This window comes from Topomyia yanbarensis, chromosome 1 (genome assembly GCF_030247195.1).
Source record: "Topomyia yanbarensis strain Yona2022 chromosome 1, ASM3024719v1, whole genome shotgun sequence".
Taxonomy (NCBI): domain Eukaryota; kingdom Metazoa; phylum Arthropoda; class Insecta; order Diptera; family Culicidae; genus Topomyia; species Topomyia yanbarensis.
This window is the reverse complement of record NC_080670.1, coordinates 214,498,580-214,623,579: the sequence shown is the minus strand read 5'-3', so window position 1 is coordinate 214,623,579 and position 125,000 is coordinate 214,498,580. Positions and strand designations below refer to the sequence as shown.

General features: G+C 42.2%; 8 protein-coding genes across 12 annotated transcripts in view; 5 read left to right on the top strand and 3 right to left on the bottom strand.

Moving 5' to 3' along the window:
- LOC131692300 (ELAV-like protein 2) overlaps positions 1-13,184 on the top strand; it is an 80,179-nt gene extending 66,995 nt beyond the window's left edge. Inside the window, exons 2-4 of one of the 2 annotated variants that reach the window (XM_058979287.1) lie at positions 848-1,943; positions 2,007-2,505; positions 9,060-13,184. In XM_058979287.1, coding sequence (XP_058835270.1) covers positions 1,751-1,943; positions 2,007-2,505; positions 9,060-9,390 — 1,023 coding nt within the window. In that variant the 5' untranslated portion in view covers positions 848-1,750 and the 3' untranslated portion in view covers positions 9,391-13,184. Of the gene's footprint in view, positions 1-847; positions 1,944-2,006; positions 2,506-9,041 lie in introns of both variants that reach the window. The other variant, XM_058979277.1, reaches the window with a different exon arrangement.
- A 12,312-nt stretch (positions 13,185-25,496) lies between these two features.
- Positions 25,497-28,742, top strand: LOC131692277 (acetylcholine receptor subunit beta-like 1). The gene is made up of 5 exons (XM_058979240.1): positions 25,497-25,933; positions 26,051-26,187; positions 26,244-26,398; positions 26,457-27,498; positions 27,587-28,742. Exons 1-5 carry the CDS (start codon positions 25,873-25,875, stop codon positions 27,749-27,751), a joined length of 1,560 nt encoding a protein of 519 aa, XP_058835223.1. The 5' UTR covers positions 25,497-25,872; the 3' UTR covers positions 27,752-28,742.
- A 57-nt stretch (positions 28,743-28,799) lies between these two features.
- On the bottom strand, positions 28,800-35,292 carry LOC131692286 (tyrosine--tRNA ligase, mitochondrial). The gene is made up of 3 exons (XM_058979251.1): positions 35,065-35,292; positions 29,065-30,158; positions 28,800-29,005 (listed from the first exon to the last, which is right to left on the bottom strand). Exons 1-3 carry the CDS (start codon positions 35,202-35,204, stop codon positions 28,842-28,844), a joined length of 1,398 nt encoding a protein of 465 aa, XP_058835234.1. The 5' UTR covers positions 35,205-35,292; the 3' UTR covers positions 28,800-28,841.
- A 115-nt stretch (positions 35,293-35,407) lies between these two features.
- Positions 35,408-38,279, top strand: LOC131692262 (chondroitin sulfate synthase 2). Of its 2 annotated transcripts, XM_058979228.1 has the most exons (3): positions 35,408-35,534; positions 35,604-37,187; positions 37,248-38,279. In XM_058979228.1, the coding sequence occupies exons 2-3, from the start codon at positions 35,625-35,627 to the stop codon at positions 38,091-38,093; spliced, it is 2,409 nt and encodes an 802-aa protein (XP_058835211.1). In that variant the 5' UTR covers positions 35,408-35,534; positions 35,604-35,624; the 3' UTR covers positions 38,094-38,279. The 2 variants fall into 2 exon arrangements, with proteins under 2 accessions (XP_058835211.1, XP_058835207.1); XM_058979224.1 differs by having other exon boundaries at positions 35,408-37,187.
- Positions 38,280-38,329: 50 nt separating this feature from the next.
- Positions 38,330-39,267, bottom strand: LOC131692253 (uncharacterized). Its single transcript, XM_058979212.1, has 2 exons — positions 38,888-39,267; positions 38,330-38,826 (listed from the first exon to the last, which is right to left on the bottom strand). The coding sequence occupies exons 1-2, from the start codon at positions 39,053-39,055 to the stop codon at positions 38,413-38,415; spliced, it is 582 nt and encodes a 193-aa protein (XP_058835195.1). The 5' UTR covers positions 39,056-39,267; the 3' UTR covers positions 38,330-38,412.
- Positions 39,268-47,238: 7,971 nt separating this feature from the next.
- Positions 47,239-82,576, bottom strand: LOC131692244 (E3 ubiquitin-protein ligase znrf2-like). Of its 2 annotated transcripts, none has more exons than XM_058979192.1 (6): positions 82,079-82,576; positions 79,975-81,003; positions 79,582-79,725; positions 57,125-57,220; positions 56,712-56,817; positions 47,239-56,640 (listed from the first exon to the last, which is right to left on the bottom strand). In XM_058979192.1, the coding sequence occupies exons 2-6, from the start codon at positions 80,072-80,074 to the stop codon at positions 56,583-56,585; spliced, it is 504 nt and encodes a 167-aa protein (XP_058835175.1). In that variant the 5' UTR covers positions 80,075-81,003; positions 82,079-82,576; the 3' UTR covers positions 47,239-56,582. The 2 variants fall into 2 exon arrangements, with proteins under 2 accessions (XP_058835175.1, XP_058835183.1); XM_058979200.1 differs by having other exon boundaries at positions 79,975-80,379.
- Positions 82,577-85,918: 3,342 nt separating this feature from the next.
- LOC131692235 (protein virilizer) lies at positions 85,919-93,012 on the top strand. Of its 2 annotated transcripts, XM_058979176.1 has the most exons (5): positions 85,919-86,555; positions 86,623-90,791; positions 91,330-92,189; positions 92,245-92,778; positions 92,899-93,012. In XM_058979176.1, the coding sequence occupies exons 1-4, from the start codon at positions 86,496-86,498 to the stop codon at positions 92,775-92,777; spliced, it is 5,622 nt and encodes a 1,873-aa protein (XP_058835159.1). In that variant the 5' UTR covers positions 85,919-86,495; the 3' UTR covers position 92,778; positions 92,899-93,012. The 2 variants fall into 2 exon arrangements, with proteins under 2 accessions (XP_058835159.1, XP_058835151.1); XM_058979168.1 differs by having other exon boundaries at positions 92,245-93,012.
- A 17,844-nt stretch (positions 93,013-110,856) lies between these two features.
- The window catches only part of LOC131692223 (low-density lipoprotein receptor-related protein 2), a 120,005-nt gene continuing 105,861 nt past the window's right edge, over positions 110,857-125,000 (top strand). Inside the window, exon 1 of the mRNA XM_058979140.1 lies at positions 110,857-111,968. The gene's annotated coding sequence lies outside the window, so the exon portion shown is untranslated. The remainder of the gene's footprint in view (positions 111,969-125,000) is intronic.

Sequence of the window (125,000 nt, the reverse complement as noted above, 5' to 3'; positions counted from 1 at the left end):
ATATGGGTTCTGATCGCTGCGCTATGGACTCTGGACTCTGCATTCTCCACACTGAACTCTGGATTCTGGATTCTAGACTAGCCTCAGTATTTTGGGTTAAGGACTCACGACTCTGGATTCTGGTCTCTTTCCTCGGGACTCTGGACTATGGAATCTAGAGTCTGTGTTTTCTCCTCGTGATTCTGGGTTATGGACCTTTTAATAAAAATACGCTGAAAAAAAATCAGTTTAGACAAGGAATTTTTTTTTGAAATAACTTTTTTTTCTTGAAAGTGCCCAACTGGAATTTTTGACGGTAGGTAGGGAACATAATTACCTATCTTGGAACAAAATTTCATCCAAATCAAAGATGGGATTTTTTTGTAAATCGATTCAATATTTTTATTCAACAATTTGACTAATTATGTGAAAATCACTCCTACAACATTTGTTTGTAAGATTTGTCATTTTTCAGCTATAGCCGTTTGAAAAAAAAATGGTAAAAAGAAGTTTGACCCTTTTTAAAAGACAGTCTAGATCATTTTTGGGAAAACAAAGTTAGCAAAGTGGCTTTTTGTGACAAAGTCTTCATGTACAGAAAATTTCAATAAAATCTGAGAGGGAACTGCCAACTCTGAATACGATTTAGCACGAAATTCGTTGTCACTAAGTTAGCGTCGGGTTCTGAAGAGACGAGGTCGAAACACATATTTCATAACTAATTTAGTTATAGGTTTAATGTCTGAATGCAATGATTTTTTTTAATGGGAGCTAGCTTAAAGGGTGCTATTACTTACTAGGCTAGATTTAATGTTTTCAAAATTTAATATTATGAAGTTACTGATTACTGTTTTATTTTTCCTTCCAGATATTCGGATTTGGATCTCTTTCCTTGGCAACAACGCGAGATATATACAAGAGAAATAAGAAATTCATGGAAAAAACAATATACAATATTTATAGCAAAAAAACCGAGATAAAAAGGATCAATTGCTTCCTATTTACAATATAAAAAAAAACCAAACTTAGAAAATAAATTAGCAAAACACAACAACAAAAACAACAGCAAGACGTGGACAGAACCCTAGTCCACATCCGGTCACGAACCCCTAGACGAATATCGTCGCAGACAGAAACCCCATTTTCCGAGCAGGATCCGCAAAAAACTTCGCTGAACTGCTTGTACTACTCGGTACTAGCTACGCTCCCCCTCATCCACCCCTGTTGTCAGCCGAGTCGATCAAGTCGAAAGAGGAACGTCTGTACCTACCTACTGAGCAGAAGTAGCAGCAGCAACAGCACATCCCGTGAGAGTGAATCACAAGAGTCAGAATAACGACAATCAACACTTAGCAAAGCAGCAACCAAACAATAAACAAACAAAAACAGAACAAAACAAAAGGAGTGAAATTTAAAAGCATTTTCGTCACCTCAAAAAATACCCCACGCAAACTTGCTACAGATCCCGCCCCATCTACGAAGAGGTGTCCAGCTGATTGAAGCTTCTCTATTGGTCGCTACAAGCAGCAGCAGAAGGTTCGGAACGAACCCGATCGTGAGCATTTTCCAGTGAAATCAGCCGAGCGCAACAGAATTCTTCTATACCTTAGACAACCTGTTCCAGATCAAATCTTACTCTTAACTAGCTAGATTACGGCGAGTGCATAGCACACGTACACAAACACAGAAACACTTTAAAAAGTTGATAGTGATTTATATCGTTGTTAACCCGATCCATCCAGAAACAAAAAGCAGCAGAGGCTAGTGTAAAATGATGGCGAACGGTTTGGAGACAGTACAGCAAAATGGTCGCTCCGGTTCGATCGGCAGCGGCCAGGAAGACAGCAAGACCAACCTGATCGTCAACTATCTGCCACAGACGATGACCCAGGAGGAGGTCAAGTCACTGTTCTCCAGCATCGGCGACGTCGAGAGCTGCAAGCTCATTAGGGACAAAGTTACCGGTAAGTGTAGACTACAGTTAATCGAGTTGACGTGACATCTACTATTTTGTTTAATTTTAACAGGACAAAGTCTCGGTTACGGCTTCGTCAACTATCACCGTCCGGAGGACGCGGAAAAAGCAATAAACACATTCAACGGGCTGCGGCTGCAGAACAAAACGATCAAGGTGTCGTTCGCCCGGCCCAGCTCCGACGCCATCAAGGGCGCCAATCTGTACGTGTCCGGGCTGTCGAAGAGTATGACCCAGCAGGATCTGGAGGCACTGTTCCAGCCCTACGGACAGATCATCACGTCGCGCATCCTGTGCGATAACATCACCGGCCTATCGAAGGGGGTCGGCTTCATCCGGTTCGATCAGCGCTCGGAGGCGGAACGGGCCATCCAGCAGCTGAACGGGACCACACCGAAGGGGGCCTCCGAACCGATCACGGTCAAGTTCGCCAACAATCCGAGCAATAACATCAACAAGGCGATTCCACCGCTGGCCGCGTATCTGACGCCGACGCCGAACCTGCGACGATTCCCACCGGGGCCGATCCATCCGCTGGGTGGACGCTTTAGGTGAGTGTGGGGTGGGGGTGCGCAAATGATGGGGTGGAACTTGGGACTGTCAGAAATTTGATGTTCAAAATAATAGTAATTGACAATTGGAACTTGCAGATCAGGAAAGAGAAAATAGAAAGTATAGAATAGACTACAGAAAATATGAAATAAATTCTTTATTAGGAATTTAAAGCACTTGAAGAAAGCTCGTATCATCGTAAATTATGAAACCCGGTCGTTCACATCTGGAACAGAAATTACCTAACCGATGCTTCTTTAAAGCCATTTAACTCCCAGCTTTGTCGCAATTTACTCGGGTAGTCCCCGGCGATGAAACTACACTACACCGACTGAGAGTTTCTAGGCGGCTGTATTACTCCCTATACCGAGGCCCTGAAAAAGGGTGATGCCGCGTTTCCGAACCGATGAAGGTACTGTTTGAAACATCCACGGCCAGAGAGGAACTGCGTCAGAAAAAAAGGTTAATGTTTTCCACGTATTGCTACGCTAACCAGAAGATGCCGCTTGCTACTACATGACCCGGCGCTATTCGACATAATTCTGGTTGGAGCGTAGATAGCTTTAGCCGCCTTTTCGTAGTCAACCTGAGTGGTGTAGCCCTGTCGGTCGTCAATTATTACACCCAGCTGTTTCAGCGCTCGTTTCCAGACTATATGTCCCCTGACAGTAATTTCTGCCCGCTGAGTAACTTCGCTGACCAGTACCACATCCGTTTTGTGGTGGGCTATGTACAACTTCACATATTGTATCCAATTTCTGACCATATGGATCGCCTCCATCGCCGACATACCGTTATTACGATTTCCTCCGCGAACCCGACGATCTCCACGCTTCTAGGCAGCTTGAGCGTCAGCACGCCGTTATACTTCCCGTTCCAGAGCATTGGACCCAGGATAGTCTTCTGGGACTCCCGCCGACAAATTAACCGATTTCTGTCTTTTGTTTGTCTCGTAGACCAGAGCCCCTGTTCTGGAGATAGCTCTTCTGAATTCTGTACAGGTAGCTGCTAGGGAACCTAATTTTGTGCAGTGACTCAACAATTATAAGCGCACCACATCAGCTCTCGAAAACGGTCAGAATAGCGTCCACCATAGACAGGCCTGTCCGGAATCCAAACTGCTTCTTCCATAACTCGTGATCGCTCTTCATAAATGTTGTCAGAATGTTGAGGATAATCCTCACTAAGAGTTACCCGAGCGTATCCAGCAAGCTGTATTGGTCTATAAGACAATGGATTGCCGGGAGGTTTGCCAGGTTTTGGTAGCAGCACAAACTTCCGTATCTTCGTATCTTTGTCAGGGAAGTGGCCCTAGTCTAGAAGCTGTTGGAACACTTTTCTAAACAAATTCGGGAATGCCTGGATTGCCGGGGATTCCATCTGGTCCGGGAGCTTTCAGCACCTTTAGACCCTTCGCCACAAATACGGGGTCCTCGGTTTTCCTTGGGTCGTACTCCTGGAAGAGCTCTTCTACCATAACTTTCAGTTTGTCAGAGCACGTATCCAGAGACGTATCGCAGGCCCGTTGATCTTCTCCATCGCCACATGGTATGCGTCACCTCTGTTGGTGACATCGACCTTGTATCTTCCGTGTCAGCTCTTTGAGCATGTTGTCTAGCTCCAAGGGAGCTAGAGGGCAGGATTTCGAACTCCTCATTCCATCAGTAAGCTGAGCGCCGTTTGTTCGTTGGTTCTAGTTTTCTTGCCACGGTGGTCTCACAGGATTTATCGTTTCCGTCAACTCATCCGCGTTTCAGCTGAGTCGCTCGCAGCTCAGAATGCTTCCACAAAGAGATTCTTGTCCAATGACTTAACCTTCCACTTTAACTCATGGGCTCTCGCTCTCTGTATTAAAGCATGGTTGCGTGGAACAAGGTTCTACCGGATTGCCAGATGGTCAGTGTATGTAGTCTTCGCTCACAGTATCTTAACTGGTTAAAGCATGGGGTCCTTAGAAGCTTCAGCAGATCCGGGTATATCAAACTCGAACCGGATAATACGCCATCGATCTCGACATCGTTGGCAGGTACGTAGAGGCAGTACTTCTTCGTAAATGGCCCGTAGTTAGCGATATCGTTTGTCTGTTTTAGACTGGTTACCACCACTCTAGGCTTATCAGGGCGGATCTTTAATATTTCGATCACGGCCGAATATTGATGCGTTAGGACTTTTTTCGACTTTGGCCCGGAATAGCACAAAAGGTTTCAGTGAGAAGCATAAGTATAATTTGAGTTGAAGAGTCAATTTTATTTCAACATTCATTTGACCTTGAGGAATATCTTTGTTAGGGGAAATCATTTTCGCACGCGTTTAGAGCTAACGGTACATATTTTTGTCACGCGGTATCCGTGTGTTTCACAAAAAACAACCTTTTTTACTGCTCCTACAACGACTATTCTCACAAAAAATCCAAAACTTTTATTAGTAGTAAGTCATGAATTTTGCACGAAACGGTACCCAAGTAACAATTTTTGTTCCGGCAACTACTTCATAATCAGTTTCCAACAAAAAAGGTAAATGAATTTTTATTTGCAAACTGGTTATGAAGTGGTTGCCGAAACAAAAATTGTTACTTAGGTATAGCGTTACACTGCTCGATCTGGGAAAAGTATCTGAGCGATCCGAGAGTCACCGTACGGATGACCGTACTTGGGTTTCTGTTTGCCTAGCAAACATTCCACAGGAGAATAAGGCGACAGGAGCTGCAACAGCTTGCGGAAGTCTGTCATGTAGTTCCTTAGGTTGTTTGATAACTCCGCAGCTAGCCAGCGGTATATTAAGCCTTGGCAATGTCTCAGAAGCGTTCAAGGTAAGCTTCGATCCCCTCCTATCTTGCACGAGATGAGTAGGCTTATGCTGTTTTCGGTTTTAAAATCGAGTCGCCCTAGGTTCACTCTAATGTTTACAGCTTCCATACAAAAGTGACAGCTCCGAGCGAACCTTGAGCAACTCTGAACTAGGGTTCTTCCGAGTTTTTTAGGTCAGTGAATAGAAATGCGATGATTTCGTGTGAATTAGCTATCGATAACGGCTCCTTTTTCCGCTGAAAGCGTTCACTCTCTCCTCTACAGGTCGGCTATCAAAGCATCGGGGGATATCCCCTGGAGAAACGCATTCCAGCTCTCCAGCGGTTCCAATGGCATTCCCAATCAGGTACCTAGATGGACCAAACTCTGTGCACTTTATGGATTGGCCAGTAGGTTTGACTGTCCTCCGGTTTTCACTGGAAGGTAGCTCGAGGTGGAGGCTTGCACTTATACGAAGTATTCTGTGCTCAGTTGCTGGGAAGAATCGGGTTTCTAATTGGACTGGAATGTACACCCGGTTTGGTGCGGGAGAGAGCCCGAAACGAGGTCCTCGTAGACAGTCCAATGCGTGCAGTACTGCGTTACCTCTTTTGTCCAAAGCCCACAGCAGATGACGGGCGTTGAAGTCTTGCAAAGACTTGGAGTAGATTATCCCAAAAAAGGAAATTTTTAATTGCTGAACGATGTTCATTTTGATGCTGCGTATTGAGGAATTTTCCCTTCTAGCCTCTCACGAATATCGAATATTCAGTCACGACTCGGAGTTAAACTAATCCCAATTCTTGGGTTGAAGTTGAGTGATCAGCAGCTGTAGATCCTCCGTGCCATTGATTGCAATGCGAGCGTGAGTCAAAAGGTGAGGTAGAGGACATCGGTTAATTGTCTCAGATTGGCGTGATGGCTTTTTCCTGTACCAGGAAATCATCTCGATTCCTTTCGAAACGGTTGAAGGTTTTTTTTTGAGAGACCCTCGTAACGATTTTGTCATTCCACTTCGGGTCTGTTTCTGTGACAGGAGTAAAGCTTGTGAACCACTGATGTTCCATTGGTGAATTTTTAGTGGGGCCGCCACGAAAAAGGCGAACAGATAGACTAGCCGTGTCAAAGAAGAGATAGTTGAATAGCAGACCCAGCGTAGATCACCAGATCTGAGTCTGAGTTGACATAGGTCCACTGCAAACACTCGGCCCTATTCTGGGCGGCGTGTGACGTGAGACGACTAATCTCACCTTACTCTACGTGACTTTTCTCGCCCAATTCTGAAGAGTCACTTCGGGTGACGTGAGACGCCCATTTAACCGCAATGGGGACTCTCACCTCACCCGAGTCGACTCTCAGAATCGGGTGAAAAAAGTCACATAAAGTGAGGTGAGTTTAGTCGTCTTACGTCACACGCCGCGCAGAATAAGGCCGACTAACAGTCCACCATGCTCACTGGTTGATTCAAAGGGTCCGTGCTTCAACAGTTCCGCGCTATTCAAATTAAAATCGAAAAAACACCATCAATCTCGACTTCATTCGCAGGTACGTAAACGGGGTACTTATTCGTAAATGGTCCGTTGTTTGCAATATCATTTGCCTGCTTTAGACTGGTTACCATCACCCCAAGCTTATCTTTGATATGTTGATCACGGTTGATTATCGTTGCGTCAGGGCTCTTGAAATCTTGAACAGATATAATATTTCTTTTTTAATTTTGGCTCGGGAAAGAATCACTGAAGGCCTGATCGAGGAGCATGGGAACAATTTCTGACGAAGATTTTATTTCGACATCCATTTGACCCTTAGGGGCAGTCATTTTCACTCATGCCTAGACGCACATATGAGGAATGTAAAGTAAAGGTGGTACTTATCTTTGTCCCACTGTTTCCAGGCGGCTTACAAAAAGCAGCTCCCTAGCAACAATTGAGGTTTTACTTCAAATGTTACCTGGGCAGTCTTTTATACTGTTCGAACAACGACTTTTCTCGCTAAAAATATTAAAACCTTTAAGATGAGAAACTTTCGATAGGAGAATGGCGCACTTTGCACGATACTGTATAGCGTTACACTGCACGAACTGAAAAAAGCACGGGCACTTTTGTTTCGGCAGACTCATTTCACTACGCAGACGGGGGCAACGATACAATACTGTTTGTGCACCGGATATAGAACAAAGCGCTGGCTTGCTTCACTGGTGTCTACAGCGTAGCGATTTTTTCTTTCTGCTTTGTGTGAGATCAGAAGATAGACTGGTCGCGTTCTCCTGTATACATTTCCGTTGGCTGCTCTGGCAGCGGTTCCTAATGTAACATATTTTTTTCCCAAGGAACAATTTTTAAGGAATTTTATTCCAAGGAATGTATGAACCTAATTTAGAAAAGTTGGATTTGAATGTTTCGTGTTCCAGTCATAAGTAACTGACACCAACTTGCTGTCAGTTAGACTATATGTATATCCAAACTAACACCAAATTGGCGCCAGTTAGACACTAAATTCAAACACAACATATGTGAACGCATGTAACTGGCGCCAATTTGTTGTTATTTTGGTTAAACAGTCTGACAACAAGTTGATGTCAGTTACTGACGAGTTCAACACGAAACATTCAAATCCAGCGGTTTCTAAGCTAGGAAAATGAGCAAAACACTCTCGTCGGAGCGTAAGCGATTATTGTATGTCCTCTAGTCTTTTCGGTTGTATGAACAAGCGAAGGCTCTTGATAATTAGTTTCAGCCGACGGCGATCCTGCATCACATACACTACAATCGTGATTCACTGGTTGGACTACCATCTCTGCCGAAGTGTTGAATCTAAATCGCTTAAAAAGTGGTCCAGTTAAGGTGTCCAACCAGTGAATCACAACTGTATTTTTTCTTGATAGCTGCCGCAGCATGTCAATAAACGTCATCATCGGTACCGCCAATTAAGAGACACTTTTTCGTCAGCTGGAGGACAATTGTTTCCTAACAAATATTCACAAATATGAAATAAAATAAAGACCTACAGTGCGCGAAGTGGAACAGTTGATTAAAGTGAAAGGAACTTGTTCTTACAGAAGTATCACACATACAACTACATCATACGAGACAAGTAGTACTAAGAGCGTTCAACCGAATATAAAAACTTCATATTTATGCAACTATCTAGTATAATAACAACTTTCATGTAGACAAATTCAAAAAAAAATTACTCGAAAAACATGAACGAACATAACGCACAGTGGTGTGTTAGGCCGCTTACAGAGTGGCGGCGAGAAGCTGAACTAGAGCTGCTACTGACATTAAGATGCGAGTAATCTGATTGCAGCAAATCAAGTAGGGCCTGTCAGAGTAAAAGCCGAACGGATCTGCGCGGATTGGTTTGTTTTTACACAGACAAGCTTCATTTGATTTGCAGCCAGTTCCAACTCAGCTTGTCGCCGACACTCTGTTAGCCACCTAATGCTGCAATAACATTACACTCTACGAAGAGTCTAACCAAAAGTTGATGTTTTGTCTCTCTGCTCGTCAGCGTTACAAACTGTCAAACCCTCGCAAGAGAGGAACTGTGTTAGAAGTGATCGTAATCAGTGATCGACATGTTTTGATAAAAGAATTGTTTTCTATAAATTAGAAATGGGACAATAGAAAGTACGAATATTAAAGCTGGAAATTTTTAAAAATCAGAATCTATCGTTTCAGAATCTCCCCTCCCCTGTCAAAAAAAAACCACCGACTCGACTCACGCATCTCTCGTAAACCTTTCAGCCTTCCCTCTACTTTCAGTCGCTACTCGCCGCTAACCGGTGATCTGGGCACCTCTGTTCTCTCGGCCAACGCCATCAACGGTTCCGGCTGGTGCATCTTCGTGTACAACCTGGCCCCGGAAACGGAGGAGAACGTCCTGTGGCAGCTGTTCGGTCCGTTCGGTGCCGTCCAGAGCGTCAAGGTGATCAAGGACCTGCAGACGAACAAGTGCAAGGGTTTCGGCTTCGTCACGATGACCAACTACGACGAGGCCGTCGTTGCCGTACAGTCGCTCAACGGTTACACGCTCGGAAACCGCGTGCTGCAGGTCAGCTTCAAGACGAACAACACCAAGTCGAAAACTAATTAAAAATGGGAAAAATTTTAAGTTTCCAATTGTTCCCTCTAATGGAAGAACAGCCCACGTGAACACACCAACCACACACACACACATTCACGCGAAACAAACAAAACAGAAGGTTGAAAAAAAAACACTCGTTGTCAAGTCGACCACGTCCTACATCCATCTTTCTTCTTTTACCCTTCCCGTTCCTTACCGTCGAACGAGACGACAGACGAGACCTGCAGTGTTCTGTGTTTGTTTTCTGACTTTTAACCTTCACCTTGGTTAGTGCCCGATCCGACCGAACAAAAAGAGGAAATATCATTCCACAACTCAACGAACGAAAGCAAAACAAAAAAAACGTTCAGCAGATAGACAGATATGAGAGAGAGACAGACGTAATATCAAGTGAATCAATGAGATATTATAATAAAAATTTATTAAAGAAATTATACGAAGACGAAGTGAAACAACAGAAAGGTGCAATAATATTTCAAAAATATTGTATATAGAAGAAAAAAAACCATTTGATATTTCCTAAACTAGCAAAAAAACAAAATCAGCATCTCTTTAGCGCGAAAGTCGACATTACTGGTGAAGCAGCATAAGATAGCAGAATCATTTAACGCAAGGAAAAAGGCTCTTAAGACAAATTAATTGTTATTAGTTTCCGCTGGGAGAACGGCGCACGTACGTGCGCACATGAACTGACCGGCTGTTTTGTCGGTAGCGCCAAGCACCGTAGGTTCGGGTCCCTGCTTTAAACAAAACGAAACAGAAGAAGAAAAAAAGTACTAGCGAATTTTACCGAACGCTCAATGTTTAACTAACACACACACACACAGCCACAGAACTTAAAACCCTTAATAAAAGAGAAAAAAACGAATATAAATGTGCAATATTGTATTAGAATGGTACTCTATAATAAATAAATATTAGCCAAATTGAATCGGGAAACAAGTTGGGGACCCTATCCGACCGATTTTGGTGGTTGAGCGGTGCTTTCGGTGGAGTGGCGGCTACACCGACGACCGACCACAGTCATCGCAGCAAGCCGTGTGACGTCGTTTTCGCCCCCCTCCCCAGCGAAGACTGAATGATCTCGTAAACTAAAATTGAAACTAATCTAAATAATAAAACCTATTTATTTATATACTAATTTATTCTTGAATGTTTCAATAAATGGCATCAAACCAGCAGCAGCAGTAGCAGAAGAAGAAAATAACAAAAAATCATAAACAACGCGTAACTTGTAAGGAAAGGAAGAAAGAAAGGGAAGTGTAATAAGTTCGTTTTTGAGTCAATCTTATAATTAGAAAACGTATATTTATTAACGGTAATTTATTTAATCGATATATGAAAACATAACTCAAAACGGTAAAATAACGCTGTAATTATCGATGGATTTTTGAATTTTACACTCACAAACCTAACCGCAAGCATTCTTTATTAGTATATTTATCTTATTAATCATCACGCAAGCCGCAAATAATCTCACTTTTTTAAAACTGTGTAATTTATAATCGATCGCTCCTATCGCTGTCAGTCCGAAACCCCCAAACTTATACTCCTTCTCTCTCTATGTAGTTTTAGAACAAGACAACAACCAAAAAAAAAAAGAATAACGGATCCTAGTCAATTTGATTTCCTTTTGTGTTTGACGTTTGTTTTCCGTTTTTGTTTTTTGGGAATGATTTGACGAATTCTAGTGAAGACAAAACCAAGAAAAAAAACCTAAACAATGATAAGGCAAATGTACCGTACTGCTATTTATTTAGTGTTATGTTTTAGAAGTTAAGCAAATTTTTTACGTACGGCTCGTACTCGTTTCAAGCATGAATTTGAGCTAAATTTGACGTCTACAAAAATATGTAAAAGAACTAAAAAAATGTTGGTAGTGAAATTTTACTTCAGTGGGTTTTTTCTCTCTTCTTCATATATCAGTGTTTATATTCGTGATTATTTTATATGAACAAAAAAGCTAAATTCTAATTAATGGAGCTAAGTTTAAGAAAAACTAAACAACCAATCTCATTGCGCTTAGAATCCTAAAACCCTTAAGCTTAGACCGGGAAGCTCTGACCCAAATCGAAGAGGCAGACAGGAAAGGAACGCACATTCTTTTGCATCCGGTGCAAGTTGTTTACAATTCCTATAACTTTGGGTTCTCGTTTCCAGCTTGAAACGCAAACAACAAAAAAAACCTAAATCAATTCATCAAACAAAGTATTAGCAAACCAAGGCAAACTAAATTAAATGTGGAGCGGGAACGGAAGAACAATGATTTTACTCGTAAACTTAAACAAAAAACAAATATTTTCCTCCATTTTAGTCAAAATTTTATTGATTAGATATATATTCATATAATTAGCCGAGCAGCAAGCGTATATGTGTTAAGAAAAGTAACTCTTATCGGTGAATTTATGTCATTACTCATCATTGCGTAACAAAAAAGTAGTAGAGGAGATTCACAAACACACACTCAACAGACATACCACACCCACACACAAACAATCGTTTGACTGGAAGCTTTGCTGTTTGTTGACATGATCAGACACAGTGCGGAGCGGGACACGGAAAACAATCAATACACTCTCTGACACATACACACTAATGTACAATAAAGGCATTAGCGCGAAGGTCGCGTACGTTTTCTTGCTTGCTTCTATCGGATCAGTTTAGGCCATTCGATTGCCACCCAACAACAACTCAAATAAAAATGTAATAATTCAACACGCAGAGTAAAAACTACGCGCAAATGGGGTAACGTTTAGTGTAAGTGTATTTATTGAATGATTTGACCTTTCTTTTCTATCTTAACTTACGCACACACATACATACATGCGAGTGAAGATGGTTGCCCATCACACGGAATCATGCGGAGACAAAGACACACACACCAACACCCACTCAGAACCACGGAAACAAAAGCAAGCAACACAACACAAGGTGAGCAAACTTGTCATTAGTATTGATATTGAATTTTATGTACTCAAAAAAAGACAAGAAAAGTAAAGGAAATTAAAGAAAATTATAAAATACATGTTATATTTGCATATTATTATAAACGAAACTATTCTATTATCATTCATAATGAAAAAGAACCCAAACACTCACACACGGAAGCAAAAAGACAGGAGAGCGAGAAGAACCAGTAGAGAATCTACTATTCCAATTTTACAACTCATTTCTCAATGGTAGCCAGTATTTTTTCCCTAAACTGGTAGCAGTAAAGCAGAAAAAACACTATCCATTTACAGGAAATATGCAATTTGTACCCCTCTCTTCTCCCGCGCGAGAGCAAAACAAGAAAAGCAAACTGTTATTTTACTAGAACTAGGTCATAACAAGAAAACGGCAAAAGCAAATAATCCCGATCAGCAAGAGAAAGTAGGTCGCAAAAAACCATGAGACTGGATGTAAAAGTTTTTAAAACTCACGTGTAAGAAAACCGAATCCGAATTCAGTGAAATTCGAACAGCCCATACATGCTAATAATAAAAAAAAAACCGAACAACCAATACGTAAAGATTTCCAACAGTCACAGAACGGCGCGTACCGCGAAACCGACCGTGAAGAAACCAACCCGCGCGAACCGAAACGTCAACGAATACAACGAGCAAAACAACATTATAGGCAGCGGAAGGTAACGGAAGCGTCCATTTGCTGAAAATGTGGGGGCACAACACAACACAATCGGGAGAGAGCAAGAGAGCAACACCAACAAAAAAAAAGATGACATTACCGATTTCTAGCGTCTAGCGTCTATGTTGAAGAAAAAAAAGCAGTCCCAAATTCCGATTCGGTTGTCCCGAACAAAACAAACCCCTCTTTGTTTACCGTCGAAGGTTAAAAAAAATGACAATTCGATTCGATTCGAAAAAGAAACTATACAAGCAGTAATAAAATACAAAACTAATCTCCATCCATGTTTAGGGCAGATGACACACACACTCACTCTCGCAAATAGTCAGAGTCAGAGAGAGAGAGAATGACATTTAAATAAAATTAACTTTCGCAGTTGAAAGCATCCAACCTGCAACCCGAGAGTATAGTTAGAGATAGACCCGTTGTGAACCCGAATCGGGAAGGTTTGACGTTTGCCACGACGACGATGGGTAGGAAAATTTTCCACAATAATCATCTCTGTGTCTCTCTTTTTGCTCTGCGACAAACGAACATACGCTTACTTAGATCCGAAAGTTCCCCCTGTATCGTAGTAGTAGCCCTAGTAGTCTAGTCTGCCACGCGAATATCCGAAAATATCTTCTTGCTGGCAAACGTCAAACCCGACCCGCCCGCCGGGGGAACTTGGCCGTTTTGTCTGCATTTAAACCTGTGTCGGTTAGTCGAGTTAAGCCTATTTAGGAAAGCGAAAAATTTCATTATTAGCATTGTATCAGAACAAACAGACGAACAACAGAAGAAAAAAAAACTATAATTGTTTCAGTACTCTTTGATGAAAAAATGAAAAAAAAAATCTATATTAATGGCAATTGTATAGAGAAAATTGAAGTTTTATAAGGCAGAAATAAACCATGTGGAAGCATGCATCAATCGTTTATTTTTACTCTTCAGTGGACAAAGCAAAACAAATAATTCGAACGGAACAGTCAGAGAAAAAAACAAACAGCAAACAAATATGTAAACTTAATAATTAACAAAAAAATAAATATTATCAGTATTCAAAAATCCCCAAATTAATGGAAAGTAAGCTACAAAACCTATTTAATTGATTTTTATGTCATTTTAGAAAAAGAGGAAAAACGGTAATAAAAGCAAATAAAACAGTTTAAGAACAACAGTTCCCCGCTTGCTACGTTTTATTTCTTTCCCTGAGTCCAGCCTTATGAATGAACTAGCCAAATCCCGTGTAAATTACACACAGCTACACACCCCCCGAACCGATGACGACAACGACGGGAAAGGACGGGACGTGCCCGAAAGGACGAAAAAGGTGTGCGAAACGAAAATAAGGTCAATGCACTCCACTTGAATGGGAGAAGGAAAATACACGCGCGCGTGTCACCACATAGCAGACACACACTCACGCAGTCCGAAAATTCAGCGCTGTCTTTGATCTTTCTAAATTGCGGAAATCGCTTCTCCGCTCTGTCTTTTCTCATGCCGCCGCCGACCATACCACATCTGATTCTGGGACGGGGTATCGCAACCCTCATCCATTGCGTAGTAATTTTTTTGGGGTGTTACCAATACCTACGCACGTGAGAAGTGAGAAAAGCGATTGGAAGAAGGTTGACGGCACGTGGTGCGAAAATTTTCGGTAGGAACGTTTTAGAACGATTGATTGAGGGTCTAATCACTATAGTGAGGGTAAGCAAGGGAGTCATTATGCAGATTTTGATCAAATTTGAAGGAAACGTGAAACTGTTTGAAGATGAGTTATCTAAATATCCTTGCTGTTTCGTATTCGCCAACTTTCAAAGCCTACACAGCTTCAAAATGAAGACTTGTGCCGTTTTTATTTGAATACAAAAATTAGTTAAATTCTAACCCTGCTGTTTAATTTCTTCCTGAACTCAGAAAAGAAACTACAGATTTCTTCCGAGGACCGAATTTTGTGTACCAATCAACTCAGCTTGACAAATTAGGACATACTCTGGTTTTTAATTTTCAAAAGACACCACTGCCTCGGGTTCATGGTAATGTTCGACTCTTACCGCGATACTTTACAGTATACAGGGTGTTTGGTTCATGGTTAAGCATCTCTCGGGGGGTGATAGACTGCCATATTTGGAGAAAAAAATTGTTCTACACATACCATCAAATCTCAACCGTTACAGAGTTATTGAACTTTTTGTGTAAAAAACTTATTTGTCTTAAAATACCTCTAACTTTAAAAGTATACTTTGTATTTTAAATATATCAGTTCCATTCGAAAGGTGAGAAAATTTCCTATTGAATGGTGATCTCATATCTTTTAAGTAATTAGTTTTAATTACCTTTTAGCTGTAAAGTAGTTAAAAGTTAGTGTTTTTGAGGAGGTTTTTGCTAATTTTCTCGAAATAATGAAATATGATTATAGCAATATCCATTATCCAAAAGTTGGGTTTTAGGACGATTCATAATTTGTTCTTGGACGTCATATTTCTATCTCCTCTCATTTATTTGTAATTCCATTACTATACTTTTCCTGTAACCGACTTGTAAGTGCTTAAAAGACTCTAATCTAAAAAATATTCTTTATATCATTATTTACAAGATTTCATTGGAAAGCTGAGAAAATGTCCTATCAGTGTATGTACAAATATCCTTTAGTTAAGTGTACTAAATGATTTTTTACTAACGAAATAACTCAAAATTTGTGCTTTTTGGAGTTTTTTAATTACTCTAATTATTAATCAACAAAATTTATCGTTACTATTGTTCATTTGATGCCCCTTAATGTTCTCTATAACTTTTTATTTGACACTTTGTCTATATCTCTTTTCATTTTGCTGCTATTTAATAGTTAACACAGCATGAGCTCGCCACAAATGTAGTGGGTTCAAAATCGTTATTTTTGCATATGAAACGATGTGATAAAAACGATTTTGCGTCGAAACCAAAAGAGATAATTGAATGGAGTCAAAGAAAGAACTGTATAACTTGCTGAGATGCATTATTTCCATGATAATAATGATGATGTTTATTATTTACTATTTTAAGAAAAATAACGAAAATGCTAATAATAGCACTAACTTTAAATTAATTTACTTTTAAGAGAATACTAAATTCACTTAACTGAAAGATATTAATACATTTTTCACTGTAAAATTTTCCTGGCTTTCGAATAAAAAGAAAAAAAAGTACAATAAGTGCCATAATTTTTCAATTAGAGCTGGTACTAGTGAAAATGAGATAAAAATATCCAAGTTGAATAACCCAAAATCGTGAAAATAAGAAAAGGTAAGTGTATCATGTCAAAGAACGAATTAAGCAGCTCATCAAAACCAACAATCTGAATTATGAAAATGATGAGGTTAACTATTAGCATTTTCAAGAAATGAACGAAAAATCGTTTAAAATTATTTATTTTCAATAAATTACTTTAAAAAGGCTACTTAAACTCATTAGCTGAAACATGTGAGGGCATCACTCAATGCGAAATTCAAATTCGAAATTCTCACCTTTCGAATGGAACTAAAATATTTAAAATACAAAGTATACTTTTAAAGTTAGAGGTATTTTAAGACAAATAAGTTTTTTACACAAAAAGTTCAATAACTCTGTAACGGTTGAGATTTGATGGTATGTGTAGAACAATTTTTTTCTCCAAATATGGCAGTCTATCACCCCCCGAGAGATTCTTAACCATGAACCAAACACCCTGTATTTACCGACTAAACCTAAACCTCCTCCATTTCTCCATATCCTCATTCTTTTGAATCTACCGTTTTTGCATTTCTTCTTTAATGTAAATCTACCGTGCTTTATCTATAGAGCCTTTTTTGGTCACTGTCCAACAATCGCCGTATAACGGACCTACCTAGGTCTGCTGCAATTATCGGCACCTAGGGTTGCCATCTCCAATTGAAGCTTTAACCCGAAGATTTTTACTGTTCTGGGATATGCTTTTATAGGAAAACGAGAATACCAGCTGAGTTTAAATGAGACAAGCTCTTACATTCTTTTTATAGCTCGTCGAGGTAACGATTACCAAAATTGACGGATTTTCACCTTCTCTCATTAAGCTGTAGATTTTTTGCATTTGCGAACCTTTTTGTCGTGTTAGATAGATGTGGGAATTTCATTTCTTGACTAACCACAAAAAAATCGGAAAGCACCAGCCACCCTCGCTGTGGAGGATAAGCCGAACAAGGATTGCCCTCTGACACAGCTAACAGGAGAAGTAGAGTGAAGTAGGCAAGCAAGCTGTATCACCTGGGAAGCACACTGCGGTGTCTGCCGCAAAAAAAACCGGTTATTTGTCATCACAGTCGCAAGGGAAGTCACAACAAAGGAGCAAAGCTTTTCTCCCTGGCGGATCCAATATGGCGACTGTGCTTGGTTAAATTTCATGTTTTTTGGGGGGTTTGATGACAGAATCAAAATCAGCGACCCCAAAAAACTTCCGTGAAGCGAGTTTTATGCTCATTGTAACAAAATTCGCAAATTTCGTAAAAAAAAATTGCTGCCATTGTGCAGCCGTCATTTTGAATTTTCAAATTCTGTTATCTGAATCGCAATCAGCTACTTCAAAAACCACATAACCTATTTTTATGCCAGTTGAGAAGTTATACCTGTCTCTCAAAATCTTTTATCGACCAACATAATAATAAACTCCATTTATGCATATCTTGATAATTTTTTTTTAAACTGACCGAAAAATTCTGCAAAAAATCCATTATTTAGTTCTATGTTTGAGATATTTGCAAAAAAATTTAGATCTCCAGGACTAGAATTCGTATTTATTTGTCAACGCTAACTAGAAATACAATAAAAACTTAGAAGAAGTAGGTGGGACGTATACGTCCCACTGCGCCGCAAAGGGTTAAAAGTCTCCGGGTCAAACCCGGGTCCGGGTGGAAACCCTCAGCACCTGTCGAGACGTGAAACGATCCGGACATGCTGAACAACTTGACATAAAGTGTAATCCGTCAGGGTAACAATTTGTCAACGGGTGGAACAATAACCAAATTTGTACTATACACTCCGTAGAGTGTATTGTTTATGTAACATTATGCTGAGCACTGTTCTGTACCCTTCATAATATTAGTTGCATATTTTATTTGTTTTAGCGTATGCACATCGCACACATTGTTCGCTGTGGTTCTGTGCTCATATTAAACCCACACTTCGTGTACGAAATCAAACACGCTATTTCGTATCTAAACACGTGCACATGTTCGCCTGCACAACCGAACTCCATGTACGTACACGTGGGGCGTAGGTTCGAGGCACTAGTTTTCTCTTTCTCACTTTATTGGCCTTGTGCAAATTGTTTTCGTGTACGCACCCGATGTACGTACACGGATGTTTGAACTAGAGTTTGTACACCGCTCGATGTTCGAGGTGAACCTGTACATCGAGACGAAGCATGTTTGAAGTTGAACTCGTGTACGAAATTTTGTACACAGGTACAAAATTGTCGATGTTCATGGGAAGTCTGCGTATGGGAAAGATTTTTATCAATATAGACAGGTGAAGAAATTTTTGTTCAACATTTGGATACTATTAACATAGGCTTTGCTAGGCACGTCACTCCTCTTGCTGACGAACACGAGTGCTGAATATTCACCATTCAGCGGGCGAGAGTTGTTTACATCGTTGAAGGAAGGAAAACGTCAAAAAAGTTCGAACCGGTACAAGTTTTTGTGCCCCGCTCGATATAACTTTTTGTTGGACAATCTCCAGCCAGTGTGTGAGTGCACAAAATTACATTCCCACGAAAGTGTTAGCCCGTAGTTCGGGAACAATTGCGACGCTGGAGAACGGGAAGCTAATCACTAACTTTCCTGGCCAATTAAAGGGTGCACCACATCAAATTGCATCACGGAAAAATCTGTAGAAGATTACGTAGTGGACCGATCCTTCTCAAACTTTCAGACATTAAAATATAACCTATTAGTAAGCATTAGCAGACATATTTAATTCATTCAACTTCAATACCATAACCGTACGCTCGCACTTTTCGCTTAAGCCCCCCCCCCCTTATTTGGTTCTGTGCAACATCTGGCTGCAGCTTCTTCTGTTTGGAAACCCAATTTTTCTTCCTCAGATTTGCCCAGTATTTTTCGATGGGCCTTAGTTCCGATGCGTTAGGGGGTTCATGTCCTTGGGTATAAAAGTGACATCGTTGGCTTCGTACCACTCCAGGACAACATTGGAACAGTGAAACGAAGCTAGATCCGGCCAGAAGATCAGGGGTTCTTCGTGTTGCTTCAACAGAGGAAGCAGACGCTTCTATAGACACTCATTGAAGTTACAGTTCCGGTAGTCACGAACGGAGCACTCCGTTTACCACATGAGCACATCGCTTGCCAAATCAGATATTTGTTGGCAAGCTTTGAAAGTTTCTGCTTCTTTACTTTCTCCGGAACATCAAACTTGTGCTGGACGGTGAAGAACAGTAGCCCTGGAAGCTTCCGCCTTGACGTAAATCTCATCATCCATGATGACACAATCAGGTTTCGTCAGCGTCTGGCTTCAAGATCCGTGACTTTCCCACCGAATTTTGCCGTTCGTCAAGATATAAAGCCTTTTGCACTTTTTACGTATGCAGTTCCTCCCGGTCCTTGGATCTCTGAACGAAAGACTTGGACAAATTCAACCGAACCATTGGGATTCCGCTCAAACGCTTTCACTACACGCTTGTGATCTTGATCTTTAATAGAACATCCATTCTAACCGCATTTCTCCTTCCGTTCGAGGCTCAGAGTTTGGTAGTAACATGCACTCACACAACTCATCGGTTACTGCACGATTCCGAGTTGTTTTCCGATGTCCCGATTTTGAGGATTTTCCAGGTACTTGCGTAAAAAAAGATTCACGATTTTCGAGTGACGCAATTTTTTTCCAATTTTCGAAAAACTGACAGCTATAAAATAAAGTCTAAACAATACTCTTAGAAACTACCTCTACCCAAATTTTCAAGAGAAAATACCCAATGGGTTATTTTCTGCAGCGTTTTTTCGTGATGCAATTTGATGTGACCACCCCGCGACACCAATTCGTCGTAAAGTCTTTCTGCCTAGTAGAGACAACGGAGAAGACAGTGGAATAAAAGTCGGTAAGTTATATATTCTTTTGTGGCTCTGTTCGGTTTAGTGCACTGAAAAACTTAGGCCGCCCTGGAAATAAGGGTCAATTTATGACATTCACCCTCAATTTATAACAATCGCAGGTTTTTTTTGCCTTTTGACTTGGTGATACTAGTTTCTAGTTTACCTTTGGCTGAAGTTGGTAGTTAGTTATCTTAACAGTGTTACTGTTGTTTTCCGTCGATGAATTTTCTCCCGAAAATGTCTTCTATCTTGAGCCAGTTTTCAGCATCGAACAGTTCCCAGTGAAGAATCTATCTAACTCCACGGCAATAGATTTTTTCCAGAAACCAATATTTCATTTTTTGAGTGAGCTTGATCGCGACAAAATCTTGACACCAGATCTCTTGAACAATTCGACCAAAAATGAAATATTTTTCACAGATACGGACGTATGTCTGTTCTATCTTAAAATAAATAATATTTTAATATACAAGAAGCGCTTTCAGGAATAGTGTCCTAAGAAGTGTGTGTTAGAAAGGATATTTTGCGCAGTCAAAAATCAGGGATGTCAAATATTTCTAGAAAAGCTTGGCTGATATGCACCATCAATAGTGTCACAGTGTTGCTAGGAAAATAAAAAAGTTAAAAGTGTTTGTGCTTAATTTGCAGCATCATTAAGGAATGAAGTCATTCAAGGTAATGACGGTTCTGTATTATAGTGATAGACAGAATGTGAGGTCTAAAAACTTGTTTGAAATTTTTTTTGTGAATATTTGACCAAATTTACCTCCGTGGTAATGGATGACAAAACACAGGACTTAAAGCAGTTTTTCTATACTGTTATGTAACGAAATGAGGTAACAAAGTAATTATGCCAATAGGAGGTAGCAACCAAAGAAAAATACAATAAAACTGTGGAACAAAGCAGCTAAATAGGCTATCCCTGATTTTCGATTGGTGAGCACAAAAAAAGTCTTCTAGCACGCACTTCCTTCGACGCTTCCTATTTTTGCACGTGCTTTTTGCATATCAACGAATTATATATTTTTGAGTACGTCCATATCTGTGACTAATATTTCATTTCTTGGTTGAATATTTCAACAGATCCATGTGGTTTTACCCAAGTAACCATAAGCATTAAACTCCAATACAGCATTAACAATGCAATAAAGCTCTATATTAGCATTAATAATGCATAAATGCACAGCCGAAATATAGCATTATCGCTTGCTCTCTATACTTATATAAAGCTGAGCTTGACATGTGCATTTAGTGCCATTATAGAGCAAATAGAAAGCTGATATAATGCTATTGTAATGCTGTTGGTTTGTTCCTTATGCAACTCTTCTTGGAGATTATAGTCCAGTCAGCAGACGCAGCGCACTTAACGTGAAGAACGAGGCAAGATACCTCAGTTCGAGACTTACTAAAGGTAATTTTCGTAAAACATTCATATCATGTTGGGAACGAAAACCCATCAAGGATATTCATTACAATGCATTAGAAGGGCATCAATTACGGTTTTAAACAGAGCATTTTATTTATTTTTTTTTCCTTTTTGCTCATCTTACCGAAAGGAAAAATAAGAAATTGTTTTTAAACCATGGCTGACAACGAAAGCCAACTGAAGATTTCTAATAGCATTAGTAGTTCCAATATTAGGCTTTCAAATTTGACATTTGTACGGTGGTCTATAGACGTCAATTTTGGCACGAACGAACCCTAATGCGCTTTTCACTGTATGATTCACGAGTGTCCAACTGCACTTGGATTCCTTCCTACCAACCAACCTCGCATAACGCAGGCCACCTTTCTCTTGTAAACCATCAACGATGCACTTTAGTCATTGCATTATATGTAACACTGTGAGGATGTTATTCCAAAAATATAGACACGCTCATTTTGCCAGAACACTAGCTTCACCTTTTTTATACGCTCCCAAACACTAATTTGCAATTAGTTTATCCCTCGGGCTCTTGATCAATTTTTAACTAGTGGTCTATCCCTCAAATACTTGCGCACGTCAGTGGCGCCCCCATCGTATATGTAACCACAGTTCCAATCAGAAATTTCTTGAAAATAACCGTTAAAGCGAATGAAGGATTGTTGTCGAGTTCTATATCTGTTAGTTTGTGATTTCGGACAGTTCCCGATGGTGAACCGATATTCCGATTTTTCCACATACCATTTCGCTTTTTTGGCCAATATCTGTTACTCAAGCGTCGAGCAATACTACAGAAGACTACAATTTACCCCTAAAAAACCATCAGGGTACACTTCATCCTTTGAGCAGTGTGATCGCAAAGTATCGACCGTATTTACTCAGATGAAGCGGCATAATTCTAGCTAAAGCTTTGAAAGCTTTGGTCTCGCATTCTCACAGACATAGGTATTGAAGTTCACTGAGAATCCTGATAAAGATTCAACCAACATCATGGGAAGGATTATATTAGAATTCTTACGAAAATTCCATCAGAAGCTTGAGAAGCATGTTTTCAAAATCCTATGAGAATATTAGAAATCAACTTCAAATTGACCGAGCTCTGTCGAATCAGTACCGTCTTTATGCACGGGCACTATAGTGACCAGAAAAAATGCCCTCCATCGGGCCAACTCTGAGCCGATCCCTAGTCCCACCAGGAGTGTCTGCTACAAATTTGAAATTTGTGTGGGATTTTTAGACAATTTACATTACCTCGCATCTTCACCACTAGGTGGCACTGTATACATCAGTTTATTACTAGAAATGAAAATAATATAGATAATTGTATTGCCTACAACTTGCTTGAAGACTGCAAATCAATCGAACTTTCTTGGCGGTAGTTAATGAACTTTTAATGAAGTGATGTCTGAGTCAGTTTTGTATGGAGCCTAACATGTACTTTTTTTTGCAAAATAATGGTTGGGTTTACGACAACAAATCAAATTTCGAACGAATTTCGCATTCATCGTAAGCAAGAATAAGGGTGTCTATCTAAAATAAGCAAATGATGCAACTGTCGTCAAATCTTTCCACGTCTACATGCCCGCACTCTAAGTTGAGATCGACAGTGTGGTCACAGATTCGAGTCCGTTGTGCATGGATCTACTAAAGCACGGGGCTGGCTGTTTCAAAGACCCCTTGCTTCAGTGAGCGAACATTTTGCATAGTAGTCACACTGTACGGGACAAAACAGTGAGTTCTTTTAAACTTGTATCAGGTGACCTCTTTCGCGGGACTGCTCTGCGTTTAGTTACGTCCCGTTCGACACAGATCAGCTGGCGTTCGTCTCGACTTGAGAAGCTCTGAATCTTGTGCATTTTCAGTCCGGATTTTTTCTTGGCCCTCTCGATGAAATTATGCGAAACATCACGTTTTTTGGGGGCCAATCCTGCGTCGAAACGTTCCGAAAACGCTTCAAATGAGCAATCATCACTTTGAGACGATAGAATGATGTATGTTTGTCAGTTTTGTCAGGATTTCGAATGTGGGTGAATAAAATCCTTTCGCGAATGGTTTGCTGATTTTTTTCCTCTCGACCGGAATTTCCGTCGCAGGTTCTGAAGGGTAAACCAAGCTTTTTAAACGAGTTTCGAAGTGCTATAGGTTTTCTATCAAGTTTCTCAGTTGAAATTGCCTTGCATCGTAGATGGACCCGAAGATCAGTCGATGTATGATTAGAGTGCCAGCAAATTTCCCACTGGTCTAATTGTACCCTTTGGACAGAACCCAATCGATCGAGAACAGCGCAGCGATGACAGTCGACCTACTGAACGCTCGTGTTGCGTTATTAATTAGCTCCCACTAAATACAAATTCAGAGGCAATCATTCGATCGTGCGTGGAGTGATCCAACTTTAATCGAAAGGAAAGGAAATTCGATTTTGGAATTATCTACCGTGTTAATGTACTAACCTTTGCTCATATCCTTGATGGAACCCTCTTAGTAATGTCCAGAATGACCATGTTTGGACCATTGATACTGACACTCACATCACGCATAACGCATTCCATGCAATTAACCACGTTGTTACTAAAGGATCGCTCAGAAAATATAACATTTTTATATATCTACAGATTGGGAACAAACCTTCTACTCATTGGCGCAACTCTGCATAAATATAAACAAAACGTTCGCAGCGTCAATTTGAACTTCGATTAGAATCAAAACGAGTAAACCGAGGTTGGAGAAATGTTATGACATGGTGAGCAAAAAGAGTTACTTTGAATTGTTCAAGGTATCTCTATTAGACTGGTTCAATTTTTGACTTTTGGCTCCCCCAGGCTTTACTGATTCCTTTTATGGCCCTTAGTAATTGTGAAAATTTTGGTACCGATCGGTTGTGTCTACGGACCCTCCAAAAATTTAAAAGTTTATATGGAAATTAGCATGGAAAATCGGTTAAAATTAAAAATCAATTCTTAAAAAATCACCTCATCAATCAATTCATGAGAACACTATATATTTCTAAAGGTATTCTTCTTCTGAACACATTCGTGGAACATTGTAAGTTTGTGAAAATTCACTGAGAAAAGTTATTAACTAAAGAAGCAGCATGGCTTCAAAACAAGTGGATTTTATTATTAATCATAGCAACCCTGTTTGAATAACTACATTTGCCATACGGGAGCGGTGGGTGGTAAGCCTAGTTTACATTTGTATAACGATGAAGCTATTCAAACAGGGTTGCTATGATTAATAATAAAATCCACTTGTTTTGAAGCCATGCTGCTTCTTTACTTAATAATTTTTCTCAGCGAATTTTCACAAACTTACAATGTTCCACGAATGTGTTCAGTAGAAGAATACCTTTAGAAATATATAGTTTTCTCATTAATTGATTGATGAGGCGATTTTTTAAGAATTTATTTTTAATTTTAACCGATTTTCCATGGAATTTTTGGAGGGTCCGTAGACACAACCGATTGGTACCAAAATTTGCACAATTACTAAGGGCCATAAAAGGAATCAGTAAAGCCTGGTGGAGCAAAAATTGAACCAGTCTAATCTCTATAGAATATTAATCACTGTCTTGCCACTCAAAGAAACCTAAAAAATCACTCGATTACGTTTCTCGCGAATAGACACAGGCATTATACCGATTCATTCCGAAATTGCATGACACTTGCCATCGTTGGCGCACACCTGTACTAGCTGGTATACAAAAATATGATGTCACTACCAACGACTGATTTGTAAATCACCCGCTCATCACGTCACCTACCAGCTATATCGCCAACTAGCTTCGATGCAAATGCGCATGTCCCAGCCTCCGACAAGCCCACGATGTTTATATCCTTTATCCTGACGGATGCTGATAACACGCACATGCCAGCAGATGATTACTGTCTATGCGCCCTTTTTTCGCTCTCTCTCTCTCCCTCGAGAGAGAATCTTTCTCTCACTTCCACCTGCCACTACTGGATACCAGGATAGCACAGGGAAAAATCGATACCGTGATCATCGCAATTACTTTCGTCAAGTCAAGGAAAGCGCTGCCGCGTATCGTCGAGCTTCCGTCGAATTTTTCGACTATTTCCAACAGTTAGAAAGCAATCAACTCCTTCGTAAAGCATCCACCAGCTCAAGCAGAAAGTGAAACTGTTCGAAAACACGGATCTCCCTGGATATGTGTAGCTAATCGTGAATTTTCAGTCGCAAATAATTTTCCCCCCTATCCGAACACGCAACGAAAGGCGTTTCCCTGGGTCATCTTTGTCCTGTTAGTTCCATTGTTTTTCCTCCCCCGACCAGAAATGTGTTGTTGAGCTCTGCAGCTGGCGAAGTGAATTGTGTGGCCGTGTCGGGTGGCTTCCCAGCACAATGAGGTTCAAACAGTTGCTACTGTCGCTAACGGTAGCAATTCAGTACTACTTTGGAATTGGTACGTTCTTCTGTTGGGGGATGCTGGGTGGAGCATAAAATCGATTAAGTGTCTTCTCTCTCGTAATCGTTGTTTTTTTTTTATTTATATATTTTCATTTCATCTCATTTCATACAGCAAACGGTTCGGAGGATGAAGAACGACTGGTTCGTGATCTGTTCCGGGGTTACAACAAACTCATCCGGCCCGTTCAAAACATGACCCAGAAGGTAGATGTCCGCTTTGGATTGGCTTTCGTACAACTGATTAATGTGGTAGGTATCGGTGAATAGGCTGATTGTTTAGTACTCAAGCACCTCTCCGTTCGCAGAACGAGAAAAATCAAATCATGAAGTCCAACGTGTGGTTGCGACTTGTTTGGAGCGATTACCAGCTGCAGTGGGATGAAGCCGATTACGGTGGCATTGGTGTTCTGCGTCTTCCTCCGGATAAGGTCTGGAAGCCGGATATCGTACTGTTCAATAAGTTGAATAAACTCATTTCAAATTGTTAATCATTAACTAATTCCAAACAAATTTTCCAGTGCCGACGGAAACTACGAAGTGCGATACAAATCCAACGTGCTGATCTACCCCAACGGCGAAGTACTGTGGGTTCCCCCTGCCATCTATCAGAGTTCCTGTACGATCGACGTCACGTACTTCCCATTCGATCAGCAAACCTGCATCATGAAGTTCGGCTCGTGGACATTCAACGGCGACCAGGTTTCGCTGGCGCTGTACAACAACAAAAACTTTGTCGATCTATCCGACTACTGGAAGTCCGGTACGTGGGACATCATCGAAGTGCCGGCCTATCTGAACGTGTACGAGGGCAACCCGACCGAAACGGACATCACCTTCTACATCATCATCCGGCGGAAGACACTGTTCTACACCGTCAACTTGATCCTGCCAACCGTGCTCATTTCGTTTCTGTGCGTGCTCGTGTTCTACCTTCCGGCCGAAGCCGGTGAAAAAGTAACCCTAGGCATTAGCATTCTGCTGTCACTGGTTGTGTTCCTGTTGCTGGTTTCGAAGATTCTACCACCGACCTCACTCGTACTGCCGCTAATTGCTAAATATCTCCTGTTCACCTTCATCATGAACACGGTATCCATTCTGGTCACGGTCATCATCATCAACTGGAACTTTCGGGGACCTCGAACTCACCGGATGCCGATGTGGATCCGGTCCGTTTTTCTACACTATCTACCGGCGATGCTGTTGATGAAGCGCCCTCGCAAGACACGTCTCCGTTGGATGATGGAAATGCCTGGTATGAGTATGCCACCGCAACCGCATACTCATCCCTCGTACGGATCGCCGGCGGAGGTACCGAAACACATCAGTGCCCTGGGAGCGAAACAATCCAAGATGGACGTGATGGAACTGTCCGATCTGCATCATCCGAACTGTAAAATGAACCGCAAGATGAACAGTGGTGACCTGGGGCTTGGTGTGGATCCGTGTCGCCGGGAGAGCGAAAGTTCCGATTCGATTCTGCTGTCGCCGGAGGCAAGCAAAGCTACCGAAGCCGTTGAATTCATTGCTGAGCACTTGAGGAACGAGGATCTGTATATTCAGGTGAGTTTCTTTCAAATTTATTTCAATTTTTTATGTTTGACCTGAAAAATAAAATGAATCAATTAATTACACATCTCTCTCGAAATAGACCCGCGAGGATTGGAAGTACGTCGCAATGGTGATCGATAGATTGCAGCTGTATATTTTCTTCATTGTGACCACTGCCGGTACGGTTGGAATCCTGATGGATGCGCCCCACATTTTCGAGTACGTCGACCAGGATCGCATCATCGAGATTTATCGGGGCAAGTAAGCTGGACACGCTCTATTATTGATCTCAAGAAGCAGCGGGACGGGAGACGTTATTGTTGTTGGAATATTAGGTTAACATTTGCTCAAGTGTGGGTGTTTTTTTACGTACTACCTGTAGAGGGCCGAGAGGAAACCGAAGGATTTTTAACCGTTCAGCACTAGCAAAGACTACGGGTTCAATAGAATTCGAGAGATTAATTAAGCCAATTGGAAGCACAGATCGAGGGTCTTTAATTGAACCGATCTGATGTCCAATAACTAAAGTAGTTAAATGTGTGTAGGTAAAATTATGTTACTGGCTTCCATCGCTAAGTTTGATGTTTTAGATTTAAAACTAACAGAATAAGGAACAGATGGAGAGCCCTTTAACCGAAAACAACCTTAATAGGAGATTATAATAAATCACTTGAGTTACTTTACACAATGAAATGTTTCCAAATAAGCGAGTTTTAGGAAAGTATTCAAACGCCAGCCAGTTTTTGAGTTGCATAACGAAAAATAAATAGCAACGAGAATGTCTGCAATTTAAGACACTTAGAAGAAAAACAATTTTTTTCGAAACACTATACTGAGCAGCATTTGTAATAATCTAAAACAAAAAAAACCAGTGACGACATAAACATATTAAAAATCAACAATAATTAGGCTACTACTGCAAAAAAAACGTGTGGAAAAAATGCTACCATGTCTCAATAATAAGAAAATACGACTACATTCACACTTCATGAACGAGCAGCAAACCACACATAAATAATACAGAAATAATCTTTCGATACCTAACGAGAAAAGCAAACAAGCGAATACATAATTAAAACACATAGCTAACTGAAGTAAACTGAAAACGATTTTTGTGCACAAAACGTTAAAAACTACAGATAAGTAGGTAATGAATAGCAAAAAAAACATTAACACTCAACGTTATATTGGTAAGCATTTTTAAGAAGAAAAACAAAAGGTTATAACAATAAAGAAAGTAAATAGTTCGTATTAAACTGTTTGTTTTGCTAAACTTTTCAAGAAGTTTTCCTCGTATCTCAAGAACCCTTCAATGCTTTCTTTTTGTAATATTTCAACGACAGACAACCCCAAATCTAGACTAACCACTTGACAATGTAATAATTACGCTTACCGACGCGAAGCAGCGAGATGCCATTCTTGAGAATATGAACACCCGGCGATAGAACCTCCGACACATTCTTAGCCTTGTTCAGATTGATCGAAAAGCCTCCCGCCTGAATGATCCGGATGGCGTCCTCTGAAAAAGATAGAAAATATGTTTAATAAATCCAAAAAATCTAACCCCTATCGACTCACTTTCCGTGGGAAAACACCGCGCCCTCATCGCCACATCCAGCACGGTAAACCCCGGCTCGGGCAAAATTTCAATCAGCGGAGCTCCACCAAAAGTCTGCTTGATATCGCACACCTCCAGTTCACCCAAGGCTTCCACGTTCCCACTGTACAGCGCAGCACTGATGCCCTCCGCCTTTCGTAGACCTTCCTCACCGTGAACCAGCAAAGTTAGTTCCTGGGCCAAACGCTTCTGCGCCTCCCACAACTCCGGCATTCGCCGATGTTTCGCCATTAAACTGTGAATCTCGTCCAGCGGCAGAAAGGTCAACAGCTTCAGCAGCTTCTCCACCTCCGAATCCGGCGTCCGGACAAAGAACTGATACAACGCGTAGGGCGATGTTTTTTCACTTGCCAGCCAAACTGCATTCCCGGCGGATTTACCGAATTTGTCTCCTTCCTCATTGGTGATCAGGGGCAGCGTAACCCCGAAAACTTCCTTCCGATTAACCCGTGAAATCAGTTCGTGACCGGACATAATATTTCCCATCTGATCACTGCCTCCCAGCTGGAAGCGGCAGTTATGCGTCGTAAGTAGATGCGACCAATCGTAAGCTTGGAAAATTTGGTACGTAAACTCGGTGAAACTCATCCCGGAATCGCTCTGCAGTCGACTCTGTACGGAAGCTCGCGACAGCATCGATCCCATTCGGAAGTGCCGTCCGACACCGGAAACAAACTCGACAAAGTTTAGCTCCCTGTACCAGTCGGCATTGTTTACCACCAGGATCGGTTTCAGTGCGCCGCTTTGGCCTCGTCCCTCCCACAGTAACCGGGCGTGATGTTCGAAGATACGTTCGATCTGCGCTCGGATTGAGGTTAGGTTACGATTCATCGTTTCCAGCTGCATCGCCTGGCGTTCCGAGCTGCGTCCACTGGGATCTCCGATTTGACCGGTGGCACCACCCAGCAGGGCAATCGGTTGATGGCCTGCCCGTTGACTATGCAGTAGGCCGATGATCACTAGGAGGTTGCCTACGTGTAAACTGTCCGCCGTTGGGTCGAAACCGGCGTAGATGGTTTGCGGAGAGGCGCCTAAGATGCTGCGGGCTTTGTCGCTGGTGGAGGAGAGAAAGGGGATTGTTAGTAAGTTAGTCGTCAGTTGAGAAAAAAACAAACAATACTGATTAATCTCGCACTGAAAAAATTGGACCAGGGCCCTGCTAGGTGACCGTTCTTTCCTAGCAAACATCTACCTTTGTAAAAGTAAAAACAACTCAATGTAAAATCACGGGGTACTTAAAAGCCTGTACATCTCCTTAGCCTTACCAGAAGGCTGGATTGGACTGAATTGTTGATTTTTTGAGTGAGTTTAAATTAGACATGAAATATAGATACTGTGACATGCCAACATCCAAACTGGGGTCAATGAGACGTTGTCAATTAAAGCTGAACATAAAGGGTGTTTGATTCATGGTCAGAAATCACCTGAGGGGCGATAAAGAATCACCGTTACACACATATCATCAAGTTTCAACCGATACACCGATCTTAACCTTTTTTTCTGTAAATAAATTGTTTGTCCTAAAATGTCCATAGCTCAAGATCTGGCACGGGACTTGCGGATACGAAATACCTGAAGGTCTCGTTCCTGTTCAAAATGCGCCTATACATCTGTCAGGATCGTTTAAGGTGAGCAGACCAGTTAGTTTAAAGACAAAGGCTATGTCAGCGGATAGGTTTTGGTTTCGCGAATTTAAGGATACGGGCCGCGTTGGTCAGAATTTCTGCAGACCTGCGCACGCCGCCATTCCACCTCTGACCACTGTGAAGACATCGCTAACATCCAGATAAGCTCCGATTCATATACCGCCTCTGAAGATTTTCTGTCCGTCTACTGTCAAAACGTTCGTGGAATGAGAACAAAAACTCAGACCTTCTTACTTGGCCTTACCTCCAGCGATCACGACATTATTGCTCTCACCAACACATGGCTACGCGTTATTTTAAACTTGGAGCTACCAGACATCTACGTCGCAGAGGTGATGCTCTGTAAGTAAATGTAAGTAGGGGTTTGCCCGGCGGACCCTTCTTTTCAGGGCGGCTTAGGTGCCTCTACCGGAATTTCGGATTTTCATAACAATGAATCACAAAAGTAAACAAATAAATGATTAATTATTCCTCACTTCCTCTTCCTGCACTGTGCGGGGACTACAACGGCCGTGTTCTCCTGCTGGATTCGTTGGCTGCTCCGGCAGCGGTCCTTTACAATTAACTGTGGAAGAGAGCTTGACTCGTTTGACTGATCCTCCACAGTGAGAACGGACGATGCTTCGGATCTTTGACAATTAGCCGGGAACGCGAGTGGCTCCTTCGCGATTAGCGTTCCACTACGGGGCGATCCAGCACCACACTTTCTACTGTGTCCGAACCACAAGCCGGAACATTTCGACAGGTATTTTACCTGTCGCACGCGCGCGCACTTAACCTCACTGGTTAAACGTGGCGAAAAACTGTCCCGAAAAAACTTGTTCACGGACGTCTGTTTATCTTCGTGGTTCGTCACTTTCTGTCTTTTCACGATGGCCGCCTTCCGCACTCGACCATAACAAACCGCCAACCGGTTTGTTGCATAGCTGTCAACGATGAGCAGCATAACCAGTGCACACGTATTTTCGCAAGAGGAGAGCGGTAGCCTACCTAAGCCCTATGTTATTAATACACAAACATAAAACAAAATTTTCTACACCTATCTGTACGCACAAAACGGTTCACAAACGCGAAACTATACAAAAAATTTCAAACTAAATGTGAACGGTATTGAACAGCGGTGAGCATAACATTACGTAAACAATACACTCTAACCGTTAATCTTCCGAAATTTTCGCAATATCGAACACGGTGATCGGTTCGATTACAAATCCGACAGGGTTTTCGGTTCGATTCGCGTGATTCTAACTTTTGTACCGTACTGTGTTGGTCTGAGCTGCGTTGAGTTCGGTGGGGAGATTTTTGGATATGCTCCTCGAAAATCACTAGGGACATTTTCCTCTAGCTTATGTTTTGTTGGATCTTGTTGATTATCCTTCCACGCTACTTCCTTAACAACGTTGCATTGGGTCCATCCGGCACATGTGCTTTCAATTTGCAATGAGTTCTTGACGATATTCCAACCACATCGGACTTCTTTTGTTCTGGAATTACTCCTCAGCGACCCTCTTCATCTCTAACATTTCACGCTTAAGTTCCAACTGCACCACCCGTTTCTCATTTTCTCGTAGTAGCTTTCACTGGAAATTCAGCCGCATGAATTTCGCGCATTTGATCCAATTCCCGCTTGTTTTTTTTTATTTCGATTATAGAGGTTTTAACCTTAAGGTCATTCGCCTCTTCGGATTAGAAAAATCTCTTGTGAAAAATTTCTAACCCTATGTGCGGGGTCGGGACCCGAACCCAGGTGCGCTGCGTACAAGGCAATCGATTTACCAACTACGCCACGCCCACCCCCATTCCCGCTTGTGCTTTAATTCGACTTTTGCTTGATCCCTTTCATGCGCTTTCCAGGCATCGTCCGGACTATCCAGTCTCAGGTCGATGACAGACTCTGACGGTATATCCTCGATCCCTTGCACAAGAATTTTCCGATCCGTGCACTTTTTGCAGTTCCATGTAGTATTGTGAACATCATGGTCTGGTCGATTACAAGCACCGCAGTTGTAACCAGTGGTTTCGAGGTTATGGTCCGAATTTTTCCCAGCACTCATATTGATTTTTGAGAATGTTCGGTTCAGTCAGTGGCAAAAACCTTTTCGTAGCAACGCCTTTTTAATAGCAGTAGCTATCGTCGTTGCGATCATAACTCTGTTATCAGCCATCTAAGTCGTGAAGGTGGTGTTCTTATTGCGCCAAAGAGAAATCGTGCTGGGACTGAACTAAAAATGGATGTGAATGTTTGAAACAGGCAGTCATACGCGCTTCCCTGTCAGGTCGGTCGTTACTTATTTGCTGCATTTATCTGAGGCCGAACACTGATCCTGGTTTGCATAACGTTCACTCCTCTGCGGTTCAGAACAAATTTATAAAAAACAGTAGACGCTCCGGGGGTATTCCAGAAAATTTTTATGTTTGGGACAAATGCTCACAATTTTTTTGCAGATCGCTTCCGAGATGAATTTACCAGCCCTCCTGTCTATCCATCGCAAGACTGCCTTGAAATATTGCCAACACATATAAGGCGCTACCGCCCTAACGTAAACGTTGCCGATGTGAGAGCTTTGTCCAGCGTTGACCCGTTGTTCGGATTGCATGTCTTCTTTGTTGATAAAACATAGTGTCCCCGAACACTTTCTGTATCAGTAAGCATTATTGTGAAGCCTTCAGCCACGGAAAATGTTTTCCCAAGTGTGTGGCTGTAAGCTGCTATAGTTCCTATCCATAAGACAAGAAATACTCATTATGTGTACAACTATGGAGGGATCTCGCTTCTGAATTGTCTGGCCAAAATTCTAGAAAAGTTACAATGTGATGTACGCTACATCTTCAAACATAATTGACAACCTCAGCACGGATTTGTAAAAAAACGCTCAACAACTTCGAACTTGATAGTTCGAAGTTTTCAAGTTCCAGGCTTCAAGAAGCGTCACCAAATTGATGCAATATATTTTGATTTTGCTGAAGCCTTCGACAAGGTGCCGTACAACATTATGGTTATGAAACTGCAGCGATTAGGATTTCCTCCGTGGGTAACCACATGGCTGCAATCATACCTCTCCGAACGATCCGCTCTTATTAGAATAGGTACCATACGCCTCAAGCGTAATTGAAACGCTAACCAGTGTCCCTCAAGGAAGTCACCTAGGACCACTTATCTTTCACTTATTCATCAACGATCTCTGCATACGCATCAGGTCTGGAAAACTGCTCTACGCTGATTATCTGGAAATCTTGACATATACAATATTGAAGAGTGGTGCTCGCTGAAAGGAATGCAGATCAACATCGATAAATGTAAGGTGATCAGTTTTGGGACAATTCTAAGGCGCTGCGCGATCATACCTTTCAAGCCTGTGTTATCGAAAGCATGGATTCTATCCGTGACCTGGGAGCGTTATTTGACAGAAAACTGCTTCGTCGACCACATCACTGCGACAGCGGCTAAAGCTTTTATAACTGGGCTGAAACACCGTTGATTTCGAGGATGTCAACGCGCTGAAATTTATATACTGAGCACTGGTCCGAGTACACTGTACAAGTATGGGCACCAAGTAATCGATTAGAGCGCGTTCAAAGAAGCTTTGTACAGTTTGCTTTAAGGAAACTGCTCGTCCCACACGAGCGTATCAGTCTGCCACCGTATGGAAATAGATGCATGCGGCTAAATTTAGCAACTCAAGGTCTCGTTGTACCCTCTTGCAAAGAATGTTAATTTTCGATATGTTTTAGTTAAGAGCAATATTGACTGTCCCGATATTCTTTTAAGGATTGTTTGTTCCTCCTCGAGTTTTAAGAAACCGATCGTTCTAATGGATTCCTCGGCACAAGGCCAGAACAATCCGGTCGATAGATGTCACATTAAATTAAATGAAACTTCCAAATTCTTTGACTATCATACTACTAAATCTAATTATGAACCAGATTATAAACTTTTAACACTATAAAAATTAAGAATTTGAGTTACATAATGATGCTTTCGAATATAACACTGCGTTAATCTAATATTTGCAACTCCAGTTTAATGTTTTCCTTTCTACAATAGGCCATTGTTAGCGATAAAAAGAAAATAAACCGATGTTACATGATTCATCATCACGCCATCTGTCCGCTGCAAATAGCATCGATTTCCCAATATCCCTTGGGTTTTTGCTTCAAATATTCACACTTCTCACATCTCTAAAAGCAAATGCATTTAAGAAACAATTCTGCCAACCCTATACGAAACTCACGTAACCCACGGTGCACTATTTGGCATCTTGCCCATCACACATATGCATGACCGCACCACAAGCAAAACAAAACGACACTCACATCGATTCAGCTGGAAAAACATCCTGAAAAAATCCACGATCCTGCAGCTTCAGAATGTTTCCTTCTGTGTAGTTTCGTAGCCGCTGCTGATGTACAGTAATTCTCGCTAACAGACGCACATTTAACGACCTGACAATCATTGTTCACTAGTAAAAATCTCCCCGCGAAATGTTCCGAATGATTATTCAACACACACCGCCGATCGATCGTGGTTTGATGAACCGCATGACTATGACAGCGATTTGTTGATATGCGAGAAGGCTAACAACTGGCCCTGCGGGAAAGTGAGACGTACCTGCATATGAATGCGTGTCAATGTTGTCAATCTCGATCATTATTTGTTTTGGTTCTTGCGTGGGGGTGAACTTCAATCATTCAAGTTTTTTATTTGTTTTAATACATCTTTGTGGAATGAAAATTTAATTTTGCAAACTGGTGCCTATAGGCGTTGCCGTCTGATTTGTGCTGTGGTAAAGGAACCGAAAAAGATCACTTCAAACGTAAGGAAATGAAATTTCAATAATCCTATTGCTACGCAGGAAAAAATTACCTTTGGAACCATGTGGAAAATTTGCAACATCAGCCGAAATCAGTACTTCCTCGCTGGTCTACTGATCGGCTTTCTGTACAGCTACTACATGCCCCAGGACCTAACGGAAATCGTTACCGAGTGTCCGGAAGCTACGGAGCGCGAACACCAGCTAGCGGAGGAAGCCAAGTACGGCAGCGAATTTGAACCACAGCTCAATCTAGAACAGAAACCAATGACGGCCAAAAAGCAGGTTAAAAACATTGTCCGACCCAGATACTACTACACGGAACTGGGTATCCGGGAGAAACTGTTCGTGGGCGTGATGAGTACCCAGGAGAACATTGACTCGCTGGCGACGGCCATCAACAAGACCTCCGCCCACCTGGTCAATAAGATTAAATTTTTTATCAATGCCGATAATGTGAAGGCCAATTTTAAGCTGAAGAATATAGTCGGCTTTACCGACACTCGGGAAAATTTGCGTCCCTTTCACGTACTCAAGTACATCGCCGATAACTATTTGGATGATTATGACTACTTTCTGCTGGTGTCGGATACGTCCTACGTCAATGCTCGACTGTTAAAGGAAAGGCTTTCCCATATCAGTATTAGCTTTAACATTTACATGGGAACTCCCCATGTTCCGAATGAAGACGGAGAAACGCAGCAGGATTCCCAGTATTGTGATCTACACGCCGGAATCGTTCTGAGTAGCAGCGTTATTCGTAAAGTCCGTGCCAATTTGGACTGGTGCGTTCGAAATGCCGTCTCCAATCAGCACAATCTGAACATCGGTCGCTGTGTGAAATACTCAACCAAAATCGATAGCTGCCAGACTTCCTGGCAGGGTATCAACGTGACTAGCTACAAACTAAACAGCTACAAGATATATCGCGATCTGCACATGATCAAGCACGAGGATAGCTTCAATAAAGCTTCCGTTATCTACCCGATCACGACCGCGGACGATTTCTATCTGCTGCACGCGTACTTTTCCCGAGTGCATCTAGAGGAAATCAATCAACAGAAAAACTCCATTCAACAGGAAGCCTCCACCATCTCCAACGGATCGCTGTCGAACGACATCCTCGAAGTTCGCTGGCCACTTGGAGTCCCGAAACCAAACCCACCGGAATCACGCCACGACGTTATCCCGTGGACTCATCTGAATCTAACACACTCGTTCATGTGGAACTCGGAGGTTAACGTGCGGCGTCTATCCACCGTCGATGCCGAAGACATGCAAAACATTCTGAACAAAACCGTGCTGGAGGCGTACCGAACCCAACCGGAGCTAGAGTATCGCAGTTTACATTCGGCCTACCGACGATTCGACGCCGTCCGTGGGATGGACTATCGGATGCATCTTGAGTTTTACGATCGAAAACGGCGGCAACCGATTCTGAAGAGTTTCGAGGTAGTTAAACCGATCGGACTGATCGAGATCGTACCGTCGCCGTACGTGACGGAGAGTACGCGCATCGCAATTCTGTTGCCTACGTTCGAGCATCAGGTACCGGAGGCGCTTCAATTTATCACCAGCTACGAGAAGGTCTGCATGGATAATCAGGACAATACGTTCTTGATGTTGGTGAGTTTCTGGGGTGAGATGATTCTTTCAAATTTATTTCAATTTTTTTATCTACCGTAGATCTTCTTCTACCGGATGGACACTCCCAGCAAAGGTGACGATGACGTTTTTCTGCCGCTGAAGAACCTTGCCCTGGGTCTGACGGATAAGCACAAACAGGACGGTTCCCGTATTGCCTGGGTTTCCATTCGCCTACCACCGGAACTGAGTCAACCGGTCAGTTTGAATCACGTTTATTCCAGTTCCTTGTACGGAACGAACCAGCTGCTCAGCTTTGCCGCTACCGATCTGGCTCTGCGAAAAATTGGCCTGGACAGTTTGGTCATGATCTGCTCGAGTGGGGCAACTTTCCGAGCGGACTTTCTAAATCGAGTACGAATGAATACCATCGCTGGTTTCCAGGTTTTTAGTCCGATTGGATTCAGCATGTATCCGTGCGGGTGGACCCGGTTGTGTAAGGAGTGCGACGGATGTGACGTTGGCCAGAGCAGTGGGTATTTCGATCGAGCCAATTACGATGTGATTTCGTTCTACAGTCGAGATTACGTGGAAGCTAGGAAGATGCTGGAACAACAGTTGCCCATCGTTCGAAGTGATCGAGATATTGGTAATCTGGTCAATTACACACAGGAAAGCACGTCGCCAGACGAGGGAATTGCAAACGTGGCCGAGCTGTTTGTTAGGTCCAACAGTAAAATTCATGTACTACGGGGAATCGAGCCAAATTTGCGTTTGGGACGGTCGATTGAGAACTATCTGGAGAATGATCCGAATGGGGACGGACTGATGGGATTGCACTGTGAGGAAACGAATCCGGAACGGTGCATCCGAATTGCTTCTAAGAAGCAGATCGGTGACGTTCTTGTGCAATACGGTCATCGTATGCAGGGCGAGGCGCTCAAGTAGAATTTGGCCGAACATTTTTTCACTCCAATACAGGTACGTAGGTAGCATTTAGCAGAAGCAGCTGTAGCTTCATTCTTGCCAAATAAACTAATTCAGTGTCTTCTGCCGAGCGAAGGTTTTAGTTAGTAGAATCAATATTTTAGACTAATTTAAGGGAAATACAAATTTTATAATCCTAAATCTAAATCGTAGCTCGATTGAAATTCTTTCATTCTATCTCCAGAAACACTCCCCGGTCAAAGTTCTAGGTCTTCGCTAACATAGCTTACAAATCACAAAATATGATTACTTAATTTAATAAATCCACTCACAACTCACCTCATTTAAAATGATTCCGATGCTGTTGTCTCTGCTGTCGCAGTTCCTTCCGCGTCTCCCGGATCAGCTGTTTGGTGGTATTCTCATCGGCATCATCCCACCCATGCCGCCGGTCATCGTCCTCGTTCCAATCCGCCAGACCATCCACCACGGGAATGTCGATGCATGCCGTTAGCCGGTCAAAGCGAGCGGCTTTTTCTTCACCATTCTCTCTTCCACCTCCGGCGGCAGAGATGCAAATCTTCTGCTGAGTTACGATGGTCGGTGCCATGTCCTGGAAAAAATCGATCCGTTCCTCTGGCGGTGGTTCCTTTGGTGGAACTGGCTCTGCCAGCTGTTCCCGGTAGCGTTCGATGTGCTCCTCGACCGTGGCCGGAGTGTCGTCCCACGAGTTCCAGTCTTTCTCGACGATGGTCTTTGAAGTAGAATTGCGATTAGTAGAGTCGTAAAATGTCTTAATATTTAAGCCATCTTACCTTATACTTCCGGTTCCCATCACGTACTACGTTCACGGATGCGAGCACATCAGTTTCGCAGCTGGGTGCCCTTCGACGGCGTGAGAAGCAACAGAGAATCTTTTTTAACAGGGCCGCGATGGCCACCAGCAGGTGTCGGATTCGTGTCATTATCAGATTTGTTATCATTTTTATCTACACGATTCTGAAGACCTATACTGCTTCGGCTGGAGCAGTTTTAGTGGAGTCCGGTCATTGTTGGGATTTACAGAAAAATTGGAATGTGCACGAAGAAATTCGGGGCCTGCCTAATTTGGGTTCACTGACTTAAAAACTTGATTGAGAATTTTTTCAAAGGCACATTTTGACACATCCAAAGTTTACATTCGTGTGTGAACCGATTCAACTTTGACTGCGGCAGAGATGCCAGGTACTTTTTTCAAATGTCTGCAATAATAATTTTAAAAGTCTGGGAAGTACAAAAAATGTCAGGAAAGCTAGTGTAACCAAAAGCCTTTATATTCAAAAATCTGCAAATATCTGCAACAAAACATAAAAATCTGCAAATATCTGCAACCAAACTAGAAAATCTGCAAATATCTGCGTCATCCAAAAAATCTGCAGCTTAAATTAAAAGTCTGCGAATTTGCAGACTTGTCTGCAAATCTGGCATCTCTGGACTGCGGTAAGAAAAGTAAACCGGTTCAGAATGTGTTACAGGGTGCCCAGTTTTCGTTTTGAATTCGAGTTTTTAGAGTATTATTTATCACAAAATGACCCATAGGTAGCGCTGTTGTCCAAATGTCTAAATTTGATAATGGAGCTGTGCAAACGCAGGCTAAAACATTTTTTCAATGAAAAAAATCGTTTATTTCTATTCAGGGCCAAGGTGACGGGCTCTCTCGTCTACTGTTCTATATCGCTTTGGAAGGTGCGATGAGAAGAATGAGAATTGACACGAGTGGTACGATTTTCTTGAAGTCGTTTTTTTGGATTCGCCGATGACGATGATATTCTGATTGCAGTTGAAAACTGAAAAATCCAACCAGCGACAATCGTATTTTCTCTGGTTCTAAACAATGGAATCACGTCGATTTTCCAGTTTTCAACTGCAAACAGAATATTGTAGCACGTGTGAAGGTTGAACCAAAACAAATTGGACTGGTCATAAATACGTCAAAAACCAAATACACGAGAGTACAGGCTTAGAAGGAAGAAACATTACGCCTCCCAGTATAACGATTCATGGCGACGATATCGAGGTGGTTGATGGATTGGTATATTTGGGTTCACTGGTGACCGCCGATAATGATACCAGCAGAAAAATTCGGAGCCGTGTTCTAGCAGATAATCGTGCTTACTTTGGGCTTCAAATAACGCTTCGATCGAATAAAGTACGCTACCGCACGACACTAATTCCACAGTTTCAGTTTCGTTCTTTGCAATGCGGAATTTTACCCAATAGCTGGAACCCACCACTGTATTCTACTCTGCAAAGTTCGTTAAGCTAGGTGTTTAGCCAAATTTGACGGCCTGGCTTGATTCCTTCGTATGCAGCCGCAGAATGGCCGTCAAACTGAGTCCATTCACATTTGACTGGCTCTACAACAGTTCCGAGGTGCCACAGGAAAGCATTCTATGCCCTCTTTTATTCAAAATATTTGTGAACGACTTCCACCGGGAACTTGCTTGCTTTACGCTGACGACGGCAAAATCTATCTACGTCGTGTTGGTTCGGAATGTGGACAACTGTGGAATTCAAACAACACCGGATCGGGGGGCCCTATTCTCACAGTCACGTCACCTATTATACAGTCGTGATTCGCTGGTTGGTTACTTTTTAACTGGACCGCTTTTTAGTTGGACCTCCGCTAGTTGGACCATTGTCCAACTAAAAAGCATCTGTCAAAATCTCGTGTCAAACTCACTTTGACAATCAAACTGACACTAATTAGAAATGCGAGCATATTCACCATTTTTCATATAACAATCCATATAATGGAGAAATGAGGAATAAACGGTAGTTTCTGCAGTTGTGTCTATCTTACCTCTCAGATCAAGAGATAATTATTGTCATTCAAGAGGGGCATGTACTTATCAGGAAACGCGCAGGGAAGTTATTTGGGACTGTTGATAGTTCTGCCACAGATTATCTGTGGTTCTCATTTATTTCAACGACGTGTATTTAGTACTGAAAACTCTTCGCCGATCCTGCACAGACGATCTCAAAATATTTCGTCTCACCTGCCCAATTCAAGATTACCGATCGATCGAATTCTCGTGAGACATTCTGACAGACCCCAGAACTTTCAAACTACCGAAAACCTGGAGAGAAGGCACAATCGATTGGAAAGTCCTCTTTCGACTGTCCTGGGTTTGTACTCGTCTGGTATGGTCACTCTAAATCTAGGCACTAGGTGACGCGACTGTGTTAATAGGGCCGCGGATTGAGAAAATACGGAAACACTTTGTTCGATGAGTTTGTCGTCGTACACCGTATCGGTCAATGTAATTGGGATGTAATGATATGGCAGCGTTAGTATTTTAAAGCATATGCTGTTTACACAAGTAGTATACAATTATTTGTTCTAATATTGAAGCAATAATCGGTGTCCACAGTTTAGAGTTCAGAATCCATGGCTCTTTGATAAGTCTGAGATGAATGGGACTCGAGAGCAGGCCCTGGTAATGCAAATTCAAAACAGCATAACAACATTTCAGTGTTGAGTAGACCAACGTAGAATTTTGGTCACCTCTGCTTTGTAAAAACGCGGACAATACATCCCCTCTTTTTTGCTATCCGAAAGATGAACTTTAGCAGCCTTCTGTGCTATGTACGAAATGTGTGATTTGAACGTATGTACTAAATTGAAGTTGCCTCCGCCAGTTGCTATTTACATATAGACGCGAGTGTGCCTTGAAGTGCGTGAATCGAATAAATTATAGTTTATCAGAAGGCATTACCGCGCGAATAAGATAACTGTGCACTGTGTGGGATTGAAATCATTCTATTTAGATCACATCACGTACTAAAGCGGTCCAGTTCTCTCTGGAGAAATGCGACATCGGATGAAACACCTGAAACACCTAATTTTCACTACGTAGGTTCTGTCTTTGCCTGCCCGGCAGACCCTAAATGGCAGGGCGACTTAGGCGCTTGTACCAAAAATTTCCGCGATTTCCGTAAACACAACGAGGCATAGAAATAAAATAAATATTAAATTTACCGACTTTTATTCTCCTCTCTCCTACCCAGTGAACAAATTTTCTGGCAGAGACCGCTCTGCTTGATTTCTGTATGTCTTGGTTTGGCAGCCCTGTCAGATTTCTGCACGTATCCCGTCGGGTTAGTTGAGCTAGGGCGAACTCGGTTTCGCTCGCGTTTTCTGGCAAATTTTGACAGAAACCGGGCAAAACCCTGGCATAACTCGGACATAAACTGTACAAAGATCCTGGCAATTCCTACCTGGCAGAATTTAGCACGAATCGAGCAAAACATCTGTTGCATTTGAGCGAATTCGTTGCAAGAATTCTCGCACAAATTGCGCAAAATACTCGCAGAAACTCTGCCAGCATCAATTTCGCTTTGCTCAACTTTTGCTAACTTTCTGCTTGCCACGCTGACCGGGTATCTTTGCCTGCCCGGCAGACCCTAAATGGCAGGGCGACTTGCACCAAAAATTTCCGCGATTTCCGTAAACACAACGAAACATAGAAACAAAATAAATATTAAATTTACCGACTTTTATTCTCCTCTCTCCTAGCTGCGTTCTTATACTTTTGCCGGATGCTGGTGGTGGCAGGAATGTGTTGCGGATTCTGGCAGCTTATCGGTGACTACCACGGCAGCTGTCCAGGTGTTTAGCTAGGACGGTGAGCAAGGTTCTGTTGGTGGAACCTCCCTAGTGTCGGTGACGCAATTGCGCCGGATCGACCTGCTCGCCGCGAGATCGGTTCCATGTTGATTAACCGGAGTAGCGGACAAATTCCTGTTCGATTAGCACCCCCTTTCGGCGAACAGACACCGCACTTTTTACTTGTGCCCGAACTACGGGCCAGCAATCTCTATACGGGTATTTGGACCGTCACACTCGGACAATTCAGCCTCACTGGCTATGGTAGTGGGAAACTGTCTCGAAAATAAAAGCTTAAACGGGACGTCTGCCTACCACCGTGGTTCGTTACATACTCAGAAAACAAAACATAACATAAAAAATGTTTTTTTAGTGTTGCGGATTCTCCTTGTCAATAACTAACACCAACTTAATATCAGTAGCCAACACCAACAGTTTCGGTTCATATACCTCGTTGGCAAACAGAACCTCTGTGCTTACTATCGAGACGTCACTCGGCGTAAGTGCCAGTTGTTTAGCGTTCAAGTAAGACGTGTGACTTTTTGGATTTTAGTGTCTAACTAAAATCTGGTTTTGACCTCATCTAACTAGCACTAAGTTGGTGTTAGTTACTGACGGGGAGAATCCGAAACACTAAAAAAAACCATACCTATCTGAAAGAAAAGCTTTTCTGTTGTCAAGGGACTTTAGATTTTGACCAATACATATCACATTTTCCTAAAAAAAAACATGGTATCTTACCAGGCAACTGTAGTCGATATCCCGTGCAGCTAGAAGGAAAAAGAGTCCCCCAAACAAAATCCGAACCAGTTCTTTCAACAAAAAGGCGACCGAGACCAAACGTTTAATTTTTTCCTTTTTATTTTCAATTATGAGTAAAACCTTTATATGCTCACATACATATACATAGATTGGTTAATTGAATATTTTTTTCCATGTGTTTTCTTTCCTTTTTAATGTTAATTTTACTTAGCTTTATTTTTGTTTCGCATTCCAATTGCTAAAATAAACACCGCGCACGCACGCCCTCGCGTCTTCATCACGTACACCAATAATAATCATCGTTAAGTGCGTCCAGTTTCTATTGATTGCCCCCACTTTTTCTTACATATATGTAAGCATGCAATTTCTCGTTCCCTTCCATATGCTCCTGATGCTTTCGGGGAGGGGGCTCCTGATTGCGAAATACAATATGTAATTTAATGCTGTCTATTTTTCTCAAGAAGGAAGATTCTCTCGTGCAAAATAAAACACCAAAAAGAATTATAAGCTGTGGAGGATGCATTTTACGTCGGTTCCCACATCGAAACACCTCAATTCGAGTTAACACTCAAAATTTTAAACCGACATTTAGGCTTCTGATAGATGTTAATGAGTTTTTTGACATTAAAAATGTCTTACTCCACTATCTGGGGCTAGGTGTCATTCTAAAATCTAAACTATCTCCCATGTAACGAAACTATGTAAGGTTTGCACGCTTATAACTCCGATATTACTAGATGGATTTTAATCATTCATACACCAACCGATTCAGAAACACCTAACTTAAATATTGGTAATAATTTAATATCTCCCCAATAAAAGTAGACTTTTGGAAATTGGTAAAATTAAAAAGTTCACGAAAAACGGGAAAATTACCATTCGTGAGGCAGATTTCTCAGACACAGCCGTCAAAAGAGGGCAGCTTAGTGACTCAATGAAAGACGAAAAGTCATAAATAGAAGCGACGCATGTCCGTTTAAATCAGTTGTTGCTCTTGTCTCATACGAACAACATCATCTCCGGGCGATGCAATAAGCGCTATCGATTTTCGGCAACGTTGGCATTTGCACACACTCGCACCTAAGTGACTAAACCATATACGGTTAGTTTATAAATAGAGGTGATGCGTACCCGTTTGAATCAGTTTTTGTTCTTATGTCGAACGGGTAAGATTATGGCTGCAGCGTGTGGGCACTACAATAAGCGGTAGACGCTATGCATTTTCGGCAGCGGTGGCCGTGTGCGGATTTTTCGGGTACCAGCACGGTGCCACAGAATGATTTGCAAAGTGGGTGGGTGGGGTGGTTTGGATTTAATTCAATACGGTGTGTGCTGCTTAAGAGTGTTGCGTTTGAATAAAATATATTTATTTTTATGCATGCGTGTGCGTTGTAACTTGTTAATCCATGTTTACGGCGCATTGTAGCTGCCTAGGGTAAAGAGCCTATTGGTTTTCATATGTTTCATATTTTGGTTATATGTTTTTTATCAGTAAGGCATCTGACAACGTGCTTCTGTAGTTATTGCACTGTTCAGCAGCGTAGTATTTTATATAGGGGAGTACACTCAGGTTTTATTACGCGGTATTTTTTACGCGAATTTTGAAATTTCCGCGGTTTTCATTTACGCGTTTTTTTTTAATTTAGGCGGTTTTCATTTGCACGGCCTGTATCCCCTGCGTAAAAAAAACCTGAGTGTAATTGCATCGGAAACAATCACATTCCCAGCAGAACTTTTTGTTTTCTAATTTCAAACACTTTTGTTTCGTACTGTACACAACGGAAAATTTTAAAACAGAACTTACCGTCCCAGCAGCAGTTTAGGCGGGTGTTCTTTTTCGATTCAAATTCAAGCCATGTCTTAATCGTTACTGGACTTAAAATTGTTTTCCCAGTTTATCCAGTCAGAGTATCTGTCCTGCCCTATGTAGTTAAAACACAGTTCTAATTGCGTTTTAAAGTATACAACAAATAGAACGGTTAGGTATACTAATTTAAATTTTAAAATATATCTGTTTGAAATTATGCAACAAACCGCTGTACTGAAGATATAATTATGTCAGTCCTATTACCACATAAAACACCTATATAACATAAAACGCTGCAGAATTGGTTTAATAATACAATGTTTACACTACAGAGTTATAACACGTTTTAATAATTAGCAACAAGAGAAAATGTCACCAAGATAGCATAAAACCCGTTTTAACTGGTAGTGCGAACGTTGCATAACAATGTAATTTATCAAATAATTTCATTTTTTTCACCACTAATCGATCAAGAAATACTTAACCTTAAGATTGTTTACTTAAGTTCATTAATACATTATTGAAAATTTAAATGGAAAATGAAATTTCATATTTCATGAAGAATCTGTATATTTCCGTTGCTGGGCGTGGGCTTCCTCGTCACGGTTCTAAATATGGAACTTTTCTTTTAAATATATTTTCTGGACAGACAGCCTATTTTTACTAGATGGATTAGCCAAATAATGCCAATCACCTAGTGAGATACTTGATTAATTAATAGATTACCGTTAAAAGACCTTCAATAAATTATGTTTTAATGGGGAGGGTATATAGCAAATTGTAACATAAAAAACAGGCGAGTGAGCAAGAACTTGAGTCGATATGTGTGATAGATAAAATACATTTGCACGCTCTTGAAAAAAGCTACATTTTTAATGTCACCGTGGTCGTGTCCTGTACACAACCCTTTAATTTTTTTGGAAGCATGATCTGTTCTTCCGACTTATTTTCAGTCGCCCATAAATGAGACCATGAGTGCTGCGAACAAGTTTTATCTTCAAAAAAATATTGACAGGTTTCGGTTGTCAATACATTTTATTTTTACGTGCCTTGAACGTGTGAAAACCCACACCCTTGTGTGGATTGGAGGGATCTGAATGTGAAAATCTTGTGTCAAATTCACTTTGACAATCAAACTGACTTTAATTAGAGATGTGAGCAGATGCATTTTCGGTCCAACTAGCGAATCAAATTCGTTAGTTGGACAGATGGTATGGCCCAACCAGAGAATCACGGCTGTATATCAGTGCGTTCGCAGCATCTAAAACTCGATCAAATCATTCGGAATATTGAATCGATTCCAGCCAAAATCGATTGAGTCGGAATCGGTTGTTGCATTTGATCCCCAGTGTAAATACCGCACCCCCATAAGCAATCGTCCATTATTAGACGATTTTGTTCCAAATTTTTAGGCTTCTCAGTTGGTCAAGGTACAAAATCGTGCAACACGCATCCCACTGAGTATCCTGATAAATCGTCCTACATGAGTTCAACGATTAGCGTTTGTTGGACGAACATCCGTCATTGGACGATTTTGAAACATCCTTTTCTTAGGGGGTATGGACGACTCACGACTGATGCATTGAACGGTTCGTTGGACGTCGCCGTCCAACGCGTTGGACGGCTGCGTCCAATAAATCGTTCAATTCAGGCGTCCGTCATAGGACCCCATGTTGGGTGATTTTGACTTTTTGGACTTTTTAAAAATACAAACTCCGTTCTATCCGAAGGAAATCGAAGGAAGGAAACCTCTGAAGGCGATTCAATGAGCAAGCTTCGTTTCGTAGGTTACATTAAAAAATCAAAATAAAGCAGAGAAAAAATTGATATTCGACAGCATTTTTTTTTAGAAAAAAAAGCAAAATAAATCTTGTTTGTTATCGTTTTTTCTCTTTAAATTGTAATAGTAATCACAGATTAAGATTTATACATCTCTGACTAAATGGCTATTTTTACGTTCAACCGGTGTAGCTCGAAAAAAAACCCCACATTCTTCCTGCCTTCTGCTGATTTCGTCTCGGTTTTCGGGACCGTCGTGGGCGGGTGGGCTACTATTCCCGTCATCATTTCGTATCCGTAACCCTTCTAGCGAATAAGATACTTGCTATATTTATGTACTTTTTTCTTTCTTTAGACATATTTACAATCGTTTTTTTTTTAGTTGCATACTGTATTAAATTGTCCTAAATTTCCCCATCTTGCGTCGTTTTGTTCTATTTAGTCGCTTTTCTATTTTGTTAGATAGAGAAATCTCTTATTTATTTGTTGTTTCGCAACAAACAACGCTTAATCCGGGGATGATGTTTGTTCGCTTTTTGTTTACTGGCGCAAAACTGAAATAATGGAACATCGAAAAAAGCATTTACGAATCAGGTTCGTAGTCTAAGGTTTTGGTTTTTTTCTGCCTAAATATGTGATTCTTGTGTTATTCTATTCCGTTTTTTTTTTAAATTTTTTTGCTGCTGCCTTTTTTAAAAACAGAAAAAATATTGTTCAAATAATTTAGCGCGGTTAATTTGACTATCTATTCTTTTTCTATGATGTATATCGAAAGCCCTCTAATTTGTAAAAAAAAAAAAACCTTTTTACTATGAGCCAGATGTTCTTACAAATTTAATAAAAAGTTCAAAAATCAATCTGCAAAATCGGTTAATGTTAATTCAGTCATTTCATCTACCTTCTATCAGACTAAGACAAGGAGAACTGCTAGCTCCTAATTCCAACGTAGTTCAACAGATTGTTGATAGATTCTCAAAAAAACACCATTCCAACGGAACAATTCCGCTGTTGAGGAAATAGGCCTAGTAATTAGAGAGCTTTCGAGAGCAAAAAATGGGTAACTACTATCCGAGTTCAAAATTGCGTGAGACTTAATGCTGTATTTTTGTTTAAAGCAAAACTGAATCAGGTTCTAGCCCCAACTGCAGTCGGGGTCAAGCAAAAACTGTGAAGGGAAGCTTGGCAGACTATTCCCGCATCAGAAGATCATAACAAAACACTATCAAAACTCTGTTGATACTTGTTATAATTGGTTATTTTTGCAACTAAGAAGATTGATTACACAGTTTGTTTCGAAAAATTTATTCAGTTATAATTTTGTTATTTTATTCTGAGACCCGCTTGGTGGACCAAAATTTATTGCAAAGAAATATTACCTAAAACTAATAAAATAACGAGGATTGCAAGTCGTTTAGAACAAAGATCCATCATCGTTAAGCCACCGACAGTTATTCTCATCCGCCGAGTTACAATTCAAGAGACTAGCAGTTCAAATAAAATCCCATCGAACTGTTCAAATTGCTGCTTCAGGGATATGATGAACAGATCGTTCAAATATACTATGATCAATACTGTTCCTTTTCTATGTTTTTCACGTACACATAGTAATTGTAGTGAGACTGGAAGAACCCCTGAGCTTTGAGAAATTTGTTGAATTTTGAAGATTGCTTCAACGCGTATAGTGGTCGCTTCAACAGGCTTTCGACTTGGCTTGAGCTCCGTCAGCTCCCCGTCAGCTTCATTATTCGGACATTTGAGATATCTGACGTTTAAAATACGCACACTGAGATCTCGCACCCGTTCCTTAAACCGAAAAGCCGTCTAAATGATTTGATTTCCTCCAAATTGAAACATTAAAACGGTTCTATACCAATCCAGCTTTGTCCACTTAAGAGCAACGACCCGTTCGAAATTTTAGGTATTCGGTGCATAAACGTCCAATGCATTGAATTAACGTAGGGTTCTCTACTATTCCGCCGTTAAGGAATGCTGTTCGCAATCTATTCATGGATTTTCGTTTCCCTGATACTCGCGATGGTTAATGATGCCCTGATCATGTCAAATTTTGTCACCGGGGTCAACCTTTCGACGTAGTGGATGTTCTTCTGCGTAACGACTAATTTTGCTTTTAAGTATCCGTTTTCATGCCGAAAATCCCCCGATGAGTTTTGAACCATCCAGGTTTTGTTCTTGATTGATTGATTTAGATGGCCAATCTACAGCAGAAAATGCACCATCAGAAGAAATGAAATCATTGAACCAACCTAGTTTTCTGCACTTCCAATCACTGGTGCTTGGAGTAATCTTATTCTGGCCCCGGGACAGTCAAGTTGGAATGGGGATGTCGATTTTTCTGCCACCGATTTTTTTTTCTGACTCTCCCGCAAATTCCTCGGATAGTAGCTCATGACTAACATCTGCATCTTCACATTGTGTATAAGAATCCATTTCTTGCCCAACTTCGAGTTATGAAATACTTCTTCTGCTTTCATAAGTTCGTCTGGCACTCCAGCTGCCGCATGCAATACTTCCTCCTCATTCTCTTGTATTTTCGGAATCATTACAGCTATAGCTTCATCCAACAAACTGACAGCTGGTCTTCTGAATTACGTAACTGCCAATACCCAGTAAAGTTCAGGCTGAACTTTACTGGGAAAGTTCGTCAATCGTTAGCCGGGACATCACCCACACAGACCTGTTCAATCCACTTCTACAATCCGCCAGATGTGTGAAATCTCAAGTGTCATACACAAACTATAGTAGATCTGATTTTTTTTTATCTAATTATTTATTTGAAACGGCTCAATGCGTTAGCACAACTGAGCCGTGGGTGTTTTAATTTTTTACGATAAGTAAAAATAACAAAATTCTAAGAACGTCGGTCTGCCAGATCTTATTGACGCAGTTTGCTGGTGCGTGTTGCGATCCTTTTCCTTGGCGGTGAAGCCGCTTGGGGGTTATTCAGTCTGCCTTCTCTCGCGTTATCGTTTCCGTCCATGTCATCATCGGTACTGCTTTCTTCCTGTTCACGATCAGAGAATCTTATTTGTTTCTTGTTCGTCTTCATCGGTATTTGCTTCTTTATTGGCGATGCTAGTTGGTTGATTTGGGAGTGGTTGTCGTTGTACACCTGGTCAATTGGATCGTTGGTTTTGGTTTATCTGATGGTGTCAGTGGATGTAGTAGATGAATTTTGACTAGATGCTTCGGCGCATGTTTTTCCGTAGTGAACTGTATGGTTACAGAATTGGCATGTTGGGGTCTGCCCGGGATATGTGATTAGCGTTGTTTGCTTATAGGTCACGCCTTCCTTCGGTGATTTGCATTCGATAGTCATGTAAGACGGTATTGGTTTAGTCCCTCTCATCCTCACAATTCGTATTGTATCGCCGTTGGGAATACCGGGGAAAAAATTTCTCTAGGTGTCATTCGTAATAGATTCTACTTCTCCATATTGCGACATGATTCGTTGTAATCATCCCTTGTGCGCGGGGCCAAATCATGGATACGCACGTCCACCATGTCGTTTTCCATATGCACGGGGATCTTGATCTTGTTATTAAATTCGACCTCGTGTTACATGTTGTTTTTGGCAATGAAGTTTTCTGCCTGTGCTAAGCTTCTAAACGTGATCAAAACACAGTTTTTTTACTTGCTGTAGCTGAATGTACGTAACTTCAGCGAAATTAACCTCCATTTTTAACCTTAACTAACTGTTCCACTTCCTGAAATGTGGGTCTAACACGAATTTTATTAAAATCGATCGAAATCGTGTTATCCCGTAGCACGGGCACTTTTGTTTCATTTAGCAAACTCATTTCACTCCGCAGTCGGGTGCAACGATACAATTTGTGTATGCACTGATACAGAACAAAAGCTGGCTTGATTCACTGGTTCCTATAGCCTGCTATAGCGTAGCGATTTTTTTTGCTTCTGCTTTGTGCGAGGTCAGAAGATAGATTGATAGTAGATCTGATGAGGTCGTTCTAGTATTCTCGGTTTGGATGTTATTGTTCTAAAATAAAAAATAACTAAAAAATATTTATTCAATTAAAATAAAAAAGGACAGTAGCAATCAGCACCAGAAAATGCAAGAACCCGCATACCACTAGACTTTTCTACGGATGATGTACGTATACTTCAAATGACACAAATTTCAACCAAGAAACTGAATGAGTGTTCGTGAAACCGGTCTGCAAGAGTTCATTTGTTGCTTGCTCAAATACTCATGTCGAATCGCTCCTTCGTCAACTTGGCTCCGAACAGCTTGAAATTCTCCACACCTAGTCTATAATTTTCAGTAGCTATATCAAAGTGGAGAAAAAAATCAACAAAGCACCGCATGCTGCCTGAATACACTAGAAGTACCACTCCCATACAAAATAAATACTGGTCGAAATGCGTCACAAACGAAGAGGTAGACAGTTTCCCTGTCCCTGTTTGGAAAATAGCAAATTACAGCAAGCTTCATTTGAAAAAAAAAAAAAACAGTTCGTTTTTCCAGTTGAAAGGAGTAGTGGGAGTTGCTGAAAAGATGTACAGGTGGATCTCGGAAGAGTTTGGGATCCTGTATCAGTTAAGTTAGCCGTCGATCTGTCGGAGGTATGCTCGAATTGAAACTAATTTGACTTGTGCTATATATTGCACAATATGATACGCTACCGCTAGACCTAAATTTATCAGCTTTTAGCTTACAGGTGCATGAAAATACACAAAACCACACTTTCAAACATCTAATGATAACAAATCGCCACATATCCTAGTAATAAAGGACGTCTGCTTACCCGAAATGGATCGCTCTACAGGCGTCCTGTATACGATACCCATTGGACGATTTTGAGACATTTATTTGGACTGCTCACTGGAATTCAGCATTTCTAACTGATCTGGCGAATCTTTCCCGGTCACCAAATTTTCTGACAAGGACCACTCTGCGAGATTCAGATCAGCTAAGCTAGGGCGAAATCGATTCCTACTTGCACTTCCTGACAAAATTCACTGGCTGAATTTTATTTATTTTTTTATTTAAAAACGTAAATCAATAGAAGGAGGCACTCGGTCCAATCATGTCCTACTCTAAAAATTATTAAAAAAATAATTACATTACGAGTCAAATTAAAGTCGAATAGGTGTGTCACACGATTGAATGTTCTTTTTAATCCTGTGATGGCTGCATTCCCTGTGTGGTTGAACCGCCGAAGAGGCACTCTCAAAAGAGTAACGCCCTAGTTCTAGCTTGGACGTTTACTCGTTCGAACAAAGCTGGAGAATCGATGTGTCTGCCGCTGACAACAGATCGGCGACAACTAGAGCTCTTGCTGTATCAGGTTAGCTGTCTCAGAGCGAATCGTATAAACTTGCGTTGGATACCTTCAATTCGGTCGCAACCGTTCATATAGTGCGGGCTCCAAATCATCGAACAATACTCGAGAGGGAATCGGACTAGGGAACAGTACAGACTATTTGGACAGTAGATATCCGTGATTTCGTGATGCCCGGCCAATGACATATGAGACGTGTTGCTTGAAAGTGAGTTTGAAATCTAATATCACTCCAAGATCCTTCATACAGCATTCTCGCGGAATAAGCTGTCTTGAGAGATTGCGGTCGAAATTAATAGATTCTCTTTTCCTCGAGAAGGTGATTGCAGAACATTTTGCGGGATTTAGAATTATTCGATTATCGATACACCACTCGCTAAAGACATCGAATTGATTCTGCAGGATGTGAGCGTCTGCCAAAGTCTTGATATGGTTGAATACCATAACGTCATCAGCATACGACAAGCGTGGTCCACTGAGTCTACAATTCACGTCGTTGAACTAAAGTAGAAAGATAATGGATCCAAGATGGCGTCCCTGTGGGATGCCAGACGTAGCTTCAAACATTTCAGAGTGGTCGTTGCCTATATTCACGCTGAGTTGACGGCCTACTAGATATGACTGAAGCCAACGGAGAAGTGATCCATTGAATCCAAGTTTAGTTAATTTAGCAATGGCGATATCGGGATTGATTCTATCAAAAGCGGCGGACAGATCAGTTTGTACACAGCATCGGTTTGCAAGTCATCCTCAGACCCGTCAAAGATGAAAGAAGTGAATGACAATAAATTCGTCGTAATCGACCGGCTAGGCATGAATCCATGTTGATCCTCAGAGATACATTGCTTGCAGTGAAAGGACACCGGCTCCATCGCAACTAATTCGAAAAGCTTCGATACAGCGCATTAGTGCAAAAATTCCTTGATAATTTTCTGCGTTCTTCTTGTCCCCTTTCTTAGGAACTGGAACCACAAAAGCTAATTTCCCCATCGTTGCGGTGGCAAGCGACAACTCGAATAACCGACGTAGTGGTTCAGCACGGACGGAATGCCTTCCGGGCCGGAAGACGACGATGATTTTAGCTTGGATGCTGCTGAGATAATATGCAAACTACTCACTTGAAGCTCACTGATCGAACATTCAAGTTGCTGCTAGTTTGTATACTACTGGTGGCCGTGGCAATCTGGACTGTCGGTAAGGTTTCTGCGGCAAAAATCGGAATAAACTTTTGTTTTCAAAGGAACCGTGCATAGACCATCGCGATATTTTCTAGACAGAGTACAAAAATTTGAATATTCTGGGAGGAACAGAGTAACAATCCACACCGCACATTCCTGGAAGCATCCTAGCTAAAAGCGAGCGTTATCGGTTAGTTTCACCGCTTCTGGTAGAATCGGTTGTTGCCTTTGAGATTTCTGGTTAAACACACACAGGATGCCGACAGAATTTTGCCAGAACCAAGTTCGCTTTGTTCTATTTCTGCTGACCTTCTGCCAGGTCGCGAAGATTGGAAACTATTGAGTCAGAAGCCTGCCTGCATGCTGAGGAATGTTTCAAAAGTATCCAATGAAGATCCATTTTTTCTTGGAGATATAACCAAGGGTTTTGCTTAGTTCCTGCCAGAATTTCACTGTACTCACAAAACCGCTCTTAAGAGCCCGCAGAATACAATACCTGAAACAGATAAATCATTAAAGTAATAACAACATTAAAACTGAATATTTCTTAATGTATTCTGGTTGCAGCTGAAAATCAAAATAGTGAACTTGCCCCTATCGATTTTTTTTCCTATTTTCAGCGTGCGTAACTAAAAAGCATATCGGCAAGTTGATTCTTTAGCATGCACACAGGATGCGCATTAGTTGCCCACACCGCAAATAGGGAAAAAACGAAAGGCGCATGTTCAATATTTCGGTTTTCAACTGCAACTAGAATATTTTACCTGTTGTAACATGAAACTAATTTGCCAGAAGGTGGCGCTCAAATTGAATTCGCCTCAGTCCCATGCGTACAGAAATCTGACTGGGTTGCTAAAGCAAGGTCTGACAGAAATCTCCACCGGCTACCCGCAAATTTGTTATGTGGGAAGGTGAGAGCTTCGACCCACTCAAAAAAGTGTCCGTCTATGGATTGGTTCTTGTTCGAAACAAAATCGAAGTTGAAGTTAGCGATTAGTCGAATAGTCGAAATTTCGAGGTTAACTCTTAATGAATTGTAAATGTATTGAGTGTACAATAAAAATTAGAAGTCTGTTTAAATTTCGGCATACTAGGTTAAATTCAGTTCACCCTGTTTTGGGGCAATATTGCACCACAAAGCCAAAATTAATTCTGCCGTAAACTAATCGAAATTGTCATTCGAAATCTGTCAGCAAGGTTTTTGTTTATTCGGTAATCAGTCCAGTCGGAATGGAAGGACTGCGCAAATAGGATCTGGATAATGGTCGATTATCAGTGATCCTTTTGCAGATCCTAGCCAAATCGCACTGACCTTAGTTTTTATAAGTTATTAGCCGTGATCAAACGAATTCAAATTAAGATCTACTGAAATAAGAACAAAATAAACACGAGAATTTTTTAAACTAGAATATACTGGTTAAAAAGAAGCATTATTCATGAACTCTTCAACGTCAAAATTAATCCAATCTGTTCTACCTTTCTATTCTCTTGGAGGTACTCGCCTTAGAACTGGGCACGATTAAATTATTCTATCTAATCTAGAATGATATTTTCTGATGCGTACTCGAGCTCATTTTAATATTTCACTCTCTTACTCGTTTCAATACCACGAAAAATGACGTCTTTCGAATTGCAATCACTCTGAACAGATTCTGCAGCGCAGCAAATAATACATTCTTAAGGATGATGACATGGCTCAACGCCGACTGTTTTTATCAATGTGTAATAACAACAAACGGTGGTAGCGATTCAAGCTCCTGTTTCACATAATCATCGTAATTCCTAATTCGTTTCCGTCTACTCGGTTTCGGGTTACTGCTCCATAAGCACGCGTCTCCTTTTCAACCACTATTCTTCGTTATCAGCAAAACCGAAACATTTTTTTCTTTTCTTTTGCAATTAATTCATGTTTACTTTCAACTAGTTATGATTAGACTTCTGAAAAGAGAATCCCTACTTTATTTACAACAATTGGTTACGCACTGTTTGATTGTTCTAGGAGCAAACAAACGAAAAACCTACTTGTCTGCCTCCAAAACAGAGCGAGAGAGAGGTATACGAGCAGAAGCTAGGAAAACGTGTGGATTTATGACAAAAATCTTGTCAAACCATAACACCAGCATGGAAACGTTGAGCGCAGGCGGAACTGGGTAAGAAAGCCCATGATCGTCGGTTGAACTGAAACCCTATTTTACTTCCGTTTCTACCGTGTCAAGAGTACCAGTGGACTGTTAACAATTATTTCTTAAATTGTTTTTTTTTGTTTTATTTCAACGATTATATCACTACATAATTCACCTTACGGATATTCTTATGTGTTGGTTGTCGTTTATTTATCTTTGATTCACTATATTTTTATCAGTTGAAAATTTTATTTTACTTTAATCTCTTACTCTTAGCCTTAGTTGTATGCATTTTCTCGTTTGTTGCCTTTCAAACGCTACCATATTCAAATATTTACAAAGCGACTCATCACGTTTAGATTCTACTACTAGATTTTTTTTGTCAGCTAGCAATCGACACTCGAACGAAGGAAACCGGAAACACCCTCTCCAACCGGTCACTACTAATGATAATCGATGGTTTCCTGCGGACCTGCTCGACTAAAACCATTGTCTGCTTCCCGAGTTTTTTTTGTTTGTTTGTTTTATATTACTCCAGTCAAAAGTGTTCATTTATTGCGATACGTCAAAACTAAAAATTGCTTGGTTCCACCGGTTCCCGCGTTAGTGGATTAGATTCCAGCGTGTCAAATGTTTTATTGGCTGCAAAATCGGTCAAAAATATATCACTTACAGAAAAAGAAAAACCACCATCCACGTGCTTGTGTCTGTGTGCCTTGTTCGAATCGATCGCGGGATCCTATTTCTGTTTCCTTCGCACATTCACAGATGATCAGTTGTTTTTTGTTTGTTTTCTTGTTACTGTGTATTAATTCTATTAGTTTAGTTGCTACTGGATGTCCCCTTTGCTTAGTACAAAACGTTTCCTCGGCCCGGACTGGCATTAGTTTTACTAATCACCCGGATGTTCCGGACAGCTACGGTTCACCTCGAACCATTTGTCGATACATCTACGGCGAAAACGAGGGAAGAAGAAAGTCAAAATCGATTACGCGAAGCATCGAATCGGAAGCGTACTTACCCTTTATGATAGATGCATAAGCATGGTAATCTAGCAATGATATCACCGGGACATAAATCATCTAAACATATAACACATTCACCCTTGGCATCCGTTAAGCAGTCCTCTGCGGGTGTATGCACGACGTTTCGTCCGAGAACCGGACCCGGTTCCGGGAGGTGGTTTGACATGCGAGGGAAAATGGAAAAACGACACAGAAAAAAAAAGAAAAGAGAGAGCAAAACCGGTACAAGTTAAAATTGGTGGTGTAGTTTGTTGTTGGCTATATTTGTGATGTTCGTGCAGCGACCGCCGTCGCCTGCCAGGATGCCTCCTCGGAGGAATGGACGGGACGGGGGAGGATTAGGGATGTTTTATGTGATGTGAGCCCACCGCTGGCAGGTTCGAGCGCGCGCTAGCGCCAGCATGCTTACCATTGTAAGACAAACGAGGTTTCGTTAGGCACATTACTAAATGACACTCTATATCGTCGGGCATGACAAACTTGCTGCACACTGGACATTTGATGCCTGGAAAGAGAGAATTATGTGAGTATTTTGTAAGTTATTATGGTTGAATGGGGTAGGTTTTTTTTGGGTATACTCGGTAGCAGCTCGGAATCCTAATTGATTTTGAATAGAACCACGATAGAAAACTTCTTCATGTTTTCGAGGAATTCCTAAGAAATTCATAATTTTTCTGAAGGTTCAGCATCAACCCGAAACATCTCAATTTTAATTCAAAATTCTTTAATGGTTGATAACTAGAAACATAATCTCACTCAGACCAAACGATGCATATTTCCTTCGCATATTTAACTCCCCATGAATCAGTTGCTAGCTGATCAAGCTGAACAACGCAGGAATGCAGTTTGAGCATTAGCTCATAAGTTTAGCGCCGCCAGGAGGAACTTGGCCCTATACCCCCTACTCTGCCATCGATGTATTGTTATTCGTTACAAAATATAAGGTTTGTTCCAGTACTCGGAAGTCACTCCGGAGTAAACAGGAGCAAAAAATCTTTGCTCCTTTTTACTCCGGTTTGCTACCAGAAGAAAAAAGAGAAGAAGAGAGTACAGGAACGATTTTCTCCGGAGTACTTCCAGTTTCTCCTGGTACTGGAACAGACCTATAGATTGATGACGTCTATAGGTCACACTCTCATGCGAAAAAGAGAAATTGATGAGGCGTTACGGCGCGTTCCCTGTTTACTAATTTACTTGAACGTTATCTATCGCAGCTCTCTTTCTAAAGATTATAGGATATCTTATTTTTATAGGAACATTCATAGGATGTGCTCAGTGGTTGCAGGATGTTTCTCGATGTTTGGAGAACATATCGAGAGGTTGCTTATGGTTGCCTTTTCTGGTGAAATTTAGACTTGGAAATTTTGGCTGACCTGGGGGAAAACTTCAAGAGAAACAACGTTGACCAGTGTGAATCCGTCGTAATCGTCATTAACTTCCTCACCGATATCTCCCATAGTCAATTTTGGGAGGACTAGATGCTTCTTTTGCGGTTGTCATTATGGCCTGGACAGCAAATTTAGCAACCGTTTGTGGTTCAGGTATTGGTATTGAGCAATCTGTTTTGGAGTGTCTTTTATGTATAGGAGTTGGTAATTGACTGAAAAGCATTCTCCTCTGCATCTTCCGCGCAAGGTTAGCTATCTGATTACAATACTTGCACGTAGGAGTTTGCCTCTCATGGGTGCAAAATGTAGTTTGTTTAACGGTAGCTCCGTGAGTTTCGAGTTTTTATGTCAAGTAGGAGGGAATAAGTCTTTCGTCCTGCATGCTCACCACAAGAATACCGTTGAGAATACCCGGGAAGAATTTTCTTTTAGCATGAGGTGTAACGGATTATACTTCTTCATATTGCGACACGTATTCTGCAATTAACTCAGAAGGACTACGCGCTGAAAAGTCATGTAGACTTACCTCTATATAGTGATTTTCTCTATACACTGGAATCTTAATTTCGACGTTGTTACTTTCAAACAAGTGTTTTAAGTTCTTGTGCAGGAAGAAACAGGCTTGAACTAACACGTTCAATGATATCAATACTGCATTGCGGAGGTGATGATACTGAAGATAAGTTCCAGTTCGGACAGCCTAAGTTCCATTTTCCCCTTCAGAAGGTATTCCACTTCCCGAAAACTCGGTCGTGTTGAACGAAATTTAAAGTCAACGACCGCAGCGTTAGGTCGGAGCAGAGCTTTTTCATCCACTTTACTCGTTGTGGCAAGAATAAATATAAAGTTTCCTTCGATCTCTATACGTTGCACACTAGATCGAGAGGCTGCTAGTTATCATTCATTTGGCTCAATTTTAGGTCCGACAAAAAAACATAATCGGCCCTATTCTGCGCGACGTGTGACGTGAGACGACTAACCTCACCTCACTCTACGTGACTTTTCTCACCCAATTCTGAAGAGTCACTTTGGGTGACGTGAGACGCCCATTTAACCGCAATGGAGTATCTCACCTCACCCGAGTCGACTCTAAGAATCGAGTGAAAAATGTCACGTAAAGTGAGGTGAGTTTAGTCACCTCACGTCACACGCCGCGCAGAATAAGACCGAATATTAATCGATCCACCTAGTAGTGAGATCTAAGACCAATTTTTTCAAAAAATCCACTTCAGGATCGGTGTCTTCGACAAAGTATATATATTTATATATTAAAAAATATTTTTTCCGGGAGCTGTCCTACTGTAGCTAGGGTCTCGGAAGGGCTCCCCGTTAGAATCACTCACTACAATTACAGACGAGACGGGAAATGTCATCCATTAAAACATGGATTAATGCTAATTGGAGTTGGCCGTGATTCTGAGTGTGGTATTCATTGTACGGTTCAGATATGTGCGGGCGTAGGGATTTCGCGATCACGTCTATCCTCGCTACGGGCTCGAGCGTTTATACGTTAACGTGTTCGATCACGTGGTCGTTTGTATGTCGCGTGTGCTAGCGTGGATGTAACTTCGCGCCTATAAATTCGACTTTATGACCCTGTGTCCATTTGCATAATTGTGTGTTCTTGGATGATCGCGCGCGGACCGTGAAACTGATACTTAATTTTCGGTGTACGGTTCAGATGCTAGAGGAGAGTGAGTTTTTCCATATCACTAGAGTTCCCGGTAACGTCGCCATGGGTTGTCTAGTGGATATATGCGTCATTTTTTATTGGTCCAGTTGAAGGCATGGACCTAGGTCCTAGGCTGCCAGGGCCGAGAGTAGACTTCCAGACGTAACCGAACCATGATCGCGCGAACACGGGCGTTTGTAGGTTTACTCTTGAGACTGCAGTGCCTAAACGTTCACTTAGTCATCGGGGCATTATCCTGTTTGTGAGATCGCGGGCACAGGTGTGCATGGATGATTGCGAAGAATCGAGCGTTTCTATGTTACCGTGTCATGTCCTTGGGTACGAATGTGACCCCGTTGGCTTCGTACTACTCCAGGACAACATTTGAATAGTGGTACGAAGCTAGATTCGGTAAAATCGTAAGGCCGTCGTGTTGCTTCAACAGAGGAAACTCGGTAGTCACAAGCAGCGCACTCCGTTTGCTACATGAGCAGATCACTTGCCAAATTATGTATTTTTGGCAAACTTTGAAAGTTTTTGCTTCCTTACTTCCAGTGAAAAAGAGTAGCCCTGGAAGCTACCTGAAGTCCGCCTTGACGTAAGTCTCATCATCCATGATGAGACAATGAGGCTTCATCAGCATCTGGGTGTACAGTTTGTGGGACCGTGGCTTTCTCACCATATTTTGCCGTTGGTGCCTATTTTGAGCCTTCTGCACTTTGTACGTATGCAGTCCCTTCCAGTCCTTGAATCTCTGAACGAAATACTTGAACAGATTCAACTTTTTGGCCACATCCCTGACCGAAGCATTGGGAGGATTCCACTTAAACGCTTTCACTACACGCATTTTCCGGGTGCCAGCGATAAAAATACAGTGTAAACAATACACTCTAAACTATTTCTACCGACGTTTTCAAGAAAAATGGGATATTTTCCGCATTGTTTTTTTCGTAATGCAATGATGTGGGACACGCTTTATACGTTGGGTGAAGCGGATGAGAGTATGTGGGTGCAGGGCAGGGGATACCAGTGTGGGAAAGTGTGACGGGGAGGTCTTTGAAAGGAGGAATGCACTCCCTTACCTTATTTTGGCACACGTGGTAGGTAAAGGCCTTGAATGTGTTGGAGAAGTTGTGTTTTAAAAGCCTGCGATTGGCGGTGGAGGAGTGGTAAAGGGAGAGGGATATCAAGCATGGGAGGTGTTGCCCCCTAACAACACCCCCTAGCTACGTTCCTGTTCATATGCTAGAAAACCTATATTCGTCAAAAAATGGCCCTGGATTGGGTTATCGATCTTCAGGGTGATTTCATAACGTATCTTTATATGACAAAGGTAACAAGGTGCAAAATCAACTAAGTTCCGAAATGTCGATTTTGGCCAAAAATTACTCGACAAACTGAGTCAAATGGTACATGACGAGCTGGGATTAAGCTGTCGATTTTTAGCGTGATTCTACAACCTTTCTATATGAGAAAGGCAAAAAACTAATAATCGGTCCTTATTAGTAGCTTCCTCACTGATGGTATTGGCTATTGATTTGGAGGTACTTGACGCAGCCTTTACACCGAAAAATTTGGCTACCGTTTGTTGTTCAGGTACTGGTATTGGAGACTGTGTATTAGACTGGATTTCCGATGATAAGCTTCTATCAGCTGTTTCGAAGCAGGGTTTTCCGTAAAGTGCCGTCTGTGCACTGCACATATCTGTCACGTGTTAAGTTTACCCTTGATATGCGTAGTTTTCTGGTACCACCGAATTGTGTTTTGTGCTGCAATAACAGGTAGAATGAGTCGGTTTACTCCCATTCTCACCACAAAAACACAATCCAAAATATCAGGAAAGCAGTTGGTGTATCGGACTTATCCTGTATTACGGCGGATCGTTTTTTCGAACGAATGCGGTTTGCATTCATGGTAAGGCCAGCAAAATTAAACGGGGTTTGAAGTCGATCGAAATATAGTCGTTTGAAAAACCAATCCCTCTTAATACAGATTAAGACTGGATTCCACTTGTCCGATATGCGACATAAATCTTTTAATGGTCACTTTGGTATCAGATCATGCAGCCGAACCTCGATTTTATCATCGTCCATCGACATGGGAATCTTGATTTTAGCGTTGTAATTTGTTTCAAGTTGTTATGCGATATGAATCAATTTTCATTGGCTCATTTGTTGAATATTATCAGCACTGAATGCCTGATATGGTAGAACTGGATAAAGGCAACTTCCGAAAGCCCATATTCCATTTAAATCTTAAATAAAATGCTTGTTAACACGAATGCTCGATCTTACGTGAAAATACCAGAAGTCAAGAGCATACCACCTCTTGCCTAATGAATCATCTCGATAGATCAAGAAATAAAGCATCGGGTTAGTCGTTGTTCTTTCAAGATAAATGTAATCGTTTTTGCGTTCATGTCGGATTTATTGTGTTTCTGATTTTCCTCCCCCATTGCTAACAACTAACTGAGTTGTGTAACGCTTGTTTTATCCCGCTCAAAAGAATTTCATACTCATATTTGAAATACTTTTTTGTTATTGCCTCAGTTTGTTTACTAGTCGCCGCTTAGAATATTTCTGAACCGTTTTTTAGATACTTAATAAGTCTCTTGGCAACCAACATCCAAACAAAAAAAACTCTCCTTCACATTATGAATCGCGCGCGAATTCTAGTGCACTTTTCGATCAAGTTATCATTACTATTAACAATCTTCCTACTTCAGTGACACTTGAGAATTTAACATAAGTATATACAGCCTCTAGCCTGATCTGATAAATTCGTCAGCTTATTAATTACCAGCAATGCAAAGCTCTTCGATTTGAATTCGACATACAATCACTAACATGGACCGTGAGTTATCCGAGTTAAGGGTCTTGATTGCAGCCTGACCATCGGAGCAGAAGTTTATAACCTTGCCGAACAAGCTCTGTAACCGATTGTAAACAAATACGCCGCAGCATAGATTGATCTTCTTTTCGACAGACTTCGCAGCCGATTTTTAGTGTACAGGACGAATTACTTCAATAGTGTAACGATCCTACTGACATTAAGAACCCTTTCTGATTGGGACTCGAGCATAGGACGACTGGCTTATGAAACTAGTGCCGTAACTACTTAACCGCCATTCCAAACCGATAGTACCCGCACATAATCACGAAGATTTTTGCTCGAAATACTGTACAGTATCTACCTAGCGAGCGGGACTGTTCAAATCTTATTTCACGACAGTAGACACCAGCACGTCCCTCTATTCAATTTGTCTTTTTTTGTTCTTCGATAGTACTATTAACAAATTACCTTTCACTTTTTCAAATCAAATTTACGTAAAACCCGTAAAAAATCACGAGCTTAGCTCATTTTTCCTCTCAACTTTGTATATAAACCCTTAATATTTCTTGCATTGTGTTAAAGATTGTTCCTAGGAAAAGATTAGCAATTAGTATTTAGGAACCATCAGCAAACTCGTAGGTTCTATAATAAAGGTGATAGATCGCCGCCCTGAGAACATCCGCAATTACTCGACTTCCTTATTTCTGCCTGTATCAGTGACAAGTAAAGGAGGCGGTTACTAAGCATTGCGGTGATCCACCCACGAACGCGTGGCTCTTTCAACTCTGTATCGTCTTTTCCTCGATTACAGGTCGGCTGCTACATACTGGTGAGATGAAATCGAAACATTAACCCAAACTTATCGAAGCGTGAAATTAACGGCATTGGTGTGTGTGTTCTTTATATAGCCAAAACACGTTCATTTTCTTAAAGTAAATATCCTCGAGGCTGGTGGCTTGGGATTCATCGGTAAACACGTTTTTTCGCTCAACGTCTCCAGTTGTTCGTCGTTGATACCAGAAATTATTCAGTTTAGGTACCCTCTAAAGATTTAAAATTCCCGTGTAAGAAATTTCACAGCAAATGAAATCAAGTAGGGCTTCAATCCTAGACAACATCTCCACCGACCATAAAGCAAAGAAAACGCGCTGGTAGGCACGATACAGTTTATTAGAATAACAACGCAACTAACAACTACTGGCAACATCACAGCTTACTGCGATTGGATCAGCTATCTGCAACGTCGCCATGGCTATGAAGGAATTAGCCCCCATGGTCATGGTGGCTAATTTCTTCAAGAATTCATATATAAAACCGTCTCCGAATCTGAAACCCGCAAAAGTTCAGCATCAAATTCCGACTAATTTAACCGAAAGCCTTAAATCGATTTGATTGCCTTCTTTCCGTTTCTCTGTGTTTCCTTAAACGAAAAATCCTTCCGAGCCGGAAATGTTGTTGAAATTACTCATAAACATAATTCATAATCTCTCCCCACCGAATTTTACGTGAAAAGGTGCGGGTTCACTCGACTACGACAACAATCTTTGTTTATTTCTCCTTTTTTTTTAAAGGTTCGATGAAACTCATGGATTGCTGCGTTCGTTCGCGCGATAAGGCTCGCGCGGTAGTGCGTGTATACGTCGACCAAAAGCAATGTCAATAAATGGCCTTGAATTACATATGGATACAAGTATCGATTGACCTCCTTGGTCGGTGCGGCGGCAATGCGACTTCCAGACAACGCTATTGTTTGTCCATTGCGAGCGAAAGTGATTTTTCTTCTGCGGAAAACTGAACCGGCTGTGGTTGGTTGGTGCGGATAGATGCCGCATCAATATCATTTACAATCTGTTGCTGATTGGAAGGAAGGTAGATACGGCCGGTGAATCGGTGGTTGTAGGAAAAATCGACACAGAAATTGGTCAACTGAAACAATTGCTGGTTTACGTATGGTTGCTTGAACCCAGATAAATGTTTCTACCATCAAAGAGGACATTGGCCTGATTATTGAACCGGTTCGGTTGGGGCACAGAAATGTAGCGTAGGAAATTTGCTTGGTGTGTTGCCGTGGTAACAATCTTCGGATGAACCATCGCATAATGCACCTGTCAATAAATAAGGCTAGCAAGCGCTATCATCAACAATATTAGCAAAAAATATAGGCCTACTTCGTTGGTTTGTGTTATCTACATCCCAGACGAATAATATTACGACGGCCGTATGGATGTTGTTCGAAACTAGATCGAAATAGTTCGATAATGAAGTTAGTAATCGATCAGCCGGAAGTTTCCCATATTTTGCCCACTAGCACCACCCGATGGAACTTCCTCATACTGACTGGATTCCGGTTGGAAATTGTGGCGATTATTGAATTTGCGGCGTAATCACAATTCAATTTTCGATGGAAAATGTTTCGCTCCACCGGAATCCTATTCCTGTTTAGCGGAAATAGAATAACTGACTGAATCAAAACCCACCATCAGTAAATATCTAGAAAAAAAATTGAATCTGTGACAATCGAGTCGAAAGCAATTGGCTCAATATATTTTTCGCACTAGTAGTGTGATTCGATTATTTTTCTCTATAATTACGTAAACAATATTCTTGACATCATCTCGACAGATCGTCGCGAAACAATCAACAGTGGGAAGCTGCCGTTCGGACTAGTACAAAACAGATTCGACTGGTTTTCGTTCGTTTTACGCTGTTGCTGTCAGGATAAGAAAAAATGTTAAAGAACGGTTGGGGCGGTAGTAGTAACGATACAAGCTGGGATGTTCAACCGCTCTGAGTTAATATCATTAAAATAAACCACGAAAAACGGTTGAATGTGCATTGATGGTGAGATGAAAAATGGAGGAAAGGAATTGTCATTTTGTATCGTAACGGAGTCGCAAGGAGCAACACTAGAACCTTTGCTGTTCGTTATATGCGTCAATGACGTATGGCCGACGTGCAATGGTGAATTGCGTTAGCTTTTTGACCATACTGTTAGCTTCGAATGAAACGCTTGATTCCTGTTGGTTAGTTAGCTAATAAACTGTTCGATCATCCACACAGGAGTCTGTTTAGAATTCTTCTTTTCCGTATTAAGCCAATGACCCTCAGCAGATTTTTGCTATGCCTTTCTTTCGCTCTTAGTCTTTCATTACCGAAAACCAATCAATGGCCATTGATTCAACTCATTTGCATGTTCAAGTCCAACAATCGACAACACCGATGATGGTCGTGTGCTTCTGTGTACATCGGATTTGCTTCTTTCCGTCTTTTTCGGGCTACCCGTACACACCCGATGACGTTCGTCCCTCGAATATAATGTTGTTATTATCACTTCTTTTGCCAAACAGTCATAAAATCAGCGATCCGTGTGAGAAGCAGACAGAGACGACGACGATAACAACGACAGGAAGCTTTATTTTTGTTCCTCGCGGTGGTCGCGGTCGCGAGCTTACCGATTTGTTGTAATTTAATTATAAACTTCCATTCGCGACCGGCGATTGTTTAAATAGGTGTGACGCGGATGGGGGTTTATTTTTCGGGGCTGCTTTTTTTGTCGTCACACAACGTGCGGTTTTCGTGCCGACCCAAGGACATGCGGTTGTGTTGTTATTACAGCCACGGCTTGTCCTAAAGTGGATTTTCTTTTTGTAAACTAATAAACACAGGGCAAGGAATGTGTACAGGCGATAGGTTCTGCGGTGTCTTACATTTTGCTTAGTGGCATTATCTGCTTGGGTGATGTGTCTTGCTATCAAATTAACGGCGCTCTTGGTTCGCCAAAAGTGTAATTCGTTTCAAGTATTGAAACTAATTAATTCTTTCTGATAGAGATGTGAGGCATTTCATGAATAATAGAGCAAATTGCGTGCTAAATTGTTGTCCCTTCAATTATCACAGATGACGAAAAGAAACGAAACTGACGAAAAGACCTGTTCCAATTGATGAATTTGGAAGACTTTGTCTCATCAGTACCTGGCAGACCGACTTACCGATTAGATAGACGTTATATCCAAAATAAAACACTGGCTGGAGCCACAAGTGAGTCAATTAGATACTGATGAGACGCTAATCCTTGACTTGATAAAGTTGAAGACTTTGTAACCTTCCTTCAGAAAATGATTATAATGATATTATGCATGGTCAAATATTTTTCAAGCTAAATCCAATAAGGCGAAGGTACTTTTTATCGATGCTATTTGAAAATTTTACGGTACGATAGGTCACTATATTCGAGGTTAAATAAAACAAACTGCACCACTAGAAAATCAGCAGCTCAACCTTTATTAGAAGAATATGAATACTGCAAATCATATAAAATTAAATAACGCAAATAATAAGTCCAATCCATCTTTATCATTCAGGTAAGAAAATGAGAAAGTGGCGAATAAGATGAAAAATCATGAAACCGCGAAAGGAAATGTTAAACAAACATGTTTTTTTAGCAGCTCTGGTTTTGTACTTGCACATGATTTCTTCGGTGTCCTCGTCGTCGCCAGAGTGTGGAACGGAAGTTGTGCATTCCGGCTCACGCGATTGCTTAGCTGTGCGACGATCACGTTTGCACTTCGGAGTATTTTTTGGTTTCCTTTTCCTTCTTTTTTTCAATCATGTTTGTTTCGATTATCTGCTTCAACAACACCCAAAATGATTATATTGTTAACTCATTAACTTCATTGATGACGAGCACTTTCCTTTCAGACGAGCACGTAATGTTTCAAACGGAACCTTGAATTGTTTAGACTAATTAATTAGACTGATCCAATACTGGCACCATCTTATAGAGAGGCAATCGCGTTCTCTATGTCCTCTTCACTTCGTTCTGGAGTTTTTTGCACGAAATTACGCACAATTTCTGTCAGAATAATTCAAATTTACATTATAGTAGTTTCCTATAGTGCCCCTAAAAGATTGACCTTTTACGCCCCAAGCCGTATTCAATACAATTTTTTTAATGAAGGCAACTACAACAGAAATTCATTCAAAGAATTCTTTTGAAAAAAAATCTGACCCGCTACATTTTCCGTCCATTGTTCTCGTAAACGATTCGGCAGGGCGATTTCAGATGGCGGGTTTGAACTGTTTATTTCAACGAAACAATTCTTGCAAAACTTGTAACGCTTCAATTAAAAGCTTGTTTAAGATAAGATCTGCTTAAACTTCTGGTTTTAGGTAATTTTCCGAACAGTGCATTTTCCACTAACGGTTTATGGGGACCATCTCCTGGATTCGGCGGAAAATTAAAGCAATATTTGAAAAATTTTCGTGGCAATATTAAAAAACATACGAGCTTCTGCTTTGGATCTTTTATTCGTTATTTATCGATAATTAAAAAATAATTTTTTTCTTCAGTAATTCAAAATGGCAGCTTCAAAATGGCGTTTTTCTTGAACCATGTTTTATCTTCTAACAGCAAGAACAGGGCTTGTTCTATTGATCTGATTTCTTTTATCCAGAAAATGTTGAAAAGATGCCTGGGATGCCCCCCCACATCCATACACATCTCTTGTAGTGTGGACAGTTTACGATCAGATATCTTTCGATAATATTCACTCATGAGAGATTCCTTCAATCTTACTTCACTCCCATGTATGCACATCCTTCTCTCTTATAAATCCACAGACATCTGCTTCACAAATATCTTGCAGGCCTGTTTGAATTCTCTTAGGTTATTAGTCCGCTTGGCGTATTCTGGTAATGCGTTGAACAAATTGTAGCCTTTACAAAATAAGGAGTTCGCTAAACTTCGTCAGCTCAAGGTTCATTAGCCTGATGCACTCATCGAAACTATTACCGATGATAAACAAAACTATGTCATCGGCAAATAGGTTTATTTCCGCATTTTCCAACATGTTTCTCATGTCGTTAATGTATAGGATAAACAAAAGTGATCCTAGTACACTACCCTGTGATAAACCAAGATTAATTTCGGCTTCCGATGATGTAGCGCGGTTGTACCTTGTAACTTTCATACGTCTTTCTAAGTAACTGCTAAGCCACGTAAGAGCATTTCCTCTTACACCATATTTCTCCATTTAAATTTAAATATATCCGCAGCTGATGATGTCTTACCAAATCTGGTGAATTTATAAGCAAATTCAAGCTTTTATGTGGTACAAACGATCCCTAAAACTGTGGTCAGATTGTACATGACACTAATGTTACCAGAAATAATCCATGCGCACACGCATTTATATTTTTCTTCCCAATAATTACTTCCATAAATAACGACAAATTGATATTCAGTGAATCATTCGAAAGCGACTCGGAACAGTTTATCTTAGCTTAGTTGACCGCCCGTAAGTTTCCCGTGATTGATCAAAGCCCGTTGAAATTGCATATTAAACCAATTGTATGATACTTGCGAGTAGTAGATCATACTCAACGTGCAACCTGAAGAGACTAAGATTATGGTATGATCAATAACGTAGATGGCCAAGCCCATGCAGGTCAATTTTGGGATGGGAAGGAATGTTAGTTCAACACTTGTGACTATTATGACCGAGGAATTCTTTGCATCATCCACAAGTGTCGCAGGATAGGATTGGTGTTAGTAGGTAGGGAAATGAATCAGCATATATCTTGGTAGATATTGTGATTTAGCTAAGTACTCACGCGCTTTGTCTATTCATTTTAGATCAAAGTTTTCAGTAGGAATATGAATGCCGTTCGAATAAGCATTTTATTTATTCTTCCACGGAGCGTTACATAAAAGGACAAAGCCGCGTAGAATATAATAGAGGTAATCTATTTATCTGTAGACAATATAGTCCCAGCAATGTGCACGAATCTCGATCAATTTCCGAGAATTCGAATCGAGCAACTTGGACTCCGAACAGCCGGCCATTAGGAGTATCGCCTCTCATTAACACTTCAATGATCATTTCCAAAGTTTGCAGTGCAAAGCAAGCGTACAAAAAGTATAAAAGATATCCCAAATAAATGTGAAGAAATTCACTGCGAAATGTTAATGACAAGGTGGCATCTCCACTCTCCCTATCAGACACGTTTCCATAATTAGGTTAAATGTCAAATTGCAAACAACATGTTTACTGTATGAGCGGTTCAAACTCGAACGAGTGACGCAGAGTACTGCACTGGATGATATTGAAGAAAGGACCAGGAGTGCGATTTTACGATGTTTCAGCTTCCGATGGCCCTATATGACAGTGTTGGAATGTTTATCACTGTTTTAGGAAAGCAAAAGTAGTACAAAGCTAGTGTCAGACCATCATAAGACCTCAAGAAGTGACTTTTGGAGGTGTCAATGTAGATTTGTCCGTAGACGGTTCCAGATGTAATAAAAAAACTGGCTTATTTTGACACATCTACAGATCGCTTGCCACACAATTATTTTTTGTGCAATTCGACAGCTTCATCTTAGGTCAATTCAATAACTTTCCTACATGAAAGTTTACTTTTTTAAATGCGATTTTTAAACCAGTTTTGAAAATTATACCTTGGCGTGGAAGAGCCGGTATATTAATATATGCTGTTACTTAGTGTAGAATAAGACTTCATCCTTTACGGCTATTGTACAACCGCCAGAAGAAACCTAAAACGTTGGTACACAATCGGGAATAGCGAATCAGAAAAGGTGACTATATGTCAGTGAACTCAATACAGAATAGGTAAAGGCTGTGATGCAAAATCTTAAGGTCCGTCCAGGTTAAGTCTTCGGTACGGAGCAGTACCTTGACCTAGGACCTCCTAGCATAGTCGCCTCTTACGACATGGGAGCCAGAGGTTCTATTCTTGGCTAAAATAGTACAAAAAGATTTTAGCTTGCCGGACACCACACGGCCTAACAATTTTTTATATCTCGTACTTTATATACAGCAGCCTCAGGTGAAAACAGCGGCTTCGGTTGATTGTTTGTGCTCGAAGACATGAATATTTGCATGGTACATAATAATCATTCGACTCTGTTCCCTGCACATCTTCAAAATCCTTGTATTTTCCCCCACCTGGTAGCAGAGTATGTAACCTCATCAGAGATCTAAAAACTTCATCTGAGTCGTACGGATTTATGAAACGTACAGGAATCGCCGGTGCATTTTTGCCTTTTTCATGTAGAAAGGCTATGCAATCACTCTGAAACTAGGCTTTTCAACCGAGATCCGGAAAACCGAGTGTAAAATACCATTCGACTCAGTTCGTCGAGATCTGGGCCCTATTCTCACAGTTACGTCACCTAGTGACTAGAAGAAAATTTCCTCCTAGTCACTAGGTGATGTGACTGAGAATAGGACCCCTGAAAAAGTCTGTGTGTTAGTGTTTTTCCAGTGAGTTTTATAAGGATTCAAATGCCTGACATCAAAGATCGTAATAAGAAGATCTTTCTCCATATTAATATCTTTGCTGACGTGTGGCCATTTAGCTACCATTTCCTCATCCATTTAGCTTTGTCATGATCACCTTGGATAGTTAGTACTCGGCACTGAATTAACCCAATTCCGACTGAAACTTTCATGGCTGCGGAATTTCTCCCCATATAATCTTCATCCGCGATTTTCGCTATTTGCACTGCCTTTCGGTTGCTAATCAATGTCACTTCTGTTCTCCCGTAACCAGTCTTCCACTGAATTTATCACCTCCGTGGCGAAGACCTTCACCTCATTCAGTGAGTCCCCGACTATTTGAAGTACCACATCGTCAGCGAAGCCGACAATCTTCACTCTCCTGGGAAGGTACAGCTTCAGTACTCAATCGTACATCGCGTTCAATTGGGTCGGGTCGAGGAAAGAACCCTGAGGAACGCCCAACCTAATTGCTAGTGTTAACTGTCGTTTTTCTAGTTCGATAATCATATTTAAAATCGCGCAGAAGTTCTCAAAAACCGTCATGCTGTTCAGCGAATGGTTGATTACTTCCCGGCTGTTGAAAGCATTCTTCACAGCTAAGCTGTCCACTAATGTGGACCTGCCGTTCCGGAAGCCGAACTGCATGTTGGACAGACCGTCGACTGCCTCTGTATGCTTAGTAAACCTGTTAAGGGTTATTCTTTCTAATAAATTTCCATTCAAAATCCAACAGAATATTGGCTTATACGGCCTTCTAAAATCCACATCAGCTTCTGTCGTTTTCCAGTCGTCGGAGAAGCTACCGTTATCAATGCATTTCTTCAGCGTAGTCCTGAACGGGTTCTCCTGTATCGCTGTTTTCAGTACCAATACCACTTTCATGGCTCTCGCCACATCGATTAGTTCTTCGTCGGTTATTCGGATTTCTTCTTCATAATCATTTTTTTCGCTGTGCGATGGAAGCGGCCGGATCATCAGTTCATGCTGCGAGAACCGCCATTCGATTATAACCTTCGCCTTCTTCGGGCACCTTTCATCTGGTTCAGCTGGGCCTTTTATCTTCGCCACAGCAGCTCTATAAACGTCTCCCCGAGGTTGGCTTTGGGATAAAGATCCACAAGACAGAATTTCTTACTTAGCTTGGTTTGTTGAGGGCGGACTTGCAGCTCTGTACACAAAGCTTCGTGTTCCTCTCTTTCTCTTTCATTATGGGCCTCTGACTTCTCCAGGCTCGAGGAAAACTAACATGTAGATCGGAAATCATCGTATTCCACCAGTTTTGTGGGCGGCGATCGTTTATCGGTTTTCTATTCCTCAGCATGGTCGTGTCATAGTCTAAGGGCTTCGACGAACACGTCCTTGTTGAACATCGACGTTTTTGCCCCTCCACTGATATGACTCGTCTCGTTTATCACACTCCCCAGTTCAAGTATCTTGTCAGTCCAATGCTGCAGAAAGTGACATCGTTGATGGATTCCCGGCCATCCCTACGGTAAGTGCTGATGGACCTTCGTTAGCAAGATGTACATTTAGTATTGATCACTGATGGCCAAAGTCCCTTTGAATACAGTGTCCACCCCGACAATTCTGTAAGTTCCATATTCTAGGAATGTCCCAGAATGGAAATCTTCTCGGTTCCTCGGAAAAGGCTAATTCATTTTCATAGACTTAATCTCAAATGGTAGGTTTAAAATCCCCAGTCAGCCGGCAAGGTTTGTATGAACCGAACTTATGGCTGCGGAAATTCGGTTCCATATGAAACCTTTATTGTTTATTTGATGTGCGGATGCCAAAAGAATGTTTGGGGAAAAGTGACAATTGAATTTCACAAGCGAGTAGTTTTAGCACATAGAAAAAAAAGCCCCTATGCAAAATCTAAGCTCTATCCGACATTATTAACGGGTGCCGTAATACGCTTCAAGTTCAAAAATTTTCAGCCGTTCAATTTCAGAAATTAGATTCGAAACGGAGAGTAATGCAAACAATACAATAAATTCCTTAAGAAATTTGAAGCTTCGTAGTCGATTCTAAGCGAATACACAATTTCGAACTAGTGCAACGTTTTTGCTAATATCAGGCTACTTCGATCCAAGGGAACTGTCAACATCTCAACCGATTGAACGCCGTCGATGATGCATGAATTGAACAAAGACAGTAGACGCTGCTTGTATGCACACAATTGTTAAAATCAGCTGTCTAAGAAAAACAACAACACAACTAAGTGAAATTGAGCGTTTTTCTTTTGCGTTGTTGATTTTAATACGTTTCAAATGCATGTGATAAAACTTGTATAAACACAAAACTAGCCAATCGGAATGGGCGCACAAGATAACGCATCAATGGCAACAGACGATAAGGAACTAACGACGCACAAAGTCGCTTGTTTCCTCGGGATGCAGCAGATAGAGTATTCATAATGATATAGTGCTGCCAGTACAGAGATAGTACAAACAAAAAAGTGAAAGAAAGCCGTCGTGCTAAATTGATTGTAATGTATAATCTGCCGATTCCCGATCCGTCTCCCCGACGACGACGACGACGTTCGTTAAACATCATCAACCGACAATCAGACGGGAGTAAACATAGGCATTCATTTGCGCACAGCGGTACCACCGATGACTGCCGCCAGGACGGCGTGACTAACCAATGCTGTACACCGCCTACTGGATGTGACAGAAAGCAGCGTCCGTCGCCTGAATGTTGATGTTTATAGGCACTGTTGAACCGCTGTAACCTTCAACTTGAAGAAACCGGTCCGGCACAGGCAGGCGATCGGAAAATGTGCGTGCTTGGTCGGATCTCAGCAAGCTGCTTTAACAACAAAACATGCGTTCGAGGTCAACTGAAGCGTAGACACAATAGTTCGTGCCACGGGAGAAAACATCATAACAGCTCACAGTGTTCTGCAACAATAGCCATATACTCTTCCGAAGGTATTTGCAAAATATCTTAACTGTAACTCTCTCTCTCTCTTCCCCTATGTTTACAACAATCCAAGCGTATCGTAATTTAACTCCGCAGAAAGTTGCAACTCACACGGATCTACCAGCCACCATCGTTGTTGTTGTTGATGGCTTTGCCGATGGTCTTCCATGGAAGTCACATCACACAACGTGTGACCAAGTAGGCTGATAATTAGGATGTTTGTCAACCAGCAGAAAAATATAACAAACATACACGATGGCGATCCAGTACGACAAATGAAACCAGAAAAAAGGGTGCCTAAACGGCGGAAAAGTTTTAATGCTATTATTTGCCTTCTCCGTCAGCTGGCCCTAATCCATCAGCGACTAGCGAACGAACGAACGGACTACAATCAACAAAGGTAGCAGTGAAGTGTACTCGTTTGTCCTCCTTCACACCTCTGATGTTTGCCGTTGGTCGGATGGATCATAAATACGGGTGAACTAAATACTTCCCTTCCCGCTTCTCCTGCCCGATGTCATTCAACGTCGTCCAAAGGGGGGAGGCTAGTTGAGTGCTGTGGAAGATACTCAACGCAAACTTCAACACGATTCTTCCCGTACTCGTGTGACGTTGATGCAATTTTTTAGACTGGAACGGAGGAAGAGGAGAAGGAGGACGGTAGTTTCGCGAACAAAAGTTTCTTTCTCTTTGATTGACACCCCACCAGCCGGCGGCAGCGAAGTCGGAGGAATGCATATAGGTTCAGAGGGAGACAGAAGAAAAAAAAACCTCCCGAAAGATGGAATGCTGCACTTGTGATCACTTATTCTTTACTGCTTGCGAATGTCGGACGGGAGTGGCCACCGCGTGAGCAGACGAAGAGACGCGCCACAAGAACCGCCAAAAGATAAGAAAGACCGAACGATTTTATTCCACCGGCAGGGCAGCGTCAGTTTGAGGTCAACATTTGGGTTGAAGGTCTTCCGGTGCTTGTGAATGGAGGGACGGGAAGGAGAGGGGTAACTTTTCGAGTGGTAATGTTTGACGCTAAACTTTGATACCCATTACGATGTGAGCAGTTGCAGTGGCTTGAGCACTCATCTTTTGTGACATGACATAAAAGATGCTTCAATTTATAGTTTTTTAGTGTCGAGTTGAGTTTTTAGGTTTGCTTCAGATTGAACTTAAATTGAAGTTTTTAATTTAATTGCGGACAGTTTCCAAGCGAATTTTTAGTTACGCAATTTGCGTTTCGATATTGTCTCGTCAGTATTCGTCATTGAACAAGTAAACACCTAATCAAGCGTGAAACCCACAAGAAAAAGAATTCTGATTAATCGAAACTTGAGTAGTTTGCTAAAGAACGCAAAACATTTTTACATTTTTTAACGCTAACGTCAATGTGGCGCGCGTGGTCCTGGCTCTAATTTGGTGTCGAATTCTGATGAGACAAATTCGAAGCACAATTTTCATAACGAATTTAATTAGAGGCTTCCCGCACAAAAGTGCTTTAACCCAATTTTTTCTCCTTAGGGCGCAATGTTGCTAGTGAATTTTTAGTATTGTAACGTCTTAAATAAAGCAATTTAGGAAAAGCGATGAAAAGCATGCTGAACAAAAGGTTCGAAAACATTCTAGAAGAGGAGAATGGACTCGATTGTCGTCACTCGTCAGTTCACCTTTCGTACGGGGGATGGGTACTGGAATCTACCACGAATCTCTCGGAGAAGTGTTAAACCTAGCGAAGACGGACGGAGTGCACGCTATAACCATGCTCGATGTTGACAAACTGTATGGAGGAAATGCGTACTAAAGCAATTACATCGATGGCAGATCAGAAAGAGCTTAAGTCATTTTATTCAACGGTACTTGCCATGTCGGAGCTTCCCAGTCGGGGCACGTGATAGCGGCTTCGATCCAGTCACGCCAGAAAACGGATTAATTTTAGCGGATACGCTGTACTACAGTATGTTGTCAACTACGTGGGAAGTTTGACAACTTCAGTTGCTTTCCATTTATCCGCCACCGAATTTCCGACGACTCACTGCTGTCACCTGTCCAACCACCAGTTCTGGCTAACGACTCCATCATACCTTACCGAAAGGAACAACTATACGATAACTATCCGAAGGCGTCCAGTCACTACACATGACTTCGATCCTCCTAGGAGACGAGCAATATCTCGTTTTGAATTGGCCTTTCTAGTCAGCTTTGTTCGAATTCGTTCTTTTTCCCGTATTTTTTTCTCTATAATTTTCTATCATATTCGTTAGAAAATATGTTCATAATGCAGTTTTTGACGGTTCTCGAAAGAAGACCATAGCCTCAATAGCAGCTCAGCAGCAAAATCCTGGAAAGTAGCAAAATTATTTGATCACAAATCAAATTATCAATTCCATTTATCTTACCATGTAATAATAAATTCTGGTAGTTTACTGCCGCTTCCAGTCTCCTCTGGTAGCACCGAGTACTGCTTTCTCTACAGGCGATGCTTCCCAGAATCGTTGAAGGATACGTCCCGTTGTGTGCATATTTCTTGATAATACCAACTTCTTCGTTTGGATGCTCACATCCCAAGTGAAGTCTTTGACCTTCCTAGGAGACCAGCAATAGCCCGCTACGATTTAGCCTCGTTCGTCAGCTTCTTAATTTTAATCAGTTCCTACACAAAACAAAGGATATTTTTAATAATTTTCTCTATAAGTTTCAATTACAACCGCTTAGAAATAGGTCCTTATTGAAGCTTTCGACGTTTTTCGAAAGAAGGGTATACTTACTACAGTATTTTAAGATTTTTTTTAGAAAAATGGCAAAAATAATGTTATTTCATATCAAATCTGATATGTATGTCGCTTTCATTTCATTTTTCAGCAATTTAATAGTTGCTAGATTAAAGGTTTCCCGCAAAATGTGAAAATAGACTACGGAAAGTGGTCTAAAAAATTCACAACGCACAAATTCAATTCATAGACAGCCATTTTCATGATCGCAAGATCGTCCCTCAATTTGATGGGAAACGAGAACTCGTCGCTGGTGCAGCTCTGACGATACCTAGTACCTGCTCAAGACCCGTTTCCTTGTTCTCGCTGAAACGTACGCACTGGTCTGTTTGCTACTTCCCCATGACATGAAAAGAACTCTTCGTAGGTTAAAGCCTAATTTCGCAGTTCGAAAGCGCATTGACGAACCGCTTTCGCCCGTCCTGTTGCTTAATTGACTGTATCTACGCTGTCGAGGTGGTCGACGACGCAATAGATTTTTACGATACTGTGCGGAGCATGGCGAACTGATGTAGCTGAAGATCACGTAGACCTCTGGGACCGCTTCAGGAGTATTCCAGAACAGAAATCACAGTACGCGCTTACCCACCTCGCAGATTCTCATCTAATGATACATCTCTTTTATATCTGAACTGAATCCGTTAACTCGCTTTTAGAATCTACAGGCCAACGCCGACAGAGAGGTTGACATATCCGGACCCTTCAGCAGCTTCAAGTTCAACTATACTTCTTCGACTCGTTCTCTAGCGTCCTACATTGTAGGGTTCTTCTCCTTCCTTGGATGGTGCACGATGAGCAACGGCTACTGCCAGACCTCACTACTGTCAATTTCATTCAGTTCGCCGACGTAGCCAAATACGCGTATTCCTTCACTAGACACTCGGTAATCATCACACGAACTTTGTCGAACAGTTCGAGGTCCTTACAACGGCGCTTGTCCAAACGCTGTAACCGTTTCATCACCATAGAATAACTTCCGCAGCAGACCCAATACGAAACGATCGCACCTGTCATCACAGTTGTACTCCTCAAGACCTTGTTCGATGTTCAGGAAGCAATCCTGAAGCCTGCCCGACTAACCCCACGCCAGAATGGTGTAAGCCCATCGACCCTGTTAAAAACAAAAAAAAAGTAACTTTCGTCGTCCTGCACGAACGACGTCCCGCGATAGTTCTTCGTCATTCACCAGCACTGCGATTTCACGATCGCTATCTGCTCGTCTTGTACTCGGGGGACCGAGCCTACTTCCGACAGATGATGTCCTCTATCTTGAGGGTTCGTTGAATCAAGGTGCGGTGCGGTTTTCTTCTTCGTCATTACGGCCGCTACCGGTCTTCCACTCCACGCTCAGGGATTCGAGGATGCGGTAAACTGTACTCACGGGCACGTTTTCGTCTCGAAAGTGGTCTAGCGTAAACTTTTTTCCACGATAACCATGCGTTTCGTAAAACCGTACAACACGCTCGCGGAGTGCATGCTGTTTCTACGCCATCTTCGATTGAAGTGACAGCACCTGAGCGAAAAGAAACATACCACCCATTTCTAGGGATCCCAGAGAGCAATTCTCTAGGAGAAAAAAAATGCTCTTAACTTTAATTGCAGAACGGTATTGAAATCATTATCATTTATTATTGAACACCCGTTATGACAGACGAAGCGGTTGAGTCACATCCTGATGATCCTTCATCCAACAACGCAATCGATCAAAAGAACGATTCAGTTTCTTATTCTGTGGTCGATTTTGCTAAAAACCCGACACGGATCTCTTCCTTTCACCGGGGACTTTGACTTCTGTTCTTTGCTACGTTATGAGCGTACAAGAATCTCTCGCGCTCTCGCTTCAATTTTACCTATCACAAACCTTGCTCTATGAACCGGACTGCTTCGTCATGCGATGTCACATATTTAGCAGCATGTTGAGAAGTTTGTCAGTACTTTTAACGACACTCAATTAGCTAGAGATTACTGAGTAGGGAAGGTTATGAAATTTAGAGCCATAGTACATGGAATTAGGAGGGGCCCTATTCTCACAGTCACGTCACTTAGTGACTAGAAGGAAATTTTGTTCTAGTCACCAAGTGACGTGACTGTGAGAATAGGCTTCGATGTGAAAAATACAAATCGAAAACTAGAAGTGGCAGGGTCAGTAGAAACAGACTTAAAATCTTACTGACTAATCTTTTGTCTTCTACTAGTAGGAGTCGAGCTTAGCATCATTACTACGAATCGCTCAATTCTACCAGCATGTCTCAACGACAAAGACAGAGTTGTCCCTCTTTACCGTGAGAACCGACTAGGTAGCGTCCTTAATCAATATAAAAACAGCCAACTAGTGAGAAGAATCAGCTCAATATGTAGAACACGATGATAAAGAATTGAACATAGATATGAAGTTTCGATTTTGATTAACTTCGCTACCTCCAGCATATGATTAGTACCCAAATGACACACCAACAGATGGTGCTAGTGTACCAACTGCTCATAATAATGTTCCGTTGAAATTTCGAGTTCCATTAGCGAATTCTTCAAGAGAAAGATTCTCACAAAGAGCCTGCCGACAACCCGTAAATACCACAAAGAGCCGGGCAGTTTGTCACAAACTACCTGAACCATTGCGGAAAACAACAATCCCATGCCCCATTGAATGCAGCTTTCACAGCTGGACAATTATCACCCAATCCTATCATCCCTGCAGATACCAGAAGCTGGAACGTGAAAAAATCAATCACGAACAACAGCAGCAGTTTCCCCCTACCCCTCAAACCAACCATCTGGTGTAGATTCTAACCCAAGCAGTAAACAGCTGTTGTCCCGCCAGCGACTCCAACAATTGCATCGCACGACAAAGCGAAAATAAGTTGAGAATCATACCGATGACCGATACAGCCAACCTTCGATCGGTTATTGGTCTCCGTTGATTCCGGTCTGTACCGAGTATTAAAACAAACGTAGACAAAAAAAAACCCGTTCCCATTGTGTCTACTTACCATTCAACGACCAGATGTGTGTCGGCAAGGATGTGGCCGCATAGACCCTACCTAACGCTAGTGAGGCAGCGCTCGCAGCGGCATTCTCCTCGGCGGAGCTGCTGTCGGTTTCCGGACTGGCGGAGGATATTTCGTACGGTACTCCTGCAACAACAGAAGGAGAGGGAGACAACAGGCGGATACCGTCTAGATTAGTATAGTAGTACGGGTTTTGGTGGTGATTGGTGGGCATATTTTGGTGGTGCTGATGATGATTGTTATTATTGATGATTATTGCTGTTTGCTGTCTGTTTGCCGAGGAAGAGCAAGGCATAAAAGATAAGCTTCTGGTTCGCTGTCTGTTATTGCTAGTGGTGAAAGAGGAGGTAGTAGTAGTAGTAGTGGTGGTAGTACCTGCACCGGCGGACACCACGTCCGAACTGCTGCTGGTGGAGAACGTTCTAGTTCTAGGACTCGACTGTCCACCATTTGCTGTGCTGGCCTTTATTCCCATCTCTTCTCATGAATCCACCGAGAGTGGTACGTATTGGAGCCCCCTCCTATTCGGCTCTAGCTTCCGGTTCCGCCACCGATGGCGTTTCCTGCACCTTCCGACCAGCAATTACCGCAGAAAATAATTATGCACCACTGTTAAGCTACCCAGTGTCTCCTTCTGTGCTACGACGACGGTCCGTTTTCACGCGCACTAATTACCGAGAGACTGGTTATTGTGATCGTTCTGGCACTGATTAAAACAGGAAATCCCACTTCACGAATCCAAGTTCGAGCTCTTCTTAGCCTAAGTGGCACACACAGACACTAATCAAGGAAACACGATAAGATTTTGCGACTCGACAGTCGAAAAAAAGTCACGACGAAATCAGCATTTTATGATGAAGAAACCAGAAGAGTCTGTGCAACTTTCGAAACCCGATTTTCACACTTTCCGTCCTCGTTCCTGGTGCAGTCTCACAGCGAATTTTGTTCCTTCCCCGGATAGGGGACCACATTCACCACAGGATTTTCACCTCGACGCGATCATCCGTCGTGTCCACAATCTCCGGTTCTATTTTTTTGTTTCTGTTGAATTTTTATCGAAACGGGAGCCCACTTTTTTGACACACAAAAAGTATCGCAACTCTCGCACGGAGCCACACAAACACCACCTTGCACTTTTGTTTCTATTTTTTCCTTCTTCTTGTGTCTGTCAGTAACAGTTGAGGCGTTCTCGCTTCTGCACAGCTGCTGCTACTGCTGATGGCCCTCTCCCACCGATGTGTTTGGGTTTCGTTCGCCTGCTTGTTCGGTACGTGTACCGCAGAGAGAAAGAGAGCTGAACTGCCTTGCCTCTGTCTGACTCGCGATCGGTCGGTCGCTCGATCCGTCAAGAGTGCGATTGTTATTATTATTCTCGCTCGCACCAGTCAGTCAGTCGCACTAATACTATAGCAAAAAATGGGTGATTAGGGGGATCACGCACACATACCCGAACCGCAGATGCGAGAGGGAAATTTATCACAGTGATGCCGGATGTGATGAGATTTTAATTTTTGTTTAATGAGGCTGAAACTGTTAATATTCATATTCGGAAACAAAAAAAGTAGGATTGATTTTTTTTTCAGTTATCGATATTGCAGGTATGCCATTTGATCAGAATCAAGGTGTATGTCAAACGTCGGTGCACTTTTAGAAAAATTGTCGGGACATTTGAGAAGCTATGTTTAGCAAATTTTGCGCTGTTGTAAAATTTTGATACAATGTTACAACACCAAGAGCCGATCAAAATGCACTCCTTTGATTTCGTGTCCAACTCCTATTGCTTTGAGAGCATGTGCGCCTTCCTGCCATGTACATGAGACAATTTAGGCTTAGGAACACTCTACTTCTGTTTAATCTGTGGCCTTTGGCTGTGGAAAAGTTAGCTTTAATTTTACTTGTAAACAATAAATGAAAGAAAATGGTAATAAAATTTTTAAAAAATCCCGCCCCTCCATCTGGCATCACTGTGAGCAAAATGCCTCGTATAGAACACAAAAGTGAAAAAGAGCTCCGTCAGCGCACAGTGGGCGATCGGAAGTAAATCCCACTCAATATGCCATCTTGCAAGACTACTCCGCAATCTACGTTTATCACTATATCTCATGCAAAATTATACTAGCAAAACCCTAATCGCTTTTGCAATTTACATTTGCGTTAACAAACAAGGCAATCAACTTCAAAGCACTGCTGATTATGATACGGCAAAACCAAGTATCGCATTTCTGCGTCGTAACGTTATTCTTTTGTCATAACGCTTGTTCCACTAAGTCTTGATAATCAACAATCGACCTCAATAAAACAGCTGAAACACCACCCTTTCGCCCACTGTGCACTAATCCAAACTATTGGGACAATCATAGCAGGCTTAGTCCGAATAAAATAAAACTCGACGAGGAGGTCTCTCGCTTCTGGATGGTCGATCCGCTTCAACTGATGTCAACTTTCCCCAAACTTTTTTTTTTCAAATAACCCTACAAACCCTTAAATCAATTTCAACGATAGCAATAGCAGGCGTTTCCTTTCGCCGCAGATGCCCAGCATCCTTTGTTTTCTCTTCGCAACATTCGTTCCTGCTGCTTCGGTCGGGGGGCACTCCGTTCCTTTTTTCACGATTGCACCATGGCGTTTCGTAGAGCAAAAAAAAAAGTTCTTCACTCACACCGAACACGCAAGCAAGCCTTCCCGAAATTCGCGATCGCGAAAAATACTCGCCAATACGGCATCCGATTCGACAAAGAAAAAAGCAATGGCACACCACGGTTTCTCGGTGACGGGTTGTCCATTAGCAGAAATTTGTCATCGCGCACTCGTCGCCACACTCCGTCGTCGTCGTTGTCGTCGCCGCCGCGGCACTCTATTTCTGGGGGTCTCCGCCCGCTGCACACTGACTGAGCTAACACTCTGACGAACAGCGAACACAGCACTTTACGCACTGAACACTGACTGTGGTGAAGCGAATCTACTATATGCGAGCGAACTAGACACTAGACGGAGCAGGACATTTTGTTGCCTTTGTGTGTGCGACGAAAATGGTGAAAAAATGGCAGAGGCGAAACGACTGGTGATCTCGCTCCCGCTGATGGTAATAACAAAAAATATGACAAAAGCACTCTTTCGATGTTTACAAAAGCTGCTAATGTCACTATTGTTTGACAGCTTGAAATATTTCGCACATCAGGGGTGCTCCGTGCGAATAGAATTTCGTTTCTTTTAGGGAAGCGATGCCAGGTTTGCAAAAAAGGCTTAGTCGCCTATTATTCAAAAAAAAAAATATTGTCTATCTCGAGATAATCTAGCATTTCGTCAAGTTCTTGTTATATGGGATACAAATGAGTGCGATCGAAACAAAAACAAACGTCAACACGTTTTCTCACTCGCACTGATGCGAATTAGATGGGCGCGTAACTCAACGCACGGGCCGGTGGCGCATGGCTGAAAAGTCGCAATGTGGATTTAGGAAAACATTCGCAATATGCACGGAAGTATCAACATGGAAAAATAAATTTGAACTACGAAAATTTCATTAAGCTTCCTTGAGTTCGGACTATCCCTTGATGAGAGACAGCAAAGTTATGGAGGGTGTGTATTACGACACGCGATCTGCCGATTGCATCTTACAAAGGCCAGCCAGAGCTTCTGATCGGTCTCAACAATATGCATGCCTTCTTGTCTGATTTCTTTAGGACAAATCAGCACATAACACAGACTATCCAGGCTGGGTATCTTCCAATTCCTCTGGTCAAGGGAGCGTATCCCTTATATGCTTCGAATTTTCTTCTTAGTACCATCTGAATATTCGTCGAAAATCGCGGATTGTGCTCGTTCCAGGGCAAGCCTGTCTCGAACCGTTTTTCGATGTTCTTCATGGTCCATTCCATAATTTCTACCCCTTTTTTTTCTTTGTGGATTTTTGAGTCATTGCCGATGCTGATTCCTCTAAGTCGTAGTGCTGGCAGTCGGACTTATAGTGACCTACCGTTGCACACTCAGCTTTACGACGATCGTAAAGATTACCGTGATGAACACCCGTCACTATGACAGACCCTGTCGAATCATCTACTCGGCACCCTTAACTTTTAAAATACGTATTCTTTTTTTACTAGCTCTTGTCGAAAATACTGGAACTGTCAGTGTTTTGCGTTTCCCACGACGAATGCTGGCAATGACCTTGCTCCCTATCTAGAGCGAGTTTGACGGTTGTAGCTCTTCCGGATGGACAACCGGGATCTTTGTAGCTAGATGGTGGGGTCAGAAGCGGTTGAAGATGGGCGGTTGGTGTGACAGGATTTTGCAGCTTTGAACCTGTACAAAAAAACACGCATCTAACGCCAAGCTGAAATTAGAGCACGCACTGCACTGTCCACCATTTACACGTTGCCTTAATTTGGGAGTACCGGCTCTCTATACTACTACTTCGATATGAGGGAAGCCACTTAACTTGTACGAGTTAGAACACGGAAGGGAAAACTAATTTATGGCAAAACTGATATAGGGAATCTTACGATTTCATTATTTTTCCTATGAAATCACACTGAGGCGCGAAAAAAAACCTAAAACCACCTCTTCCACGATCTAGAACAAAGTGAAAGTGTGTAAAATTTTCGTAACCGAAACTACGCAATCGTTCACGAAATCACACAAGTTTCGCGGAGCCCTTTTGTATACGGCTTTCTTTTGAATATCCCCAGACCTCGATCTTCTACCGCCCAAATCCGGGTCCTGCTGAATGGTCTATTCTAGTCTACACATACACAGCCAATACATGTAGGGATCCTGGAAAATTGCAGACGTGTGCCTACAATTTTTCTTGTCAATATTACTGTTTGTGGCACATATGGCACAAAACCATTAAAGCGGCCAGGCCAACTATGCAGCGTACAATGAAGAAGATTATTCAAAATTATACGGTAATCAAATTATTCATTTAATGGAAAATTTTATTAACGAATCATTTTGAACCTTAAATAAGGAAGAAACGTGGACAACCGTACCAACCGTTTCAGTTTAAAGGGAAACCCCGGGTCCTGCCGAATGGCTTTCAAAACCAAGAAACAAATAGTATCCCCTCCACTGTAGCTTATTTTGTGGTTAAATGTCGTAGAAAGGGTTATACCAAAAATGCCTCGCGACCAACTGCCAAAAGTAACTCGGTTTCAATCACGACTGGATCCGATGGATGCTCAAGTGACAGTGTATCAGAAGGAATGCTGAGCTGACAATTAATTCAAAGGGTCACTCCAAGTTTACATTTATATTGTAGTACTACTCGAGCAAATGGTACTTCAAATGACAAAGCTCCGAAAGATCTGTGGAACACAGTTTCTTCAATAACGAAACGCTCACTGAACGGGAATTTATTTTAAAAGAACGAAAACATCGTGAGCATGAACACAATTTTTCATTAGCGGAAGCGGGTTATCATCGAGCAGCAGCACCAGTACCGCTTTCGGTTGGCCGTTTTTCCGTGACGAATTACGATCCACTCCCGCAGGAATATCGTACAGGATAAAGCTGTAAGTTAAATCTGAATGAATACAAATACAAGCTTTCTAAATTTGGTACGACTTCAATTATTCTTAGGTTATGGAATACCCTCATATTTCTGTAGAAATTCACATTGAAATATACTGTACAAACATTAAAACTTTGTTGGCTATTTTCGGCAAATGTTAGACTAAGAGAAACGAGAGCAGACAAATCGAAAGACGGATAGATATTCTAGAGCGAATAAGTTATGAACTTAGAACGGAAAACTAGGACTAGATAGGCTCATATGAACATGATCGAAAGGAAATGCGACTAATCATTTGCCTTCTGCTAAGTAGGAGTTGAGCGTTGCAGCCAAGTCTACCGCATGGTCATTAAAAAACATAACTCACCATAATGCTTTACTGCCGACGCGACGCGTGTTTTTATGGTTTAGCATAACTGTTGACTTGTACACACTCAATTCAGTTCGCACAGCTGAACAGTCAGTAAATTTTTTCAACTGATAGCTCAGCAAAGTGGCGTTAATTTACTGATTTTCAGCTATATATTTACCGAGTTTATTCAAAACAAACGTCACTTCTACTGAGATCTCGGTAAAAGCTTTGTTAGCTGAGTGCTCGGCTGTGCAAAACTCGGTAAAAGTAGCGAAAAAAGCTAGGATTCGGTAGAATAAGATTAAGGTTGGACAGAGAATGGGCAAAAGTCGAATACGAAAAAAGCAGCTTTTCTTTCACACCTTGTGTTAGATCTTCATAAAAATCAATCACCTTATATAGAATGTTTACAGTACTACTGATTGATTTTTATGAAGATCTGACACACCGTGTGGAAAAAAACTGCTTTTTCGTTTTCGATTTTTGCCCATTCTCTGTTCAACCTTAAGTGTGTACATTATTGTAAAGATTACGGTACTGTTCCGGTTTTGTTACTGTTCTGATGGTACCAACTCCTCTTGACAATCCTAATTATAATGAATCGTTTTCGATGACATTATTACAACTGTGAGTTGTGATTTGATTTAGCAATTAGAGATGAACTAACGATATTGATATTTAAAAAAAAGTGTATAACAGCTTTTATTTATCAAACTAAACTTGATGGTATAGAAGATACAATAATGTATGAAAAATGTTCGGAAATATGTAGAGCTACCCTTCCGAACAACTGGCATCACTGATTGTTCTCTATATGCCAATTCGATATCTATCTTTGCCGCTCCAGACGGTACCGCTGTACACAAAAAGGCAGCTACTTTTCTAATGTCAATTTTTTTACTCGCAAACGTGTGTTGGCGTGGCTGCGGGTAAGGATATTTCGCTTTTTTTCAGGTGAAAAACATTGTATTTCGGAACCGAAGGTAGTTAAAAAGTCAGACGGTGTGTCACTAAACAGTTTTCCGGTCAACAATGGACGAGGAAACACCGGAATTGCTGTTTTTCGATACATTTTCACATGATACCTACGAGGTAAGTTTTCTTCTTAGCTCTTGCAGCGTCAGCTTCTTCCCCTTTACAAACATTAACACAATTTTAGAAATTAAACCTCGACCTAGTGCAATTCCCGAAACCGGTCTACATCACCGAGGTACGTATCATCCCGCTGGGAGCCCGGGTACAGGCAGACTTCCCCGGCGGTGTCCGTCTGGGGGCAACCAATCCGTCCCAATTTAAGATCGAACTGTTCGTAAACGATCTGGGCAAACCGGGAGCACCGACGTTCGAGTGTTTGGGTGATTTCGAGTACAATCAGAACAACTGTATTCATTTGGAGTGTGGCAAATCGGACGATGGACCACGTCCCATTCCAACCGATGGGTTGGTGCTGAAGGGATTCTACACCACGATTACGCTAGCGGTTTATGGAATTTTGACGGCTAACATAGCGGAACCGATTGTTTCACCCCGGGAGGCTACTCCCCAACCGGATCAGGTACTACCGGTTGAAATTGGTGGCATAGGGGATGGACCGGTTGGTATCGTCGAGCCGTTGGGTGTTACGCAGGAGTGGCTTGAGGAACCGGCACCCGTCGTTCCGACGGAGGTGTTCGTACAGAAGGAATACCCGGAGGCGGATGGGGAGGATATTCCAAAGGATCCTAGATTGTACGCTAGACGGGTTGCTGCGGCAGCATCTGCCGCTGCTACTGGCCTCGGTTCGCTTCCGGTGGAACCGGTTTCGCCGAAACTACTGGATTGTGAAGTGGTTGTTGAAAAACGTACCAAACGGGTGTCTCGATCGACGGAGCGGCAAATGCAGTACGAACCGATGGTGCGGTCCAGAGGGAGAAGTCATGAGTACTCACGTTCGCCTAGTCTGTGCAAGGATTATCAGAAGCGCGAGTGGTCTAGAAGTCCGGAATATGGGAATAGATCGCGTCGGGTGCGTAGTAATTCGTACGATCGTGCTCGGAGAGGTTCGTCGTATGATTTGGAGAAGGAGGATCGTCGACGACCGAGGTCTCCGATTGATTCGCCCCGTCGTCCGAGATCGCCGGATCCGTTGGATTCGTCTAATGATTATGATGATGCTGAGTACCGGTACGGATCAGGTGGACATAAATATGATAAGCGTCCGGTCGAGGGTCGTGTAAAGGCAGTTGCTGTTGCTGGTAGTCCGGTTTCAATATCGGCTACTCCGGTTGCTTCGCCGGCTTTGATGCCCGAAGAGGATGCACTGTCCGGTACGGAACAGTTTGAACCGATTCTTAGTGATGAGGATATAGCGGATGACTATGATTACGACATGGATTATGATTTTGCCGAGGAGTACTATAAGAGCTTTAATCCGTTCACGGCGGTGTTGTCGAAGTTTGTACCTACGGAGAGGGAAGCTGTTCAACTGTCACCGATCAAACATCTGGAGAATGTGTTGAAAAATAATCGATACAATGGGACGGCCACGGCTAATTTTGGGACAGAATCCGGAGATTTTAAGGAAGGTTTCGTGAACTATACCGATCAGGTAGTGCTACTTTTGAATCAAATTGTTCAGTTGCCGGAAAATAGAGCCAAATTTGAGCTTGTTTTGGAAGGTTGGATTGAGCAGAAGGTGGAAGGAATTGAGCTTTTGCTGAACTGTATCAAGCTGGGTTTGAATATTGATCGCGCTTTGACTCAGCCCCAGCCAGCGTACAAACTGCGCCACATGAAGGCCGGTATCCGGCTGACGGAGCTGCTCGGATCGACGAATGCATTTATCAAAGTTATTTTGGCTCAGACAGATTTCAACATATTTGACAAGTTGCTGGGACTGTACTCCCAGAGTTACATGGCTCTGTCGATCAAGCTGATGATCATTCGATCCATTTACGCCTGTTTGGATACGAAGCACGGGTTGGACTATTTCCTTAGCACGGCCTACAATGGCTACCAAATCCTGCTGGATTTGATTCAGGAGAATCCATCAACTCGGATCAGTTTTGCGTTGAAGTCGCTGCTGAAGAAGATTAACATGTATGAGAATTTGGATTTGCTGCGTAGCTCAGTGTCGGACATGTACACGACTCGACATGAGGCATCTTTCAAACCGGATCCGGCGACGCTGTCGGTGCTGGAAAATTGTTTCAGCGAATTAACGAAAGCACTTACCTGGGATGCCATCGCGTACAGCCAGCCGAAGCGTTTTCTACCCGTGTCGGCTAAATTTGCGATCCACAAGGACATCCGGTCGGCACTGACGGCCAACCGAAGTTTTGTAACATTCTTTCAGATTCATCACCTACTGGAAACGATCATCTTTTTGCTTGAGATTAAACCGCAATCGTCATCGCTGATCGGTGCGGTATACGATCTACTGGCTGCTCTGCTTAAAAAGCAACAGAAACTGCACTATCTGATGGATAATACCGATCTGGTCAACGTTCTGCTGCGTATTTTGTTCCAACACTGCCCTCCGCTGATCGGCGAGGAGGCTCACCCGGAAGAATTACTACATGATCTCACCCGTGGACAGATGCTGGGCTTGGAGATGGCCTATAAGCTGCAGACGGTTTACTATTTGGATGCGATTGGACACACGAAAGATGACCTGGACAAACAGGTGGAATATCTGCAGTCGTTGTTCCATCTGGCCAACAGCATCGGCAAGCGGTACGTTGTGGAGGTGATCTGTATGGAGGACAACATGAAACTGTTTCTCGGTTTGATCGAGAAGGAAAAGCGAGCACTGAATAAGGACGGATCGCCGGGGGTAAAGCACAAGTCTCCGGTACTAAGCTACAGCATTGATTTGGTAGATTGCGCGGTACGGAACTGCGACAACGTTGGTTATCTGGTGCAGCACGGGGAAAGTCTGCTGAATCTGACGAAACATCACGAACAGTTCGAATCCTCGGTCAGTGCGATGCTTCAGGAGATGGCGGTTTATCTGAAACCGCTGGAAATTCACGAGATATTCTCCTACGAAGATATTAATCCGCTGGTTGAATTGATGAAACGTAGCTTCGAGTTCATAACGACCTTCCCGGGAGATCTGATCACGTCGTTGAGATTGCTTCGCTACCTGGGTATTTCGGAGTACGACGAAACGAACGAGCTCGGTCATACCGAACTCAAATACAAGTACACCATCCTCCAGTTCTATTCGGCGGACGGGAAAAGTCTCCTCATTTCGATCCTGGAGAAACTTTACACCTATTTTGATCAACCAGCGATTCACGCTTCCAGCTTGGCAAGCATGCAAGGCGTTCTACTTACCCAGATCTTGACACCGTTGATTCTAATCCTACGCAAGCTAATGACCTATCTGATCGAGTGTCGTAACACCGAGTTTAAAGATCTCACCGTGATCGAACCGCTTCTCCGAACCTACGCTCTGATGCAAAGTGTCCCCGTCAGTGCTGCAGCTATCAACGATGCCCGCGAGATCCAGAAAGACATCATCCGGATCCTACTTACCTTCACTCAACCAACACCGACGGATGGTCTCGACACCAACAACATCCACAAAAGCCTCTGGACGCAGATGATCGGCGAACTGATCAAATTCATTCTGTACGGTCCGAACTACTTCATCCCAGGGCTATTGGTATTCTCCGAACTTTTACCACTGCCACTTCCGATCCAATGCCGCCAGGAGCTGACACCGATCGAGATCAGCAAACTTGTCAACGAACGGCAGCTCTGGTCCGCGCATCTCCACCCTCAAAGTCCTAGCATCACGGAAATGATTCAAACCATTTGCCCGTCCAGCTACACCCCGCTGCTTGTTATCTTCAGTCGTGTCTGTCTGCAACTTTCCGACCTCGCCCCGAACATGACCCTTCTCATCTCGAAAGCGATCACCGATCTGATCCTACAGGAACCGCTGCTGCCGGGTGGTTTGGCCAGTACCGCACACGCTCGCCTGTTCAGTTTTCTCGGTAGTTTGGTCTGTCACGCATCGGTTAAAATTTCCGTCCTCTCGATCCTTCCCGGTCGCATCATGGATCTGATGAGTGGTTTCCTGCTTAACTCCGGTCAAACTCCGGCTCATCAGCAGACCCAGGAAAATATCTACATCGTGTTTCAGAATCTGCTCGATTCCGAGTTTGCCATGGTGTTCGGTAACATCGCGCCGATCATGCAGTTGGCTTGTTCGCTCCCCGCGAAGGAGATCATGGAAAGTTGCTGCTCGACGATCGTGGAGAATCTGTCCAGTGAGGATGTGGGGGTCGGGGTGCTGGCTGCTGTCGTGCGGACGATGCTGCTGCTGACCGAGCATGAGTGAGTATTTTTCTTTTTTTGCAACTGTTCGATCGTTACGAGCGAGTGGCAACGTGAGGTTTGAATTTCGTTTTGATTTTGTCTCATCAGTAACTGGCAGCGGATAGACGTTGCGAGTGTTTCGATTTTAGTTTAGCGTCAATCGTGACAAGTCGGTGTAAGATTCTGATGAGTAGTCAAGCACAAAATACTTAACAAGAAATATGTCGATACTGATGAGAAGAATGCGAAACGAAATCCATGACCCACTCACCTCTATTCTGCGAGGTATGTCACGTGAGACGACCAAGTTCACTTCACCCTACGTGACTTTCTTCACCCGAATCTGTAAGACGACTAAGAGAGTCCCTATTTCCGTTAAATGGGTGTCGCGCGTCATCCAAAGTGACTTCAGAATCGGATGAGAATAGTCACGTAGAATGAACTGATATGCTCCTTATCACGTCATCTTGGTACCTTTTCACGTCGCCTAAGCGATTGAAAACAACATCAATAGTGTGAAAGAGAATAGAATCTTATTTATTTCCATTTTGCCCAGCATCACACTCACAACCCTCCTGGTGGCGATGGAAAAACGCAAAGACGCCATCCTGACCGTGGTGCAACGATTCGTCGACAAGGCCCAACAGCAGGAAAACCCGGACACCTACCGGCCAATCTTTGTCATGCTGGCCGAATTCTGGCGTTCGCTCATTACGATCGACGAAACGGCACTGGTTGGCTTCAATCTACCCAAGCGAACCATCAAACTTAGTCCGGAACAGTTGGGGACCTTCCTGTACCGGGTGCCAATCAAAAAAGAAGGTCAAGAGCAACCTACCACTGCTGACGCCGACTGTACTCAACTGTTGTCAACTTTGATGACCATCTATAAGATGGAACCGAAAGCGGTGGTGGAACCACCACCACCAGCGGAACCGATCGAAGGCGAGGAAACTTCCCAGCCGGTGATCATTCCACCATTGGACACCCTAGAGGAAAACCTAACCTATCTGGTGGAACAGCTGAAAGACATCCCTCCCGGAACCGGCGAGTGTCAGTTTGATTTCGGAACCGTCGAACCACTTCCGCAAGCGGAAGGCATCGTCACACAGTATGCCTCCCGCAGTGTATTCATCATCAGCGAGGAATTCGAGGATCAGCTGAAAGCTAGCTATTGGCTTAGTTTCTCACCATGTGACGAAGATTTGGAACGGGAGCAGATTCCGTGCGATTTACAGGAACTGGCAAAGATCTGCCTGTCCGGGGACATCAATCTAACGTCGGATTGTAAGCGACTGTTGCATTTGTCCGCTTCGCCTCATTCACACCGTGATCGGGTTACGACTGCTCCGTGCTTCCGAACGCGACGGGTGGAGGTCGAACCGAGTACCGGGCGGCCGGAGAAAAAGATTTTCGGTAAGTTTTAGTAATACTATTATCAATCATCGTTCAAGTTTTCAACTTTTTGCAGCAACCCCTTTGCGAGGACGTGGTTTCACTCGAGCTCCCGTCACTCGGGGTGATCTGTTCCGATCACGTCCACCAAACACCTCTCGGCCACCTTCGCTACACGTGGATGATTTTCTGGCGCTGGAAACGTGTGGAGCACAACCGACCGGTCCAACCGGTTATAATAAACTATCGCGGGATATTATAACCATTCGGGGTAGTGGTCGGGGACGCGGTCGTTCCTTTTCCGATCGTGTCCGTCCCGGACAAAGTTCTGGTTGGGGTCAGAGTGGAAGTAGTAGCGGTGGTGGTGGTGGAGGAGGAGGAGGTGGTGGGAGTGGATCCAGCTGGTCGCAAGGGCACGATGGTCCGTCTAGTTCGAGCGGTGGTGGTGGAGGAGGAGGTGGAGGGAAGCACTTTGGTAGTAGCAGTAGCAGCGGTCATAGCCACTACCGAGAGCAATCGCAGAATCATTTCGGCGCACCGCATATTCGATCCCGGTCCGGACGTGGTTTCAATCGCTATGGCGGTAGGCTCTATTCACGGCCACTGTAAGGTAAGGGTTTTTTTTCTATCTGAATAATTGAGCTCGGTGCCGGCTGTTGTCGCAAGCAGAGCCTAATCGTCGCAACCATTTTTTACTCTATAATTATTTTGATTGCATTTGACTTGGTAGCTGCCGCGGTTGTTGAGTGACTGTGAAATCCAATTAGGTAGCGCTATCTCCTATTTAGCATTGACTTTGATAGATATTGTTCAAGTAACATTAAAATGTGTCAGTAGTGTGGAACTAAGCGTTTGGAATTTGAGTGCTAGAACTTAAAGAAAATTTCCTCTTTCCGTGCGTGAATTGTCCAAGGTTTTTCGGTGCTGATCAATGTTTCGACGCGTTGTACTGATCTAACGGTTTGGAGTTTCCGCTCAAATTCATTATATGTTGAGTTGGGTTAGTACTACCTACTAGACCGAGAGAGCTTGGAGTGATTCACTGTACTCAGTTTTTGGGTTGTTCCATGAACCACGTAGTTCCGGTTTGCTTGAGTCATTGAACTACCAGCTTTATCGAGATTTATTCGGATATTTCCCTGCAATGAAACTTCCCTACACTGGCTGAGCAAATTAGCTCCTATCCTTTTCACGAAATTCTCGCGTAGTCCCCGGCGACGAGTCTACCCTCCGACTGTGAACTCCCCGGTGTAGCAGTTTACCCGATACCGATGCTCATTTTCATGAGCCATTTAGCTCCCCGCTCCGTCGCGATCTGCTTGCTGTAGTCCCCAGAGGTGGACCTAGCTTACTGCACGGACCGAGGGCTGTCCGACGATTCCGGGAGGGGCGTGGCATCCGGTACACCTCGATGATTCACAACCAGTGCATCAACGCGAAGTACTCGTGCTAGTGCCTAGCGGTTGATCTAGTCTACTCCACGGCGACCGCTTAGGTTGAATTATTCAAACTGCCAGTTCTGTTCACTTGTTCGTTGATCTCTTCTCCATTTTCTCAGCAGCTCCACTGCCGATGGGATGGACCCATTGACAATTCCCAAATTCGAATTCCTCTCATTCTTCACGTTATCCCAATCCTGTTGGCACTAGTCCGTCGAGTCAGCTCTCGCCAACATCCTTGAACCTTTTGTACCCTCTACTAATATTGCTTCTATTGTTTCCAGGACCATCAGTATTCGATATCATTGTTACGCTTCCTGCAATGATCTGAGCCCACTGAAGCGCTTTACATTTTGCAACCTTTATATTTTTCTAAAGAAAAAAACTGATTAAGCAATTTACGCATCAGACTACAAGACCTAACATTGAAAAGTTGCATTTTAGTTGTTCATGTTCCACTCGTCAGTAACTGACACCAACTTGCTGCCAGTTAGACGATATATCCAAACTAACTCTTCCACTACTCTGTGATCGATGGCAATATCGATGTCAATTCAACATGCGAAATTCCGTGATGATAGATCCGTTCATTTGTACGCCAGATTTCCATTTCGCACTATGCTGAGCAATACATTGGAGCGTACTTCGCTCTGTTTCAATCCATCCAACATCACAAATGAATAGGAAGTATCGAAACGAGTGAAGTGAATTAAATTATTAAAGAAGTACAGCCAGATGCAAAAAAACGCATAGCTTTCATTTTTGGCCTAGCAGGTATCACGTATTTATGATCTGTAACTAATTTAATTTGTCTGGTTTACAGTACAGAACACACCGATTAAGGAAATAACGCTGCATATCTCACATGCAGTGACGGACGAACATCCAACTCATGATGCCATCTAGCAGCGAACACTATTACTTATGTGTCAACGATCGTCGCCAACTTTCTAGCATGAACAATATTGTCATGCAAACAAAAATGCTGTTTTCACAAGAATGCCACCAAAACAAAGCGACGTCCTCATAGATCCCGATTTTTGCTACTGAAATACTGATGTAAGTATACTTTAATTTTGTAAGACATCTGAAACTGCACAAAAACTTTTTCCCAGCGATTGTAATAGAAACTTATAGAGAAAAGAATTGCAATATTCGTTGCTTGGACAACAATCCAAGCTTTGTGATCAGATCAGATTTTCGCTGTTTTCCAGAATTTTGCTGCTGAAGTACCATTGTAAGTATAATTTGTTTTTGAGAAACACCAAAAGCTGAATTACAGCCCTTTTCAACTATTACAATAGAAAATTTTAGAGAAAAGAGGAATCGTAAATATTCATAATTTATTATCAAATAAGATTTTCTCTATTTTTCCAGATTTTTGCTGGTCAAATGCTATCGTAAGTATACTCTACTGTCGAGAATTATAAGACACTATTGGAAACCTTATTTCAGCGAATGTATTAGAAATTTATAGAGAAAGGAACATTTATTGTTCCCATTGTTGTTAGGAAAAGGAACGAACTACAGAATTCGGCACTCGAAGTGTAACAAACTTCAGACTTTTCGAGCAGCTGGGAGAATGACAGTTCGGAGTGTTGTTTACAAGCGTACAAAAGCATTTTGCCAAAAGCGAATACAAGAAAAGTGATCAGCCAATCTTCAAAATCCAAGAACTAAGGAACACAAGTGAGGCTCGGCTATAAAAGTAGATAGCTCTTCTCAATCGACAGCCGATGTGGCACTGGATCGCCGTCGGGAGAGAGCTAATTATAAAGAATAAAGAATAACCGCAAAGGATTCAAAGTTTCTCGATGTAGAGAATAAGCAAAACGAAAATCCTCTGCAGCTAATAGCCAAGGAGAGGAAAGCAGGTGAAGCAATGGCTTCGCCTGGCAAGAACACGGCGATTTCTTTCGGGATTCCTTGCGGGGAGATTCGTCACCAACGTTGCTTGGGAGGATCCAACCGCTGCCGGAGCAGCCAACAGAGGTAAATCAGCAGAACGCGGCTGTTGTTGTCCCGGCCGATCGGAAGAACCCGCCCGCTTTACGCCAGCAATTCGATGAGCAGTGGAAGAGTGATGGAAGTGGCGTTGAATTTAATTTAATTGTTTCCCAATTGTTTGCTGTGTCACGAAAATCCGAAAATTTCTTGGTAGAAGCATCTTGGCCGGCCCGTTATTTACAATCTGCAGGACAAGCTATGTTCCAAGTAGCGATTAACCCGTACTTGGAACGTGAATATGTTCGGTAATTCGCTTGAGCCAGCAACAAACAATTGTGTGGTTTGTAAAGCGGACAGCGACTGTCGCTAAATACCAAATATTTGTATTTATAAACGTACATATGCGCTGGAAAGTATTAAGAACCTGAAAACTTTGTAGTAGATGTCTAAGAAAGCACTTGACGTCATGCGGCTGCCCATTTTTACATCACAAATTTTTGCACAACGATAGCAAGCACAGGGACGCAAGATTATTGTCATCAACTCCACCTATAGACATAAAATAGTTCTGGAACATGCATCGCAGTGGTGCGGGCTCCGTATTTTTTTCGGTTAGTACCGGTGATCATTCATGGAAAGGGTAAGTCAATCGCTCATCAACCTTAGTGGAATAATAGCTTTGGAATGAACCACTTTGCTTGAAATAGACAAGTGAAACCAGTAGATGGGAAAGGAGCTCGGATAGCATATCAAGTACAAAGAGTCCTGACTACTAGAACAAATCGTGCAATTGAAGATCTGAGTCAGAGATATTACCACTTCAAAGGATTTCGTGTTCAATCGTACTCCGGAATCTCTATGAATATTAATAGGGGTGACCAATTGTCAACTTGGCCATGTGATAGATATTAGAGAAGTACTAGATAGTGATAATGAGTCATCAACTATGAGGAGAAAGGTTATGTACGAAAGCTAACCTCCAAAGAACTGAAAATACCCTGCAATTGGATGTGGTATTTACCAGCTTTTCGTATCGTCAATCAAAATAAACTAGAACAAATCTATATTGTTTGGGATGTAGCGATGGAGTTTCGTGGAATATCTTCGAACTCGCAAGTTTTGACCTTTTAAGTTCGTTGCAGTATTAATTTTGAGAATATAAGATCGCCATTACGGCGGACATACGCGAGATGTAATATGAATGGGAATGACCAACAATGCTATAGATTTGTCTGGTTTGCCAAAGATCTGTTCTGAGCTTCGTGGCACAACCACCACAGAATACTGAGTGAACCTCAAAGTCTAGCGTTAAGCCAAAGAATTACCACGTGTCATAGAAGCTATAATGGAGATAGATGATATGGTTTCGAGTACTTCCAGGCGTGCAATCAGTGGCCACGCACCGACTTGCCAGTAGTATCGCGGAGCACCACAAACGTTCGATTGTGAGGCGTTACTTTTATACATTTATCATCGTCGCTACTGCCAATTTGTGGCCGCACGCGTGGACTAGACACTCGAATCTACTACACCAACCGACTGGTGCAGGATTTCGACAAAACTTAACGTTGAAGACGGAGGTATGAAGTAAAAACTTTCTGGCCTTTGACCGAATACTCGTTGGTTCAGTATCCTAAATTTCGTGTGGATGAACAACTCACTGCACCAGTATCGGATCGACGGAAGAAGAATTTTGCCTAACCGTTTCCCACCATAGTGCTTACGCGTCAATGAAGGTGCGTGAACGCTCGAGCTGGAACCGATTGTTACGCATGGGTCCAACTATAAAAGTATCAAATCTTCGACGGAAAGCAAGAAGAGAGGGTGCGGTCCTGTCTCATGAAGAGTTGAAACGAACGGAAATGTGCATCTACCGCCTGACCCAGAAAGAAATGTTCCGCAAAGACTATCCACTGGCATCGCTACATATCAAGAGATATACACAAAAGCGTCTCGTAAATACAGATCAGGTCTTCAAACCACTGAATTTTGTTGCTCATAAGCCCTGCTTCCGAACGCGTGCTGAAGCTGCACTTCGGTTAATCACTTATTCTTGTGATGTCTTTCCGAGGAGTCAAATCAAATACTCCTCTGCCGCTGGACGCCTCTCAATACAATGCACCAATTCGAAAACCTCACATTACCCCTGAATAAAACAGAATCAACTCCCGTGGACACAAACAGGCCTTCCAGGCTTGTTCGTTCTTCAGAGTCTCTTCTTACCAACTAGCGCACAGCAGAAAACATTGAGGATTACGAAGTTCGCTGGCAATTTTGGAACCACCAGCGCCGAAACTACAATTCTTGGATGTCTTTGTTATGACAAGCCCAAAATAAAAAGTTTCTACCGATGGAAGTCGAAGGAAGCTTTTAATGAGTTTCACCACAAGCATCAAGCTTTGGCAAGCGTACGAGGATTACTACAGATATCGCAAACTATTGGTTACTATCAACCGACTAAAGGCTCAAATGCTAACGTTACAGAGATAATTATCACAGACTTGCATACGTATGAGTAAAACATACATTGCTGGAGAGCCGATATCGATATTCCAGCTACACGAGCAAAGAAGAAAGAAAACGATTATCACAAAAATTAGGAATGGAAAAGACGAGCTCATCGAACACCCAACAGAAATAGAGGAACACATTTTTCATTATTTTTCTCATTGTATATGGAAGAAAAGGCGTAGGGAAAACAACGATTTCCAGTGCGACAGGTTCGTTCCAGAGGATGACGACACCAATGCAAGTTGTATGAACGAAATAACGATCGACGAAATTTTCCTAAAATCCGCAGTTTGAATGTGATCCATCGCGAACTAAACTTAATACTAAATGAAGCACTAACATTAAAATTTGTAGCGGCCTTTGTGGATCAAATAATACTACTAGTGAAAGAAAAATCTGACTCAGTTTCGACTCAAGCAAAAAGTACATTAGAAAATTGTCGTTCAAATACTTGCGCTGGAGTTGTGTCGTAAACATTAGCTTGGAACCGGTTTTAAGTCTCGGTACCGTTAAATTGTTTATTAATTCGTGTGCGATTATAGGATTTCGGCACGGGAAACGGATAAAAAAGTGCCCAAATGGTCAGAAGTTTAAACGTTTGGGAACGATTGCTCACCGTAAGAGACACGAACGAAAGCGTGAAATAACAGTTTGTACAGATAGGTTTATTCTACGGAAGGTTATGGACTATCGACATCTTTTGATGCTAAAAATATCAACTACATTTCAAAATACTTTAATGAAGGGCTTCATTCGCAAACTGGAATCGTAAGGTGTGCTTCGATGAAACAAAAATCGTGGGTATGTTCAGATCAAGTTACATGATCAGGCTCCACTTACTTGAAAGTTGTCATTAATAGATTCATATCGTAAGTCGGAGAAGTGGAACCCATTACGGAGGACACATGAAACTACTTCCCAGATATTTCAAGTGGTGTTTTTGTGATGAGACTGCAAGTGGACCAAACCCTTCCTATTTTATCCAATAGAATAAAACTTTGTGGTAATATCATTGCTCAGAGACCCTTTGTACATATCAAGAATAAATTAGCACGTGCTAGTTCTGTAAACGGACTGCATATTACGGACAACCCTGCCTAGAAACCGCTGAGGAAAACTCACCTACGGAAATGAATTCAAGCAAACTCTCTAATATTAGACCCACGGTTGCCTAATTTGAAGTTGCTGTTCGGGCAGTAATGACAACTGCAAAAGCTGCATCAAGTACCTCAAGCTCAACAACCAATACTATCAATGAGCAAACTACTACCATGGACGGAGGGTTCATACTCGTGAGCCGTAAGGGCAAAAAGCAATGTAGAACATGTGAGCGAGAACATTAAGGCAGTTACCAAGTTAGTGGGAAACAATTACTTCCGCACGTAATGGCAATCCGCGTACGGGATATGACAGTCACCCAGAATCCTTGAGCCATATCAAATAAACGAATCACAAAAAAAAGCAATCATCGCATTCGATATCTCGTGCCGAAAAGGACACTTTGAACATTTAAATTTAGTATTTAGAACCTCGAAACCGTGAACGGCAAGAAAGCAATACCGATGATGACATGGACGTGAACGATAACGCTTCGACTGATAAAGCAACGAATGCCTTACCGCCAAGAGGAAGGATCTCCACACGCAGCAACAAACTGCGCCAACAAGATCTAACAGACAGGCATTGTTAGTATTTTTTTAATTTTACTTATTGTGAAAACTTAAATTCCTCAATTCGCTCTGACACCCGCCTAGTTAATTCACAGCAACTTGAAAGTAGGTAAAATTACAATACTTAATATTATCTTCCTGTACGGAAGGCATCAGTTGACTGAAAAGAAGTTTTCAACGGCCGCGGTATAAAATAAAGCTTACCTTCGACCAATCCTGAGCCCTAACCACGCTAACCTAGTAAGTGCTTTGACTTATCTCGTAAATCTTTGCTTCCATTAGCCAGCTCCCGGAATCTTCTATCTGATGGAATACTACTCACAACACTTGACTTCAATTAACACTGATTCCGACCCGATTTTTGTCCATCATCATCATCATCATCAGCATCAGTGACCGCAAATAGCCCATCTTCTCGCCGCTGCCACCTTACCGATTCCGACCGATCACAAATAAGTTCAAATCTACGATATCAACAAACACAAACAACATGCGCGCTCGCTCCTTCACACCATCTTCACGCCGTTGTCGGTGGCTTTCTCCTCCGCAAGTCCCCCTCCTCTTCAACGGCGCGCATAATTTGCCTTTTGATTGAATAATACGTTTCCTGAAAGGAGAGTACATTTGATTGAATTATAAGCGCGTTATTTTTATTGGTTTGGTTCACCCGTTTTCTGTACACGACCGCGTCCGCGTTATCCAGCATTGTCGCAGAATAATCCACATCAGTGCAGTAATTTCCGACGGGAGAGCGCTAGGGTGATCGGAGGCAGGAAACTAAAAAAAAACATTTATGGAGATCGTACCTCAAAGATTTTAAGAATGATAAATGGCACTATGAACTGTTGAACCCTTTGTTGAAAATTTTCGGCTTCACTTGACGTAGTCAAATAGAAATACTTCGAATTTGCCAGGCCTACTATATGATAGTGCTGATTTCGTCAAGTTGTCATACATGTTAGAGTGCGTGTAAGGAGAGGGACGACACGGTCAAATTGAAACAATATTATTCTTCAGTGGCATTCAAAACGAACAAACGATTAAGAGGTGATTCCATTCTTCTTAAATATACTCTTATAAATATCATAACAGGTTGTTTGTTGATTTTGAAAATCGCACGGAAAAGCTCGTCTAAACGCATTGAGGGAAGAATTTTTGGTCACCCTATGCATCCGGTACCGATCAGCAGATTTTGTAGTTGAAACAGTTCATAAACACTTGTGACATACACACGCTCTCGCTCTCCATTGATGGATCAACTCTCGGATTACGACAGTGGTGAAGCAAACGCATGACATGGGCCTACTTAAAGAAAAATAAGCTCCAATAAGATAAAATTGTTATGTTCGTTTGAAGACAATATTTATACTTATCGGATGGGTGGACTGGTTTCTTTAGCATGACAGTTAAACCCAATGCTATAACAGCGAATTCCAACTTGTTTTTTTTTCAATCGCGAAGCCTGATTCTACTTTATTCTAGCGATATTTGATCGAATCAAATTTAGCTTATTTAACAACAATAATTCGTTTCGTTACATCGAATCATACGTTGTCTAGAAATCAGCTTGCTGGGATGGTCACAGTGTACGAAACAGAACACAATAATATCTAATGAAAAGAAAACAATATAACGTTTCAGCGGTTTTGCTACGTGATCGTCCTTCCCAGCTAAAAGCTGGCCGAAAAGCTGTTCTTGTAAAAAATCCCGTTTCTTGAATTCAAAATAAACCTCTCTCCGCTGACAGACCATATTTTTCGATAGACCCGTACATCGGCGTCGGTGACATCGACAGAGACAACGTTACGCGACCGGTCTGCTGTTTGCCGATTTCACAATCGTAAATATATCATCATCCCAATTCCGGATGTTGTTTCGCCACCATCATCACAACATCAATACTCGAATAAACTCAGAAAAACGAAAAGGTTACGGGGGTATCTAATACACCGATCAACCTATTGACGACAATTCTGCGCGTTCCTTTTTCAGTTCGAATCCGCCAATCAGTATTTTTATTTGATCTTTCGGCTGTGTGGCTAGATTCCAAAAAAGGTGGAAAAACAATTTACCTTCATCGACCACCTAAAGACCGTCTTCAGCACACAAAAGGAAGGCGCAGCTCACCTACAAAATGCGCTTTTGTTATTATATTTTATAGCTTTCAGCCGCGGATTACGATGGAATGGAGAGAAATAAAAAAAAAAACAGCGAAAACAAACAAAGCAGGCCCAGTCTTTGCGCTCATCATCATCATCATAATCTTGATTGCAATATCTACAGTGTTGGACGAAACAGTAAGACCAATGCCGGAATTGGAATACCTCCAATCAATCACCAAGTCAAACCCCAATTAACGATCGGATCAGAATTTAGGTACTTCTCAAAAAATTGTAAGTACTTTCGAGAAACACCAAAAATTACATTAATTTTTTTTTCAGCGATTGTATTGGAAATTTATAGATCATTAGGAAAACTACATAAAACACCTTTTTGCAAACGATTGTGATAGAAATTTATAGAGAAAAAAATCGAAACATTTGGATAAAGAAGCTGTTGAACGAGCTGAAATCAAAGAGATACACTTTTGTTTCTAGTGCTCGCCGTCACCCGAAGCCACGTGTCGTGATGGAACGTAATACAACCGCCACGGCAGATGGACATATCAAACGAATATCAGTGTCATTCAAAGCTGTCCCAGATGAGGTCGGTGTAGAAGGGACAGTTCAACTTATTATGTATAAGTTGAGGACACCCGAAGACTCGATGGTAGTTTATCAAATCAGAGATTGGTTGGTAAGGAAAAGGCAAAAAAAGACGTAGAGTGTCAAGAAAGTTCTGAATTTCAACCACATGGATTCAAATTGCCTTCTAGTCACTAGTCTAGTCGTGACTATGATAAGGGGCCTTGTTATGCAAAGAAATGAAAAATGATACACCTTGAGGTCTCTTTTTTGGCCGTCACTGTTACTCTATCGCTACGGCGAGAGAAAAAAAAAGTCAAACGATCACCGGTGTCTGCGATATTTGGCTTGGATGCTATTGAAGATGGAAGCTTTTTCTCCACTTCACTTTGATTATTACGTATTTGGCTATTTATGTTTTGCTGAATCTCTGGTCAATACTAACTACGAACTCTTTCAAGTAGATCCATCCCAAAAAATGAGGTGCGCAGAAATTCGCTCGCAATGGAAGAGTGAAAATACTGAAATTGTGAAACTGGCACGAAATGCAGATTTGTAAAATATCAGAGATTGATAAACACGCATAAACTACCAAAGTAGTGTCAAAAAATAGCGACGAAAATGGTACAATATTTTAAACAGATAGTTCGGTACAACAAGCGATCAGCATTGAGAAATACGATACTTCTGGAGGGAATGCGACCTTCGGCCGTTTTAAGATGGCGATAAATATGCTTTCTTCCAATGTGAGATCTTCGTTGATAAAGGCAATTTGGGTTTAAGGATCGTTGCGATGCGCGAGAGACTCAAGAACGGATAGTATCTTCGGAAAACGATTTTGTCGTTGAATATGTTTGCCACAAATACTGTTTGTTGCGTGTTACCGTATCACTCCAAAGCCTCAAGACCGATCAAGCCGCAACGATTCAGGTACGGCGGTAGCTCCAGATAATTCAGTTCTAGTCGAACAAATCCTTTCAGTTCACTTTCAATTTGGAGCTTTGTGGTAAATAGCTGATGAGGACCCCAAAACAGGCCTTCAAAGAGTGTGAATCCTTGATGTCTCAACTAATTATGGAAATAAACCTCTCCCTAAGTCCGGTGTACTGGTGGAGAGAGTACTAAACTCTTTTCAAGCAGAAGATGCGTTCAGCGAGCGAAAACCGAAGCAGATATAAAAGCGCGTAGCGTTGTGCATCGAGCGGCCAGAAATGCTTTTAAACGGAAGGTGAGCGAATCAAACTGTTTTTTTTCCGAAGCATAATCCAAGGATTTGGCCGCCGACAATGTCCAGCGAGGTAGACGCAGAAATAGCCGGTGACATGCAGAACTTTTCAGACATGTTCTGAGACTGAAGTTCCCTTCTGGGGTCAAGATCGTCGGCTTTGCCGACGACGTAACCTTGGAGGTCTACGGGGAGTCAATCCCTGAGGTAGAACTAACCGCAGAACACGCGATCAGCACGGTGGAGGAATGGATGAGCGCGAGAGGCCTGGAGCTCGCTCATCATAAGACGGAGGTAGTTATCGTCAACAACCGCAAGTCGGCACAACATGCAATTATCCATGTGTGAGATGTCGCGATCACTTCACAGCGGAGTCTGAAGTCTCTCGGAGTCATTATAGACGACAAGCTGACCTTCGGCAGCCACGTCGACTATACATGCAAGAGAGCGTCGACTGCTGTTGCGGCTCTATCGAGGATGATGTCCAATAGCTCAAAGGTGTGCGCCAGTAGAAGTAGGTTACTGGCAGGCGTTGCCATATCTATCCTCAGGTACGGAGGCCCGTCATGGTCAAGAGCACTGAGGGTAACCAGTTACCTACAGAAACTGGAGATCACCTACCGCGTGATGTGCCTCAGAGTGATATCTGCCTACCGCACGGTATCACACGATGCATCCTGCGTGATAGCGAGCATGATGCCAGTCGGGCTGGTCATTCGGGAAGATGAGGAGTGTTTTGAGCTACGTGGAAATAGGGGAGCCCGCGAGCGCACCAGGGTGACCTCGGTCGCCAGATGGCAGCGTGAGTGGGATAACTCCTCGAAAGGTAGGTGGACCCACCGGCTGATACCTAGCATATCGAGCTGGGTGGGAAGACCCCATGGGGAAGTTCACCTCCACCTGACACAATTCCTGTCAGGCCATGGCTGTTTCCGACAGTACCTCCACAGGTTCGGGCACGCGGAGGTCCCAGCCTGCCCAGGTGTAGACGAAACTGCCGAACACATACTGTTCGTATGTCCTCGGTTCGACGTCGAAAGAAGAGCAATGCTTGACGTCTGTGGGTGGGACACAACCCCTGATACCCTTATTCAGCGGATGTGTCAATCGGTGGAGAAGTTGAACGTAGTCTCGGCTGCTACCACCCAGATTGCCTGTAGGCTACAGGTAATCTGGCGAACCGAGCAACAGACGACAGGCACGGCTAACTAGTGATTGGTTAGTTGGAGCGAAAAAGGCCGAGCGCAAAAAAGGGAGTGAATGGTCTGTTCATGCTGAGGCAGGTTTGGCGCAGCGACTGGCAACCGCGTAAGGGGTAAACCCAGCCACCCCGAAGCAAGGCAGAAGAGCGAGAGTGTAGGCGTATAAGTGGACTGCCTCATGCCAAGATGGGAGGGTCATCATGGTATGGTAGAGGCTAGCACAAAAGTAAGCCTAGCAAGGAATGAAAAAGGTGAGCACACAAGTCAGCCTCGCATGGTATGTCAGAAGTGGGGCCTAAAAAAATGTCCCACATGGGATGCCAGGGGGAGTTACAGAGGTATAATAGAGTGGAACGATCGAGAGTGAACCAGGTGATAGGGTGAGCACCCAAGTTAGCCTCACATGGTATGGATGATGCGAGCACAAAAGTAAGCCTATCAAGGAATGAGTAAGGTGAACACACAAGTCAGTCTCGCAAGGAACGAAAAATGTGAGCACAAAAGTCAGCCTCATGTGGAGTGTTCGAGAGTGAATCAAGGTGCGATAGAGAGAGCACCCAAGTAAGCCTCATACAGGACGTATGAACGCGTGAGTGAGAGTGAATGAGTACATCAAGTACAGCCATCCCCCCAGAAGTAATACCGAGAGGTAGTTCCTGGGGGGAACGATGGCGGAGCCCAATGGAGTTTAGTCGGTATTAATGGCAGCGTCACCATTCGAGCCCGACAGGCCCCCAGTACATCCCGTGCGGTAGCTTGGACACCTACCAATAGCACGTGTACTGGGCTAGGACGTAAATGTCTTCTCCATTGTAAAAAAAGACATGTTTTGGACGGTGATGAGGAAATGCCTGCAATACTGTCGCTTTCCAGACAGATGGAACATTCAAAAACTACTTAATCCAGGGAAACCGCCAAGGGATTTGGCACCACGCAGACCCATATGTCTTGCACGGAATGAGTGCGAACACAGTTTGTCAAACCGACAGTTCGGATTCTGGAAAAAAAAAGATCAACTGTGGAAGCTGTCATAGAGCGAGAGCCGAGAAAGCGTCCAAACAGAAGAGGAGGGGAAATTTGTACTGCACCGTTGTAACGAGAGGAAGCCCCAATAGTTGGGCAATTTTCTTAAGAGCTACCTTTAGCATCGTGTGTTGGCTTACGATACAAATTCGGGGCAGATGTCGATGGGGGTCATGACGAGAAAACGGCTCTATTGATAAACACGGTGGTTCGAATGATGCCCAGCATTGGTGGTTCAAGCCGTTTTCTGGCTGGTGTAGCGTTTTCGATACTGAGGTATGATGTGCTAGCCTGGAGCGCTTCGCTGAGGACCCAGCGAAACCGATGTAGGCTGAATAGCGCATGTATCGAATGATATCAACGGAAGGAAACGAAATGCGTGAGGAGGATGGAAAGAGCTAACTCGATGGCCAAGTGGTAACATGATTGGGATAACGGAAGATGGATCCACGGACTAATTGTAAATGTGGCTTAGTAGGCAAACAGAAAGCACGGAGAGATAAACGTTCTTCTAACGCAGTTCCTATCAGGTAACGACTGTTTCAAGAAATATCTACATCGATTCGATCACGCACCTTCATCCCACTGTCCGGAGTACGAAGGGAGGAAACCGTAGCACGTGGTTTTCCAGTCCCAAATTCGAGACAGTGCGAAGATAGTTGGAGGCTGTATGCGTAGAGATTGTCACAGAAACGAGGTGCAAAGACAAAAGGACGTTGAATATCGCAAGGGTTGAACTTGTGCGACCACTCCTGGCTGCTACTCCGTTATCTATCTGGATTAGCTGAATTTGCACAAGGAATCAGTAGATAATTATGCTTGGGAATAGTGAAAACATCTGTCAATGTGCAACCCTGGTAATCCTAAAGTGTTTATTGATCAATACCGGCGCCGGCCAGGCCCGAACGTAGATCGCGGATGAAAAGGGGAGGAATGGTTAGTCTGATACTTGCTTTTGCTAGAGGCTACTACTGCGCACCACACAAGTATCACGGGAAGAGGATATTTTGGTAGTAAGTGTAGAAGTTGGATTCTATTATCTGGACTACATATCGATCCATCAACTCATAGACCGGGGACCAACGGCTTTACTTTCCTTCCGAAGGAAGACGTGACCACAGATTTTTTCACCTCAGAAAAATCTCAACGACCTCGGCTGGAATTGAACCCAGGACAACTGGAATGAGTGGCGATCACGCTTACCGCCTAACCACCGGCGCCGTCATTGAACATCGTAAAGGTAGAGTAGATTTACAGATACTAGTCCAGTTGCAGGGGAAATTGAGCAGAGATGAACGAATTAGTTACCAGAGCTGATAGTTTGAATCAGTGAAACCCTACCGGTCGACTCCTGGAGTAGGCTAGTTCTACCAACGGCGACTAACTCAAGTAGTCGTAGCGCCTGTGATGAGTTGTCAGCGTACCAGAATTTATGCTGGGAATCACCGGACCCCCCTCGGCACCTACTGGTTGCTCCGTTGAGCAGGCTTGTTCCCCCGCTGGGGACTATATTGAGCAACTAGTGTTGAAGCTCCGATGACGGGTCCTAACTAAATGGCTCAAATACGCAGAGAATTCATACGGCCTAATATGTACCGGGAATGATAAATATGAATAGGTAGGCGGAAGCTAGATGGCTAAAAGGACAAGCAATTCAATTGGCCTAGCTAAACTCCTCGGGAAAACTTGGGGTCACAAACCGAGGTTGGCTTAGTGGTCCTACAAGCCCTTCGCCAAACCATGATTAACTTATTCCTCCATTGTGTAGTGGCCCAATGTTAAACAAAAGGCTACCCAAACTAAACTAACCAAAGTTCAGAAGATAGCCTGTCTCTATCACAGGCGCTATGAAATCAACACCTACTACAGCTATGGAAGCCATGCTGCATCTACCTTCATTGCACAAACATGGGGGAGGCGAGACCTGGCTCTTTGAGAATGCTAAAGGGTAAACCACTATTTGATGGGAATTTAAATGTTCACCTGAGTATAATAAAGGAACTCAAACTAAACCCAGTCTTGACTACAGTTCAAGATAAAATGGACGCTAAACCGAACTTCGATATCTCGTATGAGGTCCACATAGTAGATCGTCAGATATGGGATACTACATCATGGCACAAAACCATTCTATAAGGATGGTGCTAAAATGGATGAGCTGACTGGCTCGGGAGTCTACGGATTAAGAATTAAAGAAGCGATGTCAATGGGAAAGTAGCCTACAAGTTTCCAGACAGAGGTATATGCAATGTACACTTGCTTGGAGGTCTGTAGAAAACGAAACTACAGGTGGGACGAGAGCCAAAAAACTAATGGACCAAAAACGAAAAGATTTACGTATAATCCCAGGTTGCTAAGTAAAGGGCGAACACGAAATCATTGCGACACATTCAACAGGGCATAACTTTTTTACCATTGGATAAAAATCAACTAAATTTTGCACATTTTCTCATTGATGTGTATTGTTTACATGCTGTCAAACTCGAAGTCGTGTTTTGGAGCTGAACCAACGCGAGTCGAGAGGACAAATTCTTTCCAAACACCTGGAATTTCCTGACCTGTCGCACCGGCAGTTGGGAAAAATGTTGAACATTCACCATTCAATCGTCTCCAGAGTGTTGAAGCGGTTCCAGGAGCGATTGACGTTGGACCACGGCAAAGGAGCTGGAAGAAAACCGGGACCGGAGAACAAAAAGACGGAGGGAAAGGTGAAGCGGATGATTAAAGCAAATCCCAACATCTCAAGCCGTGATTTGGCTAAAAAGATCGGCATGTCGCAGAGCTACTTCCAGAATGCAAAGAAGAGAGCTGGACTACATACATACAAGGTACAGAGCTTCCCAAACCGCGATGAGCGGCAACAATCGACGGCTAAAACTCGGGCACGGAAGCTCTACGAGAAGACAAAATATGGCTGCTGTGTGATGGACGACAAAACGTATATAAAAGCCGATTTTAAGCAAATTCCGGGGTTGGAGTTTTTCACCGGCAAGAGCAAGTTCTATGTGGATGACAAATTTAAGAAGAAGAAAATGTCGAAGTTCGCCTCCAAATATCTCATTTGGCAGGCCATCTGCTCTTGCGGACTGAGCAGTGAGCCTTTCGTGACAAAGGGCACAGTAAATAGTGAGATCTACAAATCTGAGTGCCTCGAGAAGCGCCTTTTGCCGTTCTTGTAGCAGCACGACGAAGCTCCGTTATTTTGGCCAGATTTGGCATCATGCCACTATTCTAAAAGTGTCCTGGAGTGATATGAGGCCAATTCTGTCCGTTTTGTTCCAAAGGACATGAATCCGCCAAAATGTCCGGAGCTGCGCCCGGTGGAGCAGTACTGGGCAATGATGAAGCGGGAACTTCGGAAGAGCAAGAAGATAGTCAAAGACGAGAAGGACATGTTAAGAAAATGGAGAAAAAATGAGAAACTGGTACCGGATGACACTGTAAAGACTTTGATGGAGGGCATCAAGCGAAAAGGCGTTCAATTTTACACTCAAGACTCCATCGATTAACTTTTCTTTTGATTTTTGAAGTAGATATATGTATAAAACTACCCTAAAATTTTGGTTTGATTTTAAACATTATTAAAAAATTGGCATGACATTTTCGGTGTCGCAATAATTTCGTGTTCGCCCTTTATCATCTGAAAAAAGTCACGATGACATTTGTCGATTCTGTAACTACGAGCCCGAGAGCGCGGAACATATTCTCTGCCATTGGGAAGACTATTTCTTCGAAGGTAGCGCTACTTCGGAAGGCATCTTATGACGCCTCACGAGGTATAGCATACCTGTTCCAAACGGTTCCTCAGCAGCAGAACCATTTTGTCCAGTTGACACCAATTATCGAGCTGCTGTTGACGAAACTGGGCATCAGTTACGTTACAAGTTCTTAAATATAATTTAAAATCATCAGCGAAGGAAATCTTTAAGCACTTCGAAGAGAGATTGACATCATTGATGTAAATTGGAAATAGGAGAGATCCAAAACGACTTTCTTGTGGTATACCTTCCGGTAATTATCGGCATTTAAGTTGAACAGTGTGAAAACCGGCGATGATGTCATTCCACATTGACAAAATGCTTACCAAGCCAGGATTTTTTTTATCAATTTTTTTCGGATTAATATCACACGTCGAAAAACGTCATGGTCTCCGTTGTGTAGCTCCTAGAAGGTGCGTTTCTATAATTAACGATGCAGTTCTTAAATAAACAAGGCGATCTCTAACCGTTTTGGGACGAGGCTGGAGATACTTTCCGATGATATTAAAAAAAATCTCTGCTCTTATTTGACAGGCAATAATGACCTTGTCTGTAATAAAATTTAATCATTTATCATTATGACATACTAAAGTGAAAATTTTTTAAAATTGATGCGTTAAAAATTCGGTGTTAAACCAAAATTGGCAAAAAATGTAAAATGCGCAGCAGATTTGTCAGACAAATTAAAACAGTGATGGCCCAATTTTGTCATCCCTATGGTGTATTTTGAAATGACTAAATCGATAAATCAGTACCCATTTCAGTTCGGAATTCTCTAATAAACAGACCTCAATACTGCATGATAACCAACATAACTTTCCGTGTCGTAATCTGCGCATTTACCCGCACAATGCTGAAAAAGACTTTCCCATGCCAAACGACGAACCCGGTCATGATGAGTTCCATCTTCAACATCTTTCTCACCCTACTGGACCAACGACCAACCGCTGTCGAAATGAATGAACATTAAATTTTCTCTCTCTCGCCTCCAGCGCTAGTATAGTAGGCTGTGTCACGTCTCTGTGAGCGCAATTGAGTGACCACCATCTACTGACTGACTGACTGGATACACAGGGAGGCAGCCACGCACTTCGTCGTCTACCAGCAACAGTCATTCATCCGCGCGGTTGTGTTACTGTGTGGTTTAAATTTTAATTTCGCTGCGATTTCGATAGGGAAGGTATTCAGTAGGCTCGACCTGATCGCCGTCGCAGCACATAAGCACAGCCGGTTCAGTCAGTCGCTCACGAGAGCGTAGCGAAGACGGTTGTGTTTTTTTTCTTTGATGTTCGAAGTGGATCCTCCATACCAGTTATTAGTGTTCCCGTTTTGTGTTACCTGCACTGTGGATATCGTGGACCGATTGCTTCCTTCCACCCACCCACCACCCCCCTTTGGCGGTAGGTAGGAGCTGTTCTGTGTTGAATTTGCACACCCTACAGTTTGTGTGGCGCGGAGCGAGAAAGTGAGGTGCATTTCAAAAGTACATACATTAGTATTGTCATTTTTCGCTACTGTTTCCTACCCGATGGTGGTAGTATGTAGTATCACTCAAATACACGGCGATTAGAGATTACTATCATCACACGGTTACGAACGGAAGAGTCGCGAGATACATATCTTTTTTTTTCGCAGTTGTCGTCGCTGTTGTGGCATTTTTTGCGCCTGCTTTGTTTTTTTCCCTGTTTTCGTTCCATTGCTCACTTTACATTCAAATTTGTGACGTGAAAAGTGATTCGTGCAATTAAACCGCAACGAAGACCAATCGAGTGTGGACGGGGGTTTTGCAAAGAAGAAATAGAAGAAAAGGTGGAACAAAATCAGCTCTAAGTGGAAAAGCAGAAGAAGGAAAAAAAAGTAATCACGAAGTGCACTCTCTCGGGCGTGATCGCGTGGATGATCGGGTGAAGTGACGGCAAAAGGGAAGAAGATCGGTGGGCTCAGGTGTGTGTGGTGCGACACGGTTTTCTCCGTCGCCTGCTGCTGCTGGCGCTGCTGTATGTGTGTCTTTGAACGGCGTTGGAGCAGAAACACACACGGAAGAAACGAAAGCAGACACAGGCATAAAGATAGAAGAGTCGAGTTTGCTATCTAAATGGATAAGTTCTGTTGAAGACGTCGTCTTGGTTCGTCGTTCCACGCAAACAAAACTGGAATACTGTCGTCGTCGTCGTCTTCGTTGTCGACGGTGTGTATGGTAGTGTTGCAATTTGTTCAACCCGAGACAACCTGCGGCAGACACGACACACGGATCGGATCGTCAATTAACGGTTCTCGGCTGCTGCTGCTGCTGTTGCGTCGCAGAAGAACATCGAACGTAGCTGGCAGCGACACGCACACGGTAATCCATAGGTTAAGACTTTGGTTTGGGGTTGGTCGTCGTGTGACAGATGGTAGAGTACAGGGCACAATTTTGCTTCGAAAATAGGAAGAGTGGGTAAGACCGAGAGGAAGGTGGAAAGTCTGACTATATGGAGGTTACTGTTCGGTTTAATGAAAATGGGAAAGTTAATATTACCAGTTTTCTGTAAAATTTTCACTATCAAACTTTGGGAATACCCGGGGTCTAAATTACACAATATACAAATTCAGCTTGGCATCGTTGAGATGGTACATCAACATGGGTTAAACTTATTTTATGTGAGATCAGTTTGGATTCATTTCAGCATATTATGATTCTTCTCAGAAATAAATTAAAATAGAGACCGACTGACTAATAATTATCAACAACTATCGCCCATGTTCATATGACTTTCTCTTCCGCTTTGCAAGTGCAAGTTGGCTTGCGAATTTAAATTGTTTTGACTTGCTCGATCGCATGGAATATCACCAAAATTATGCATAAATAGAAAACTGTCTGCTAAAAAATATGTAACTTATGAACATTGAAAATTTTTCACAACGTTAAAGAACTCGAAATTATTGCGACACCGAAAATATCATGCCAATTTTCTTATAATGTTTAAAATCAAACCAAAATTTTAGGGTAGTTTTATACATATATTTATTTCAAAAATCAAAAGAAAAGTTAATCGATGGAGCCTTGATGGTAAAATTGAACGCATTTTCGCTTGATGCCCTCCATCAAAGTCTTTACAGTGGCATCCGGTACCAGTTTCTCAGTTTTTTTTTCTCCATTTTCTTAACATGTCCTTCTCGTCTTCGACTGTCTTCTTGCTCTTCCGAAGTTCCCGCTTCATCATTGCCCAGTACTGCTCCACCGGGCGCAGCTCCGGACAGTTTGGCGGATTCATGTCCTTTGGAACAAAATGAACAGAATAGGTCTCATACCACTCCAGGACACTTTTAGAATAGTGGCATAATGCCAAATCTGGCCAAAATAGCGGAGCTTCGTCGTGCTGCTGCAAGACGGCAAAAGGCACTCAGATTTGTAGATCTCGCCATTTACTGTGCCCTTTGTCACGAAAGGCTCACTCCTCAGTCCCCAAGAGCAGATGGCCTGCCAAATGAGATATATGGAGGCGAACTTCGACATTTTCTTCTTCTTAAATTTGTCGTCCACATAGAACTTGCTCTTGCCGGTGAAAATCTACAACCCCGGAATTTGCTTAAAATCGGCTTTTATATACGTTTCGTCGTCCATCACACAGCAGCCATATTTTGTCTTCTCGTAGAGCTTCCGTGCCCGAGTTTTAGCCGTCCATTGTTGCCTCTCATCGCGGTTTGGGAAGTTCTGTACCTTGTATGTATGGAGTCCAGCTCTCTTTTTTGCATTCTGGATTCTGGAGCCGATCTTTTTAGCCAAATCACGGCTTGAGACGTTGGGATTTGCTTTAATCATCCGCTTCACCTTTCCCTCCGTCTTTTTGTTCTCCGGTCCCGGTTTTCTTCCAGCTCCTTTGCCGTGGTCCAACGTCAACCGCTCCTGGAACCGCTTCAACACTCTGGAGACGGTTGTAGGGTGAATGTTCAACATTTTTCCCAACTGCCGGTGCGACAGGTCAGGAAATTCCAGGTGTTTGGAAAGAATTTGTTCTCTCGACTCGCGTTGGTTCACCTCCATTTTCGTTGAATCGAAAAACACGACTTCGAGTTTGACAGCATGTAAACAATACACATCAATGAGAAAGTGTGCAAAATTTGGTTGATTTTTACCCAATGGTAAAAAAGTTCCCAAGAAACAAAAAAATTGTTCTTGCAGATAAGTTTGGCGGTAACTTGTTGATCTGGCAGGAAAACTGCAGCTGTGGTCGGAAGACATCGATTTTCATGGCAATCAATCACAGTTTGGAATAGGCGCTTGTTTTCAAGACAAGCAGTTTATCGTACTTTCATTGTAGGCATCTCGCTGGAGACTGTGCTTCATTATCGACCAATTCTTTGCTATTGTATGGAGCTAAAAATTATTTGGTGGATTTTGCTCTTTTGTGATGAACTGAACTTCATTGTCCTATCACTTTAGCTCGTTCTTGCTGTAGTGGGAGCTGGTTGAGTCAGTCCAAAGGTGTTATCTGTAATGAAAACACTGGTTTCTTGCCACAGAAACAGATTCCTTGTCAAATCATAATTTTTTCGCGAATCTATCCGAGGAAAATTTGAGACACGGAATTTGTTTCTAATCGACTATCGCATAGGTCTTATCGTTAATCAAAACACATCCATCGGTTTTATACACTGTTTGTTGCTCGAGGTTTCAGGTGGATTGTTTACCTGCACGATAATATTTAAAACTTTTTCGAAGATTTCGCAGAGTACAGTATATAGCATCCTTTTTGGGCCAAATTATTTCAGAATAACCTTCAACCACAGAGAACAGACGTCCATGATGGAACAAAAATATTTAAAAAACGTATGTAAACATTTGAATTAATATACGATAAACACTAGCGCCGCCACACCAACCTATCCCAACTATCCGTCAAATCCATTCCGGAACCGAATGGATTCAGTATGGAATCTTGCTCAAAGAAAACAACCGATTCCGACTCTATCGGTTGATGCATTTGAGCTGGAATTCTGTGCTGGAAGTCCGAACTGGTTCCGGACTAGTTTGACTGGGTAGAGGAATAACCGCTGTCAATTCTGTCGAACTCAGCCACAAAAAACATGACGACAGAAGCGCACCTCGTTTGGATATCCCAACTACCTTCGAAACCGTTAGAGATTTTACACAAGTTGAATGCTGAAGATGGACGTCTGTTCTCTGTGCTTCAACTGTAATTGACGATATTCGGTTCCGTTCCGAGGCTTGATTTGGACATTGCTACGAACTCATTTAAAAAGCGGAAAATTTCATCAATATCATAACAGAATATCTCGAGTTACAGCTATTACCACCCTCTAAACCTTTTTCGTATCACCGACCCCTTCGAAATCTACCGGGGCTGTTGCGGACCCCCACGGCTTAACATCGATTTTTATATTTATTTTTGCTATATTTGACACGACTCAATGCGTTACCATAACTTAGCCGTGGAGCTTTTTTGTGTCTACATTATGTAAAAATAAAAAAAAATAACGCAAAGTTACTGCGGACAAGAGGTTATTAAGGATGCAGCTTGCGAGAGAGAGAGAGAGAGAGAGAGAGAGAGAGAACCTTTTTCTTACCAGAATGCATTAGTTGTGTTGGCCACCACCCCGAACACATACATTCTATACACAATTTCTCACGTGATGTAACTGTATGCATGTCACTTGCTTGAGATTAAGATCCGTTTCCACTTTTAGGAACAGTTCAACAATACATGACTGTAGATCAAAGAGGAATCAATCTAAATTATATTTACAGGTACTTTTATAGTTTGTGGCTGCTTGATTCCACTGAGCAGCCGGAAGCGACTATATAATATGTAATATATGTGAAGATCGATTTGCTTTGCTATCAATATATTATTTTCTGTTTGTTGTGAAAAAGCTTCAAATTTCAATATCCAACCCGAAAATATATCCATCTTCGCGGACCTCCAGAGTCCTTTTCACGGCCCCCTAGGAGTCCGCGCACCCCAGATTGAGAATCACTGATAATTCTGCACCATTTTTCTAACGTGAAAAACATCCGATCTGTATCATATCCACCCGAACAAACTTCCAATGTAAATGAAGCTACTATAAAGCGGTTTTAAGTTTTCACCTCGAAAGCTACAGCGTATGACGAAGAGTCTCATGGCTCAACTTGCCGAGACAAATATCTCGAGCAACTCGAGACAAATAAACCGACAGCTACCACCAGAGTGACTATAAGCACTAACTGCCATAAAAGCGCACAGTATCGTATGGATTTTTGTCAAAAAATTAGTTATCTGTTGGATTGTATTCTGTATCACCACTGAATCACAATGCATCCCATCTATAAGGCTCTATGAAAATCTTAAACAGCGTTTTTCTCGGCTTGCTGTTTTTCAAAATGGGACTTATGCTTAATCCCTTGCACAATATTGGCTATACATTTGCACTTACGTTGCATTGAAACTTCATTATAGCATTAACAATGCAATAAAGCTCTACATTAGCATCACTATAAAGCTAATGTGACGCGTACATGTCTCAAGGATCTTTTCTGACATACCAGCATTGTATACTGCTAGTGTTGGCAGATTTATCCTGTTTTTCGTGAGATTTCCTATCTTTATGGGACTGATTTGTGAACATAATCAGTACAGGGTTTAACGGCTCTTTAAGACTGCCCTATATGTAGATCTAAAGCAGGATATTAGGCTACGTTATAATGTTTATTTGTTACTGGGCCAGACCAGATTGCAGTCGGATAGGACCTTTGCTAGATGCTCCATGGAGGTCGACACCAGTTTGATAGTATTTATAGTCTTAGGTTGAAGATGTACATACGCAGAAAGCGTAGCGAATGTGTCGGAACCATCTCCATAAAGTGTGCATGCAGAATGCGTAGCTCTGTCGTAGTAAAAGCAGAATAGTGCTCAGCCGTGTTCGCAGATACTTTGCGTTCTGGGTTAAGTTAATCCAGTTATTCAAGTATTTTAATAGGTCCAGGGGTTTGCGTTTTGACGTCGTCTCTTCAGAACCATGGCACCTAACAACTATACCAGGTTGATGCTAGTCCGAAAATGGGTACACACTGGTGAACGCACTAAACGACCCTACAGATTGATTGCAAAGACAAAGTCGAAATGCAGATTCCTGGACTTCTGTGAGTTAGGTTTTGTGACCTTTATGCACAACGTGGTGTTAAATCAATTTTCTCCATAGGGAGGAATATTGCATATAGTATTTTAAGTAAATCGACCTGGCAACGCACCAAAAGTGGTCTGACTCAATGCCGAATTGTACGTTTTATGATCCGAAATATAAAATACTTTCTTTGAATTCGTTTCAAAACTTGCTGCCTGATTTTTACTTTTTTTCAGATATTCGTAAAAAAAAATTCAATTTATCGTTTAAGTCTAAATTTGAATAGTGAAAGGAAAAATGGAGTGTGGATGAACGATTATACTGTGAAATACTAATGTAAGTATACTCTTTTACCTAGAAACGTCATAAACTGCTTTGAAAAACTTTTTCACACGATTGTAATAGAAATGTATAGAGAAAAAAATCGGAATATCCATTGCTTGGAAAAGGAACGTATCGTGAAAAGTTGACGAAAGAGGAAAAATACAGCAAAATCTTACTCGTCTCATAGAATGATCGAAAACTTTTACTCTTGATAAACTTCGTAACGCGAAGCCGCTTGGAAGAAAGGGGCGTTCCACTGCAAACTACCGTTTTAGATGATGGTCACATCAAACGTTATCCAAATCGGGTATGAATTTTAACGATAAGTGGCCCCCAGAACTATTCAGGGAATGTTGGCAGGGCTTAAATTTGTCGGTAGGAGCCCCGGAAAAAAAATTCTACTGCTACCAAGCAGACACAGAAAGGCTCGGTCACCAAAAAGAGCATCTGAAGTGAGTTGAGTTGAAGTGAGTCTAAATTTAACTAGTGAAGTGTGCAGTGTGCCGATGAACGATTATACTGTGAAATACTAATGTAAGTATACTTTATTACCTAGAAACATCAAAAACTGCATTGAAACCCTATTTTAAACGATTGTAATAGAAATACATAGAGAAAAGATCTGGAATATCCATAAGAGGAGAAAATACAGCGCACCCAGAACTATCCAGGAAAAGTTGGCAAAGAATAAATTTATCAATAGGAGCCCCGGGGAAGTTCTACTGTTACCAAGTAGACACCGGAAGGCTCGACCACCGAAGAGCATCTGAAGTGAGTTGATTCCGGCCAGCCATGTCGTACTCCAAATTTCTCGCTGTAGAACCTTCAGAAATATCAACAGATGCACAATGAGCCCTAATTGATCGTAAATTATCGCCAGTGTCCGGAGAACCTCACTTTTCGTTGGCCACTATCAGATAACTACGGGCTTTCTCTATTAAAGCCTCATCACCAATGTTTAAATCTTTCTCCACCATCGATGTCTTGTTCAACGTCGTTATGACCGTATTAGAATTTAGTATCCAGTTCTGAATTTCATCCCTGATTCACTCGTGGATCATTTTTACGGTCACGACGTCTTCCTGCGTTTCGATCCTCCCAAGCATCAACGTAGTGTTACTTAATGATAGCATCAAGTGCTTTTGGGTGATCTTGTTCGAATCACTTCGCATTGTCATTCTTAGCGTACCTACCTTCTACCTTGCTGACTACAGCGTCATCTCGTCAATGCCGGGCGTATCGTAGATCTCCATCTTTGTCGGTCTTGGGTTCTCTTCCACTACATATAGCCATTGTGCACGTGACCTCCCACGAAGTCGGCGTCCTCTTCCTGGCTCCCTGTTGAATATTGTTTTCGTAATTCTTTCTTCCGACATTCGCTCCACATGACCAGCCCATTGAAGTCAATTTTATCAACAATAATCGCAGTTTTGTATACTTGGTATAACTCACAATTCATGCGTCTGCGCCACATTTTCGCATATTGTCCGTAGCACTTTAAGCTCGAAGACTCCAAATGCTTTCCTATCTGCCTTCCTTAACGCCCACGCTTCGTAGCCATAAAAAGCGACAGGGAGGATCAGTGTCTTGTATAATATGAATTTTGCTGGTTTTTGAAGGTTCCAGGACCTAAGCTGGTTACGTAGACCGTCAATGGCTCTGTTGGCAGCTGCAATACGCTTTTTTACCTCACGGGAAACATCGTTGTTGCAAGTCACAAGTGTACCAAGATAAACGAATTCTTCGACCAGGAATAGCCGTGATGTCTTATACCTCTATATTACAGACGACTTTTGACATTTTTAACATTAAAATATGACTGACATATGTGACGATGCAGTTTTCTATGAAAAAAATTGTCATCGGCAAAATAATTTATTTCTAACCTAGCTTAGATTTGTGACCAGCTGCTAGTTGCAAAAAAAAACATTTCATGAAATCTACAACCATCAACATAGAATGTGCATTTTGTCACGAACCGAACATCAGAGATGGTGGCGCCAACCTCCTCGCGTTGAAATCAACCACCGTCGGATCCAAGTTGCCCGTTTTTTGCGTACTTATTATAGTCATTGCATTGCGACAGCCCTCGACCGACCCGCTCTCAACGTGTCACATTTTCAAATGAAAACATGACTCATTGCGCGTACCGTTGACAAACATCACGACAACTACGTCGACGACGACAACAACTGCTAGGCTTTCACAAATTTGCCTCGACTTGTGCTTGTGGATTTTTTTGTTTTGTTATTATTTCACACACCCAGACCGGTTCCGCTGCGATTGCCTACTTCGATCAACCGCACCGCGTTTTTAAATTGGTGTAAATTAAGGAAGATTTGGTGATTTTTAAGAGGGTTGATGTTGGCGGTAGAATTGCTGGAACCGGAATAAAAAAAATAAGCTGGTAAATTGGGATTATTCAAATGATCGCTGAGGATTCCGTACCGAGTTGAGCGATCTTCAATGACAGTCCGGATTAGGTTGATTTGAATGATATTACGATTTTTTCCTTTGTGGCCTACTGAGCCATGCGTCAATTTAAAAAGGTTATTTCATTTCATTCCATCCTAATGCGCAAAATCATCTTGCATTTTTATGATGGAAGGATCTAACAGCACCCTTTCCGCTGTTTTAGAAGATGCTGATCATGGTGATCGCGCCATTATCCGTACAGTAGATCCCAACAGAGCTCCGGATTTGGTAACCGGTTTTGATCGGTTATAACCGCTAGCGATGTCAGCGGCGATATCCTTCACCGCCGTCATCGAAAATGTTTTAATGCATAAATTAACAATAAATCCAGTGGCATCAATAAATCCTTCGAATGGGCCGTACTTAACCGTGGCAACACACGGAAGAACGACTGTAAGCTTCTTTATTGCTGATGCGGCTTCTGCCGCCGGTCATTTGCGTTGATGATGATGGGTCAAAGAGCTTGAATAAAAATGCAAATAATAGCTACTTACAGTGGTCGAATCCGAACAACGGAGTGCAATGATTCAGCTCGTTAGTTGTCTGATTAGGCGAAAAAGAATATTTATAGTGGCATCTGTCAAATCCCAAAGATGGAAATTGGTGCGATGTTGCTTGTTGGCTTTGAAATAAGGTGCTCATCAGCAAACAGAACTTCTTCTCTTTCGGGACATCGAAAATTAGAAGTCTGTATTGTTTTCAATTGTGTCTTGGTGAAATGCCAGAATCTGAGGAGACGAAGTCAAAACGCAAACCCCTAAATTTAGACAGAGAATCTGAATGTTTTCCGATTTTTTTCGAATCGACCAACTGACGGACCACATAAAAAAGGCTGCGCAAAAGCCATCGAGCAAACGAGACTCGACGGACGAGTCATCTGTGAGCAAACTGATTCTTATCAGGCCTGGGACAATAATTGAGGCATGGAAGGGATTAGCTAGTGGCCACTCCAACAAAAATGAATGAGTAACTAGATATTATTTCTCACGTTTCCCAGAAGTTATAATTGCATGCCTAATTATACACGAAGTAGGTGCTTTGTTTAGATCTACAGTTGCTGCTACTGACTTTAGTGTACGGCTTTTAACCCCCTCGGATATGGTTTCAATCTGCTGTAAGCAAGTGTTTCTCTAAAGTGTATCAACTAATGAGACAGACCTTGTTACTTTAAACTAGCAACTTTGCCACTTAGAACAATTAACAAAGGCCGTGTTGCCAGTTTACTTTCAGCTGATCGTTCCATACAGAACCAAAAATGTAGCCACACAGCGACAATTGTTCCGGTCAATGAAACACTAAACAGTTCCTATTCGACGGCGCCCGCCACCAGTTTTAACGCCAAATAATGCTGAACCCGATCCGACCTAGTAGGCGGTGCTTTCGAGCGCAGTAAAAAGCAACTTGTGTTTGGCGTGTGCGAGTCCCCTTGACACCGTCGCGTCGCTACATTCTCTCGCCACAGCTTCCTACGATAGGTGGCACCTACACTGTTTGACGGGGGAGAGAGAAAAAAAAGAATTGCCAACCATTATTCATTGTTCTCACTGGAAAGCATTTTTGCACGATACAGCGCACCGTGTCGTTTTGTTTCGATCGCCCTCTGCCTGACCGCCGGCGTCGCCGCTGACGAACAGGGATCCCGCTATTATTATTGTTGCCCGCGTGCGGTAATTGACGGCTGCTGATGATCGCGTCCGCGGAGTTGAGCTAATGTCTGCCTCCATAATAGACTCTGGAATGTTTTTTTCTATACTTACGTATGTGAGAAAACGCACCGGAGAGGAATTCTGATGCGAACCGTGTGTGCGTGTGTACTGGTAGAGTTCAATTCATGCGTACTTACTCTGAAAGGTATTTGCGCCAGTCAGCGAGGTGACGACCTGTGGAACCAGGTTTGGACCGGAGGACCGTGTCGATATCACCGTACCCACACCGTGACCGACGAGTTCGGTGAGCTTGGAAACGGGTTTTTCCAGCCGAGTGAGATTTTTTCTTTTTAGGTTCTACACGTTTCGACGAGCGACTAGAAGACTAGCGCTTGCTGCGATCAAATTCTAACCGATGCGGGAAGGCAACTCATTTTGTGCAGAGAGCCAGGTGCGAAAAATCCGGTGGTTTTCAACTATGACATTTACAATGGACAAGCTGTGTTTACATTTTTCATAAGCCTGTATCAGAAGGCGAAGATGAAATGCCTCAAACTGGTAATAGTTTGGTTGACTTAGGGTGCAAGTTTGAAGGTTTATTTTCAATCATTTTCAGGATTATTTAAGTGTTAAAAATTAGGTAAAACTTGGTCCGAATTCTAGGTTAAATCTAATTAAAAACTTTTCCCAGATTTATAATAGGATGATTAAAAATTCACCAGTATTTCTGTATTGATATTTCTAGAGATGCGAGCCGTCCGCTTGTAACTAAAATGACCCACGATCAGGAACTCGGTGTTCGATTAACTGTAGAATGATCACAGATAAAAATGCAATTAAAATGCATCACCGGGTATTAGCGTGACAAATAACACTCCACCTAGTGAATAGTAGCTCTAGTTACTGTGCGATGACCAAAGAGCCTATTAAACCCCCTCTCTTCCCGCACCCGAGCTCGACCATCGATCGGCCCATTTCCGGTCACAGCCGGTACCAATCTCTAATCCGGTTTGTGTTGCTTTTCTGTGAACCACTTTTTCCCCTTCGGACTCCCCCTGGACCAACCAACACCTTCACGATCATTGATCTGATCATCATCAATGGTGAAGTGCAGCAGAGCTTGCAGAAAATGTGGAAAGGAGAAAAAACAGGTCACTCCCGATGCCGATGACGCGTTTTCTGCGTAGCTAGCTACTACCATCACTCCTCTTCGGGCGCTCGGTCGACCCGCCTATCAGGAAGTAAATTTTCCAACCGACTGAACTCGCGGAATCGTGATCGCATTATTGGGCTGGGGACAGGAACCGTCCCCTCCCACACGGGCTCTGTGTTCAAGCGATCGTAACACAGACAACAGACAGGTTTCGGACAGGGCCAGCATGATTCGAAAAACAATTATTTTTTCACCGTCCGTTTATCTGTGAATGATCTAATCTGCACTGCACGCGCTATGGAAAACCTGGTTCGAGGGAACTATGGACGGACGGACGAGGCAGGTCTGCAATGTGGACAAGTTTTGCTTTCTTTTTGCTCGTGGAAAGTGTGTACCTAGAGACCCTCCACTGCTCGAAACTTCAGCAGGCCATGATGACTCGTTTTGCGCTGCTAATATTTAGAAACATGGCAACCGTGTCACTCATTTCTCGAAGAGTGAGTGCCACCGCAATGAATGTGAGCTACATTCCCACTTATACGTATACAAACACACATCGACATCTACCAGCGCACAATTTCATTCACGTTTTTGACAGTGGCTCGAATAGGTGATTATTGTTATTAATATTATTAAATTATTAGTTGAATCTTCGAGCGAAACTGGAGATGTGACCTTTCGGTAGGGAGGCCGATCCTATTAACGAGAAGAGGCAGATGAAGCGAACGAATTGCGCTTAGATCGGGCCGTCATTGTTGGCCTAGCAGGAATCACGAAGACGAGAGAAAGGTCAGCTGGTGGAACTTTTGCGATTTGATTGTTTATGATCTGCAACTAATTTGATTTGTCTGGTTAATGGTACAGACCAGAGCATATAAATTAAGCAAATAACGGTTAATATTTCAAGTGCCGTGACGGACTAAATCGTACAACCGATGTAGCTATTTACGTTCTTTTTTGCGTGATAAAGATTCATGTCGGTGCCCGCCAGCAGCCAACACTATAACTACATCAACTGGTATGAAAAATAATACGCAAACAGAAATGCTTTTTCATTGAGACTCACATAAAGCAACTTCTAAATAGGACCAGAATTAGGATCGGGTCTGATTTTCGCTGTTGAAATACTATAGTAAGTATGTAAGTATGGAAATTTTAAATACAAACATTTTTTCAGTGATTTTTTAGAAACTTTTGAAGACAAGAAGAATCGCATTACCTACTGTTTGGACAAGAAACAACTAAAATTGGTGATCAGATTTCCGTTATTTTCCAGATTGTTGAAATACTATGGTAAGTATAACTATAGTACAACCCGTTCTCAACGAATGTAATAGAAATTTATAGAGAAAAAAACATGAACCGCAATATCCATCATTTGGACCACAACCAAGATTTTCGCCGCTATTGTAAGTATACTTTCGAGAAGTATCAAAAACTACATATAAAACTTTTTTTTCAGCGATTTGTATTAGAAATTTCTAGAGAAAAGGAAAATCGAAATATCCTTTATTGTTCAGAAAATAATCGGATTTTGATAGAAAGGCTACGCATGAGAAAATGGACGTCTCCTGAAAACTACCATCAAGGACCATTTGTCCGCTTTAATGTGGAAAGGACTTGTCTTAAATTTCTAAAAATTCAGTAAACATAAATTTTCCAAGTGTTCTTTGATTGCAGTATATTTCCGCCTTAATTTCTTGGAGCTTTCCTGGAATTTTATCTCTGAAAATTGTGGTGCATCCCTAAAGTTGATTAAGATCGTAAAAATTCCGTGACATTCCGAGTTTTTCTTGAAGCTTGTTGGATTTCCATCAAATTTCTAATACTTCTCTGAAGGTGACAGTTTCATTGCGGCTTTTCTAAGCCATAAGCTGATCTACGTTTACTTTTCTGATAAACTCATTATTACAATCGAATAATTGCCACACCGACCGTCAGGAGCTGTTCCAGACTCTTAGTGGAAGACTGAATTTGCTATCCACAATACGTGTTTGATATATGGGTATTAAAATGTTTGGTTTCGAACATCTAGATAACTGATGGGCGTATTATGAACTGATAGCAAAAGTTTTGGATTGGTAAATCTTTGGCCAAATTGGCTATCTGAGATCGATGACCATGTTATGAAGCTTTGTACATTTTAAATACCTTCGTAGTAATCCTTATCGAATGAGCTAATTTTTTGATTTTCGAATGCAGATTAAAGATCCTTCAATCTCTATGGTCGTATGGGATTATTCCTGAATCTATGAATAGAGGGGTGATTTTTTCTATGGAAAATAGTCACTAATACAATTGGCAACATTTTTAAATTTTCCAATCAAGATTTCTCGTGGCCTTTGACTACATTTGTCAATTTAAAATTTTGCTATCAATAAAAGCTAAATTTGGATGTTATAAAACTTGATCATTTCTCCGTGGCATACCTTCATTATATGGATACCTGTCATGTAGATTTGTCAAAACACATTTTCTGCACATATTAGTAAAGTTCGGTGGAAGTAAATTTTGTCCCGTTTCCTCAGGGATAGCAAACAATCACAGGTAACCGATGGGACTTCCTTGTATTCCTTGTATAGTCCTTATTAGTTTTAGTTAGTTGTTGGTAAGTTGGTCGCGTGGCTGTCTAACACTCGTTTCGTACCCCATCCATTTCAGAACACACACC

Bases quoted from the DNA above. Each gene is read 5' to 3' on its own strand.
- LOC131692277 (XM_058979240.1), top strand. From the start codon at position 25,873: ATGAGGTTCAAACAGTTGCTACTGTCGCTAACGGTAGCAATTCAGTAC. The intron at 26,188-26,243 runs GTAGGTATCGGT...CTCCGTTCGCAG, and splicing joins TCGTACAACTGATTAATGTG to AACGAGAAAAATCAAATCAT. The intron at 27,499-27,586 runs GTGAGTTTCTTT...CTCTCGAAATAG, and splicing joins ACGAGGATCTGTATATTCAG to ACCCGCGAGGATTGGAAGTA.
- LOC131692262 (XM_058979228.1), top strand. From the start codon at position 35,625: ATGTGGAAAATTTGCAACATCAGCCGAAATCAGTACTTCCTCGCTGGT. The intron at 37,188-37,247 runs GTGAGTTTCTGG...TATCTACCGTAG, and splicing joins ACAATACGTTCTTGATGTTG to ATCTTCTTCTACCGGATGGA.
- LOC131692244 (XM_058979192.1), bottom strand. From the start codon at position 80,074: ATGGGAATAAAGGCCAGCACAGCAAATGGTGGACAGTCGAGTCCTAGA. The intron at 79,726-79,974 runs GTACTACCACCA...CTGTTGTTGCAG, and splicing joins CGTGGTGTCCGCCGGTGCAG to GAGTACCGTACGAAATATCC. The intron at 56,818-57,124 runs GTAAGCATGCTG...ATACACCCGCAG, and splicing joins ACCTCGTTTGTCTTACAATG to AGGACTGCTTAACGGATGCC.
- LOC131692235 (XM_058979176.1), top strand. From the start codon at position 86,496: ATGGACGAGGAAACACCGGAATTGCTGTTTTTCGATACATTTTCACAT. The intron at 90,792-91,329 runs GTGAGTATTTTT...CATTTTGCCCAG, and splicing joins CTGCTGCTGACCGAGCATGA to CATCACACTCACAACCCTCC. The intron at 92,190-92,244 runs GTAAGTTTTAGT...AACTTTTTGCAG, and splicing joins GCCGGAGAAAAAGATTTTCG to CAACCCCTTTGCGAGGACGT.
- LOC131692286 (XM_058979251.1), bottom strand. From the start codon at position 35,204: ATGATTGTCAGGTCGTTAAATGTGCGTCTGTTAGCGAGAATTACTGTA. The intron at 30,159-35,064 runs GTGAGTGTCGTT...CTCCTCCACCAG, and splicing joins GTTTTTCCAGCTGAATCGAT to CGACAAAGCCCGCAGCATCT. The intron at 29,006-29,064 runs GTGAGTCGATAG...TATCTTTTTCAG, and splicing joins GCGGTGTTTTCCCACGGAAA to AGGACGCCATCCGGATCATT.
- LOC131692253 (XM_058979212.1), bottom strand. From the start codon at position 39,055: ATGATAACAAATCTGATAATGACACGAATCCGACACCTGCTGGTGGCC. The intron at 38,827-38,887 runs GTAAGATGGCTT...TCTACTTCAAAG, and splicing joins ATGGGAACCGGAAGTATAAG to ACCATCGTCGAGAAAGACTG.